The 144,179-nt window shown below is 40.0% G+C and overlaps 2 protein-coding genes, 1 long non-coding RNA gene and 2 pseudogenes across 3 annotated transcripts in view; 3 read left to right on the forward strand and 2 right to left on the reverse strand.

Moving 5' to 3' along the window:
• Positions 1–14,874: 14,874 nt before the first annotated feature.
• Positions 14,875–80,943, reverse strand: LOC138986359 (uncharacterized). Its single transcript, XR_011463191.1, has 3 exons — positions 80,821–80,943; positions 16,134–16,195; positions 14,875–15,152 (listed from the first exon to the last, which is right to left on the reverse strand). It is a non-coding gene; the product is annotated as an uncharacterized lncRNA (long non-coding RNA).
• On the forward strand, positions 21,377–22,883 carry LOC102266579 (BAG family molecular chaperone regulator 4 pseudogene; annotated as a pseudogene).
• A 5,582-nt stretch (positions 80,944–86,525) lies between the features above and the next one.
• Positions 86,526–93,331, forward strand: NR0B1 (nuclear receptor subfamily 0 group B member 1). The gene is made up of 2 exons (XM_005899750.3): positions 86,526–87,872; positions 91,933–93,331. The coding sequence occupies exons 1-2, from the start codon at positions 86,702–86,704 to the stop codon at positions 92,175–92,177; spliced, it is 1,416 nt and encodes a 471-aa protein (XP_005899812.1). The 5' UTR covers positions 86,526–86,701; the 3' UTR covers positions 92,178–93,331.
• Positions 93,332–118,825: 25,494 nt separating this feature from the next.
• On the forward strand, positions 118,826–119,972 carry LOC138986503 (histone-lysine N-methyltransferase SETMAR-like; annotated as a pseudogene).
• Positions 119,973–143,541: 23,569 nt separating this feature from the next.
• LOC102276044 (melanoma-associated antigen B1-like) overlaps positions 143,542–144,179 on the reverse strand; it is a 1,958-nt gene continuing 1,320 nt past the window's right edge. Inside the window, exon 2 of the mRNA XM_070366607.1 lies at positions 143,542–143,649. Within this exon, the coding sequence (XP_070222708.1) occupies positions 143,542–143,649 (108 nt within the window). The remainder of the gene's footprint in view (positions 143,650–144,179) is intronic.

Here is a 144,179-nt window from a genome sequence, read left to right on the forward strand (position 1 = left end):
CTACTGTGTAGCATAGGGAAGTCTACTAAATACTCTGTAATAATCTATATGGGAAAAGAATCTGAAAAAAAAAGAGATTATGTATAACAGAATCACTTTGCTATACATCTGGAAAAACAAGACTGTAAATCTTTATACCCCTGTATAAAATACAAAAATTTAAATGTAGATGTTTTTGCATTGCTTTCAGTTTTTATCTTTTATTATAATGACGCTATAAACATTCCAGTACAATAAATATATGCATTTCTGTTCAACTTATACCTAGGAGTGGGACTGCTGGGTGACAGGGTAAGCTTGCATTCAGAATACTCAGAATTGGTGGTAGGAATTTAAGCTTCAACCAAGGTTTACAGTTCAAAGTACCAGAAGCCAATTCTGGCAGATTTAAGAAGAAAGGAATTTATTGAAAGACCATTTAGTAGGCCATAAAATCACTGGGAGGATTTGAGTAATAGGCTCAGGAAAAGGCAAGTAGAATGGAGGGCCACATGGGTTGAAATGCAGCCTACATCACACTACGGAACTAGTACCAGAACACTGTTTCGGTCATGCTGTATACCAGACCCCACAGTTCGCACAGTCAACACTGAACTCTTGCCAACAGACTCATAACGCTGCATCCCCCTATTACTGCCAGAGAGAAATGCCTTAGTCTCAGCTTCTTCACATCTCTAGCTACTGATTTGAAGTCTGGTGTGTTCACAGCTCATAGGCCAGGCCCAGGTCACATGTCCAGGTCACAGCTGCAAGGGAGCCTGGAAAAGTGAGGCAGGCACTTTCCAAACAGAAGAATAGAATAGGGTGCAGCCATTGGGCATAAAAACCTGTTTATAATACTGATTATTTCTTCCTAAGTTAAATATCTTGGGAAAAAAACAGGTATTGATTTCAGTCCATTAGGAAATAAAACCACCACCTAAATTCAGCTCTTCAAAAATCATGAGTATTTTCCTTGATTACATATTTAATAAATATGACCTCAGTATCAATCCTGAACATACGTTTGAGGTTTCTAAACTAACTTAATGATTCTGTAGCTCCTAGTAAGCAGAAATCTAGTATTAGACTATACAAGAATTCTTTTTGGGTTTCCCAGGTGGCTCAGTGGAAAAGAACCCACCTGCCATGCAGAAGACATGGGTGTGATTCCTGGGTTGGGAAGATCCCCTGGAGGAAGAAATGGCAACCCACTCTTGTTTTCTTGCCTGGAAAATTCCATGGACAGAGGAGCCTGGTGGACTACAGTCCATGGGGTTGCAAAGAGTTGGATGAAACTGAGCATGAACACACACACAGAGCCTTTTTTATAATGAAGAGAAACACTTTCTTCCTCCCATGTTTATCATAGTTTTTTAATATATGCATATGTGGCTTTATTAACCATCTTACTGAGGCAGATATTGCCTGGGAGTCACCTAGTTCTGGCCCCCAAACCACTTGGTACAAATTCAGAGCATCTAAGGCCAGTTCTTTGCCCCTATATACTCCTTGGTCAACTTCCGAACAATAGGCCTCTTTTGTTCTCTCCTATATCTTTACCTTCTTGCCATTACCTGTTTTACTTTCCTGATTCCTGTAACTACCTACCCCATTCAACTGTGGGTCCTTTTGAAAACTTGATTCTATTGTTATCAAACTCCTATCCATCTTAAATTTGAAGGAAACAAGCTCTCTCTCTTTTTGCCTTAATTATATCTAGCCCCTTCCCAAGCACCTTACTTTCTCCTGTTTAGTTCATTTTAGTAGAGGCTGCCAGGTCTCTTGGCAGAAGGCAACGGTACCCCACTCCAGTACTCTTGCCTGGAAAATCCCATGGGCAGAGGAGCCTGGTGGGCTGCAGTCCTGGGGTTGCTAGGAGTCGGACACAACTGAGCGACTTCACTTTGACTTTTCACTCTCACGCATTGGAGAAGGAAATGGCAACCCACTCCAGTGTTCTTGCCTGGAGAATCCCAGGGACAGGGGAGCCTGGTGGGCTGCCATCTCTGGGGTCGCACAGAGTCGGACACGACTGAGGTGACTTAGCAGCAGCAGCAGCAGCAGCCAGGTCTCTCACCCTGTGAGCAGTGAATCCAAAGGTGAGCTGGCATTACAACAGATCGTCAATGTTGCTTCTGAACACGATTTTCCCATCCTCTTATAAAATCACATTCTATGTTTGTTTGTTTTAACTTTACTGGAGTATATGCTTTACAATGTTGTGTTAGTTCCTGCTCTGCAGCTTTACATATATATACGTCCCTCCTTTTTGGACCTCCGTCCACACTCCCCCCCATCCACTGCAATCCTACCCATCTAGGTCATCAGAGAGCACTCAGCTGAGCACCCTGAAAATTGCATTCTCTTTAGAGATTCACTACAATTCATATTCCATCCTCGAGCCATTCTAATTTGTGGCCAATCCACTTGCCAACTGGTTATCCATTTACTCACCAAAGGCCCAACTCACAGTCTTCCTCTCCTCACATAATTCTAGGAGATTTTAACATTCATGGACATAGATCATCCAACTTAAAGGCCTTGCAATGCCTTTAGCTCCTTATTCAAAAACCCACACCCTCAATCTTTTCAGGGCTTAGTAACTGCTCCACTTGAACACAACTTCCCGATTTCTATCTTCCTCATCAACTTATTCCCATCTGGTAGCTTCACTCTGTTCAATTTTTAAATTTTCACACATGATGGCTCCACACACATTTACTGTCTGCAAAAGGGGTGGCTTCCCAGGGAACCTTCCAGTCACTTTACTCAGTCTCGGCCAGCTCCCTTTTCGATTCCCATCAGCAAACATCCCCAAACTTACCCTAAGTCCTTCCTCCAAACAACTGCTGATTTCATTCCCAGCAGGTGACCTTGCCTTTACATCAGTGGAAAAATTGAGGTCATCAGGGAGGTCTCACTCAATTTCTCTGTAAACATATCTATATTCATTGCTTTTTACTTTCTTTCCTTCACTCTGGAAGTTGGCAACGTCCCTTACCGGTTCAAGGCCAACCCATGCCACTGGCCCACCTCAATCTCCCTCTGTATCTGCCTCGTCCTTGCCCTGTCAGTCATCTCTTCCTCGGCCTCTTTACTGGATCCTCCCCTCAGCTCATAAACACCTGAAGACCTTTTCATTTTAAAAGGCCCTCACACCTGTGTCCTAGTCAACACTCATCAAGCTTCTGTTCCTCCATTTTCTGCTCTTTTGAAATCACAGAAAAACTGGCTTTTTTAAAAAAAAATCTTTTCACCTCACTTTTACCCCTTGAGCTCTGAAATCCTCCTTCCTTCCACATTCCTCTACTGAAACTTTTCCCTAAGATGCATAATGACCTAATTGCCAAATCTAACACACATCTTCCAGCTTTATGTAACCAGACTTCGCTCTTTGACTCTAATTGCTTTCTCCTTTCAAAGCGTTATCTTGTGTGTGTGTGTGTGTGTGTGTTTTTTCCTGATAATAAAAGCAGTGCTTGTTCATTACTGTTTTATTCTATTCAGGGCTATAACAAAATACCACAGTCTAGGTCAACTCTGAACAACAGAAATTCATTACTCACTGTGCTGGAGGCTGAAAGTCTGAGATCAAGGTGCCCAGTGGTCAGGTGAAGACCCTCTTCCAGGCTGTAGACTTGTCACTGGATCCTCCCCTGGTGGAAGCGGCAGGGAGAGCTCTGAAACTTCTTTTATTATATAAAGCTTTTATCCCATTCTCAAGGGCTCCACCCTTGGGACTTGACCACCTCCCAAATCGCCCCAACTTCTAACACCATCACTTTGGGGGTTAGAATTTCAACATATGAATTTTGGAGGGACACATCATTCATACCATAGCAATTACAGTATATGTGGAAAATCTAGGAGAGTACAAAGAAGAAAAATAACATCATCTGTAATGGCACTAATTGGTGATAACCACTGTTAATATTTTGAAGTATATAAATATACAAAGATACAGATATAAATACATAAATATAGATATATACAGGCACAATTCTGCATAGGAGCTTTTACCTGCTTTTTATATAACCCATATCCTTAAATATTTTTGAAAATGATTATAAACTGCTGCATAATATTCTATAAAGTGGATGAATTGCCATATATTAGCCATTTCTCTGCTACTAGATATTTCACTCATATTTTAAATCTTTTCTATTGTAACTAAAATTACTATATACCTCCTAGTACCTAAGTCTTTGACCATTTCTTTTGGATTATCTCATTAGAATTATTGAAAAAGAATTACTGTGTGCAAGCGTATAAATATTCTCTAGGCTTGGCTGCACAATGCTGAGCTGCTTCCCAAAAAAGTTGGAGTGACTCATGTCTCGCAGTGAGTATAAGGGCTTGTTTTCAAACTTTCTGCTCTATGTACATTATAATGTTCTTTGTTTATAATCTTTGGAGCTGTGCTTGCCCAGCTTCCAGACCAAAGAAAGGGCCTGAAGTCAGCAACAGAGACATCACTGGCTTAATGGATGGGGGAGCTTACCTGTCTGAAGCAAGGTCCTAGAGTGACACCCCAGCGAGCGCAAGAGACAGGATCACCAAGCAGACTTTGTTCCCAGGGGTGGGGGAGAGGAGATTACCAGTTATAAGGGAATTGACCTCAGATGGACTCATTAGCTACCAGGGAAACCAGTAGATGGCACGCCCCTCACCACCTCATCTCAAACGGGAAGAGAACAATCTCCAGCTGGGGCCTGGGGCAAATATGTAAGATGGTCAGAACTTTGCAGTTAGATACAGGTGAAGAAGGCACTAGTCGGGCAGGGGATGGTTGGTGGTGGACAGAGAACAAGACAACACCCATCTTGAGGGGCCTGACCACACAAATATCCTCTGTTCTATTTCCTGATAATATCCTCTTCTAGTTTTCCTTGTATTTATCTGCTTTGTGTGTGTGTGTTTTTTAATCTCACATTTAGGACTTTATTTTCCTATAACTACCCCTTAAAGTTGACGTTCCCTACACTTATATCCTAAATTCATTACCTTTCCCTCTTATTCCCTAGGAATTTTCTTATTCTACTCCTAGCTTGAACTACTTCCACTAGGCAAGAGATTCCCAAATAGAAGACACCAGACCTGACCTCTCTCCTGAATTTTAGACTCATGTGTTGTACCATAGGGCTTCTCTGGTGACTCAGACAGTAAAGAATCTACCTGTAATGCAGGAAACTCAGGTTCGATCCCTGGTTGGGAAGATTCCCTGGAGGAGGGCATGGTAACCCACTCCAGTATTCTTGCCTGGAGAATCCCATGGATAGGGAAGCCTGGCAGGCTGCAGTCCATAGGGTCACAAACAGTCAGACACAACTGAAGCAACTTAGCATGCAAAAAATCATCTGTTCTCCATCTCTTTTTTGTTATTTGAAAAAAACCCAAAATTCAACCTGTCAAAATGATAAGTTGGGGGCTTCCCTGGTGGCTCAGTGGTAAAGAATCCGCCTACCAATGCAGGAGACACGGGTTCAGTCCCTGGGTCGGGAAGATCCCACATGCCGCAGGGCAACTAAACCCATGCACTACAACTGCTGCTCTAGAGTCCATGGGCTGCAACTACTGAAGCCCGCAGGCCTAGAAGCTCTGAAATGAGAAGCCTGTGCACTGCAACTAAAGTAGCCCCCACTCACCACAACTGGAGAAAAACTCTTGCAACAGCAAAGACCCAGCACAGCCAAAAATAAATAAAATTGAAAAAAAAAAAAGATAAGTTGGTAGTACAACCAGCCAAGGAGTCACACAAACTTGAAACAAGACGAATTTGCCTTTTCTCTCTTGGTCAACCTCCCTACCACAGGCCCCATCACAAGAAGAGAAGATTCTCAATTTAATTGCCATGTACCTGAGGAGAAAACATACTAAAGATAGAAACATTCTCAAATTTCTTATTCTTTTTCTTGTTTAAGAGACAAACCTTTGAAGGATTTTGTTATTGGTAGAAGTGATATAAGGCCAAAAGTAGGGCTAAAGCTTTTATTTCTAACTTTCAATCCAGAATAGTACTCTTTTCTTTGAAAGCTGTGGGTTCTAACCTATGTGTGTAAGCTTTTAAAAAATCAGCAAACCATACGATACAAATAATATAGAATCATATTCCTTCTGAGCTGGAAGGCATAGTTGACACATCCAGTTGAATACCATCACTTTGTCTCTTAACAGTCTAGGATGAATGTCCCTGGTGGGCAGTGGCTAAAATTCCATGAAACCAAAGAAAGGGACCCAGGTTCAATCCCTGGTCAAGGAACTAGATCCCACATGCTGCAACTAAGACACAGTGCAGATGGACAGACAGATAGATAAGTAGGTAGATATTAAAAAAGTCTAGGACCCAGAGATGTTTCATGGCTTACTCAAAGTAGCATGGTTACTTAGTAGCAGATATCGCTAAAATTAATTCTTGTAACTTTTGTTCCAGTGTTTCAGTACATACATATTTCTACGTGTTAACCCTTGTCCTCTGAGAAACTCTACAAATAGATACTCATGCACGAGTAACTGTTGGAAAATCCTGCACATCACATCTTTTAGAGAATCTTAACCAGGGCTACAGTATGATATTTGTGGATTCTAGACACTTTTGCCTTTGTGGGCTACTTTCTCCATAGAAAATTACTAAAATATTGCTTATGACTGTGGGCTTCCCTTGTGGCTCAGCTGGTAAAGAATTGGCCTGCAATGTGGGAGACCTGAGTTTGATCCCTGGGTTGGGAAGATCCCCTGGGGAAGGGAAAGGCTACCCACTCCACTATTCTGGCCTGGAGAATTATAGTCCCCCTGTATAATCCATGGGGTCGCAAAGAGTTGGACACAACTGAGCGACTTTCACTTCACTTTACTTCACTTCATTGTAAAGTAATCCAGGCTGGATTCATTATTATCTTTTCATTTTTCTTCTTATTTGAAAAGACATAAAAAGATTTTTGTGTACTCCTAAAAGTATTGTGGATCTTAGGCACTGTGCCTATAGTGCCTAGTGGATAAATCTTCAGTCATGTCCAGTTCTTTGTGACCTCGTGGCTCCTCTGTCCAGGGATTCTCCGGACAAAAATACTGGAGTGGGTTGCCACTGCCTTCTCCAGGGGATCTTCCCGACCCGTGAATTAACCCTGGTTTTCTGCATTGCAGGCAGATTCTTTACCGTCTCAGCCACCAGGGAAGCAGTGCATAAATCAGCCCTGTACACAATACATGGTAAAGACTCGCAGAAGTCTTGCAAAGAGAAAACCTAATTACCTAGAATTTCCAAAATTTTTGTTCACAGGGTCCCATTAACATCTCAAAGATCAGTAGTGTCCTATAAAACACAGTTTAGAAAAAAAAAATGTTCTCTGCTCTCAAACTGCAATAATACTCACTTTGCAGAAAGGAAGATGGTGATGCAAAAATCAAGTTATCCTTCTTGGCTGTGGTTGAGATCTCTGAATTGGCTGTAAAATATCCATAAAGGCCTGTTTAAAATGTTTTATAGACCAGACAAGCACATCAAATTTTCACATATGGTTCATATTAATGTATGGAATACATGACAATTATATTTCATTAACACATCTTTCTAGTACATGGGAATGGTAATACACCATTAACTCGTGCTTTTGCTTCTTATACTAATCAAATAAAATTAGGATGTCTATAAAACTTGATTTCCAATTCATTTTCAGAAGATGGATAATAGAAATTTCCCGAATTAGCAATCAGACTGTATTTATTGCATATGGTGACTGCTTTAAAATGTGACTGCATTCTCTATACTTTTATGAATATTTTGACACATTGCTCTGGAGCAATCAACCAGGATCACTTGTCTTTAACAACTGCTAATATTCCTTTTAAGAACAAGAGTATCTTATGAATATCACCAGGGAAACTTGGGGCTTTATCTGACGTCTGGAATGAGAGCTGCCCCTGAGAATCCAGAGAAGTTATCTCTTTTCTCAAGGGTATGAGTTGGAGATTGGGATTGACATATATACCTTACCATGGGTAAGACAGATCGCTGGTGGGAAGCTTCTGTATAGAACAAGGAGCTGAGGTTAGTGCTGTGTGATAACCTAGAGGGGTGGGATAGGAAGAGGGAAAGGATATATGTATACTTATGGCTTATCACTTCAATGTACAGCAGAAATTAACACAATATTGTAAAACAACTATATCTCAATTTTAAAAATTTAATCATGCAATCTAGGGTATGAGTTAGAAACAGATGCCATTTGGGGAGCTGCATACATCCTTTATACACGTGATTCAAGCAGTTAGGTTCAGTTCAACAATATTCATTGAGTGCCTTTAGTGTGCGAGGTAACAGGCATAAATGAGACATGAGTTATGCATACCTCTCACCATGGGGTATTAAAACTTGCTGTCTACATATTAGATTTGAGCCTTAAGTCACAGAGGCTGTGTAAAGGAGAAAAGGAAAGATATACCCATCTGAATGCAGAGTTCCAAAGAACAGCAAGGAGAGATAAGAAAGCCTTCCTCAATGATCAATGCAAAGAAATAGAGGAAAACAATAGAATGGGAAAGACTAGAGATCTCTTCAAGAAAATTAGAGATACCAAGGGAACATTTCATGCAAAGATGGGCTCAATAAAGGACAGAAATGGTATGGACCTAACAGAAGCAGAAGATATTAAGAAGATGTGGCAGGAATACAAAGAACTCTACAAAAAGATCTTAATGACCCAGATAACCTCAATGGTGTGATCACTCACCTTGAGCCAGACATCCTGGAATGTGAAGTCAAGTGGGTCTTAGGAAGTATCACTATGAACAAAACTAGTGGAGCTGATGGAATTCCAGCTGAGCTATTTCAAATCCTAAAAGATGATGCTGTTAAAGCACTGCACTCAATATGCCAGCAGATTTGGAAAACTCAGCAGTGGCCATAGGACTGGAAAAGGTCAGTTTTCATTCCAATCCCCCCAAAAGGGCAATGCCAAAGAATGTTCAAACTACTGCACAATTGCACTCATCTCATACGCTAGCAAAGCAATGCTCAAAATTCTCCAAGGCAGGCTTCATTATGTGAACATTATGTGAACCAAGAACTTCCAGATGTATAAGGTGGATTTAGAAAAGGCAGAGGAACCAGAGATCAAATTGCCAACATCCGTTGGATCTGAGAAAAAGCAAGAGTTCCAGAAAAGCATCTACTTCTGCTTTACTGACTACACCAAAGCCTTTAACTGTGTGGATCACAACAAATTGTGGAAAATTCTTCAAGAGATGGGACTATCAGACCACCTCACCTGCCTCTTGAGAAATCTGTATGCAGGTCAGGAAGCAACAGTTAGAACTGGACATGGAACAACAGACTGGTTCCAAATCAGGAAAGGAGTATGTCAAGGCTGTATATTGTCACCCTGCTTATTTAACTTACATGCAGAGTACATCAGGCAAAATGCCAGGCTGGATGAAGCACAAGCTGGAATCAAGATTGCCAGGAGAAGTATCAATAACCTCAGATATTTAGATGACACCATCCTTATGGCAGAAAGAGAAGAAGAACTAAAGAGCCTCTTGATGAAAGTGAAAGAGGAGAGTGAAAGAGGAGAGTGAAAAAGCTGGCTTAAAACTTAACATTCAGAAAACAAAGATCCTGGCACCCAGTCCCATCACTTCATGGCAAATAGATGGGGAAACAATGGAAACAGTGATAGACTTTATTTTCTTGGGCTTCAAAATCACTGCAGATGGTGACTTCAACCATGATATTAAAAAAATGCTTGCTTCTTGGAAGAAAAGCTATGACCAGCCTAGACAGCATATTAAAAAGCAGAGACATTACTTTGCTGACAAAGATCTGTCTAGGCAAAGCTATGGTTTTTCCAGTAGTCTTGTACGGATGTGAGAGTTGGACCATAAAGAAAGCTCAGAGCTGAAAAATTGATGCTTTTGAACTGTGGTGTTATAGAAGACTCTTGAAAACCCCCTGGACTGCAAGGATATCAAACCAGTCCATCCTAAAGGAAATCAGTCCTGAATATTCATTGGAAGGACCAATGCTAAAGCTGAAACTCAAATACATTGGCCACCTGATGTGAAGAACTGACTCACTGGAAAAGTCCCTGATGCTGGGAAAGATTGAAGGCAGGAGGAGAAGGGGACGACAGAGGATGAGATAGTTGGATGGCCTCACTGACTCTATGGACATGAGTTTGAGCAAGCTCCAGGAGTTGGTGAAGGACAGGAAAGCCTGGCATGCTGCAGTCCATGGGGTCACAAAGAGTCGGACATGACTGAGTGACTGAACTGAACTGAACTGATATGGGGGCAGCAAAGGAAGATGTTTTACAGTCCAGTCTGTGCAAAACGGAAAGTAGGAAAGAAGGTGAGGAGGTGGATGGGCTTACTGACGGGTGGAGGAGGAGAATATGTCAGGAAAGAACTCCTAAAGAAAGTAGTGTCTGAAAAATGTGATGCACTCTGTTTCTATTTTGTAATATACATAAAGTAGAATTTTTGGAACATGCATGCAGCCAAGTTTCCCTTTATATTTAGAGAATAATTTGAAATTGCAGACTTGAGCGAGATGATGAGTTGTTGCGTGAGAGTTGAGTTACTTGTTTCTATAGCAAGAAGGCACTTCAATATGGGGTAAGAAGTCTGAAAATCAGAGTTAGAAACTTGCAGTAATCAAATCTCTTCCAGTTCTATACTTTTATAGAGACCCTATGATATACTCGCAGGTGATGAGTCAGGATAGGATAAGCTTAGGCCATGGTAACAAACAAATAAAGATAAATCTCAGTGGCTTAACACAAAATTTATTTTCAGTCACAAAATCTGATGAGGATCCGGAGACTCTCCATGGTAAACAATGCCATGAGATGAGCAGAGATGCAGGCTGTTTTGATCTTCCATCTCCATCAATTCAACATGAGACCTTCTCTACAACTGCTGTGGTGAGGAAGAAAATCCTAGAAAGTCAAACACTGGCTGTGAAATACTTTGGTCTGAAAATGACAACTAATATGCCTGCTCACAATTCATTGGCCAAAACTAATTGGTCAAAACCCAAGGTGGAATATTCCCCTATATTTGAAGGAGAGGAAATTTAGATATGGAAGAACAGAGATGTCTCTACCACAACAGTCTTTAGACAGGAACTGCACGCTCCAAGACTCTCTGAAAATAATAGTGGATATTTTTTCAAAAGATTAAAAAAATAATAGAGTCAGAGTATTTAAGTTTTCTATGTGGATTTTCAAGCAGCTTCTTAACTGGTTCTGTACAGTTTGAAGCTTAAAGATCTATGACAGCTTTTAGGAAGTAACCATGGAATCACCAGAAAGCTAAGGTCAATAGCCTCTATGAATATTTAAGCTTTCTAGAGTAAAAGAATGTTTAGTATTTTTTATGCTGATTTAGCTTTCTCAACATGGAGCACGCTCATTAATTTCAGCACTTGCTAAGAATGAAGATTTCTAGCTTCACCTACAGAATGAAACTCTCTGGAGGTAAGCAAGTCCAAGCTTTCCTGGGGATTATTATGTACACTAAGGCCTGAGAACCTATACAGAGGAAGCAGATGGCCCATGCTGGGGAAAGGAAAGAGTAGGCTTTCTTGAAATCCAATTGTGAAGCAGAGCTTACCTTGAGGCTTCCCTAGTTGAAGGCAAGGAGTTCTAATTTAAGTCATCTTGATGCTGGTGAAAAGAAATCTCAACAAGCAGGACCCTCCTCCTAGGAGCAGCCCAGCTATCCATTCGGCAGGAAAGGGCTCCCATGCTCCTAGTCACTGGACCTAGTTTGAGCACAGAGCTGATTGAAGACTTGTGCTTTTCACTCTGATGCTTTTATTTTCACCTCTTGTATTTTCTGTGTACCTTCATCTAGTCTTATTGCTTTATCTTCTGTATGCTAACTCCTTGCAAATATATATTCCTAGAGTGAACTTCTTTTCCAGAAGTTCAGACTTCTGGAGTCCAAAAAGTCCAGAATTTCAGACTATTGCTGTTCAGCATTTCCATTCAGATGGCTAGTAGGCTTTTCAGAGTTAACATGTCTAAAATGGAGCCCCTAAATGATCTTCCCCTAAACATGCTCCTTCCATGGACTGACTGGCTCCATCTCAGTTTATGGCAACTTTGTTGGTTCAGGCCAGGTTCTTGGGAGTCATACTTGACTTCCCTTTCTCCAACGTATACCATTTAATTCCAATCTTCTAACAAATATTAACTTTGCTTTCAAAATAAACCCAAGATCTCATCACTTCTTCACTTCCACTGTTACTGCTCCAGTCTGAGTCCCCAGCATCTCTTATCTGGCTTAAATGGTCTGTCTTCTTCTTTCAAGTCCCCGTTAGTCTATTCTCTACATGGCAGTCAACACAACCCTGTTAAAATATGATAGATCATATCCACTTTTGTGTTCAATATTCTCCAAAGGGCTCCCCACATCACTCAGAGGGAAAAACAGATAGAAGTTCTGACAACGTTCTGCAAGGCCTTGAAGGATCTGGCCCTTCTTTCCAATCTTATCTCTTTATCCATTTTCCCCTTTTCACTCATTTCAGATACACTAAACTTTTTTATGTCCTTTAACACACCAGTCCTGGTCTCTCCTTTGTTCCTGCTCTTTCACCTTCCTGGATAATCTTCCTGGGATATGTGCAGGTCATCCTTCAGGTCTTTTTCAAAGGGCATCTTCTCAATGAGAATAGAGTGATATGTGCTCAGGAGAAAAATGGAAGGGATATAATTTGTTGTATTGGAAGAAGGGTGGTCTAGGGTAGCTAACATGTCACCCTCCTCTCAACCTAGCACATTAGATCCCCTTTCTTTCACCCTAACACTTACCATGTCTTGTTACTATCTTCATTCTATTTGGGTTGGCCAAAAAGTTCATTCAGCTTTAACCAGAAGCTGGTACAGAAAACCCCAAATGAACTTGTTGGCCAACCCAATACATCAATTTATAAAGGTTCTTGAAAGCAAGCTTTTCTGTTCGTTTGTTTCCTACACTGACGTGTCTTAACATCTAGGACAGTGCCTAGCACACAGTCACTCAAAAAATACTTTTTTTTTAAATTTTATTTTATTTTTAAACTTTACATAATTGTATTAGTTTTGCCAAAAAATACTTCTTGAAAGAATGAAATAATATTTGCCTTTTAATGACAACCAGCTCTTGGTACACACTGTTCTGATATCAATATTTTATTGAAGTTTTGTGACTGGGGTATTTTCCCCAACTTCCTATATATCTTAAACACTTTTCCCTCAAAATTTCTAAGTTGGAAAGAATAAACTCAGACAAGTGACACAAAGTGAGCATGATGACCAGTGCTTTGGCTCCCAAGAGAAAATTCCAGGAAAATAAGACAGAGTAAAAGGAATGGGACAAAAATGTACACAAACATGGAGGCACGGAGCTGTGGTAGGCAGCTGCTAAAATGGCTTCCAGTGATCCTTGCCTCCTCGGATTCAAGAGAAATATCCTTCCCCTCAATTTGGGCTGGACCTAGTGACTCACTCGTAACAAACAGAATAGAGCAAAAGTGATGGCATGTCATTTCCAAGATTTGGCTACCAGATGATATACTGTCTATGTTGCTCAACCTGTCTTCTCTCTCATCTTCTCACTCTGCTGAAGCAAATTGCCACGTGATGAGCTGTTGCATGGAAAGGCCCAGATGACAAGGAACTAAGCCTCCACCAATAGGCAGTCCGTCTGGAATCTAGAAAAATGGTACTGAGGAACCTATTTGCAGGGCTGGAAGTAGAGACACAAATGTAAAAAATGGATTTATGGACACAGTTGAGGGGGAAGGAGAGAGTGGGATGAATTGAGAGATGAGCATTGATATATACACACTACAATGAATAAACTAGACAGCTAGTAGGAAGCTTCTGTAGAGCACAGGGAGCTCAGCTCAGTGCTCTGCGATGACCTAGAGGGGTGGGTTGGGGGGAGGGAAGGAGGCTCAAGAGGGAAGGGACATACGTATATTCATAACGTAAACATATGGGATATATATATATACACACACATACACACACACACACACCCCTATGATTCACTTTGTTGCACAGCAGAAACTAACACAACATTATAAAACAATTTTACTCCAATAAATAAATAAATACTAATAAATAGGCAGTCTGATATGGCTTTCATTCTGACTGCCTATGAGAAGGTGAATCCTTCCAATAGCCAGAGAAGTCTGGAAGCACACACTTACACTTTGGAGGAGCCTTGAGAAGATGGCTGCCCTGGCCAATACCTTGGCTGGTTGCAGCCTGAGAGACCCTGAGCCTAAGGACCTAGCTAAGCCATTCCTAGTTTTCTGATCCACAGAAACTGAGATAACTATTAAAATGCTATTTTAAACCATAAGTTTTGAGGGCATTCTGTTACTGATCCATAAATAATAAATACAATGGACATATAGTAAAAGGTATGATTGTGTATATGACTACCTTTTTAAGGAAACGCGAAGCATTGATAATAAACTAGTGATACTTTTGAGTGAGGAACTATATCCAGAGTGAAGAAGAGATGTGAAGTGAAAGTCGCTCAGTCGTGTCCAACTCTTTGTGACCCCATGGACTATACAGTCCATGGAATTCTCCAGGCCAGAATACTGGAGTGGGTAGCCATTCCCTTCTCCAGGGGATCTTCCGAATCCAGGGATTGAACCCAGGTCTCCCACATTGCAGGCGGAAGAGCATTTATCAAACTAGTTGTATTTATTCATTCATACCAGAACTATTTTATTTAAAATAAACAGGCAGAATTCAAGATGAAAAAAATACCTACTTTAATAGAATTTATAATCTAGCATTGGGTGAGAATGATGACGGCAAACATCAAGTCCAGAAACACGTGATTAATAATTTCAGGAAAAATAAAACTGAGTTACAATCTGTGGACACCCTGGCCATGGGAGTGAAGCATCTCCTTTGAAAGCCTCTTGCAATCTGTAACCACTGAGTTGAACTGACACTGATATGGCCATGGTAAAATCTGTGGGCCAAGCACTGTAGGCAGAAAGAATGGCCAGTGCTAAGCTAGGAATAAGAAGATTATGAGCTAGAGGGTGGATCATGTAGAGTGTTTGAATTTTATTCTAAAGGCAGTAGAAAGCCTTTTATAGAGTTTAAACAGAGTAGAACATTGCATTTTACATGTTTAGATGGTCACTCCGGCTTCTGTAAAAAAAAAAAAAAAAAAAATGAGTTGTGGTGGATAGGAGGTTAGGGAAAGGGAGAAAGTTAGGAGACAATACAGGGTTAGGTACTTTATTGGCAATGGAGCACCGAGCCAACAAGTTGTTGTACGAGAGGAGGCTGTGAGGCTGTAGCAGATTCATAAGCCAGTCTTAACGTCCTGTCAATATAATCTTCTGCTGCTGCTGCTGCTAAGTCACTTCAGTCATGTCCGACTCTGTGCAACCCCATAGACAGCAGCCCACCAGGCTCCTCCGTCCCTGGGATTCTCCAGGCAAGAACACTGGAGTGGGTTGCCATTTCCTTCTCCAATGCAGGAAAGTGAAAAGTAAAAGTGAAGTCACTTAGTCATGTCTGACTCGTAATTACCCCATGGACTGCAGCCTACCAGGCTCCTCCGTCCATGGGATTTTTCAGGCAAGAGTACTGGAATGGGGTGCCATTGCCTTCTCCCAATATAATCTGAATAACTGGCAAATTGGTTCCTGCATGGGGTGATGTTAGGGGAATAAAAAGAAGTCACATTTGCAGGCAACTCATTTGTTCTTGGGGACAGGGTCAAGTTTACTTCTGCTAATCAAAAGAACACTTAAAAATATATTACACTTGGTATTTTGTGCAAGTAACAACTCCTCATCGCTCAAGAAGAAAATGCAACTTTGATGTTTTTAAAACAGCTGTTAGCATTTTTATGGATATGTTCATAAGTAAGATTTTTATGACCTTGAAGACTAGCCTCACAGCACTGTAAACCAATTAAATGTTAAACATAGTGTCTCTCAACCTTGGTAGTAAGTATTCCACATAGAAACGACTTTTTAACTGCCTTTATGCTAATTAGGATTCTAAGTAAAAAACAAATTACAAGAAGAGATATACTCTGTTGACTGGCCTTATCAACTGCCATGAAAAAGAAAGAAAATGATCAAATGTGTCATGGGATGGGAAAGTTGAAATACTTACAGCTGTTACTTTGACAAACTGCTAGCTTGATGCTGACTCATAGTCCAATGGGTTATGGAAAACTAAAGTGACACAAAAGACAGGCAAATTAGGAAGTGGGTACAAACTTTACAAAGAAAGTTACAAAGAAGAGAATAAAAGATGTAATTTAATTAAAAACTATTTGGGAGAACTTCCCTGGTGCTCCAGTGGCTATGGCTCTGTGCTCCCAATGCAGGGGGCCCTGGTTCAATTCCTGGTCAGGGAGCTAGATTCCACATGCCACAACTAAGACTTGGTGTAGACAAACAAAAAGATATCTTTAAAATTATTTTTGAACCCGACAGAGAATAAGCCACTTATATTTGACCACTAAAAGAACCATTTTAAGGAGTACGAAATTGCAACTCACTCCAGTATTCTTGCCTGGGAAATCCCATAGACAGAGGAGCCTGGTGGGCTACAGTCCACAGGATTGCAGAGTCGGACACAACTGAGTGACTAAACAACAACAATCCTAGTTACTACCTGAATCCCTGAGGGCAAGCACAATGCTGACTTCTAACACTCTGATTTCTTCCTGTCTTATAAACGAGTCATAGAGTATATTACTGTTTTATATCTGTCTTCTTTTATTCAGTATTATTTATGTGTTGCAAACAGCAACAATTCTCATTGTTGTATAGTATTTTATTTTATGAATGTATCACAATGTATTAATTCATTCCACTGTTGATAGATATTTGGATTACCTCCAGATTTGGGTATTATAAATGACAACACCTGCCCTACCCCAGCCTGCATGCTTAGTCACTCAGTCATGTCTGGCTCTTTGCAACCCCATGGACTGTAGCCTGCCAGGTTCCTCTGTCAATGGGATTCTCCAGGCAAGAATACTGGAGTGGGTTGCCACTTCCTCCTCCAGGGGGTCTTCCTGACCCAGGGATCGAACTCCAGTCTCCTACATTACAGGCAGATTCTTTACTGTCTGAGCTATCAGGGAAGCTCAGACACTTCCAGATTTGGTTATTATAAATAGTGCTGTGATGGATATTCTTATACTTAGTCTCCTCTGGAGCATATATGTGAAAGTGGAGGAGTTGGATCACTGAGTGCACATATGTTCAGTTTTAATAGACAATGCTAAACTATTTTCTCAAGTACCTATACCAACGAACACTCTGGCCAGCAGTATCTGAAAATTCTAGTTGCTCCACATTCTTGACATTATTAGGTTATTTTTTAAATGAACTTAAATTAAATGGAATATAACTGCTTTACAATACTGTGCTAGTTTCTGCCACACATCAACATGAATCACCCATAGGTATACATATGTCCCCTCCTTCTTGAAGCTCCCTCCATACCTCCTCACCCCTCTAGGTTGTCACAGAGCAGGAGGTTGAGCTCCCTGTGTTATACAGCAACTCCCCACTGGCTATCTATTTCACATACAGTAATGCATATGTTTCCATACTACTCTCTCAATTCATCCCTCCCCCTCCTTCCAAATAGTTGTGAATAGAAGAGAAGCAAAAGGCAAAGGGAAAAGGAAAGACAGACCCATTTGAATGCAGAGTTCCAAAGAGTAGCAAGGAGAGATAAGAAAGCCTTCCTCAGCGATCAATGCAAAGAAATAGAGGAAAACAATAGAATGGGAAAGACTAGAGATCTCTTCAAGAAAATTAGAGATACCAGGGAACATTTCATGCAAAGATGGGCTCAATAAAGGACAGAAATGGTATGGACCTAACAGAAGCAGAAGATATTAAGAAAAGGTGGCAAGAATACACAGAACAACTATACAAAAAAGATCTTCCTGACCCAGATAATCACGATGGTGTGATCACACACCTAGAGCCAGACATCCTGGAATGCAAAGTCAAGTGGGCTTTAGGAAGTATCACTACAAACAAAGCAAGTGGAGGTTATGGAATTCCAGCTGAGCTATTTCAAATCCTAAAAGATGATGCTGTGAAAGTGCTGCATTCAATATGCCAGCAAACTTGGAAAACTCAGCAGTGGCCACAGGACTGGAAAAGGTCGGTTTTCATTCCAATCCCCCCAAAAGGGCAATGCCAAAGAATGTTCAAACTACTGCCCAATTGCACTCATCTCATACGCTAGCAAAGCAATGCTCAAAATTCTCCAAGGCAGGCTTCAACATTATGTGAACCAAGAACTTCCAGATGTATAAGGTGGATTTAGAAAAGGCAGAGGAACCAGAGATCAAATTGCCAACATCCTTTGGATCCTAGAAAAAGCAAGAGCGTTCCAGAAAAGCATCTACTTCTGCTTTATTGACTATGCCAAAGCCTTTGACTGTGTGGATCACAACAAACTGGAAAATTCTTCAAGAGATGGGACTACCAGACCACCTCACCTGCCTCTTGAGAAATCTGTATGCAGGTCAAGAAGCAACAGTTAGAACTGGACAGGGAACAACAGACTGGTTCCAAATCAGGAAAGGAGTATGTCAAGGCTGTATATTGTCACCCTGCTTATTTAACTTATATGCAGAGTACATCATGCAAAATGCTGGGCTGGATGAAGCATAAGCTGGAATCAAGATTGCTGGGAGAAATATCAATAACCTCAGATATGCAGATGACACCACCCTTAAGGCACAAAGTGTAGAAGAACTAAAGAGCCTCTTAATGAAAGTGAAAGAGGAGAGTGAAAAAGTTGTCTTAAAACTCAACATTCAGAAAACTAAGATCATGGCACCTGGTCCCATCACTTCATGGCAAACAGATGGGGAAACAGTGATAGACTTTATTTTGGGGGGCTCTAAAATCACTGCAGATGATGACTGCAGCCATGAAATTAAAAGACATTTGCTCCTTGGAAGAAAAGTGATGACCAACCAAGACAGCATATTAAAAAGCAGAGACATTACTTTGCCAACAAAGGTCCATCTAGTCAAAGCTATGGTTTTTCCTGTAGTCACGTATGGATGTGAGAGTTGAACTATAAAGACAGCTGAGTGCCAAAGAATTGATGCTTCTCCAACTGTGGTGTTGGAGAAGACTCTTGAGAGTCCCTTGTACTGCAAGGAGATCAAACCAGTCCATCCTAAAGGAGATCAGTCCTGAATATTCATTGGAAGGACTAATGCTAAAGCTGAAACTCCAATACTTTTGCCACCTGATGCGAAGAACTGACTCATGCCACCTGATGCGAACGCCCTGATGCTGGGAAAGATTGAAGGAGGGAGGAGAAGGGGACAACAGAGGACGAGATGGTTGGATGGCATCACCGACTCAATGGACATGAGTTAGCGTAAACTCCGGGAGTTGGCGATGGACAGGGAGGCCTGGCGTGCTGCAGTCCATGGGGTCACAAAGAGTCGGACACGACTGAGGGACTGAACTGAACTGAATGCTCCTTCCCCCACTGTTCGCACAAGTCTGTTATGCCTGTCTCTTTCCTGCCCTGCAAATAGCTTCATCAGTACTGTCTTTCTAGATTCCACATATATGCATTAATATATGATACTTGTTTCTCTCTTTCTGACTTACTTCACTCTGTGTAATAGGCTCTAGGATCCTCCACTAGGTTTTTAAATTTTAGTCAAGCTAATAGGAAACTTAAAAATGTTTTTATATGTTTTGAAGCAACTGATGAACTGTAAGAAATGAGACTAGAGTTTACCTTGCTCCTAGAACACTTCTCTTTAAGGGATCCAAGACTGATGGCATTCAGTCCATGGAAAAGTAAATATTAGTTGATGGAAGAGTTAATAACATTTTCATCACCATGAAAAAGTTTTTGCTATTTACCTTTTACAATCTTTACATGAAGCATGAAATACTTAAATAGGACTACAAATTGGAATGAAAGCTTTAGCAGCCTTGACAATGTAAAATAAAGGAAAAGCTGATGATAGGTGAGAAGTGGAAGGAAGAAACAGAAAAAAGGGGGGGATATATTATAATCTCACAATGTAGAAAGTAGAAGGATGACAGTTAAAACTTAATAGGGCATGACAGAGTTTAAGGTGCATTATTTAAAGTTGCAAAAGCAAACAATAAAAACAATAATAATAACATGGGGAATATATGGAGTATGTGGAGTTTTATGTATATTATTGAAAGTTATAATAACAATCAATTGTAAATCGTACAGTTTGCATAATTAATAAAAAACAGAAGTAAGAGATGGGGAGTTAGGGTTAATAGTATTGAATAAAATCTATACTTTTTCATAGAAAGTTGTAAATAGACATAATTTAAAGTTGATAAGACAAGAATAGATGCATAAGCATATTATTTAGACTTACTAAGATAAACACCCAAAGAACTAAAAAAGGTTAAAGAGGTTGCATCTGGAAAATGCCCCTGAAGGTATGACAAGCAAGGCCTAGAGATGGTTGCTTTTTATTATAAACTTTTCTGTACTACTTAACTGTTCACTACCATCTATATGTATTGGGTTGGCCAAAAAGTTCATTCAGGTTTCCATAAGCTGTTCCCCAGTGAACTTTTTGGCCAACCCAATGTTACTTAGCTATAAAAGAATGAAGTTTCAAAAGTAAGATTTATTTGGGGAAATGATCAAGTATAATCCTCTTGCTGTGAGTGATTTCAGCTTTTACTTTGGAGAGAGAAGAAATAAAAGAGAGAATCTTAAATGAGAATGAATATGCATATGGGATCCAGAAATTGGGAAGCCAGAAAAGAAAATTGAGGAAGATAAGTTAAGGGGACAAAAAGGATCATTACCAGGTTGAAAATAAATGGTAAACAAAGACTCTTATTTTACTTAGAATGTTTCCTTCAAAATTCCTTCTGATTTGAAATAATTCATGGTTTGAAAACTTGGGTAACATATTCAGAAATGCTGGTATTAATAGAATGGGCTGACTTTCCAATCTCTCAACTTCCTAGGTCAATTTATGGTTTACACTATTTCCAAATAAATTCTAATGTCAATCTGATCTCATCACATCCTCCTCAAACTCTCCAGTGGCTCCTCAATACCTATCCAGTTAACTATTACATCCTCACCTTGATATTCTGGGCCCTGAATAATACGGATTCAACATCTAAGTTGCCTATGGTTACACTACTGGTAACTGTTAATGTGGAAATTTAAACAGAAGCAGCATAGCCTTTGAAGCCTGCGCTCTTTCATCGAATACATACAGCCTCTCATGTGAAACTCACATGTGCACATATAAAGCCATGTAAGAATGGTCATGGCAGGCCGACCATGGGGGACGTGGGGGGCAGGGCAGGAAACGCCTGGGGGCAGTAGAGCCCATGTCGGCCTTGAGGCGCTCTGGCTACAACCCTAGTGACAGCCTGTCTTATGGCCACTACTACGGGCCTGGGGGTGGAGATGTGCCAGTGCACCCGCCTCCGCCCATCTACCACCGGCCCTGAGCCTCCCCAGCCTCCCATTTCCTGGCAGGGCCGTGGGGGTGGCCCGGCGGAGACCACCTGGCCGGGGGAATGAGGAGGAGGCAATGGCTACTAGGTGTCTGGAGGTGCCTGGTCAGAGCCGGGTCGTGCTGGCAGAGGCCACCAGGAGCAGCCACCATATCCTAGTTACAATTCTAACTATTGGAATTCTACTGTCCGACCTCGGGCTCCTTACCCAAGTACATACCCTAGAAGACCGGAAATGCAAAGCCAGAGTTTGAATTCTTATACAAATGAGGAATATGACCTACCATACCCCACTGGCCCGGAGACAAATACTGCCTCATACCCTGGGGCCTATTACACACCTGGGTATGCTCAGACCAATTACTCCACAGAGGTTCCAAGCACTTAGCATTCATCTAGCAACAGCCCAACCCCAGTCTCCAGTTGGATGTACCCCCAGCAGGACTGCCAGACTGAAGCACCCCCTCTTAGGGGGAAGGTTCCAGGATATCCTGCTTCACAGAATTCTGGAATGAGAGTACCCTATTACCCTTACGGGGATGGTGATCATAGTGTTCCACAACCAGGACCAACCATACGACCCCAGGAGGATTCATGGGCACCTCCAGGTGCTTATGGAATGGGAACCTGGTACCCCTGGCCTTCAGCTGTGCCCTCGGCACCACCGGGGAGTCTCTACATGAACGAAAGCACTTCATCATGGCCTAGCAGTGGCTCTCCTCAGCCACCTCCTTCACCGCCAACCCCACAGCCTAAGGACTCCTCCTATGCCTATAGCCAAGCAGATCAAGGAATGAGCCGGCACAACTTTCCTTGCGGTGTCCATCAGTACGAGTCCTGGGGATCAGTGGACGATGACAGTTCGGAGCTTTTGGATTCCCAGGTCCAGTATAGTGTTGAGCCTCATCTGTATGGTAATGCCACTCACAAACATCCCAGCACTCAAGACCAGGGTATTCATCTTGCTGAAGAGTGTTTATCTTCAGATGAAGGGACTCCCCCAAGCATTAAAAAAACCATACATGTGCTAGAGAAGGTCCAGTATCTTGAGCAAGAAGTAGAAGAGTTCATAGGAAAAAAGACAGACAAAGCATACTGGCTTCTGGAAGAGATGCTAACCAAGGAACTTCTGGAACTGGATTCAGTTGAAACTGGGGGCCAGGACTCCATCCGGCAGGCCAGGAAAGAGGGTAAAGAGGCGGTTTGTAAAATCCAGGCCACACTGGAAAAACTGGGGGAAAAAAGTATTATGAAGGGATTTAGAACAAAGGGGAAGCCTATTACTAACTTGACCAAAGAACTCTTGATTTTGGTTAATTACCCTCTTTTTGAAATGCCTGTTGATGACAAGAAGCAATACATTCCAACTATCCTTTGATAGAAAGCTTGAAAAACTGGTACAGGACTTGGAAAAACAGTTGGGTTATGAGTTGTTTTCAGACCAGTGAATATAATAGGGAGCTCTCGGGTTATGGATATTGCCAAGTAGACTTGCCCAGTAAGAAATATGTGGGTGTTGGCAAGCTGCTGCTTATCAGCAGGAGGCGAATTCATCTTATTGAACAGGCTCCTCAGAAACCTACAGGATAAGACTGGATGTTCTTTGGACAGGGTCTGTTTTTTGTAAACATCTGGATTACTTGTCACATTTTTATACATTGTAACTGCTTTCACCATACACTTTGTGTGCAAATTACAGCTTGGACTTTAGCATCCTTGGACCTCAGTTTTGTTTTGTTATTTGCAGTTCACAAATATAGTATGATTCTCTAAAAAATAAATGGTCATGGCAGCATTGCCCCAAAACTGGAAGCAATCTAGATGTGCATTAATAGAGAAAGGGATCAGCAAGTTAGGTAAGGTCACATAGTTCAAAGATCAGAAATAGTTAAATGAACCAGATGTATACGTTTCCATATGAATAAATCGTTAAAGAAAAACGTAGACTGAGAATAGCAACTTGTTGAAGATTAAGTACTATATAATTCTGCTCAGGTGATGTTTAATAATATACCTATCTTATAAAGAAGTAACAAAAAGAGTATCAGCAAAAATACAAATAAAAATCAGGATGGTGATTATCTTTATGGAGTGAGGGTAAAGAACTGAGAAGGGTCAAAAGAGCCATCAACCAGTTTGGCCCCAAGCGACAAGAGCTCTTATTGGCCCTGGCTTTTTCATTTCATCTCTTAGCTTCTCTTGGCGTAGGTGGGGTATGGGGTGAATTCACTCTGCCTGAGACAGAGTGGCTTTGGGTTGTATGAATTAGCATGAAAGCTCTGATCTATGTCTAGATCTACTTATTGATGCCCTCAATAAGTTCATGTCTGCACTGCTATATTTAAAATGGATAACCAGCAAGTACCTACTGTACAACACAGGGAACTCAGCTCACTCTGCTCATTATTATGTAACAACCTAAATGAGGAAAGAGTTTGAAAAAGAATAGACACATGTGTATATGTATAACTGAATCATTTTGCTGTACACCTGAAACTAACACAACACTGTTAATCAGCTATACTCCAAAATAAAAGAAAAAGTTAAAAAAAAAAAAAGAGCCATCAACCAGAAAACAACGGGACAAATAATTAACATGGGTATACAGGTAATTATAGTATTCTGTGTTTTATCTGAATGTTTATAAAACAATTATATAGGTATAAAAATAATTGGAAAGATATTTAACATTATTCTAACTTTTTAATCTCACAGTGATGAGAGTATGGGTGATTTTGTTCTTCTCATTGTTTCTTTAATTTTCAAAAATAAACACTTCTGACTTCTGGTTTCTAGTCCAACGTATAAAGAGCTTGGAAGTCATCACTTCCATCTTTATAACAGGAAAAATGCTCATAAACAAACTAAAACACTACAACTCTTCTTAGATCCATCAGGGAATGGTAAACTGCTGCCCCCAGAAACTAGAAACACACGTGATACACAGAATAACAGTTTACCAGGAACAGAAGCTGTTACAAGAGTATCGTAAGTTTAAAGAGTTCCCTGATAATGAGTGATGTTGAGCATATTTTCATGTGTTTGTTAGCCATCTGTATGTCTTCTTTGGAGAAATGTCTATTTAGTTCTTTGGCCCATTTTTTGATTGGGTCATTTATTTTTCTGGAACTGAGCTGCAGGAGTTGCTTTTATATTTTTGAGATTAGTTGTTTGTCAGTTGCTTCATTTGCTATTATTTTCTCCCATTTTGAAGGCTGTCTTTTCACCTTGCTTTTATAGTTTCCTTTGTTGTGCAAAAGCTTTTAATTTTAATTAGGTCCCATTTGTTTATTTTTGCTTTTATTTCCAGTATTTTGGGAGGTGGGTCATAGAGGATCCTGCTGTGATGTATGTCAGAGAGTGTTTTGCCTATGTTCTCCTCTAGGAGTTTTATAGTTTCTGGTCTTAGAGAAATGCAAATCAAAACCACAATGAGGTACCATGTCACGCCAGTCAGAATGGCTGTGATCCAAAAGTCTATAAGCAATAAATGCTGGAGAGGGTGTGGAGAAAGGGAACCCTCTTACACTGTTGGTGGGAATGCAAACTAGTACAGCCACTATGGAGAACAGTGTGGAGATTCCTTAAAAAACTGGAAATAGAACTGCCTTATGACCCAGCAATCCCACTGCTGGGCTTACACACCAAGGAAACCAGAATTGAAAGAGACACGTGTACCCCAATGTTCATCGCAGCACTGTTTATAATAGCCAGGACATGGAAGCCACCTAGATGTCCATCAGCAGATGAATGGATAAGAAAGCTGTGGTACATAAACACAATGGAGTATTACTCAGCCATTAAAAAGAATACATTTGAATCAGTTCTAATGAAGTGGATGAAACTGGAGCCTATTATATTGAGTGAAGTAAGCCAGAAAGAAAAACACCAATATGGTATACTAACGCATATATATGGAATTTAGAAAGATGTTAATGATAACCCTGTATGTGAGACAGCAAAAGAGACACAGATGTATAGAACAGTCTTTTGGACTCTGTGGGAGAGGGAGAGGGGGGATGATTTGGGAGAATGGCATTGAAACATGTATAATATCATATAAGAAACGAACTGCCAGTCCAGGTTCGATGCAGGATACAGGATGCTTGGGGCTGGTGCACTGGGATGACCCAGAGGGATGGTATGGGGAGGGAGGTGGGAGGGGGGGTTCAGGATGGGGAGCACGTGTATAACCGTGGCAGATTCATGTTGATGTATGGCAAAACCAATACAATATCATAAAGTAATTAGCCTCCAATTAAAATAAATAAATTTTAAAAAATAAAGTGTTCCTATTGAAAGAATAACTATATAATTGCTAGAAACTCTGTGTATGTGTACTCCCTCACTCAGTTGTATTCAACTCTTTGCGACCCAATGGATTGTAGCCTGTCAGGCTCCTCTGTCCATGATTCTCCAGGAAGTAATAATGCCTGAAAATTTTCCAAAATTAATGACAGGCACTAAGCCATAGATCCATGAAGCTCCATGACCATGAAGGAGGAAAAATATAAAAAAATCTACATCTACACATACGTGTTAAGTTTCCAAGGGCTGCCATAGCAAAGGGCTCCTGGTGGCTCAGATGGTAAAGAATGTGCCTGCAATACAGGAGACCTGGGTTCAATCCCTGGGTTGGGAAGATCCCCTGGAGGAGGGCATGGCAACCCACTCTAGTATTCTTGCCTGGAGAAACCCCATGGACAGAGGAGCCTGGCGGGCTACAATCCATGGGGTCACAGAGAGTTGGACACGACTGAGCAACTAAGCACAGCACAGTACAGCCATAACAAAACCACCATAAACTGAGTGGCTTAAAACAACAAATTTATTGTCTCACAGTTCTAGGGGCTAAAAGACTGAAGGTGTCAGCAGGGCTATGCTCTCTCTGAAACCTACAGAAAAAAACTTTCCTTACCTCTTCCTCATTTCTGGTGGTTTCTTGGCAATCTTTGGCATTCTGTGGCCTACAACTGGATAACTCTAACATTCACCTTTATTACCACATGGCATGGTACCTGTGCATCTCTGTGTCTTCACATAATTAACTTTTTATAAGAACACCAGTTATATTGGATTAGGGCCTCACCCTGCTCCAATATGATCTCATCAAAACTTAACTGATGTAATAACTAATTATATCTGCAATGATCTTATTTCCAAATAAGATCACATTCTGAGGTGTTGGGAATCAGGACTTCAATATATCTTTACTGAGGGGTGGGAGGAATGACATAATTCCATTTATAATAGCATATTATATCCAAATTACAAAAAAGCAAAGACAAAGAAAAGTTTGAAGGAAGCCAGATGGGAGGAGGTCCAACTTATACAAAGAGAATCAAGAATAAGAATTTTATCAAACTTTCCTTTAAAGCCATGCAAGTGAGAGAGTGAGATGAAATATTTAGTTTTGAAAGAAAAAACCAATCAGCCAAACTAAAAATCTGTACTTTGCAAAATTATGATTTTCTCAATCAAGTAAAAATTGAGGGAATTTGTCACCAGTAGACCTACTTTGCAAGAAATGTTACAAGAAATTATTCACAGAAAAGAAAATTATAGAGGGCAGGAACAAAGAAAGGAATTTGTTGTTATTTAGTCGCTAAATTGTGTCTGACTCTCTGTGACCACGTGGACTGGCGCCTGCCAGACTCCTCTGTCCATGGGATTATCCCAGGAAGAATACTGGAGCGAGTTGTCATTTCCTCCTCCAGAGGATCTTCCCAACCCAGGGACTGAATTCATGTTTCCTGCACTGGCAGGTGGATTCTTTATTACTGAGCCACCAGGGAACCCCCAAAAGAAAGGAATATATGAAGGCAAAATAAAATCTTTTAGTTCTCTTAATATTAATTAATCTAACATACAATAGTTTGTTCAAAATACTAATAATAACAATGTATTTGGTGACTATAGCTTATGGATAAGTGAAATGAACAACAGCAGTATAGAAAGGGACAGGGTGGAGAAACTGAGCATACTGTGTTATAAGATATCTGCACTACCCATGAAGTAATACAGTGTTATTTGAAAGTGTACTCTATTAGTTATAAATGTATACAGCAAACTCTACAGCAACCACTAAAAATAAATTTTTTTAAGGAAGTACAATTGACACACCATGGGAAGAGATTAATGGAATGATATAAATGCTCAATTAAAACCCAAGAGTGCAGGAAATAAAAGTGGAACACATACCCATGCAAAGAAACAGACAATTAAAATAGTTAAAATATGATCATTATTAATCTATATCAATAATCACTTTAAATGCTACTGAACTAAATACATCAACTGAAAGAGAATGTTAGAATGGAGCAAGAAAAAATAAGGCCCAACTAGATTTTGTCTATATGAAACCCACTTTAAATATAAAGACATAGATTAACAGTGAAGGGAAGAGAAGATACACAATTGGAACACTAATCAAAAGAAAGCTGGACTAGCTACATTCAGTTCAGTTCAGTCACTCAGCAGTGTCCAACTCTTTGCGACCCCATGGACTGCAGCACGCCAGGCCTCCCTGTCCATCACCAACTCCCAATCTTGCTCAAACTCATGCCCATAGAGTCAGTGATACCATCCAACCATCTCATCCTCTGTCATCCCCTTCTCCTGCCTTCAATCTTTCCCAGCATCAGGGTCTTTTCAAATGAGTCAGTTCTTCACATCAGGTGGCCAAAGTATTGGAGTTTCAGTTTCAGCATCAGTCCTTCCAACGAATATTCAGGACTGATTTCCTTTAGGATTGACTAGTTGGATCTCCTTGCAGTCCAAGGCACTCTCAAGAGTTTTTTCCAACACCACAGTTTAAAAGCATCAGTTCTTTGGCATTTAGCTTTCTTTATGGTCCAACTCTCACATCTATACATGACTACTGGAAAAAACATAGCTTTGACTGGATGGACCTTTGAAGGCAAAGTAGTATCTCTGCTTTTTAATATGCTGTCTCAGTTGGTCATAGCTTTTCTTCCAAGGAGCAAGTATCTTAATTTCATGGCTGCAGTCATCATCTGCAGTGATTCTGGAGCCCAAGAAAATAAAATCTGTCACTGTTTCCACTGTAACTACATTAGTGTCAAACAAAGCAGACCTTAGAGCAAGGAAATTTATCAAAGATAATGAGGGGCATTGCGTGTGTGTGTGTGTGTGTGTGCACGGGCGCTTAGTCACGTCCAACTCTTTGCAAACTCCTGGACTGTAGCCTGTCAGGCGGCTCTGTCCATGGAATTTCCCAGGCAAAAATACTGGAGTGGATTTACATTTCCTTTTCCAAGGCTAACCCAGGGATTTAACCTGCATCTCTTGTATCTCCTGTATTGGCAAGTAGATTCTTTACCACTGCAGCACCTGGGAAGCCCCAAAAGAGGGGCATTACTTAACTGTAAAGGGGTCAATTCTCCAAAAAGACATAACAATCATTAATATGTATGTACCTAACAACAGAGCATCAAAATGCATGAGGCAAAAAATGACTGAGTGATTAAGAGAAATCCACAAACCAATAATTATAGTTGGAGATTTCAATACTCCTCCATCAGTAACTGACAGATGAATCAGCTAGAAAATCTGTAAGAATATAATTGAACTGAATAGCACTGTCAATCAACTGGATTTAATTGACATTTACAGAATACCTGACCCAAAGACAGCAGAATACACATCCTTCTCAAGCTCACATGGAACATTCATCAAGGCAGACCACATTCTGGGTCATAAAACACAACTTGACAAATTTTAAAAATAGAAATCATACAAAGTATACTTTCAGATCACAGTGGAATTAAACTAACAATCAATAATAGAAACATAGAAAACCCCCAATATTTAGAGACTCAACAACACACTCCTAAGAATAAACATTCTCATTTTATAACAAGAAAATAAATAGTAAGCCCATTTAAGTATATAAACTCATGCATCAATTTTTTTAGGAATAAAACACACTTTATTCTAACAATTAAGAAATATTCCCCCCCTTTCCAGAAGAAGTTAAAAGCCATAATTTAAGTTTCTCCAGGGTGCTAGTATAAAACACTATTTTCAGTTTCCCATAATTTTATTGAAATTTCTTCTTTGAGGCTTAGCTACATCCATTTGACCTTGAACCAAAGGTAATACACAGTTTAGAAGAGCTCACATTATCAGGGCAACACTAATTTTTAAACTTATATGTAAATTGGTAATCTGCCCTAGTGAATCTATATTTTAAATACTTTCCTATGTGCCTCTGGATGAAAGGTAAGACATTATCTTTAAAAATACGTAGTGGTTCTTTAATCTTTTCTTTCTCTGCTCACCTATAAATGTATTAGCAGTATAGGGACATGAATCCCGGAGCTAAGTTTCAGTCCATGTTAACACATGTCCCAAATCTAACCATTTCAAAATCTGACTATATGGTCAAATCAGTTGTTAACATGAATTATGGTTTAGGTCCTTAATTTAGAAGGAAACCAAACCATGCAGAATAATTACTGGCTGGTTAATTACAGAATGAAGGGGAGTATATTATTTAGAATAAGTCCAAGTGCTATGGTGGTTTAGTCACTAAGTCGTGCCTGACTCTTGCGACCCCATGGACTGTAGCCCACCAGGCTCCTCTGCCCGTGAGATTCTCCAGGCAAGAATACTGGAGTGGGTTGCCATTTCCTTCTCCAGGGGATCTTCCCAACTCAGGAATCAAACCCGGGTCTCCTGCATTGCAGGCAGATTCTTTCCCAACTGAGCTATAAGGGAAGCCCTCCAAGTACTATAAGAATCAACATTAAACCTTAAAGACAGTATGTTCAGTTCTTATCAATACAAGCTTCAGAATAGCTATTTCTAACTATGCAGTTACTCTGGGACCAAGGCATCTTCTTTCATAGACCATCTTTGGAATCCTCCACTGAATGCTCTCTATCCATGTAGGAGACAAGAGAAGAGAGTTTAGAAGATCTCATTGAAGATTTAAGGGGCCTTGTCTCCAATGAGGATATATAACCTTGCTTACAACCCATTGTACAGAACTGGTCATATGTCTTCATCTACATATAAACATGATAAGAAAATATAGTCTTTCTGTGTGCCCAGGAAATAATGAAGTAGCTTGATGAACACATAGGATTGTTTCTGCCACAGTAGGCAAATACTACAGAACTGAAATGACGACTTATAGCCTATGTCTCTTCCATGGTCAATTGGTTGCAGAATCCCAAACTATAGTCAGCCATGTTTTACTTCTTTTGAGTTAAAAGTAGCCTGTCAGAGGCCTATAAGGTCTCTAGAGAGAAAGTCAAGAAAGAACAAGCAATGGCCTCTTTCACTGACAGCAAGGTGATAACAATCTAATGAAAGTCATTATTCATTCTATATTACAGTTAAAGAATCAGAAGTCAGAGGCACCATAGGACAAAACTCCACTGAACCAGAGTACCAGCCTTCTAGTCTCCTAGCCCAATAACTGACTTTTCACTGACTTAGTGGACAAAGGTCAATAAACATCTGTGGAAGTTGGGAAAAGAGATGCTGCTTTCCAGTGTATTTCTGAGAAAACCTAAATTTAAGTCACTACTGACCAAGATAATCATGATGGTGTGATCACACACCTAGAGCCAGACATCCTGGAATGTGAAGTCAAGTGGGCCTTAGAAAGCATCACTACGAACAAAGCTAGTGGAGGCGATGGAATTCCAGTGGAGCTATTTCAAATCCTGAAAGATGATGCTGTGAAAGTGCTGCACTCAATATGCCAGCAAATTTGGAAAACTCAGCAGGGGCCACAGGACTGGAAAAGCTCAGTTTTCATTCCAATCCCAAAGAAAGGCAATGCCAAAGAATGCTCAAACTACCGCACAATTGCACTCACCTCACACACTAGTAAAGTAATGCTCAAAATTCTCCAAGCCAGGCTTCAGCAATATGTGAACCGTGAACTTCCAGATGTTCAAGCTGGTTTTATAAAAGGCAGAGGAAACCTATATGCAGGTCAGGAAGCAACAGTTAGAACTGGACATGGAACAACAGACTGGGTCCAAATAGGAAAAGGAGTATGTCAAGGCTATATATTGTCACCCTGCTTATTTAACTTATATGCAGAGTACATCATGAGAAATGCTTGGCTGGAAGAAGCACAAGCTGGAATCAAGATTGGCAGGAGAAATATCAATAACCTCAGATATGCAGATGACACCAGCCTTATGGCAGAAAGTGAAGAGGAACTAAAAAGCCTCTTGATGAAAGTGAAAGAGGAGAGTGAAAAAGTTGGTTTAAAGCTCAACATTCAGAAAACTAAGATCATGGCATCTGGTCCCATCACTTCATGGGAAATAGATGAGGAAACAGTGGAAACAGTGGTGGACTTTATTTTTTGGGCTCCAAAATCACTGCAGATTGTGACTGCAGCCATGAAATTAAAAGATGCTTACTCCTTGGAAGGAAAGTTATGACCAAACTAGATAGCATATTGAAAAGCAGAGACATTACTTTGCCAACAAAGGTCCGTCTAGTCAAGGCTATGGTTTTTCCAGTGGTCATGTATGGATGTGAGAGTTGGACTGTGAAGAAAGCCGAGTGCTGAAGAATTGATGCTTTTGAACTGTGGTGTTGGAGAAGACTCTTGAGAGTCCCTTGGTCTGCAGGGAGATCCAACTGGTCCATCCTAAAGGAGATCAGTACTGGGTGTTCATTGGACGGACTGATGCTGAAGCTGAAACTCCAATATTTTGGCCACCTGATGCGAAGTGCTGACTCATTTGAAAAGATCCTGATGTTGGGAAAGATTGAAGGCGGAAGGAGAAGGGAAGACAGAGGATGAGATAGTTAGATGGCATCACTGACTCAATGGACATGAGATGACATGGGAGTTGGTGATGGACACGGAGGCCTGGCGTGCTGTGATTCAAGGGGTCACAAAGAGTCGGACATGACTGAGCGACTAAATTGAACTGAACTGTATGACTATACCACCAATGCTAAAATTGACTGTAATTCCTGAAGCAAGGACTCCACAGAAACAAACTAAACTTTAGGATCAAATAATTAAAATGAGAGTGTTTAAATTTTGTCCTAAAAAACCCATAAGTACACCTGGCATTTTACTGTCATAATTTAAGCTTCTATCCATTATGTAGTAAATGAAATTTAAATAAAAGATGGTGTCACCAACTTAATGGGCATGAGTTTGAGCAAACTCCAGGAGATAGTGAAGGACAGGGAAGCCTGGAGTGCTACAGTTCATGGAGTAACAAAGTGTCAGACAGGGCTCAGCCATTGAACAATGACAACAAAATAAAAGAAGCCAAAGTAAATAATTTCTTAAAAAAACACTGAATTGTTATCTTTATCACATTTCTGAGGAGTACATAAAAATTTCCCATCTTCCTCTCATAATTTAATAATCACATTGGGTTATTTAGGTTGTTTTTCTTTTCCCCTCAGAGTCTTCAGAGTTTTCCCAATTTTCAAAGAATAAACTCGAAATGGCAACCCATTCCAGTGTTCTTGCCTGGAGAATCCCAGGGACAGAGGAGCCTAGTGGGCTACTGTCTATGGGGTCGCACAGAGTCAGACACGACTGATGCGACTTAGCAGCAGCAGCTAATTAAACATGACACTATTAAAGGACATATTTGTATTTACTGGTCTAATTTTTAAAATCATGTAGAATGTCATTATTGGTGAAGTTAGCTCTTCTAGTAACACAGACCTAAAATCTTTTTAAACATAGGTTAACATTGGAACAAAATAGAAATTGGAAGCATTTGCTATGGAATGGTAGAACTGATAAGGACAATTAAAATTCTCTTACTCCAGCCTCTCAAGTTACACACTAACATATACATTCATTCACTCGACAAAACTTTTAATGCCTCCCATGTACGGGGCACTGCTCTAGATCCTCAATAGAGAAGGGAACACAATAAACAAAACCCCGGCTCTTACGGTGTTTATTAAAGAGGGGAGAAAATATATACTAAACAAAAAAGTAAGATAAACAGCATGGCAGGTGGTGATAAGTAATCTAGAGAACCAGAGAAGAAAAGAGTTGCAGATTTAAGCACGTGTTCTAAAAAGTCCTCACTGAAAAGTCTTCAATAAAGATTTGAAGGATAAGTGAGCCATGCAGCTTGAGGAAAAAAGCGTCCCAGGGAGGAAGAACTCAATATTAAAGAGAATAAGGAACTCTTTTAAGGTCAAAGAGTAGCGAAGCTGGAACCCAGATATCCTAAAGCCTGGATTCATCTTTAAAATAATAGACTATGATATTGATGCCAAATCACTTATCATCTAACAATCATTTCTTTAATTACTGAGCTCATATTTATGTATCACCATCTGTGTGCAGAGCATGGTTCTAGATGTTTCGGCAGCGGGAGAACATTCCTCTTTTTGTGAGTTTTGATGTATAGATTCTCATTTAATTTCTACAGTGGCCCTTTGAGGTAGCAATTATTGGGTTGGCCAAAAGATCATTTGGAGTTTTCTGTAACACCTTGCTGAAAAACCCAAATAAACTTTTTGAATTATCACTTATTGAACTTATTTGCATTATCACTTACAGACAAGAAAATGGGCTCAATTAGGATAACTAACCTGCCCCTCAAGCCAACAGCTATTAGGTGATACAACTAGGATCTTAACTCAGTTGACTCATTCCAAAACCCATGCACTTTCCACCATATCATGCTGCTTAAACTGAACTTTAACTTCCCCATGTACATATGTGTTTTAAATTTATTTTTGTTGTTGCTGTTTTACATGGAAACATAGAAGATAACTTCAAGTAATTTCATATTTACATCACTGACAAAATAAAATTAAACATCAATTATTCACTGATTGCTATATACAGATGGAATTAAATGAGACTCAGAATTAGTCAATTTGGCCTGGAAAATTAGATGCAGAATTCAAAAATGCAGTTCAGCCTGTTTCATCTGGGTTCTTTCCTCCTTCCTAGCTTCTTTTTTTTTTTCTCTTGCTTATTAAATTTAAATGATATTATTAATTTTTGCATTGATGATACATTCACATTGTTCAAAATTCAAAAGTTCCAAAGGCCATATGATTAACTATCTCCCCAGCACTTTGTTCTCTAGCCAAGCAGTTCTCCCCAAAGGAATTTTTTTGGGGGGCCCAATTCCTCATATTTCCTTCTAGTGGTATATTATGTAAGTACATCCAGCTTCTAGAGTATAGGTGAATTTTCAAAGATCAAATCAGAGTGAGGCCAAGAAAAACAGGGTGTGACTGATACTGCTGCCAGCCCACTAGATGAAAGTTCCCCAAAGAGAAAATAATTTACACTGATTTACTTTGGGACTTCTCTGTTCTAGATTTTACACACCTCCCTCCGGATCAATCTTCCTCAAGTGCGTCTCCAATCACATCAACCACCACTCAGTCTTCCAATGATCTCTTACTTATCTAGTCCAACAATCCAAATGCCCAGTTTGGAATTCGTTGCCTTGTGTTTCTTATTTATCTGTAGTTTTTCATTTTTACTCTACCCTCCAGCAGCTATAGTAAAGTTTTATTGGCATTCGACATGTATTAGTACTATAATGCCTAAAAGGATTCCAGATTTGAATGCAATCCATTGGCTCTTTTACTTTGGAGACCATCTGGGGCATGAAAATCCTCACCCCTGGGAAACCATTTAGTGGTTCCTAGAGTTTCCCAGTGGTACTGGTTTGCATAGGACTGGGGTCTTCCAGGATGTGGGGCCTTTTGTTGTTGTTGTTGCTAAAACCAGGAGACTCCCAAGCAAACTAGAGCAAGTTGGCCACCCAACCTGGGACACTGGCAAAAATGCTGCTTCCAGGATTTTCCAAGACACTGAAAGAACATAATAAACTCTTTTTGCTCTCACTCTTACACAGTGAGGACAGAGACACACCAAGGGTGGAGTGGAGAGTTATGGTGCTTGTGGAGATGATATCACCATTCTTTCTCCACAAAAGAATATGGTGGGTTTGCTGCCCTAAGAGCAAACCCTCCCCCCCCCGCCCCGTTCTTACTCCTGATCTGGCCACCAAGAACTACCTGCTCTTCCGAAGCATGCCTTCTCTTTGGTACTAAGTGATACAAATCTTGTGTTATCCTCTACCACTCTCCCTGGAGTCACTGTTATGCACAGAGTGTGGGTGTGAACACCTGGGCTCCTCTTATATTTCTTTCACTGGGTAGCTGCACCCAGCTTCTCTGAGGTAAGCCCACACCACTGCCCCCTTTTCAGGAGAACTGCCTGCATTGCTGTTTGCCTAAAGAGCGCTGTCACATCCAGGAAGTTCTGCATCCTCCATGCCCCAGTGGTCAATGACTGATTGATACAAGGTTACAGAAACCGAGGCCCTTACCTCAAGATGGGATGAACCAATCCATGCCTCAGAGTTCCCCATGGACTGGGCTAAAACAATTCTCCAGCTGAGCTTACTTCCTTGCTTAGCTTACTTCCCTTACCCCATCCTGTTTCCCTTACTTTCTTTGTCCTGAAAAATCCTGCAATATGTCACTTGAGAGTGTGGTCAAATCACTGTGATTTGCTCAAGACTCTCCCAGTCTGGGGACTGAAAGCTCCACCTTCTGGGCAATCCCTCAGTCCTGGACAACCAACAATGCTCAGTCATTCTACACTTAAACAAGAAGCTCTGTTTCAGGCTCTGCCTCTAAAGAATCTGATCTAAGGCGTCCCCTTGCATCCTGTATAACCCAGGGTTGTAAGGGTACTGTAACCCGATTAGACAGCAGAATTGGTGGTCTGATGTAAAGAACATGTGCATGATGTGGCAAGAGAAGTACAGGCTTGATTTCTGGGCTTGGTGCCCTTGGGCAGCGCTGAATGTATGAATGGTGTGTGTATGGCCACACATACCAGCCCTGGAGTAAAGCAGCTACTGCCTGACCCATGTTCCATCTCCTCTATATCTTCCCTCTCCCTGTCACGTAACTGGTATCAGATTCACATGTGCAAGAATAGTGAACTTGGCTCTGGTCTACAGAAAAGGTAGCATGGAGACGTAGGCAAATCATTAAGTCTGGAGAAAACCAGTCTAGGAACATCAAGGTAACCACCTGCATTCTATAAATCAGAGCATGAATTCTGTTCCAGAGTTTTCCAGGGAAGCTCAAAACTTACAAACTCTCTTTGCTCCAACTTCTGTAAAAGAACTGAGTTAGAACCACTTCTTTGACACAGTTACTTGGAGTCGAATTACCATCGTTAGTTGGAAGGGACTTTTTGAAAACTACAATCTACTTTATAACATCATTGCCATTAAATAGACACACAAACCTACTAGAATTCTCAGACAATGTCTGGCTAGCAAGGAGAAATAAGAGATGCTTTTAAACTCCAGTTTTCAAGTATCAAATAACCCTAACGTGATGAGGTCTGTAGGTCACTCCTGGAGTGGAATCAGTTTGAGAACCATCTCACTGCAACATACCAACTTGTTTCATGAAATCTTCCCCTTTGCCATATATTCCAGCATCAGACTCTTGTTATAGAGAAAAGTGCTTTTTTTCTTTTCTACTTTTTTTGGGATGCTGCCTATAGGAATAGAACCATATCAGCCACAACAAAAGACATCCTTTAAAGTATCAAAATGTTTAATGATCCAGGAGTGAACAAGGCCGTGGGAGAAGTGACTGCTGCTTTATTTCCAGTTGAGCTCTATCTACACAAACAGTTGGTCTTTGCCAAATGTCTTTCAAATACTTAGTGTTAAAACCATATCCAGTAATACTGTAACTGGGTCATTACCCACACATTGCCAGGCTAGTGTTTCAAAGAGGGCTGATACAATCTCATGGTCAGTTAAAGTCAGAACTCCTCCCCTGACATCTCCAAAATCCATACTGGCTGACAGGCGTTATTTAACTTGTGGAGGTAGATGGAAGAGAATTGACTGAAAGAATCACCGTCCAGTATATCAGGAAAGAATGGCAGGATTAGACCTGTTGGAGAAATCTACGGGAAGTACAAAGGGAGTGAGTTCTTGGCTCCTGAACTTGGTAAACAGGGCACAGGAAATCAGAGAGAGTGCAGCTACTGCTTATGCGATATCCAGGTGAATACTGGACACACCATGTCCCCCTGTCTCCAGGTAGTGTAATATTCCAAAAAATTTGCCAAGAAAATAAACTACAGGGAAAACTAAATGCGAAGCAGAGCTGCAATCACTGTAGCTCCTTATATTGCTTTCTTACCCCCAAGGATGCTTACTCTGCCTCACACTGTCTCCTTTTCTAGTACAGAACACTGTCCCTTTCAGACAGACTTCCCAATTGGTAAATGTTTTCCAGTGTGATTTTGCTTGAGATCATTTCCTTGACAAGAACTTACAAGCTGTCATCTATAATTGCACTCAATCCAGGAGTAGAGAGCAGTCGCTCACTCACCCAGCTGCTTGCCTCATGAGTAGAGTCCCTCTTCCCAGTTGGCCAGTCACACAGCGGTTCATTTCAGACAACTGGATCTATCCGGTCCCAGCCCCGTCAATCAGCCCAGATCACCATCAAATGCAAAGACAAATACCGACAACCCTCTCAGTCTCTCTGTAGTTCCACTGATTATAAATCTGCTCCTGGGATCTTGTATAACAGGGTCCAAAACCAGAGACGTGGTTCTGCTGATATTTTTAAAACATTAAAAAAATTTTTTTGGCCATGCCACACAGCATGTGGGATCTTAGTTCCCTGGCCAGGGATCAAATCCCTGTCCCCTGCAGCGGAAGCATGGAGTCTTAACCACTGGATGACCAGGGAAGTCCCTGCAGATTTTTAATAGGCTACTACTGTTTTGTTTTTTGTTTTTTTAATTCTGAGGTTCTTTCAGAGAAAGGTCTACAGTTATAATGTCTCGGGGCCTCTCCAGTCAAAACATCTGGATACAAATCCTGACTGTCACATTGGCGAATTCTTCAGTTTCCCTGTGTTTCCGCTTCTTCAAATGTCATATGGGGTAGGGAACAGGAAGTGCTTACCACTAACGCCTGACTTACAGCAAGTGCTTCAGGTATATTTTCCAAGATTTTTTTAAAAAAAACTTTGGCTGCACTATGCGGCATGTGGGGGTCTTGGTTCCCTGATCAGGGATCAAACTCATGCCCCTTGAATTAGAAGCACAGAGTCTTAACCACTAGACCAACAAGGAAGTCCCTTCCAGGGAGATCTCAATCACCACCTTATATTGGCCAATTTTTACCAATCCTTGCTAACGAAGCTCAGGTATGTTCTCAGAGAAGGCATCCCCATGCCCCTAATGTGGTTAGTGATCTCTCTGATACGTCTGTACTGCATCATGTGTTGAATTATTGAGTATCTTATGTCAGACCCTGTATCAGGCATGAGGAATATAGCAGTGAACTCAATAGACTTTCTCCCTGTTCTTACAGAATGTAAGGTCAAACCGGGGAGGTCACAGCTAAATAGCTAATTGTAATTATGTATTTAATTGTAATTATAAGTGACTGTGTGAGAAGAGGGAAAGGAACCTGATAATATAGAGGAGAGCAGGGGAGGCTTCCTTTGGGTATGATGTTTCTGCTGAGACAAAACTGGGAGAGTCATTTCCAGGGAGTGAACAGCCCTGATATAGCATGGAACACATTCAAGAAACAGGCCAGGGAGATGAAGCCATGGAGAGAGACTAGTGTGACATGGGAGTGGTGAGGTAGACAGGGGCCAGAAAATTCAAGGATTCTGGAATTGTTAAGGATTTTATTTTCATCAATTTAAAATGAGATGTCATTGAAAGGTATTCAATTAAGAAGATACATAGTCATATTTCTGCTTTTTAAATGTCATTCTGAATGTAATTTAGGTAACAGAAAAAAGATATATTGCAATATACATGGGGCAGCTAGTTTGGTGGCATCTGCTACCACCCAGGCTTAGATAAGAATGAAGGCCAAGATGGAGAAGAGTAGAGGATTAGGGAAATAGAAGGTAAAATTGACAGGACTCTGTGGTTGAGAGGAGATAAAAAATAAGGAAAAGGAAGGAGTCAAGAATGATTTGCAAACTTGCTCCCTTTCCTGCACAAGTGTGTAGGGGGAATGGTGGTGCCATTTTTTGTGTGTGTTGAGAACCAGGTTTGGGGAGGGTCCATTATGAGTTCCAATTTTTATGTACTGACTTCAAGATGTTTGTGAGACATCCAACTGAGATGTCGGATAAGCAGCTGAATCTCAAAGGAAGTGGTTGTGGGGGAGGGCTGTACATCGAAAGCTGTCAGTATACAGATGATAAAGCCACAGGAAGATGGTCGGGAGGGAGTACAGAGAAGAGAAAAGAGAAAGGATTGCATGAGCACGAGTCATGATACAGAGGTATAAGTTTCTACCTTTTCTCCTCTTCTCCCCACCAGAATGCAAGTTCCCTGAGGGCATGAATTTTGTTTTTTCTCTTTTTATCCTTTGGGAGCTGGCCTAACTTATATATGTAGAGGCAAATGATTTTCAGATTACCATGATGTCTCTCCCAAGTGGTTCCTCTGAGCACACTTTACACAACTGTCATAAAAATCTTTTGTATTTTCCAACTACCCAATGATTTCCTAAAAGGCTTTTCAAATGGGAAAGACAAAGATACAAACCGAGAACCCCTTAATGACGAGAGTGCTCCTTCATTCTTTTATTTGTTTCTCTATACTAGTTAAGGTAAATAAACCTAGCTTCTGCAACCTATGAACCAGAAAATTCTGGCTTAACACAATGAAATATGATTTGTCTCCCATTTTGCACGCCAATGAGGGTTGACCAGGACAGGTGGCTATGTTCCATTCAGGGACTAAAGCTCTTCCCATCTTATAGGCCTTCTTTCCTTGAGGTCATTGGAGTCCTCTGGATTCAACTTATGGATTGGGGAGGAGAGAGGGGAAGGTCTCCATGGGCCAGTCCTGGAAGAGTTACTTATCTTGTCTGCTTACACTCCATTGGCCATTACTCAGACACGTGTTCAAGGGAGGCTGGAAAAATGAGTCTAGCTATGTGTTCAGGAAGAATGCAGACACGGTGAGCTTTACCTCTCTGTCAGCCAGTGTGTACCAAATATTCTATTCAGTTCAGTTGCTCACTCGTGTCTGACTCTTTGCGACCCCATGGACTGCAGCACGCCAGTCTTCCCTGTCCATCACCAACTCATTAGGCACTTGTGATTATATACTGCACAGAGTAGATGTTCTTCCTGCAATCACTGTGTCTGGTAGGAAATAAGACAAACTATCAGAAAATTAAAATACCTTCCCTGGTGGCTCAGATGGTAGAAGAATCTGACTGCAATGCAGGAGACCTGGGTTGGATCCCTGGGTCAGGCAGATCCCCTGGAGAAGGGAATGGCAACCCACTCCAGTATTCTTGCTTGGGAAATCCCATGGACAGAGGAGCCTGGAGGGTTATAGTCCATGGGGTCTCAAAGAGTCAGTGTGAATTTCTAAAGCATCAGGGAAGAAAAGGAAAGGAAAATAATTTTCAATTATCACTTTTTATACTGTTTTCAGCCATTTTATCTTTTATTTCCTCAAATGAATGGGAAGCTCCCCAAAGGTCCTCTCTAGTATAATCCTGTATCTACACAGGAGGCGTGACCAGCTAATAAATGACTGGGATGATAATGATTTTTGTAGCTTACCAGTAACTATGGACACAGGAGGGGCTTCCCAGGTGTCACAATGGTAAAGAATCCTCCTGCCAATGTAGGAGCCATAGGTTTGATCCCTGGGTTGGGAAGATCCGCTGAGGAGGAAATAGCAACCTATTCCAGTATTCTTGCCTAGAAAATCCCATGGACAGAGGAGCATGGCAGGCTACAGTCCATGGGGTTGCAGAGTCAGATGTGACTTACTGACTCAACAACAACAGGCACTGGAAGCTGTGAAACCAGTGCCCAAACACCTAGATTTTGGGATCAAGTGGCCTGACTCTGACCCTGACCCACTGCTAGCTAGATCTCTGATCCTAAAAGGCTGAAATGAAAGAACACAAGTACAGCATTAGTGTACATGTACTACCGGCATGCAGTGAGTGTATGCTAATGTTAGATACCATTATCATTATTAGCTTCATGAATCGTGAAGAAAGACAAATGGGACTCCTTTGACCACTAGGTGTTTCCATCTATAACACGAGGGTCAAATCTTTCATCTAACTGTGATTTCTGGGTGTGTTAGGATCCTTCAAGAAGCCACAGACTGTACAGTAATAAAATAACGGGCACTATATACAGCCAAGCTCAGATAATTCATAATCTCAACAATCACTACTTTCCACTTGTCTTTTTATTTTTACTTCCAGCTAAGTGCTGTTTTCTTTCCTGGCTCATATCCGAATAAACACTTAAATTAAAATAAATGAGAGAGAAATCCCCTGGGCATGATTAATGCGGTCTTGGGTTCACCCTTTAACATAGGTGAAGACATCTCAGAAAGCCAGGATTGATGGCAGCAAGGAGCAGAAGATGCACTTCAACTGTACACACTTCCCGAATGATCAGCGCAGCATGACCTTCATATAAAACCCAAAGGTGTTTACTGGCCTTGTGCACAAGCATATTGCGAGCAAAAACAGCCGCCTTTCCTCACGGTACAAGTGAAAGGTTTTAGATTAGGAAGCAGATGAGGTTAAATTACTTCATTATTTACTCATTGGGGGAAAAATCAATTTCTGGAATATAATCCTATTGACCTGACTGGCACTGACCAGGCACAACCCTAAAATAAACATCCGTTCATACCCTGAAAAGGCACCTACACTAACCATTCTCCTTTAGGTGTTAAGGGCATCAAATAACCATGCAAACAAGACTCAAGGTTAATGGGCCTCTTTTTTGAATATGTCACTAAAATGGGATGGTGAAAATTCTGCTTATTTTGTTCTGACCTTGTGAAATTTACACATTACATGATCATGGCTATGTATTTCCTATCTCCAGTTAATACCAAGAGTATTCTGTTGCCAGACACTGGTGAAACAAGCAAACGTCACTGAAACAAAAAAGTAATCAAATTACATCAAAGAATAGTGTGTTCACATCCAATCAGCAACAAATTATGGTACCGTATAATACGTGTAAGAAATTTTAACCCTAAATCCCAAAGAGGGACTGACACGGACCCGATCCTATTTTCTTTCTCATAGAAATTTGAAGATACTTTTCCTTCCAGGTTTGTCCTTTAGCAAGGATGTCCTAAGCTTCCATCATGGTGAATTTAGCCTTGCAAGGATTTTTAATTAACAGCGATGATCCACAAGCCATGATTTATATGCAAGAAAGATGCCCTATTTTATCTTCTTTCCCCAGGCTATGATATATGGATGCTTCTAATAAGCCAAAGATAAAAGTGTTTTGGACCAAAAAGCACCTATTTTCTCAAAGATGCACATTAAGACTGCAGCTGTCAGCAAGGGAATAAAGTAGTGCCCAGGCAACAGAAAATATAAAGGAAGTGGAAAATGATCAAGGTTTAATTTATGTATTTATGATGAGATCCTAATTCTTTTTCTAGAAATACTTAATTGTTACTCCAAGTAAAGCACTATATTTAAAAACTGTAGTTTGGTGAGAGGGGTTATCTGAAGTCCTTCTAATGTACTCACTCAAGTTCATGCTGTTCATTAGGATATACACTTATTTCAATGATGAGGCTGTAGCTGAAAATACGTGAGCATCTCTTATCTGGTATAACTCTGAGAGACAGTGGTGTAGGGCTTCCCTGGTGGTTCAGATGGTAAAGCATCCATCTGCAGTGCAAGAGATCCAGGTTCGATCCCTGGATCAGGAAGATTCCCTGAAAAAGGGAATGGCTACTCACTCCAGTATTCTTGCCTGGAGAACCCCATGGACAGAGAAGCCTGGTGGGCTATACTCCATAGGGTTGCAAAGAGTCGAACATGACTGAGCCATTAAGAGTGTTAAAAATCATGTTTTGTACTTGGACTGAGACTCCCTAGTCCTCTAGCTCTGCTGTAAATTAGTTGGTTGACCTTGTACTGTCACTTAATCTCTCTGGGTCATGGTTTACTTATATACATACAGGCATGATTATGCTACATTACTGTCAATGGCCTTTCCAACTATAAAATTACCCAATTTAGTGACTTGATATTTGGAAACAGCCAGAAATCAGTGTTGAAACTGGAGAGCTATCGTTTTATGTATTTAGAAAGAGATATGCTCATGAAGTCACTTATTCATTCAACAAATATTTTTTGAGTAATTCCTGTGTTCCAGGCATTCTCCTTAGCGTTAGAGATACAATTAACAAAATAAGGAGTTCTGTCTTTGTGGCACTTGAATTCTAGACAGATGAGACAGATAACGGACAATGAAGGTAAGAAATCAATCAATTATACAGCACTACAATATACTATAGGGTAAGTGCAATGGGCTTCCCTGATAGCTCAGCTGATAAAGAATCAGCCTGCAATGCAGAAGACGTGGGTTTGATCCCTGGGTTGGGAAGATCCCCTGTAGAAGGGAAAGGCTACCCACTCTAGTATTCTGGCCTGGAGAATTCCATGGACTGTATAGTCTACGGGGTCACAAAGAGTCAGACACAACTGAGCGACTTTCACTCACTCAAGTGCAATGAGAAAAATAGCAGTAGAGTGAGGTATGGAATATGGGGCATGCAGTGTTTAGGGGGCTGGGAAAGGGTGGGCAGGTGGCAGTATTAAATACAGTAATTAGAGACCATCTCATTTAAAAGGTGAGGATTATACAAAAACCTAAAGGAGAATTTGAAGGAGTCAACTAAACAATGTCTTGTATGAGAATGGGTTAGACACACAGCCCAGCTAAAGCAGAGGCCCCGAGGAAGGATCATATACGTTTTGTTTGACAAAGAGCAGAGATGCCAGTGCGGCTGGTGCTGCTGAGCCTAGAAAGCGGTAGGAGAGGAGGCGAGAGAGGTAACAGGGTACTACTTCAGTACTTATTCCAAGTGAGATGGCAGCCATTGTGAAACTGTGAATGGAGGAGTGCTGTGTTCTTACATTTACAGAGGATCACCTATGTTAAGAATATTTATAGGGGAACAAAGGTAGAAGCAGTGAGACCATGCCTTCTTTCCTTATGTAGTTTGTAAAATGCCTATGAAGCTAATACCAAAAGGGCTGAAACAGTGTTTTTCCAGCAATGTGTGGGAAGAAGTGAATAATTTCAATTATCTAGGTTTATGAATTCTGAGCTTATAACAAAATCAGTTGCCAAAGATCATCATTTTCTATATTCCCAAAATATTTTGCTGAGGCTGATAATAAAACTTTCATAAGTGAAGATAATGATCACCGTTCAAAACTATTATTAGGTATATAGTCAATCTTCAAGCTCATAGCATTTCAAGGGGCAGGAGGCTATTTGTTCATAACTGAAAAATAATTGTTCATTGCATTCTCATAACTCTGAACAACTATAGAGCATCCTCCCCAACTCTTTAAAGTGTTTCCTATTGTCCTACCTTCATCTTTTTATTACTATACACTGCCTTTCTCCAGCCTGGTTCAATTAAGCATTAAGCCCACTACCACTCCTTCTGTTTTGGGAGGAAATTAGTAAGACCTCTGCATTGCCTATTAAAGCTATTGTTCTGGCCTTAACAATGTGATATTGGTGCCGTACTAGTGGCTGTGATACTATAACCGTAAACTCACAATTGCTCAATGACTATCACAAGTAGCTTGTCTGTAAAAACAAATATCATATATTAACAAATATATGTGGAATCTAGAAAAATGTTACAGATGATCTTATTTGCAAAGCAGAACTAGAGACATGGACATAGAGAACAAACGTATGGAGGCCAAGAGGGGAAGATGAATTAGGAGATTGGGACTGACATACATGCACTATTGATATGATGTGTAAAATAGATAACTGATGAGAACCTACTGTATAGCTCAGGGACCTCTCTACTCAGTGCTCTGTGGTGACCCAAATGGGAAGGAAATTCAAAAAAGAGGGGATATATGTATACATATAACTAATTCACTTTGCTGTACAGTAGAAACTAACACTGTAAAAAAAAGGTTATACTTCAGTGAAAAATTATCTTTAAAAAAAATGAGTAGCTTGTCTGAAAAATATTTGGTACATTATTTTTTATAAGCCTAAACCAGCACTGTCCAATAGAACTTTCTACAAAGATGGACATATTTTTTATCTGCATTGTCCAACACTGTGGGACCAGCCACAAATGGCCACTTGAGGATGTGAAATGGGGTTAGTGTGACTGAGGAATGAAGTTATTAACTGTATTTAATGTTAATTCATTGAAATTTAAAGACCAGGAGCTGACTGTGGCTCAGATCATGAACTCCTTATTGCCAAATTCAGACTTAAATTGAAGAAAGTAGGGAAAACCACTCCAGTACTCTTGCCTGGAAAATCCCATGGACGGAGGAGCCTGGTAGGCTGCAGTCCACTGTGTCGCGAAGAGTTGGACACGACTGAGTGACTTCACTTTCACTGTTCACTTTCATGCATTGGAGAAGGAAATGGCAACCCACTCCAGTGTTCTTGCCTGGAGAATCCCAGGGATGGGGGAGCCTGGCAGGCTGCCGTCTATGGGGTCACACAGAGTTGGACACAACTGAAGAGACTTAGCAGCAGCAGCAGCAGGGAAAACCACTATGCCATTGAGGTATGACCTAAATCAAATCCCTTATGATTATACAGTGGAAGTGAGAAATAGATTTAAGGGACTAGATTTGATAGAGTGCCTGATGAACTATGGACGGAGGTTTGTGACACTGTACAGGAGACAGGGATCAAGACCATCCCCATGGAAAAGAAATGCAAAAAAGCAAAATGGCTGTCTGGGGAGGCCTTACAAATAGCTGTGAAAATAAGAAAAGTGAAAAGCAAAGGAGAAAAGGAAAGATATAACTCTGTATCTGAACACAGAGTTCCAAAGAATAGCAAGGAGAGATAAGAAAGCCTTCCTCAGCGATCAGTGCAAAGAAACAGAGGAAAACAACAGAATGAGAAAGACTAGAGATCTCCTCAAGAAAATTAGAGATACCAAGGGAACATTTCATGCAAAGATGGGCTCGATAAAGGACAGAAATGGTATGGACCTAACAGAAGTAGAATATATTAAGAAGAGGTGGCAAGAATACACAAAAGAACTGTACAAAAAAAGATCTTCACGACCAAGATAATCACACTGGTGTGATCACTCACCTAGAGCCAGACATCCTGGGATGTGAAGTCAAGTGGGCCTTAGAAAGAATCACTACAAACAAAGCTAGTGGAGGTGATGGAATTCCAGTTGAGCTATTTCAAATCCTGAAAGATGATGCTGTGAAAGTGCTGCACTCAGTATGCCAGCAAATGTGGAAAACTCAGCAGTGGCCACAGGACTGGAAAAGGTCAGTTTTCATTCCAATCCCAAAGAAAGGCAATGCCAAAGAATGCTCAAATTACCGCACAATTGCACTCATCTCACACGCTAGTAAAGTAATGCTCAAAATTCTCCAAGCCAGGCTTCAGCAACACGTGAACTGTGAACCTCCAGATGTTCAAGCTGGTTTTAGAAAAGGCAGAGGAACCAGAGATCAAATTGCCAACATCTGCTGGATAATCTAAAAAGCAAAAGAGTTCCAGAAAAACATCTTATTTCTGCTTTATTCACTATGCCAAAGCCTTTGTGGGGATCACCACAAACTGTGGAAAATTCTGAAAGAGATGGGAATACCAGACCACCTGACCTGCCTCTTGAGAAACCTGTATGCAGGTCAGGAAGCAACAGTTAGAACTGGACATGGGACAACAGACTGGTTCCAAATAGGAAAAGGAGTACGTCAAGGCTGTATATTGTCACCCTGCTTATTTAACTTATATGCAGAGAACATCATGAGAAACGCTGGGCTGGAAGAAGCACAAGCTGGAATCAAGATTACCAGGAGAAATATCAATAACCTCAGATATGCAGATGATACCACCCTTATGGCAGAAAGTGAAGAGGAACTAAAGAGCCTCTTGATGAAAGTGAAAGAGGAGAGTGGAAAAGTTGGTTTAAAGCTCAACATTCAGAAAACTAAGATCATGGCATCTGGTCCCATCACTTCATGGGAAATAGATGGGGAAACAGTAGAAACAGTGTCAGACTTTATTTTTTGGGGCTCCAAAAATCACTGCAGATGGTGACTGCAGCCATGAAATTAAAAGACGCTTACTCCTTGGAAGGGAAGTTATGAATACCTAGATAGCATATTCAAAAGCAGAGACATTACTTTGCCAACAAAGGTCTGTCTAGTCAAGGCTATGGTTTTTCCAGTGGTCATGTATGGATGTGAGAGTTGGACTGTGAAGAAAGCTGAGCGCTGAAGAATTGATGCTTTTGAACTGTGGTGTTGGAGAAAACTCTTGAGAGTCCCTTGGACTGCAAGGAGATCCAACCGGTCCATCCTAAAGGAGATCAGTCCTGGGTGTTCATTGGAAGGACTGATGCTAAAGCTGCAAGTCCAATACTTTGGCCACCTCATGTGAACAGTTGACTCATTGGAAAAGACTCTGATGCTGGGAGGGATTGCGGGCAGGAGGAGAAGGGGACCACCGACTCTATAGACATGAGTTTGAGTGAACTCCAGGAGTTGGGGATGGACAGGGAGGTCTGGCGTGCTGTGATTCATGGGGTTGCAAAGAGTTGGACATGACTGAGCAACTGAACTGAACTGACTGAATTTAAATTTAAATCTAAGTAGCCTCATATAGCTAGTGGCTACTGTATTCAACAGCTCAGCACTAAAGTCTTACTCTATATGATGTCAGACTGACCATGTGACACCCCTGGGCATACTGTCTTACTATCTCCTAGAAATGCTTCTCTTGAATATTCTTTGATATTACACTAGTCATTCATTAAGGAAATCTTCAACAAGAAGTCCTATGAAATACATTGCTGTATCATTGAAAGGCAGTTTTTGAGGGTGCTGATAATTGTGTAAGGTAATAGCTTTTTTGTCTGGTCTTAGTACTAGGAAAAGGTGTGGTTGTTCTAAAAATTTTCTCTGGATGATGATGTAATTTACTCTGTTAACATTTTTACATTTGCTTTAGGGGAAGCACGGAATCAAATAGGTGGTCCACCTCTTGCAAGCACATAAGATATAGACTCTTGGGCTGTGTCCTGTGTGCTTATTTTACGTTAATCTCTTTGTCTTATTTTTTCTGTTTTTATACCCTCTTTGCTGATTTTCTTGCTTATTTTAAACACTAACTGTTGGTACTATAATCTTGTTTCTTTTCTATAAACAAGCAGAACAAAAATTAATTAAAACCCTGTCTTTTTTTTTTTGAAAAACACATTCACTCTCTGTTCAGACTGTTGACTTCCCAAGACCACATTCTTATCATTATTTTTGCTTTTCTCTAAATTATTTCCAAATTCTATATATTTCATATCAATTTTTCATCTCTTATGGATCCTATAACACTCAGGACAGCACAGGGAACTCTACTCGATGCTCTGTGGTGTCCAAAATGGGAAGGAAATTTAAAGAAGAGTGGATATATGTATACATTTAGCTGATTCACTTTTCTGTACAGCAGAAACACAACACTGTAATCATACCCCAATAAAAATTTTAAAAAAATCTAAATATGAACACAAGAATAAAAAGATGATAATATTAAACATAATTTGTTAGATTTTTATTCATTTCAATATTATACTTGCTATGTTACTAAGAAATTTTGATATTATAAAACTTTCGTATAAATGTATGCTTATAAAGACCTTGAGTTTTACCAAGAAATTATGTCCCACAGGGATGAGATTGTGGGTGTTTGTTTTAGAAAAGGAACCACTTAGGAAAATGTACAAGAGTGGTTTAAAATGTGAATATTCACAACATCTGTGAGTCTGTGACATGGTGATCATAAATTAACTATTGTTCACCTGTCCTGGGTTGAGTTTTAAAGATTCTTTTCTTTTTTTTTTTTTTTTTGATATGGACCATTTTAAAAGTCTTAACCACTGGATCTCCAGAGAAGTATGGGTTTGTTTGCTTTTTAATGATTTTTTTTTAAAAAAACAACATATATCTACTTAGCTTTGTCTTCAGAGCCAAACTGGAAACAACTTTCTAAAGTTTGTTATGTGGTTTCTATCATCAGTGTTCCTGGTGGTCTGCAAAAGTTTGAATCTGTTCCTTTATTCCTGGCTTCTAGCAAAACTCTGTTTCTCACTGCGAATAATATCCATCACTCATTATGCTAATTTGTGAGTCAGAGTCAGTGTTGGGCAGAGGGAAAGAGGAGGCTTGTGGTTCTAGTGGGACTCTTGCTCTAGACCCAGTGTGGCAGTTTGGGCAATGCTTTTGTCATAACCTACCAGTGAATTAAGAGGTGTATAATTTTGAGTAGAAGAGGAAAGTAATCAGGCTTTTAAATATGGAAATCATAACACCTAATATCATACAGGAGATTTACCATATTTGGACAGGTAACACAGTCTTGCTGTTCACCCCCATAAACCCACTTTTTATTTACTGAGGAAAAGTAAAAAAAGAAACATCTCAGTCTTTAAAACTGCCTATGGATCTACGAGATGTAAATTACTACTCAAGTAAATAACTTGGAAGTCAATTTGTCTAACGTCAAAAAGAAATGGGAACAAATGGTAATCAAATGCTAATATAAATTCCTCATACTGAAAAACCATTGTTTTTAAAAACAAGTTCAGTATCCTATAATTTATTTTGCATTTACTTGTAATGGATCCTTTTGTTATATGAACTCCGTAATTTTGACTAAAAAATGTACAACAAATTACAGTCCTTTTCTTCACATTGCAAGGACAAGATTCGACTGAACAGCTAACTCTTAAATAATTAAAGAGGAAAGTAGGTCAAGGCCATGTATTAAATGACCAGCTCCGAAGATAGCTTTATCAGCTATGGTGATTTTAGAGATGCCTCTCAAAGATGTAAAGTTATTAAGCTATCTTCAGAGTTAGTCTTTTGCTTCATTTAAATGTATGGAATTGACCTCAAAGATTATCCTCATATTGAATTAAATATTAACTTGGTTCTGCTCCATCATTTAATATACAACATTTATATTTTAAGATAGAAAACTTTTATTGATTTTAAAAAAAAAACTCTAATTACAATAGAGCTCCCTAACAATGTGTCCTTGAAACATGGTAATTATTCAGACACTCTTATCAACCGTGAACTAGATTACATTTGGACCCATTTAAAAATCATCCACTTGAAGTCATGCCCCTCTTACTCCACTCCTTAAAAAAGAGAACTAGCATGCAAGAGTTAGTCTCCACATTCTTACCTCCCACTCTCAGACTTTTATTCCCTCTACTCTGAAAAGGTTCTTATCAAGGTCACCAGTAACCAACCTACTTAACACCAAGCCCCATGATCGGTTTTCTGTCCCCACTTTCCTTGACCTCTCAGCAACACTTTACAGTTGATGATACTCTCCTCCTTGAAATCTTTCCTTCACTTGGGTTTCCAGATTTTCCTCCTACCTCATCAGCTTGCTCCTTCTCAATTTCATCCGCTAATGCACCCTTCCTTTCCCAATGTCTAAATAATACAATGACCTAGGGCACAGTGTTTGTCCCTCTTTTTTGTGTACACTCTATCCCTACGTGATCTCATCTAGTCCTGTGACTTTTACATAATACCCAGGCGGTGATAATTCCAAAATTTACATCTCCTGCCCTGATTTCGTTCCCAAACACCAGATTCATACATGGAACCATTTGCCATTGCTTGCCATTTTCACTTGGATTAAGAAGCATGATTTTCAGTTCCCTCCCTAAGCTATTGCTTCCTTGGTATTTCCTATCTTATTATATAAGTAACTCATTTTAGCCATTTTCTCAGTCTTCAAACTTAGGAGTCAACTTTCATTCTTCCCTTTTCCTTTGACCCTTCCTCCAGTCAATTATCATGTGCTATGTGTCTTTCTTCAAAAATACATCCTCCATCTGACCACTTCTCATTGATTCCACTGCACTGAGATAAAACTTCTACAGTGCTTACCCCAGAACCTACATAACATCTCTCTCTCTCTTAGACACCTATCTGGCAGTGTGTCCTGAATCTCACTGCTTGCTCACTCTCTGTTACCACTCCAGCTGGAATAACCCTCATTTCTACCCTGGAATACAGCTATAATCTCCTGACTGATCCTCCTCCATTCCACTCTCATGCTTGCTCCCCCAGAGTGAAGAGTAATATTTCAAAAAAATAAATCAGATGAATCACTTCCTTATTTATAACTCTTCATTGGTTTTCCAGTATACTGGGTTGGCCAAAAAGTTTGTTCAGGTTTTACTGACCTCTGTTACAGAGAAACTCGAATGACCTTTTTGGCCAACCCAATACCTACATTAAAATCCAGTCTCCACGATGACTTGTAAAACTCTACATGATTTGGGCAATGTCTACTTCTCTGAGTGTTTATCCTACTATTCCCCTTTTCACTCTCTCTACCTGAGTCACAATGACCTTCTACCTGAGTCATAACGACCTTCTTACTACTAGTTGAACACATGGATCTGATCTTGTTTCAAATGCTGCACTTGATGTTTCCTATACTTGTAAAGGATATTACCATTGAAATTTACATGGTTTACTTCCTCCTTTCATTCAGGCCTGAAATATTAACTCCCCAGAAAGGTCCTCTCTGCCCACCCTATCTTGGAACTTGTTGATAACTTTCAGCAAAAAGGATGACCTGATGTAATCAGACCGACTGCATAGAGGCAGCTCACCTGGTGAACAGCCATCTGATGAAGGCTGTATAATCTTATACACAAAGCTCAACCTTTGCATTTGGAACTCATAGGTTCAGTGCTTAGCACAACCACCAATAACTAAATAACTACGGGCCTCAGTTTTCTCATCTGTAAATGAGGAATACAATTAGGGGTCAATATTACTGTTGTGAAAGAGTCGACAAGTAGGTTGACCAAATAATTTATCATCCAAGATGGGGACTTCCTTGGTGGTCCAGTGGTTAAGACTCTGTCCTTCCAATGCAGGGGGCATGGGTTTAATCCCTGGTTGGGGAACTAGGATCCCATTAAGAGAGGAAGGGTACACTTTTAATTTTCTCTGCAATTTAAAAAGTTACCATAAAGTAAAACTGACTTTTTTTCTAAAAAGTTTAACATGTTAAAAGTTCTCTGAACTTAAATATACACATAAATTTGTGTTAATAACATTGCAAGCAGTATAGAGAACACCTTAATAAACTCCCTGTGCCTTTATAATTACATTGGCCCCCAAAACCCCTTGTCAATAACTGACCTGTTCTCCACCACTATAGTTTTGTGTTTTGGAATGTCATATAAATGGAATCATGAAGTATGTAACGTTGATACTGACTTTTTATAGTCAGTGTAATTCCCTTGAGATCCATCCAACTTGTGTTTATCGATGGTTATTTTATTACTCAGTAGTAAGCCACTGAACGACTGCACTACAGTTTGCTTACCCATTCACATACTGAAAGACATTTAGGTTCTTTGAATGTTTGGCAATTATGAATAAAGCTGCATTAAACAGTAGTGTACAGGTTCTGTGTGAACTTAAGTTTTAATTTCTTTAGGGTAGGGGTCAGCAAACTACACAGAACATTCATATCACATCTGTTCTACCACCTGTTTTCATTAGATTTCATTGGAACACATTTGTACCCATTAAAAAAAAAAAAAAACATAGTGGACAGCAAGGAGATCAAACCAGTCAACACTAAAGGAAATCAAACCTGAATTTCATTAGAAGGACTGATGCTGAAGCTGAAGCTCCAATACTTTGGCTACCTGATGCAAAGAGCTGACTCATTAGAAAAGACCCTGATGCTGGGAAAGACTGAAGGCAGGCAGAGAAGGGGATGACAGAGGATGAGATGGTTGGGTGGCATCACCAACTCAATGGACACGAGTTTGAGGAAGCTCTGGGAAATGATGAAGGACAGGGAAGTCTGGCGTGCTGCAGTCCATGGGGTCGCAAAGAGTCAGACACGATGAGGAACTGAACAACAAACTTTTTTAAAAAGTATCAAGTCACTTTTTCAGAGCAGCTATACCTTTTTGTATTCCCATCAGAATTATGTGAGAATTCTCATTACTTTGCATCCTCATCAGCACTTGATAATGTCACTATTGTTTATTTTGGCCATTCTAAGGGTTGTGGTGAGATACCATGAGTGGTATCTCATGGTGGTTGTAGCTTGCACTTCCCTAATGACTAATGACATTGAACATCTTACTATATACTTATATCCTATGATATACTTATTAGCCATCCTTACATCCTCTTTGGTGAATTGTCTGCTCGAGTTCTCTCCCATTTTTAATAAAATTTTCCATTTTCTTATTGCTGAGTTTTGAAAGTTCTTTATGTGCTCTAGATACATATCCTTGTATACATATATCCTAGATAAATGATTTGAAAATGTGCTCTCATAGTCGGTAACTTTCTTTCCCTCTTAAAAGTATTTTTCACAGAGCATAACATTTTAATTTTGATAAACTTTGATTTATCAATTTGTTGTAATAGATTCTATCTTTGGTATCATATCTAAGAACTTTTCACCTAAATTCATGTCATGAAGATGTTCTATGTTTCCTTTTAAAAGTTTTATAATTTTAGGTATATATTTAAATCTATGATCCATTTTGAAGTAAGCCTTGTATAAAGTGTGAAGCAGGTTAAAAGTTCTTTGTGTTGGTCTGTTTTTGCATTTGAATGATCAATTATTCTAAAAACATTTGCTGAGAAGACTATCCTTTCTCCACTGGATTCTTTTACACCTTTATAAAAACTAAATAGCTACATTTGTCTTTTTCTGGACTCTATATTCTATTGTTCTATGTGTGTATCTCTCCTTTTCTGATTATCCTGGTTATACAGTAAGTTTTAATATCTATTAAAATAATTCCTCCCATTTTATTATTCTTTTTCAAAATATTTCATCTATTTTAGTTTATTTTCACTCCCATAGAAACTTTAGAATCAGTTTGCCTATATTTACCAAAAATACTGCTGGAATTTTTATTTATTTATTTATTTTTAATGTATTTTATTTTTTAACTTTACAATATTGTATTGGTTTTGCCATGTATCAACATGAATCCGCCACAGGTATACACGTGTTCCCCATCCTGAACCCTCCTCCCTCCTCCCTCCCCGTACCATCCCTCTGGGTCGTCCCAGTGCACACAGTATGTCTTCCATACTGTCTTACTCTCTGCTACTGCCCTAGTACCCCTAGTACCTTCTGATTCCCTGAAGCTCCATAAAGAAGGCAGTTTTAATAATTTTGCCAGGAGAACAGGCATAACTGGGACTAATTCATCAAACTGAGTCATATGGTCACCACATTAAAAAGAACATGGGGGTGGGAAGCAACAGATCTACTTTATGGCTAACAGGGAGAAAAGACTTCCAGGTGTAAACCAGCTAAAATTTGCTTTGCCTAAATAATGTGGGATCAAGAGCTACAGCAAGACATTTCTGGGACATAAGTGAAGCATACAGACCAGCATGACATTAAGAAAGTGAAGGGTACTCCTACACTGAGTGGAAGTGTAAACTGGTGCAGCCACTATGGTAAATAGTATGGAGGTTCCTTCAAAAATAAAAATAGAACTACCATTGTTGTTTAGTCACTAAGTCACCTCTAATTCTTTTGTGACCCTGTGGGCTATAGCCCACCAGGTTCCTCTGTCCATGGGATTTCCCAGGCAAGAATACTAGAGAGGGTTGCCATTTCCTTCTCCAGGGAATCTTCGTAATCCAGGGATCAAAACTGTGTCTTCTGTATTGTAGGTAGATTCTTTACAGCTAAGCCACCAGAGAAGCCCATAGAACTACCATATGATCCAGCAATCCCACTCCTGGGCATATATACATGGAGAAAACTCTAATTCAAAAAGAAACAAGCACCCCAATATTCACCACAGCACTATCTATAATAGCCAAGACATGGAAACAACCTAAAAGGCCATCAACAGATGAACAGATAAAGAAAATGTACACATACACAATGGACTATTACACAGTCTTAAAAAAGAACAAAACAATGTCATTTGCAACAACATGGATGAACATAGAGATTATCATATTAATACTAAGTGGAGGAAGTCAGACCGAGAAAGACAAATATCATATGATATAACTCATGTGGAATCTAAAAAAGTGATACAAATGAGCTTATTTACAAAATAGAAACAGATTCACAGACATAGAGATCAGGCATCTTTGACATTCTTGCATGATGTGTTTGGTCATGTGTCAGCATTTGTTGGTGACTGAATTTTCCACTTATTTCTGAGAGTTTTAAAACTCTGATGGGAAAAAAGTAGCCATTACAGGTGTTTACAGCAGGAAAATGATACAATTAGAAGGGTTTTTTAAGAGTGTTCAAGTAATGAGTGTAGGATGGTTTGGTAGAGGAAAGAGTTGGAAGACACGGATAAAAGTTGATAATTTAGTCTAACTATATGGCAAGAGACAGTGAGGGTCTGTGGCAGACAGAATAAATTCCTGAACCTGAATAATATGTATTCTTTGCAGGCTTAAGGCACTTAGAATTTTTTTTCATTTTCAAGAAATCTCATTATCACAATACTATAGGATAGATGAACATGTTTGTTAAACAGTAAGAATTATTCTCATAAAAAGAGTTGAAGTGATATTAGTGTTTTGAAATCATATGACTTAGATTCTGTTGCTAAGATTAAATTCTATAGATTGTTTCCTCAAGAAATGACTTGCTACTGAATGATCAGTCACAAAGTAGTGCAGTTACTTTTCAACAATTTGACTGCTTTGTCAGCCCCCTGGAAGAGTACAGAAAAAGAAACCATGAGAAATGTGGCTAAACTGTTTTGAGTGAAGTCCTAGGGAATTTGGAATTCACCTCCAAGCTCAACTGCCTCAGTGGTAGAGGTAATGAGCAGTTGTCAGGGCTGCATCCCTATTTCAACCAGAGTGGCATGCCTTCTACTAGTCTTATATATTGGGTTCCCTTATAAGATTTTATTTGAACAAGGGGATTAATGGATAAATTAACTTGAAAATTATGAACATAAAGAAATTCTTAATAATTTATCCATTTGTAGTTAAATATGAATAGTTTTCACATATCTAAAATCTATTTTTACACAAATGGAAACAATCTACAGTTATTTAATTTGGATATAGTACCTGCTTTGAACAAAAAAAAAAAACAGAAGGATGGATATTTTCTAGGATGTTCTTGATAAAATATATTCTATCATGCTGTTTTGGTCTCTGTTCTAGTACAGAAATGAAAATATTCATTGTGGAAATTTATATTTATTTTATATCAAGATCTTTACATAATTGATAAATGTTATTAAAATAAGTGCATACAATGAAGAAATGAACAAAAAATATGGTAACATAAAATGTGAAAACTGTAAAAGAAAAAAATATATGGCTATTATGTTGGTACCACTTTATTTTCTGTTTCCTAAGAAGAATTTCTTTGACATAAAAAGGACTATAGATATTAATGGTTATAGTTTAAAATTTTCTCTAAATTACCTCCACTGAGTCATTGAGCCTTTGAGGGGGAATTCACATGATCACAACGCAACTCATTATACCTATACATTTGGCTCTATTTCTATACTATTAATCCAACAGAATTATAATCACTTTTACTCATTAATTTACTGATTCATTTAAGCAGTCTATCATTTCCCACATACCATGTATTGTTCTGGGTGCCAGGGATAACAGTGCGGAACATGAGGGACAGAGACTCTACTGTTAGGAATTTATAGAAATTCTGGGCAAAGGTCATTTAGAAATATATCAGATGTTAGAAAATCACAACCATGTCTCACTTCCTCACATGCACAATGAACTGAACGACCTCTCAGCCTGCACCCCTCACATCTCCCTCCACACTCCTTTCTCAATCAACCTGTGCTGTGCTGACTTAGTCGCTCAGTTGTGTCCAACTCTTTGCGACCCCATGGAGTGCAGACCACCGGGCTCAATCAATCTAGAGAGGTGGAATCTGAAAGAATTCATTTGAGGCTGACACCACCCATTCAGGGTAAGTGTGATGGAGCCATTCACAGCTAATGTGAGACAGCAGGAGACAGGAGATGTGGATCCTATTATATAAATTAAGTTCTAGAAGGATCAAATGCTGTTAAGTACTATTTTATCACTATTATTATTCTGCTAGGAACAGAGTCATAGTAACAGGAAGAAAATACTTTCCTTCTAAGACATTTGCCTTGTCTTCAGAGGGCAAAAACATTAGCACTTCTTTAGTGAGATAAGTTTTCTTCTAAGATAAGTAGCCAGGTGGCACAGTGGTAAAGGATCTGCCTGCAATGCAGGAGACATGGGTTGGATTCCTGGGTCGGGAAGATCCCTTGAAGAAGGAAATGGCAACCCACTCCAGTATTCTTGCTGGGAAATTTCATGGATAGAGGATCCTTTCAGGCCACACTTCATGGGGTTGCAAAAAGAGTTGGACATGACAGAATGACTGAGCACACATGCGCAGTGAGGTTCTCACTGGTGGGGATGTTGAACTGAGGAGACACCTGCTCCTGTCACTCACCTCATGTAAACAGAAACACATCTCTTCTCTAAAGTATGAGCTACTGGAGAAGATAAGAGACAAGAAAGGTCTGAAGCATATAATGTTTTCCTTATACAAAAAAGTTTCCTTTAAGTTTCCTTGAGGTCTTAGAAGGATAATGGGGGCATTTGTAGAAACATAGAGGTGAAGTTAAAAAAAATATTCACCAGGCCACTTCCTAATGAGGGAATGCAAGAATTCACAATAAGTGAACTGTTTTGTTTTTTCTCTTACCTAAGTGCTTCTGCCACTCAAATCTTCCCTGCAATCTGAAGCAGAGCACAACTCCACTTCCAACAATGGCAGTGGGTTGACTTGTAATTGGCATCAGATAACATAAGGCAAGAGATATCAAGAGATATTTCCCTGGAGTCTCCATGGTGTAAGTCACAAAAGCAGATGTTTACAACGTGGACTGTGGCAGTCCCAGAACTCCTGAGTGCTCTGTCTCTAGTGAAACAGGCATACATGTGTTCTTTAATTGTGTGTGTGTATGTGTATGTGTGTGTGTATGTGTGCCTGTCTGTTGTACATCATGCTTGCTCAGTCGTGTCTGACTCTTTTGCGACCCCATGGACTGTAGCCTGCCAGGCTCCTCTGTCCATGGGATTTCCCAGACAAGAATATTGGAGTGGGTTACCATTTCTTTCTCCAGGGGATCTTCCTAGATCAGGGATCAAACCCATGTCTCCTGTGTTGGCAAGGCAGATTCTTTACCACTGAGCCACCTGGGAAGCCCATGTGTTAAACATGGCTCAAGGCAAGTACCCTCTGCTGCCTGGGATAAGGGCAGTACTGCCCTCAAGCCACCTGTTAAGATGAAGCTAGTTAGCTTATTATGAAGCTATGCCCAATCATGTAGCATGTTCTTTATACTGAGTTGGCCAAAAAGTTTGTTCTAGAACAGCTTACAGAAAAGCCTGAACGAACTTTTGGGCCAACCCAATATTTGCTGTCACTTTCTGCCTTGGCACTCCTTTCTCTTGCTCTTGATTCTTGCGAGTGCATGCCTCTATAAAGTATTCGCAATAAATATTTGATTTGCTTGTGCTCGCTTCGGCAAGATTGATTTTCTGTGGAACCCAGGCTAAATTAAGTTTCTCTCCAAAGATTACTAGAAAGTGTTCCATGATCACATTGAGAGATCTTGTTTTTCAACTCCCTGTAAAGAATTTATTATTTGGACTTGGTGACTAGAAAGAATTTCAGTATCTACTCTCACTTTTCAATGTTTGAAAATCAAGCCAACTCTCATATCATTATGGCCCTGTTCTCAAAGCCAATGTCTATGTTTTGGAGTTTTTTTGTTTGTTTGTTTCTGTATGTATTTGGCTGTGCCAGGTCTCAGTTGTGGCATGTGGGATCTAGTTCCCTGATCAGGGATCTAACTCGAGCCTCCTGCATTGGGGGCATGAAGTCTTAACCACTGGACCACGAGGCAAGTCCCTGTCTATGTGTTTTAGATAACAATTACTGAAAGCTTAATCTATGTTAGCCACCATATGTTAAGCACCTTGCTTGCATTATCTCATTTAATCCAGATAACAACCTTATTAGACAGATACTATTATCTCTGTTTTACAGATGATGATACTTAGACTTGGCTAGGTCAAAAACTTTGCCCAAGGTCACTTACTGAGGGTCATATAGCTGGTAAATGATAGAAGTTTGCGTTAAACTTCAGTTCTGAATCCACAGTCTGCACTTCTAATCACTGGGCCATACTACCTCTCAGGGATAGAAACTTCTCTCACTTTCTTTGGCATTTGGATCACAGTGTTCTTCCCTATCCCTATGGCCCCTGTTTTCTACCACTTCGTATCACAGACCTTTGCCCTACCTCGTCTCCTCACAGCTTTAACTGACTCTGGAATAGTCACTCTCCTCACTCAAGATTAGAAACTCTGAAGTTTCCCTTCTGATCACAGCCTGCTATCTTACGACCTATCCCATACGTGTTTCTACAAGATGTATATTTTTATCTATCATTGGAATCCAATCCATCTTCTTTAAAAAGATCCCTTTTGGTTTTACTTCATCACCTTCCATTGGGCCTACCTTGCAAATGATCAACCAGCGCATGTACCCACCACCCTATTTTTCTCCTCTTGCTACTGAACTTCTGAAGGCTATACAGATTGAAAAGTACAAACATCTCATTAGCTGGGCACTAAGGGCTTTTGAGTCATTCCTTTGTTTTCAAAATTTTGTTTGTTTGTATTTAAATGATCAGGTAGTGCATTAGATGTTAGCTATTCAGAGATGAAAGAACGAGTTCTGTCTTCAAGTAACTCACAAATAAACAGTAAATTATAATATATTTCATTCTTGTCTTTAGTCTTCTTTAAATAGCTGTGAGTTAGCGTGATTCAGAAAAACTTCAAGATTGGAAATAGTGACTTAAAAGTCATTACATTCGATTCAAAAAAATGTTCTCACTTGTACTGAACCTAAACAGAGAACTTTGCATCTCTTCATCATGGGTCATGCTAGCATCATTCTCTTACCACTTCCTTAATTAATATTTTGGAAGTTAACTTTCTTTCCATTCAGCTCAGTCACACAGTCATGTCTGACTCTTTGTGACCTCATGGACTGCAGCACGTCAGGTTTAACTGCCCTTCATCATTGTCCAGAGTCTGCCCAAACTCATGTTCATTGAGTCAGTGATGCCATCCAACCATCTCGTTCTTTCCATTACACATGGCCTTTCTCCATCATACCAGGCATGAGGATGCTACTTAACTGTTAACTATACCACATCAGAATCTGGAGTAATACCAAGATCTTTACAAAGCAAGTTGGAAAGAGAGAAGTGTGTAAAAAAGAGAGAAGAGGGACTTACCTGGGGTCCAGTGGCTAAGACTCCATGCTCCCAATGTCGGGGGGGGGCTGGGTTCGATCCTGCTTAGGGAACTAGATCCCACATGATGCAATTAAGAGTTTTCATGCTGCAACTAAAGATCCCACGTGCTGCAATGAAGATGGGAGATCCTACATGGCACAGCTAAGACGCAGAGTAGCAAATAAATAAAATAAATACTTTTTTAAAAAAGAGAGAGAAGAAATGTTGAGAGAGAAGTATATGCCACAGGAGACTACAGAACCCTGGAAGTCAAAATGATGTTTTAAGGAGAGAATGTCAATTAGACTTTTCAACTAGGAGAGCATTAGAGATTTTTTCCCAAGCATGTTCAACAGAGTGGTAGATGTAGTAGCCAGGGGCAAAAGCTTGAGAACTAACAGGATGAATTTGAAGTGTTTGTGGTACATGCAAAAGGAGGTTGAAAACACAGACCTGGAATTGGACGAGATATTTGTGTGGGATATAAAGATCCTGGAACTGACAATATGCAAGAATTGTTCAGTTGTCCAGTCATATCCAACTCTTTGCAATCCCAGGGACTGCAGCACACCAGGCCTCCCTGTCCCCCATCATCTCCCAGAGTTTGCCCAAGTTCATGTTCATTGCATTGGTGATGCCATCCAGCCATCTCATCCTCTAATACCCTCTTCTCCTTCTGCCTTCAATCTTTCCCAGCATCAGGGACTTTTCCAATGAGCCAGCTGTTTGCATCAGGTGACCAAAATACTGGAGTTTCAGCTTCAGCATCAGTCCTTCCAATGAGTATTCAAGGTTGATTTCCCTTAAGACTGACTGGTTTGATCTCCTTGCAGTCCAAGGGACTTTCAGGAGTCTTCTCCAGCACCACAGTTCAAAGTCATCAATTCTTTGGCACTCTGCCTCGTTTACAAGAACATTAACATGAGTTAATGCAAGAATTAACTCATGGAAAATATATAAAGTCTAGAAGAGTATGAAGATTGGGATTGTAGTAAAAAAAAGAATGTTTAAGGCCAGAGTAGAGCTAAGCCTGTAAAAGAGGCTGATATAGAGTGGCTAGAGAGGCAAGAAAATGATGTCACTCCATGTGGTGGAATAGGTTTCAAAGGGAGAGAAAGTGAAACTATTAACTTCTGTCAGAAGGACATCAGATAGAGAAACATTTAGTTTTAGCAACTGGGAGGTCACTGGGAACCTCTGCAAAGCAGTTTCAGTAAAGAAGAGCTGTCATAGGTCAGACCATTAAGTAAATGTACATAGTGTAGACTACTTTTTAAACTATTTTTGGCAGTGAAGGGAAGGAGAAAGGCTAAGATTGATAAGAGGAAAACTTAGGACCCAAAAGAGATGACTTGTTTGATTGCTTTCCATTTGTTTGTTGTTTTAGAAGACAAAAATAGTCTTTTAGAGATCTAAGTAACTGGAGGAAGAAGGGAATTAAATAAAGTAAGATCACTAAGGAAGAAGGAAAATATAAAATCCATAGCACAAGGGTTTGGATTAGATTGGAGAAAGACAGAAACATCTCATAAATAGACACTAGAGGGAACAGGTAGGGTTGATACAGATACAAGATAAGTAGATACATGTGTTGAATAATGACATTGTGGAAGGCCAAGACATTGGGGTTCAATACCTTCTGATATTGAACACGGCAGGAGCAGGCTAGAAGAGGTGGTTGGCCTGATCAACTGGCTTCAATTTCTTGGTAGCGAGTATACTATACTCACTAAATTTAGGTGTAAAATTTAAATTTTACATTCCCCAAAATCTAAAGTTTCACTCAGCCCATACAGAAAAGGAAAACATAATGGATTCTTATAACATGACAGAAAAAAAATACATGATTTTAAAAATCAGGAGAAACAAAGTTTAGCTGTGAATTCTGGAGGAATTTTACCTATATTAGAGATTGGGACAGTACATGGGACTGTGATGAACACATTCAAGCTGGCAGGCTATCTATCGGCATTAGGAAAGCCTGCCAACAAAGCTTTACCCTTAGGACTAAAGTTCAGATATTATTCAAGGCTGGAGAAGTTTGGCAAAAAAAAAAAAAAAATAGAGGATTTGGATGCTAGTAATGTCATCAAGGTAGCAGGGTACAGTTACCACAGTGGTTGAATAAGAAATTTAAGGCTTTCCAAAAAAAAAAAAAAAAGGAACCCATTTATAAGAGAAAATCAGAATTAGAACTGATGACTTGATGTTGAGGATTAAAGTAGAATTTATTAAATACTTGATGACAATAACCCAGTGGTTCTCCCTTGTGGAGTAATCTGGGGAGCTGTAAAAACCACTAAAGCCTGAGTGTCACTCCTGGAGTCTAACTGGCCTGGGAAGAGGCCTGGACACGATTTTTACAAGCTTTGTTAGATAATTCTAGTGGATAGTGAAACTGAGAGCTATGGCTCAAACGAGAACCTGTCCCACAGGTGGAAATGAGACTGGATGGAATCAGAGATTTCTTAATGTTCCTAAGATTCTGAATTGACTGGACAAAAATTAATTTTGTCATTTCTCTGCATTCCCTCCCCACTTCTAGTGCACATTCTTTGGCTTTCTATGAATCTCGAAATGATTTAGGCTCAAAAAAGTTCTCTACTCCTCACAGAAAGTTTCTAAGTTTGTATTCCTTCTCAGCTCTCTCTCTTATAACCCCAGGAATGATCATTTGACATCTTTTCTCCAAACTTTACCCAGAATATTTTTTTAACTTTCACTTCACTTTATTTTTATTTATTTTTTAAGTTAATTTTTTTATTGAAGGATAATTGTTTTACAGAATTTTGTTGTTTTCTTTCAAACCTCAACATGAATCAGCTACCCAGAATATTTCTTCTCTTCATTCCCACTGACTCATTCTCATTCTACCTACACCATGTGTAATTCAAAGTCTGATTAACTATTACTGCATAAATCATATCCCCATATCTGGTTGCTTTGCCCTGCAGTGTTTATTCTCCAAGCAATTCACTGTGTCTTCCTGATACACTTGTCTTCTTATTTCTCAGCTAATCTCAAGAGTTCCATCATCTGTTGAAAAAGCCTCACCCAAAGACGTTGCACTTTCAATGCAAAGGGCACAGCTTCAATCCCTGGTTGGGGAACTTAGATTCCACATGTCACACAGTGTGGTCAAAAAAAGAAAAGAAAGCCTTACCTTAGCATTCAAGGTCTTTGAAGTAGACTCTGTTGATGCCCTTTCCCATACCCTCTCAGCTATCATGAGTATAACTGAAGCTATAGATAGACACAATTCCCAACCTGCTGTCAAATTTTCATCTCAAGCTCCTGTGTTTCTCCTCTCTCTGAGGCATTTCCCCAACAACTAGGGAGTTCGACTTGCTGCCTACAGTAGCAACCCAGACAAGGGTCGACGTAGTTACCTTACTCCTTAATCCTCAACCAATGCAGAATGAGACTTCAAAGATAAATGACCCAAGTTCCCCCTCTTCCAGTGGAATAATGTGTCCCACATGGTTTACTAGGGGGCTCCCTAAAGGGACTGGGCCCCAGGTGCCCACAGAGGTAACTCGCTCATCAATGAACCCTGTGTTGGTGCTTTTCTCCCTTTACTGTCTCACTTCCTCATTTATACTTCTTGAAAGTAATTTCCAAATAAACAACCTGCAGGCACCCAAATCTTTGTCTCAGAGTCAAGTTTGAAGGGAATCCAAATCAAAATCACCTGACCCAAATTAACCTTAAAAAACAGTCCACACCAAACTGGAAAACCTGAAATTCTCGGAGGGTTTTCTCAACCACATCCAGTACTCATATCATCCCCTTCCTTAGAAAAGCCTTGCTGTCCATTAAAAGAACATTCCCTTCCTCAATATCCAGCTCACATTCAGCCTCTCTGAAATTATGCCCAGTGTTCCCAAGATCAAAGAGATGTCTGGATCATCTTAACTCTCATAGCTCTTTGTATAGTCTCCCCTTACTGGACACACACATATATACATACATACATTATAAGTGAAATCATAATATAAATGCACTGTTCAAACTGTAAATATAGGCTCAATTTGAAACAAAGCAAGCCTTTTCCCACTTTTTCAAACAAGCAGGTTTGAAGAAAAATGGATTTTTCAAAAAAATGAAATAAAACAAACTATTATCCAATGTTCTGCAGAGCACAGATATGGACTGTTACGAGAAAAAATTACAAAGGTTGCCATTATTACCAATAGACTTCATTGTGTTCAGGGAGAATTTTGTTTCTAAAAGAATCACTAAGTTACAGGTTGCATGTAGTTACTGTAATTATAATGGTTAATATGCTAACTAGTAAGAATGAACATCATTACTATAATTCTATGTTTCGGTAGATACTTCTATATTAAATGCATTTTAGATAGATTGGTAGAAAAATAAAACATGACAAAGATGATTTGAAGGCATTCAGTAAAGGATAGGACACTGCTTCACTATATCAATGTGGAAACTCACTTTCCTTTTGGAAAAAAGAACATGGTTTTGTCTCTTGAGATTGATTATTCTTAGCCTTCGGGAAAGCATTAAAATGACATACACACTTCCAGGTACAGTTAAGATCAACATTTCTTTCTCATCTTATAATATACTCAATATTTTATGTAGTGCTCTCAAAGTTCTTTTTCAAATAGGATTCAACCCAGCAAATATTTATTGAGAGTCACATATACAAGGCCCTGTGTTAAGCTGTGAGGGGGTACAAATGTGAACATAACAAGATCTTGGCCCTCAAGGAGTTTTCAGATACCCTGAGCCAATTTATTTATGACTGAGCTTTGTATGAAACTAGCTCTTTTAGCAGTATGAAAAATTTAAAAAAACTATGGCATTGCTGCTGGAGGCAGTACTTGATTAACCCTCCTGTTTTATATCCCCTAAGAGTCATAATCAAGACAGAGAGGAGGAGGTCCTAAAGACATACTTCCTAATCAATTTTTAAAAGATAATTGACATTTAACCAAAGGAAATTACTTTATCATGATGCTTTTGTAGCAAAGAGTACCTCTAAAGACTTAATGTCATTTACAACTAAACAAGCTCTTGATTATACATGACATTCACCAGATGACTAGAACATAGACATTAAAATAATGAAAATCTGTCTGAGATTGAAAAAAAAAACTTTAGCCTCAGGCTAAAACAGAAAAAAAGCAACTCTGTTGTTAATCATGCTGGGAGGACAGAAACAGACAACAGTTGCAAAATTAACAGGAAATGCTGGTTCACTCAAGGCTATGCAATCACTCTCCCTACTCCTTGTCCTGATTTGAATTTTTACTACTTTTCTTAACCAATAATGCTTCCCTGATAGTTCAGCTGGTAAAGAATCCGCCTGCAGTGCAGGAGACCCCAGTTCGATTCCTGGGACGGGAAGATCGCTAGAGAAGGGATAGGCATTCTTGAGCTTCCCTTGTGGCTCAGATGGTAAAGAATCCACCTGCAATGTGGGAGACCTGGGTTCAATCCCTGGGTTGGGAAGATCCCCTGGAGAAGGGAAAGGCTACTCACTCCAGTATTGTGGCCTGGAGAATTCCATGGACTGTACAGTCTATGGGGTTGCAAAGAGTTGGAGACGACTGAGTGACCTTCACTTTCACTTTACCAATAATGCTCCCAGGTACACTGTACTATTTCTATCTATCACTGAGGATACCCAACTGTTAAACTGCCCCTGAGTCATGACAACACTAACCTTTAGTTAATCCCTGCTTTCCCTGATCCCACCTCAGAAACACCAACCAGTTCAGAACTGATCCCCACTTAACTGACTTCACTGAATCTTTTAACAGGAAGCTAAACCTTACAAAAGATGCCTCCATCTTTCTTCTCATTGACAGCAGCAATTCAGTCTCTCCGGGGTGTACTTCTATCACTTCACTGAGACAGCACATAAGATTATGTCAGACTAGGCTTGTCTCTGGTGATCTTTGACTCATTAGGCTTTAATAGCGTGCACACACAGGCACAGAGAGAGTAACAAATATTTAAGTAACACCACCAATAACAAACCTCAACATATTTTTCATAGTTGAGCTGGGAGGTCAAACATTTATTTAAATTATTTAAAAACTTGGTGTGATTTATCCCTTGGAATTGACTTTAAGGATGAGAGTTCATTTATTCCCTTCCTCCTTTCCTCTTTTTCCTTTCCTCCTCTTTCCTTCCTCCCAGCAGTCTTTAATGGTAAACACACTGATTATGAGACTTCCCCAATGGCTCAATGGTAAAGAACCCACCTGCCAATACAGGAGACTTGGGTTCAATCCCTGGGTTGGGAAGATCCCTGGAGAAGGGAATGGCAACCCACTCCACGATTCTTGCCTGGAGAATTTCCTGAACAGAGGAGCCTGGCAGGCTACAGTTCATAGGGTCACAAAGAGTCGGACATGACTGAGTGACAAATGCTTTCAATACTTTTTCACAGTGATTATATATCTGTGTTCTGGAACTAATCAGATATCACCTGGATACATGGTTGCTTTGCACCCCCCTTCCATCCTTGTAAGATACCTGTTTAAAACTCAAATCAGTGACCTAAGTCTATACCTTAAGGAATCAGAAAAAGAGCAAACTAAACACAAAACTAGTAGAAAAAGGAAATAATAGAGATTAGAGTGGAAATAAATAAAATAGAGACTAGAAAAAATAATGAAAAGAATCACTGAAACCAAAACTCGGTTCCTTCAAAAGATGAACAAAATTGACAAGCATTAGCTAGACTGACCAAGGACAAAAGAGACTAGACTCAAATTACTAAAATCAGGAAGAACAGTAGGGACTTCACTGGAACCTTGCAGAAATAAAAAGGATTGTAAGACAACACTATGAACAGCTACGTACCAACAAATTAGATAACCTAAAGTAGATGGACAAATTCTTAAACACACAAACTACCAAATCTGACTCAGTAAGAAATATAAAATCTGAATAGATCTATAACAAGCAAAGGGATTGAATCAGTAAGCAAACAACTTCCAAGAAAGAAAAATCTTGGACCAAATGACCTCACTAATAAATTCAACCAAATGTTTAAAGACCAATTAACATTGATCCTTCCCAAACTCTTCCAAAAAACAGAAGAAGAGAAATTACTTCTAATCTCATTTTATGAGTATTATCCTGATATCAAAACTATACAAAGACATCACAAGAAAAGAAAACTAAAGACCAATATCCCTTAGGAATATAGATGCAAAAATCTTCAACAAAGCATTAGCAAAGGTTAATGTTTGTTAACATTAGCAGCATGTTAAAAGGATTATATACCATGCCCAGTGGAACATATACCAGAAACATAAGGGTGGTTCAACATATAAAATTCAACTGATGTAATACATATTTATAGAAATGAAGGAAAAAGACACATGATCACCTCAATTGATGAGAGAAAACATTTACAAGAGATTAATATCTAGAATATAAAAAGAACTCTTACTGCTATTATAAACAACTAAGTTAAAAAGTGGGCAGATTCAGACAGACAGTTCTCTACAGAAGATATGCAAATGACTGGTCAATAAACACACAAAAGATTACCAGCATCATTAGGAAAATTTAAATAAAAAACGCAGTGAAATACCACTTCACACTCACTAAGATTCTATAATTAAAACAGAAACAAACAGAAAATAAGCAGTGTTGGTAAGGACATGGAGAAGTTTTAATCTTCATAAATTGCTGGTTCTATGAAAAACAGTTTGACTGTTCCTCAGAAAGTTAAATATAGCATTATCATATAAGCAAGCAATTTCACTCCTAGGTATATACCCAAAAGAAATCAAAACATATATCCAAACAAACATTTGTACATGAATGTTGATAGCAGCATTATTCATAATAGCCCAAAGCAGAAAAAACCCAGTTTCTGTATAACACAGAAAACTCTACTCAATATTCTGTAATAAACTATATGGGAAAATAATCTGAAAAAGAATGAACATATGTGTGTGTATATATATAACTGAATCACTTTGCTGTACACCTGAAACTAACACATTGTAAATCAACTATACTTTAATATATCAGTAAAATAAAAATTAAACATCCAGTATCCATCAACTAGTGAGTAGATAGATAATATGTGGTACATTCACACAATGAGACAAATTTGGCCATAAAAAGGAAAGAAGTATTGATATATACTACAACATGGATGAATCTTGCAAACACAACACTAAGTGAAACAAGCTATACACAAAAGGTCATATATTGTGAGCTCATTTTATCACCTTTTTAGATTCCACATATGGGTGATATCACATGCTATTTGTCTTTTTCTGTCTGGCTTACTTCACTTAGTAAGATAATCTCTAGGTCCATCCATGTTGCTACAAATGGCAGCACTTTATTGTTTTTTAGGGCCAAGTAATATTCCATTGTGTATATGAATCACATTTTCGTTATCCATTCCTCTGTCAATGGACACAGGTTGCTTCCATGTCTTGGCTATTGTAGATAGTGCTGCTATGAACATTGGGGTGCATGTATCTTTTCAAATTAGAGTTTTCATCTTTTCCAGATATATGACCAGGAGTGGGATTGCTGGATCATATGGTCATTGCTATATTTACTTTTTTAAGGAACCTCCAGAGTGTTTTCCATAGTGGCTGCACCTATTTACAATCCCACCAACAGTGTAGGAGGATTCTCTTTTCTCCAAAGCCAAGTGAGGTTTCTTTTTAAATAAATACAAATTGACACTCATACGTTAGATACAGAAAATATACATTAGCTCAACATCTCCACACATGGTGACACTACTGTCAACTTACCCACTTGTTACCACTTATCCTCTGTCCCAGCCACACTTGTCTCTTTTCAGTTCCTTGAATATGCAAAGATGTATTGCATTTTAGGGTTTTGTCCAGCTGTACCTTCCACCTGAAAGGTTCTTTCTTCCCCTGGCAAACCCCATGTACTCTTCAGGGCTTGACTTCAGTATGATTTTCAAAGAAAGTATTTCCTGACACTCTTATATTGAATGAAATAATTGACAGAAAATGCTTAGCACAGTATGTGTAATATACTAACTGTTCAATAAAAATCTGCTGAATGAAAAGACTCTCACTGATCAATAATGCAAAATGGGTCAAATATGCAGGACACATTGAAAAATATCCTGGTATGACATAGAGTTTGAATATTTTGGACATCTGTATATGCATACTGTCACAATGATTTCAGTTAAGATTTAAATCAAGTACTTAGGCATAAAACATATTTTAGTTACCTCACATGAGTTAAATGCTCATATTTGGGCAAAAAGCCTTTGTCTAATTTATCTTCAAAATTATTGCTACAGAAAATTCCCTGTCATCACTCTATGTTTCAAAGGCATATCATGCTATTTGCAGGAGCAACATGGCATGTGAATAACTGCGTGGAGCAGGAATAAGGTCGGCTTTCATGGTAATAAAAACACATCTACATTTTTACAGATTAACTGAAGTAACAGACCTTGGGATAATGTCTCCATGATACTGATAAATTGAATACAAAAGGCTTGATAGGGAAAAAATCCTCTTCTTACTTTTTTATTTATCTCATTTACATTTTTATAGCAGTTGTTAAGTAAAGTTTAACTTTAATTTTCTTCAACCAAGTTTTGGCTTGGTGAATATTGACAAAGAAGGAAAAAAGTTTCTGAGCCCCTGTATTATAATTGGTTTGTTAATTGGCTAGATAATGGAAAACAGAATTGAGACTTCACTGTTCCTTTGTATTAATTTGGAGAATCTAAAATAGGATGTTGCTGCTACGGCTGTGGCTGCTAAGTCGCTTCAGTCATGTCTAACTCTGTGCGACCCCAAAGATGGCAGCCCACCAGGCTCCCCCGTCCCTGGGATTCTCCAGGCAAGAACACTGGAGTGGGTTGCCATTTCCTTCTCCAATGCATGAAAGTGAAAAGTGAAAGTGAAGTCGCTCAGTCATGTCTGACTCCTAGTGACCCCATGGACTGCAGCCTACCAGGCTCCTCTGTCCATGGGATTTTCCAGGCAAGAGTACTGGAGTGGGTTGCCATTGCCTTCTCCTAAATAGGATGTTGTGACCCATCTAATCTGCAACACTGAATCTTAGTGTTATATTCTTAGTCATCACAAAAATGCAGAGGAAAAGCAATCTGACTTGCTTTGAAATCTGTGGAAGTGGTTGAGTGGTTGTATCAGGGATAAAATTGGGAATTACATTTGTCATAGTGGAAGAGTGGTGAATGGGTTGAAATATGTATTGTTTGCCTATAATAGGTGAAGCTTCATATAAAAAATGTGTTCCCTCGTACCTGGTATCGGAGAAGGCAATGACAACCCACTCCAGTACTCTTGCCTGGAAAATCCCATGGACGGAGGAGCCTGGTAGGCGGCAGTCCATGGGGTCGCTAAGAGTCAGACATGACTGAACAACTTCACTTTCACTTTTCACTTTCATGCATTGGAGAAGGAAAATGGCAACCCACTCCAGTGTTCTTGCCTGGAGAATCCCAGGGGCGGCAGAGCCTGGTGGGCTGCCATCTATGGGGTCACACAGAGTCGGACACGACTGAAGCGACTTAGCAGCACCAGCAGCTTTAATATTTAAAAGGAACACAATGCAAGTTCATATAAAGTGGAACTTACTGACAAATGCGGAACGTTCCTGGCATGTAGATGGCCCTGTGGTAGACGGGACTATTCACCACCTCCTCTCATTGGAGAGAGGCTTACAAACCCCTGTCTCATTGACATCGGATTTGGCCATGTAACTTGAAATGTTCACTCCTGCTGTAAAATTATATATCATGACACTACTGAAATTAGAAGTAGCCATATGACTTGCTTTAGCCAAAGAAATATGGCTACGTGAGGTGTGTTTCATTTCTAAGCAGAAAATTTATAATCTCATGGATCAAATTCTCTCCTTTCTGTCACAAAACCAGCCACATTCCAGATGGAATCTGCCCTGTCAACCTGGATTTTGGAGAGAAGACAGCATGAAACAGCACAACCTACTCATATCATAAGCAAGAAACACACCTTTGCTCTTTTAGGAGACTCAGTTTTAAGGGGTTGTTATATGGCATAACTTAGCCCAAGTGGACTGATACAGATCCCAAGATGAAGATGTTGCTTACAAAAATGAGTAAGACATGATTTGCATCCTCAAGAACCTCACTGTATAAGAGAGAAATAAAGAGACCAAAATAATTACAAAACAAGATGTTGAAAGCTTACAGGATATGAGGAAATTACTATAGTTACACTGAAGAAAGAGAGACACATCTATTGGGGGGGGTTTGGGGAATACTTTATGTGGGAAATAACACTGAATTTGAATTTGGAAGGCCACAGAAGGGTTCAAAGATTCTTTTTTTTAAAGGGGTACATTATAGAAACAAATATTGTGTTCAAAAGTTTAAAGGAAATTAATTTTAAAGAAATAATAAGAAGCATGATGTGTTTTGAGGATGTGTAATGCCTGTGTGGGCATCTATAACACGGGGAAAAGTTGAAAGATGGATCCACAAAAGGTGTGAGATTATGAAAGATCTTCTATACCATGCTAGACAGGGAAGCTCCAGGCACATGAGAATTCTAATTTCACCTCTGACATTAAATATTCTACCCATGAAAAAGGACATTAGTTTCTTAATCTGTACAATGCGATCAATAACACCTACCTCGCAGATCTTGTTTCGAGAACAAAAGCAGTACCTAATGCTCAATAAATCTTAATTTCCTCCTAGACCCACTATGGGATGGAGGTGATGTTTAATGTAAGGGGGATGTGTTTGGAGGGTTTTTAAGCAATGGATTGATGGGATCAAAATCTTATTTTAGAAAGATCACTCTGGAAGCACTTGGAAGATGAAGTTAGGAGGATGATGAGAGGCAGGGAAGCCATTTAGGAGTTCAGTGACATGAAATAAAAGATGAGGACTCTAGCAAAGGCAGTAATAATACCTGGCTTTCCCCGTTCCTTCTTATGAACTTCTTATATGTCATGGGCATATATCAATGCTCGTGACAGGACAGGGAAGCAGTTTCCTTGGGTCCCAATTTTCCAAAGGTGAATGATGGTGACCCTTTGCTAGCCACCCGAGTATAGGTACTGAACCCTCGCTATTGAAGGCCATGTATTTAGGGACTGACACTTTTCAAGGTCTAGGTTACTATGCCTTACCCTGTGTTTCAAGTCCTACCCTTCACTATCATTTCTCTCCCATCCCCTTATCACTCTGCTAACCTGATGAACTGATCAGTATTAATGTGATAATGGGACAAAACCTTTTCATTAATTACAGTTTCCATGTTTGCTTTCATCTGGGTTTTCTGAAGACTTTATTGTCCTCCAATACTACTACTATTATTTATTATGACATAATGAATATGATGTTGAGTTTCATTTTTAAGATCGATTCTCAATCTCAGCTGCTCATTAGAATTACCTGGGGAGTTTTTCCAAACTCTTTATGCCTAGGTTACTAGCCATGCCTCATACTAATTAAACCAGAATCTCTGGGAGTGGGATCCAGTCCTAAGTAAGTAATTTTTCAAACTTGCCAGGTGATATCAAAGAGCAGCCACATTTGAGAAGCAGAGATTTATGGAGTGACTTAGATGGAACTAAGGGGTCGCCTTTCCCCTGGAGAAGGAAATGGCAACCACTACAGTATTCTTGCCTGCAGAATTCCACAGACAGAGGAGCCTGGCAGGCTACAGTCTCCAAGGTCGCAAAGAGTCAGACACGACTGAGCACACACACATTTGCAAGCTTTAAGGTGCATACAAATCACCATGGGGATCTTGCTCAACTGCAGATTCTGATTCAATAGATCCGGGGCCAGGCCTGAGCTTTTGCATTCCTAACAAGCTCCCCAGTGATGCTGGTGCTCTGCTCTGAAGACACACTTCACATAGTCAGGACTTAGCGAACATTAATACCTTTATGATGAAACCATTTTAGGATATTTCAAGGGAAACATTATTATTTGTGATTATCAAGGAACAATTTTTTTCCTTCCCCTTTCCTCCTAGAGCTATATTTGGAATTTTAACTAAGTATGTGCCCCTGTTTAGTCATCCCTTTTATAAGTAATCGATGGACTGGTGATCAAAAGCCAACGTGCTTTGCTTAACTAAAACTCAGCAGAGATTTGCACATAGTGAAACACTGCACTATACAGTGAAGCCTTTTAATAGGACTTGCTGGTACTGACCCTTACTCAAAGAACACTGAAACGATATCAAGCAAAAACAAAAAAAGATACCAAGTAAACTAATACATTTAGAATTATCTTTTCTGTCTGAAAAGGAAGTACTTATTATGAGGTTAAAATTTACCTGCTGAATTAAAAGATGTCAATAACACAAAAGTTACTTCACTCACCTTATGCACAGCAAAGGAAACCATCAAGAAACGAAAAGACCACCTATTGAATGGGAGAAGACATCTGCAAATTGTATAACCCATAATGGATGAATATCCAAAATATATAAACAGCTCATATACCTCTAACAACAACAACAAAACCCTGATTTTTAAATGGGGAGAAACCTGAATAAACTTTTTTCCAAAGAGGACATACAGATAGCTAAGAGGCACATGAAAAACTCCTCAACATCACTAATTAGTAGAGAAATGTAAATCAAAACTACGGTGACGTATCACCTCACACCTATCAGAATGTTGTCATTGTTCAGTCACTAAGTCATGTCTGACTCTTTGTGACCCTGTGAACTGTAGCCCACCAGGCTCCTCGTCCATACGATTTCCCAGGCAAGAATAGTAGAATGGGTTGCCATTTCCGTCTCCAGGGGATCTTCCTGGATCAGGGATTGAACCTGTGTTTCCTGCATTGGTAGGCAAATTCTTAACCACTAAGCTACTAGGGGAGCCCACCTGTTAGAATGGTTAACATCAAAAAGTCTACAAACGATAAATGTTAGCCAGGATGTGGAGAAATGGGAATGCTTCAGCACTGTTGGTGGGAATGTAAATTGGTATAGTCATTGCAGAAAATAGTATAGCGGTGGCACTAAAAACAGAACTACCATATTCTCCAGCAATTCCATTCCTGGGTATATATTTGAAAAAAGTGAAAACACTAACTTGAAAAGATACATGTACCCCAATGCTCACAGAAGCATCATTTACAATACCCAAGATATGGAAGCAACCCAAGTGTCCACCAACAGATGGTGAGGGTGTTAGGCTCAGTGAAATAAGTCAGGCAGAGAAAAACAAATACTGTACGTTATCACTTATATGTGGAATCTAAAAAATAAAACAAATGAATGTATATAACAAAAGAGAAATGGACTCATAAAGAACAAACTAGTGGTCACCAGTGGGGAAAGAAAGGGAGAAGGGGCAAGAGAAGGGTGGGGGATTAAGAGATACAAACTATTAGGTATAAAAACATAACAACATGAATGTATTATACAACACAGGGAAATATGGCCATTATTTTGTAATAACTTGAAATAGAGTATAATCTATAAAAATATTGAATCACTGTACTGTATATCTGAAACTACTATTAAAAATCAGCTATACTCCAAAAAATACATACAAAATTTTTCAAAAGTTACTTCACTCACACACAGAGTTATAGATTTGAGAGAAATGTCAAATCATATTTTATTTATACATTTCTGTACTCCCTGGTGGCTCAGACGGGTAAGAATATACCTGCAATGTGGGAGACTTGAATTTGATCCCTGGGTTGGGGAGGTCTCCTAGAGGAGGGCATGACAACCCACTCCAGTAGTCTTGCCTGGAGAATCCTCATAGACAGAGGAGCCTGGCGGGCTATAGTCCATGAGGTTGCGAAGAGTCGGACACAACTGAGTGACTAAGCACAGCACAACACTTCTAGTACTGGTGTATGTTGGCAGAATTTTTGTGAAAAGTTTAACTTCTTATTTGTGTGTCCTTTCTTATATGTGGAAAGTAAGTAAGTAAAGTCACTCAGTCGTGCCTGACTCTTAGCGACCCCATGGACTGGAGCCTACCAGGCTCCTCCATCCATGGGATTTTCCAGGCAAGAGTACTGGAGTGGGGTGCCATTGCCTTCTCTGACTGTATAGCATAGGGAACTCTTATCTACTCAATGCTCTGTGGTGACCTAAATGGGAAGGAAATCTAAAAAAGAGGGGATATATGTATATGTATAACTAGTTCAGTTTGCAGCAGAAACTAACACAAACATTGTAAAGCAACTATACTCCAATAGACATTTTTAAAAAAAGAATGTGTAAGTCTCATGGGAGAAGCAAGCAATAAACAGACAAAGAGATTAGGTAGATAGAGCCCAAAAAGAAAAGTAAAGAAAGCAACAAGTATAAAGAATGACAGATGTTCTATTTTAGACACGGCAGTCAGGCAGGGCGGGTCTCTCTGAGGACATGACATTTGAACAAAGTCTAATGGAAGTTAAAAGAATGAACCGTGTGATTATCTGCAGGAAGAGGTGTAAAGGATGAGGGAAGCTACAGGCTTGAGGAACATCAAGGGAGCCATGTAGCTAGAGCATACAAGTGACAGGTAGGAGCTGGAAAGAGCCAGGGCCAGCTCCTGCAAGATTTTAAAAACAAGGTCCTAGACCGCTAGGCTTTTCTAAGTGTGACAGAAAGGCATGCAATCTCACTTATATTTTTATGGGTTTTAGGGGCTTTTTTATGCTTGTTTGTTTTGGATGTGCTATGCAGCATGTGGGATCTTAGTTCCGCAACCAGGGATCAAACCCATGCCCCCTGTATTGGAAGTACAGAGTCTTTACCTCTGCCATGCCAGCCAAGTCCCAATTTCACTTATATTTAAGCATAACTCTTGGAGAACTAGCTGTAGGCAGAGAATGAGCAGAAACAGGAGATCAGTTAGGAGGTTACTACAGGAATTGAGATCAGAAAAGATGGGAGGCATGAGCCAGGTATAGTGATGACAGTCATGGGAAAGTGCTGGATCTGAGATACCTTTTGAAGGGAGAGTTGAGAAAATTGACTATTGGGTTGGATACAGGCTCTGAATCAAGGATAACTCACACTGGAATGAGAGGCCAGAAGCTTCAGAAACACGTCCAAGCAATGTAGTTTGAGGACCTGGATCAAGCCACACCTCAAAAAGAAGTCTGTGCAAATGTTCAGGTTTTGTTTAAACTTCTTGGAATAGACTGAAAAAATCTTAAGAACCTGTGAATAATGTCAAAGTATTTAAAAATTCCCCCAATACACATGCAAGGCTATGACCCCTACTTTTGCAGAAAGTTGTGGCTATCTGGTGAAACTGTGCTGTTTTATTGGTAAATAGTACAGGTTGTTTTTTTTTTTCCTCCTAATATATCTATGAAGATAGCTGATAATACTGTTGAATAAAGGCCCAGTCAGGACCAACACGTATTCAATTGCTAGCTGAATGTTCTTGCCTACTTCTCCCACTCAAGCCTTACTTATCTAAAGAAATGGACATCTTGGGACATAACGGTAACATGGTCTTCAGAGATGAACAAACTCAGCAGAAGAGTGAGGATGTAGTCATTCTTTCACCTCAACTCATTCCCGTTATCAAGTGAGACTGACATAAGGCCAGTAAATTTAGGATGCTGAGCTATGAACTTCTCTCTCAGAGGTCTCTTATCCCCTGCCCTGTATCCTCTTGCCTGCACCTCTGATTTAAGCACAAGTGGGTGGATGGTTGGTTCCATATGGCCTGTGGCCTTTTTTCATATTAACTGTGTTTTGCAACACTATGGATACTGGTGGAATCTTGGGGCAATATTCAACCTTGGAAAATGGAAACTAACAAATAATGACTGCTGGCTCATTCCTGGGTGGACAATTCTGGGAGGCAGTCTGTATCTCTCTCTGGAGGCCCTGGTAAACTTACTCCTGGTGCCCAGAGCAGTGACCTCAGTTATGCACCTTGATGTTGGATTCCCCTCATTCCCAGCTTCATTTTTCCTGCATTCTCATCACTGTTTTCTGGGGCCATCTCCCCAGGACACGTGGGTGGTACTCATAGAGGGTTCTGCTCCAGAGAATTCAAGCTAACACAGCTTCTTTTTAATAACACAGACACACCCATCATGGCAAAAGCATCAGTTTGGAAATGAAAATCTTGGTTTTCTTTGTCACCAGCATTTGGCTTGGCTCCAAAGAAATTCACCTACATCCATTCACATATTTTTGGTTCTTCATATGTTTGTCATTCCAGCCTCAGAGAAAGCAATTAGGTTTTACAGCACTACTAATGTTAGGTGCATTTAACTCCAAACTTGAATAACTTATTATCAAATGTAGAATCTCTTATTTCAAATGCATTTTAGACATATATGTACAGAGAATTCCAAATGCACATATTTGATTTAGTTAAGCAATATATCACTTCACAAAGACTGATGCTTCAGATTTAAAGAAATCACAATCTAACCATAATAACTCACATTTATGATGCATTTGTTAATCATTTCATACATTTGACAATGTTGTAAAGCAAACACAGATAATATATTTATTATAATTTTTGAGACTATCAAGTTAGAAATCAGAGTGGTTACAACAGGTAGCTATTTACCAATGGCATTTTTCACAGAACTAGAACAAAACATTTTTTAATTTGTATGAAAACACAAAAGACCCCTAAAAGCCAAAGCAATCCCGAAAAAGAAAAACAGAGCTGGAGGAATCAGGCTCCCTGACTTCAGACTATTCTAAAAAGCTACAACGGCCAAAACAGTTTGGTGCTGGCACAATGACAGAAATATAGATCAACAGAACAGGACAGAAAGCCCAGAAATAAACTCATGCATTTATGGTCAATTAATCTTTGACAAAGGAGGCAAGAATACACAATGGAGAAAACACTTTTCAATAAGACGTGCTTGGAAAACTGGACAACTACATGTAAAAATATAACATCAGAACATTCTCTAATACCATACACACCAAAAAAACTCTAAACATATCAAAGAACTAAATGTAAGGCTAGATACTATAAAACTCTTAGAGGAAAACATAGGCAGAACACTCTCTAACATAAACCTTTTTTGACCCACCTCCTAGAGTAATGAAAATAAAAACAAAAATAAACATATGGGACCAAACTAAATTTAAAAGCATTTGCATAAGAAAGGAAACCAGAAACAAAATGAAAAGACAACCCACAGAATGGGAGAAAATATTTGCAACTGAAGCAACTGACCAGGGATTCACCTTCAAAATATATAAACAGCTCATGCAGCTCTATGTTAAGAAAAACAACCCAATCAAAAAATGGGCAGAAGATCTAAATAGTCATTTCTCCAAAGAAGACACAAAGATGGCCAAGAGGCACATGAAAAGATGCTCAACACTGCTAATTATTAGAGAAATGCAAATCAAAACTACATTGAGGTATCACTTCACACAGTCAGAATAATCATCATCAAAAAGTCTACGAACTATAAATGTTGGAGAGGTTATGGAAAAAGGGAACCCTCCTACACTGCTTGTAGGAATATAAGTTGGTACAACCATTATGGAGAACAGTACAGAGGTTCCTTAAGAAACTAAAACTAGTACTACTATATGACCCAACAATCCTACTCCTGGGCATATATCTGGATAAACTATAACTCAAAAAGATAATGCACCCCAATGTTCACTGTAGCACTATTTACAACGGCCAAGACATGAATATATCCTAGATGTCCATCAACAGAGGAATGATTAAAGAACATGTGGAACATAAACACAATGGAATACTACTCAGTCACAAAAAAGAATGAAATAATGCCATTTGCGGCAACATAGATGGACCTAGAGATTGTCATACTAAATGAAGTAAGTCAAAGACAAAATATCATATGATATCACTCGTGTGGAATCTATTTTTTTTTTTTAATGAGACAAATGAATTTATTTTCAAAACAGAAACATACTCACAGATTTGGAAATAAACTGATGGTTACCAAAGGGGAAATGTGATTTGGGAGAAGGGATAAGGAGAAGGATAAGAGATAAGGATTAACACACATACACTGCTATATATAAAATAATCAACAAGGACCTACTTTATAGCACAGGGAACTCTACTCAATATTCTGTAATAACTTAGATCGGAAAACAATCTGAAAAAAATGAATATATATGTAACTGAATTACTATGCTATGCCCCTGAAATTAACACAACATTGTAAATCAACTATACTCTCACAAAATTTAAAAAATAAAACAGGTAGCTAGTATTTGGCAAAATAGAACAGGGCCTTTCTACCAGGGCTGGCAAGGTTGTTGAAACCTATACAGAGATGGGAAGGAAGAAAAGGTTGGGCAATCTAATGAGGTTAAAAGATGTGCAGTTGTGAAGAAACTTCACTCTGTTTCATTAAGTGGGTGTTTGTTGAGTGCCTTTAATATGCCAGGGAATATACAAGGCACTCTATATGTAAGGGTTGTGGGAAGAAGTTGTTAGGAAAAATTGCAGGAGAAAACAAAGCTATTTCCAGGGAGAAAGGTATAACTCCACTTCCAGACCCCAGTATAGGGGGAGGCTGTAACTAAAACTACCATCACCATTGGGGACATAGCTGTGTGGACCAACAGAGTAATGATTTTCCAACCTGCCAGTGAAATCAATTTTAATAGCTTGATAACCAATGGGGCAATCATCCTGAAAGCTGCCAGTCAACTGAATTTATTAATTGGATCACTTGATCAACATCCCCTATTGGGATGTCTTCAAAATTGGTAGATACAGTAAAATAAATTGATTTGAGGAACGTTTTTTTTTTTTTTTTCCTTGCACAGAATGGCTGTTTGATTTAGAAAGCTGATTTTAGAACATTCCAGAATTACAGTGAGCAGATGAGTCATTATTCTAGCTCAGCAACCATGTGACCCCTCAGGCAACAGATTACCTTCTTCGTAGCTCATCTGAAGGAAATAAATAATGATGACTTGATCTTCTTTAGGGGTTTCATGAGTCAGCAGCTAGAGCCTATTAATTCTTCCATCAAGAGAGCTTTCAACATTCTGGTCCTGGAAAAGAAGAGGAGGGAGGTTATCTCTTGGATTTTATCAGCCACTATCTTCCTACATGGTGTTTACCCCATATTTACATTGAAAAGTAAGGAAAACACTACTGTTACTCCCTGGCACCTGTTTACTGAAGGAACTGAGCTCCAAGGCATTTCAGCTCTTTTCAGTCTGTATTGAAAATTCCTATCATGTTTCAGATCACCATGCCTTCCCAGGTCAAGAGCTGCTCACTGTGCAAAGGTCAGTTTACAATTTTACCCAGCTTTATCCCCACCTGTACTTCCCTCCTCCATCCTTTAGTGAACACTGCATTACTTTGAAGTTGAAGGTTGCACTGGGGCAGGCAGAGTAGCTTTACTCCCACCCTGAGTTGAAACAGATAAAGGATTCTACAGAGCAGGTGTTCAATGGACCAAGGTCATCGAACAATGACTCAGTGTAAATACTCAAACTGCAGTTGCAGACAAACTCAGTACATGACAGTTGCAGCTGATGAGTGTCCTTTTGTCTAGCTGTCACCGTGGCCTGAGGACATAGAACAAATCAAATGAAGACGCCTGTGCCTGCCTTGGAAGGTTATGTCTTCACTAACTCTGTAGCAAGCGGCCGGCTGGCATAACTTGATGGGGGTCTCTGCAATTGTTTGGATGATTTTGTTTCTTAGAAACTATTTGTTCAGGGGGAAAAAATGGAAAGTGGAGAGATGAAGTCAGTTTTCTTCTGACATTTCCAAGGATGAATACGTATGAAGGACAAGCAGGCAATCTCTCCTTTTTGCCGTCAATCCCAAGAACCGAGAAAGTCCTTCAGAGTTGGTGAACAAGTGAGAAAGTCAGAAGACTGATCCCGGGAAAGAAGAGGAATTATCACCAATAGATTACAAGTTCATGGTTCTCAGAACTGCACTGGAGTTTCAATTTGAGACAAAGCCTCAAAGTCAAAGTCAAAGGCATCAAATACCGGCAGGGTGCAGATGATTAAAGTCACAAATAATGGGTTTAAGTTACTAGGATTTAAAAAATAAATAGGTGATCAGATGAAAAAGTTTTAGAAAACTCTTGAATTATATGTGGCTAGGATATATATATAAAAGAGTTTATAGCATTTTTTCTGGTTTCATAGCTGAAAAGGCTAACAAAATGTTAAATGCTTTCCTCAATGTGAAATCATTAGGAAATGAATAAGTGTAAAGTTCTCATAACTCTGAACTTAATGAGGGTTAAGTTACTTTATATTTTCAATGTAGTGAAAAGGTCAGCAAACATTTCTGTAAAGGGCTATACTGAGACAGAAATAAGAAGAACCCTTGAAGGACTTACACCAGCTAGGCACATTAATAGTGGTTTACAGAACTGATCACCATTTCACAATGGTGAAGGCTGAAATTAAATGATTTGTTCAATGTTATATCTTTAGGGTGGAAGGGCCCAAATAAAGTCATGTCTTTCGGCTGTTAATTCAGTTCTGTTTTAACTTTACCACAGCATGTGTAGCACTCTGTGTACCAAAATTGGGAGAGGGGTCCAAATAGGAACATGAAAAGATGCTCAACATCATCAATTATTAGAGAAATGCAAACCACAGCTACTCTGATAAATCTCACATCAGTCAGAATGGACATCATCAAAAAGTCTGCAAATAACAAATACTGGAGAGGATATTGAGAAAAGGGAACCCTCCTTCACTGTGGTGGGATTTTAAAGTTGGTGCAGCCACTGTGGAAAACAGTATGGAGGTTTGTCAAAAAATGTAAAAACAGAATTACTGTATGATCCAGCAATCCCACTCTTGGGCACATATCCAGACAAAACTATAATTCAAACAGATACAGCAACCCTGTTTATAATCAGCACTATTTATAACAGCCAAGACATGGAAGCAACCTAAATGTCTACCAACAGAGGAATGGATAAAGAAGATGTGGTACATATATACATTGGAATACTACTCAACCAATAAAAAGAACAAAATAATGGCATTTGCAGCAATGTGGAGGGACCTAGAGATTGTTGCACGGAGGGAATTCAGACAGAGAAAGACAAATACCATGTGATACCAGTTGTATGTAGAACCTCAAATATGACACAAATGGACATATCTCTGAAACAGAAACAGAATCACGAACATAGAGACTAGACTGATGGCTGCCAAGTGGGAGGGGAAAAGGGAGGGAAGGATTGGGAGTTTGTGATTAGCAGATGCAAACCGTTACACATGGAATGGATCAACAACAAGGTCCCACTGTATAGCACAGGGAACTGTATTCAGTATCTACTGACAAACTATAATGGAAAAGAATATGAAAAAGAAATGTGTGTGTATATATATATATACACACACACACACAAACATATGAGTCACTTAGCTGTACAGCAGTAATTAACACAATATTGGAAATCAACAATATTTGAATAAAGATTTTTTTTTTTTTACAATTTTAGGAAGGCCTCCAGAAAGCTCTGAGTCCAGTGGGGCTCCTCCTAACCTTTCCTCCCTCCAGGCTGAGTGCAGCCACAGTTGTGTGGGAATGCTTGCCCTCTGTGTTGAGAGCAGGAGCTGCAGCCTTCTCCTTGTTCTCTCAAGATACAGTTCGCCAACACATATAATTTCAAGCACCTACTGTCTGCCAGACGTTCTAGTTGCTGGGATACAGTGTGGCTGACTCCTTTCCCTTAAGAGAGGTTCATACTAGTTGAGGGAGGCAATCAACAAGCATCAAATAACTAAATCAATCAATCACATCCAATTTTGATCACTGTTAGGAAGAAAATAAAATAGAACACCATAAAAAGTAACTAGCATTGGTAATGTAAGGAGGAGATGGAAGCAGGCTGGGTTATTCAGAGAGGCTGGTTGGTGCATTCGTCAGGCAGGAAGATCACTGAAGCAGCAGTAACAATATCCCAAACAGTAACTTGAATATTGGAAACATGTGATGAGGTAATATTTCCAACATATGTTATTGTGGTGGACCAGGTGATCCACCCAGTGTTTTGAATCTGGGCCAAGAAATGTGGACAGGCAGAAAAGAAGGAGACAATCTCAGGGTTTGGGGTCAGGGTGGGCTTCCCTGGGACACAGAGAATAAGGACGGCACTGGGATGGTATTACCTCTTAACCCTGAAGAAGTGAAGTGAAAGTCACTCAGTCATGTTTGACTCTTTGCTACTCCATGGACTATACAGTCCATGGAATTCTCCAGGCCAGAATACTGGAGTGGGTAGCCTCTCCCTTCTCCAGGGGATCTTCCCAACCCAGGGATCGAACCCAGGTCTCCTGCATTGCAGGCTATTCTTTACCAGCTGAGCCACAAGGGAAGCCCAAGAATACTGGAGTGGGTAGCCTATCCCTTCTCCAGGGGATCTTCCCAACCCAGGGATCGAACCCAGGTCTCCTGCATTGCAGGCTATTCTTTACCAGCTGAGCCACAAGGGAAGCCCAAGAATACTGGAGTGGGTAGCCTATCCCTTCTCCAGCGGATCTTCCCCACCCAGGAATCAAACTGGGGTCTCCTGCATTGCAGGTGGATTCTTTACCAACTGAGCTATCAGGGAAGCCATAAACTTCTCTCATATTATCTTAAAAAGGGAGAGGCAATACATCCAAGACTTAGGTACCAAGCAAATATTTTATATGAATTAACTCACATAGGAGGATTACTTGACAGAGACTACTGCCCACATTTTACAAATAAGGAAATTGAGGCAGAGGTGGCTTGAGTAACTGTCCTGTGAATGACTAAATAATGCCTCCAATGATGTTCATGTCCTAATCCTCAGCACCTGTGAAGATGTTAGCTAACATGATAAAAGGATGTTCTTCAAATGTGATTTAATCACGAACTTTGCTATGGAGAGATTATTCGGGATTTTCTGGATTTGCCCAATGTAATTATAAGGTTCCTTATAAGAGTCAGAAAGGAAATGGAAGCCAGAGGTAGGAGTGATGTGGCCAGGAGCCAAAGAATATAAGGAGCTTCTAGAAGCTGGAAAAGGCAAGAAAACAGATTCTCTCCTCTGGCCTTTACAAGGAATTTCACCTTGATTTTAGTCCAGTGAAACTGATTTCAGACTTCCGGCCTCCAGAACTGTGTGTATGTGTGTGTGAAAGTCTCAGTCGTGTCCGACTCTTTGCAACTCCACGGACTGTAGCCTGCCATGCTCCTCTGTCCATGGAATTCTCCAGGCCAGAATACTGGAGTGAGTAGCCATTCCTTTCTCTAGGGGATCTTCCCAACCCAAGGATCAAACCCAGGTCTCCTGCATTGCAGGCAGATTCTTTACCATCTGAGCCACCAGGGAAATTGCCTTAAGTCAACTAAATTGGTGATAATTTGTTTCAGCAACAGTAGGAAACTAATACATCGCCCAAGGCCACCAGAGCTTCAGAGTGTCAGGGCCAGAGTTAAAATCAAGGCTATCTGGTGCCAGTGTGAAGATTTAAGCACTGTGTTATATGGCTGCTCACAGGCAGAGTAAAATTTCAGGTTGAATGTAAAATAAGCGGCCCCGAGATTTTCCTCTTATGCTCAGAATTTCACGTCTCAGAGAAACTAAAACCAACCAACCAACCAAACACACACAGAGAGAGCGAGAGCGAGAGCGAGAGAGAGAGAGAGAGAAACATGGGATCCAATGTTCACCTGTCCCCTTACTTCATGTTTTCAGTCATGGACCCAAGAGATCACTAAACAAACTTCCCATTTCAGCAATAAGGAATTTGAGGACTAAGGGATTGTGATTTCAAGTTAACCAGATGGCTGGTGAAGCAATCAGGGGGCAGGTGGTGATGTGGGGCTGCCCATCCCATTGCCTCTAAGGAGCTCAAGCAGAGTCCAGTGGCAAGTGAGGACCAAAGGATCCAGGCTTCCTGTGTTTCTCATTATTTGCTCAGAAAAGGTGGGAGGAGAAATGTGCATTGCACATCTACCCAATGTAATATCGCTAGAAGAACTCAAAGTTCTCTCTGTAGCAACTTTTTAGCCCCTTTTGATTATTATATTCCAAAATATTAGCCACTTTTATGCCCTGGTCGCGTGGTCCCCAGCTAACACAACAGCTACGACTGAGTGGGAACTCATGAATATTACTTGAACAAGAAGCTTATGATAGCATCCTTAGACCAGTGCTTTTTCAGAATTTAACAGCCACACAAATCCTTTGAGAATCTTGTTAAAATGCAAATTCAGAGTCAGAAGGTCTGGTTGGGGCCTGAGATTGGGCATTTCTACCAAGTTCCCCTTCGACGCTGATACTGCTGGTCCATGGTCTGTATTTTTCCAAGTCCCTGAAAATGAGACCTCCCTATCCATAAACAAAATGTAAGTCTTGCAAAGTTTGGTCATTTAATGTAAGTTTGCAAAGAATGCATGGAAATAGATTTTTCCCCTTTTTGGTAACCCTGTCCTCCCAGTAAAGGGAGTCAATGAGACGCCAGAGTTGAATGGAAAGAGTTGGAAGCGTGCCCCCAATACCTGCTCCCTGCGCTCAGCTGTCTTCCAGAGGCGGGGAAGGGTGTAATGAGAGGAAGGGGGCAAGTGTCCAGGAGCGCCCACGCCTCTTCTCCTCTTCCATTTTCAGCCTGTGAGGTGCATCTGCCCCCTCTGAACCGCCGAGGTCACAGGCGAACACACCCAGCGCCGCGCCCCGCTCTGCGCCTTTGCCCGGGCGGAGACGGCCGACGCGCGTGCGTGCGCGCTCGGTATAAATAGATCGCAGGCGGCGGCCACTGGACAGAGCCAGGCTGCGGGCACCGCGGGCCATGGCGGGCGAGGACCACCAGTGGCAGGGCAGCATCCTGTACAACATGCTCATGAGCGCCAAGCAAGTGCAAGCGACCCCGGAGCCGCCCAAGGCACGGGTGGGGGCCGCGTGCTGGGGCTGCTCCTGTGGCTCTGAGCCCCCGGTGGGCAGAGAGGGACTGACCGGTGCGCCGGCCACGGTGCTCCTGTACCGCTGCTGCTTTTGCGGGGAAGACCACCCGCGGCAGGGCAGCATCCTCTACAACCTGCTCATGAACGCCAAACAAGCGCAGGAGACTCCGGAGGCGCCCGAGGAAGGCTTAGGGGGCGCGTGCTGGGGCTGTTCCTGTGGCTCTGAGCCCCCGGCGGGCAGAGAGGGGCTGACCGGTGTGCGGACCACGGTGCTCCTGTACCGCTGCTGCTTCTGCGGGGAAGACCACCCGCGGCAGGGCAGCATTCTGTACAGCTTGCTCACCAGCGCCAAGCAGACGCACGTGGAGCCGGAAGCTCCCGAGGCGCGGCCGGGGGGCGCGTGGTGGGACAGCTCTTACAGCGCGCGGAGGCTAGGGGGCCGAGAGGAACTGCAGGGCGGGCAGGCTGGTGCGCTCCCGTGCCGCTGCTGCTTTTGCGGCGAAGACCACCCGCGGCTGGGCAGCCTCCCCTGCCACGTGCCCCCGGGCGTCAAGCCGACGGACTTGGGTCGAGAGGCACCGCCGGGGACCCCCTGGTGGGACCCCGCGCGCGGCGTGCGGCGGCGGGTGACCCTCAAGAGCCCACAGGTGGTCTGCGAGGCCGCCTCGGCGGGCCTGTTGAAGACGCTGCGTTTCGTCAAGTACTTGCCCTGCTTCCAGGTGCTCCCCCTGGACCAGCAGCTAGTGCTGCTGCGCAGCTGCTGGGCGCCGCTGCTCCTGCTGGAGCTGGCCCAGGACCGCTTGAACTTTGAGACGGTGGAGACCTCTGAGCCCAGCTTGCTGCAGAGCATCCTCGCCACCAGGCGGCGGGAGACCGCGGGCAACGAGCCACCGCCCCAACCCCCACTGCTGCCGCACTCGGTCCTGCCGCTGGAGGCCGAGTATTTGCCGTCGGCCGCCGAGGTCCAAACCATCAAGGGCTTCCTTGCCAAGTGCCGGAGCCTGGATATAACTACCAAGGAGTACGCCTACCTCAAGGGGACCGTACTCTTCAACCCGGGTAAGGGCGTCGTCCTCGGCTCTGGCTTTTCTCCGCAGTACCTACCCTGGGGCGCAGACGAAGAGCTTTCAGTTAGGGGAGTTTGAGGGTGCACAAGTGAGGAATCATGACTAACTCAGCAGAGATAGGGGAGTTCCGGAAACCCATTCCTTGTGAGGGGCAGCCGAGAGGAGGAGGGGGGCTGTTTGCTAAGGTTTGTACTTGATCTCTCGACACCTTTTTGTTACCACAGAAAAGTTTGTGGCTTGGGGGACTTGGCTATATTCCTTGTCAAATCTTCTAAATCCAGTAGCGTACTTTTAAAAAAGAAAATAAAGTTTGTGTTCGCTGCAAATTCTGCAACGTCTGTTTGTGAAACTCAGCTCTGAAATTTACCAGAGGCTTTTTTTGTCGGCGGAAGTCTGTTAAGGCTGACAAGAAAAGAAACATTTGTTAAGGATCCATAGAGAGACCATCCCCTGGGGGGAACTGGCAGGAAGGACACTGGACTCAGTGTTTCGTGGGTCTGCCTCTGAGCGGTCATTTTAATGGTCCTAAGTAGTTGAACTATCTCATCGTGTGCATGTGACAGGTTAGCAAAGGGATAGGAAAAAGACATGTTCAGGACTGCAAGCAGGAGTGCTGTTTTAGAGCCTTTAGATACCTTGTGGCTGTTTAGTCACTAAGTCATTCGGACTCCTGCGACCTGCCAGGCTCCTCTGTCCATGGGATTTCCCAGGCCAGAATACTGGAAGGGGTTGCCATCTCTTTCTCTTAGATACCCTAGAGACCTCCTTGTCAACCCCCTGGGCCTCTCCCTCTTCCTTTGGCAGATTAGGTAGTCCAGTTGCAAGCGACCTTACTCCAAAGTAAATGGCCACTGAGTTGTGGCACATGAGTCTCCTGGGCCCAAGGGGATGTCCACTGCCCCACACTCTCAGGGTGCCTGTAGGGTGCTGAACACTGCCCCGCTAAGCACAACCAAATCATCCAAGAGCATCTCCCTGGACAGCCCAGCACTCTGTCTCGAGTGTGTCCTACTACTAGAGTCATCTTTGACCAGCATCCTTCCAAGAGGTTGGTGGGTGGGCAGGAAATTTTCAGATAGCTTGAGACGGTATAGTTTTCACCATGCTCCCACTACATCCTTTTTCCTGACACCAGGCGTCTTGCTGTCATGTCCTTGGGGTTATGTCCTTGCTTCCTACCTAGCATGTTTGAAGTGGTCAGGAACAGTATTTAATGGGATGATAATTCAGACCTCACATTTCAGGACTTAGAGACCTCAGCTTTATCCCAGTGATCATTATAGGTTACCTTTTGCTTATACCACTGTTTTCCAAACTTGCCTGTGCTCTTGGGGGTGGGAGTCATTCAAAATCTTTCCAGGTTCTTCCTCTGGAAGTTCTGATTCAGTAGCTCTGGTAGAAGGTTTGCAAATGTGCATCCATAGTAATGGATTCTCACGTGGTTCTTAAGATCGTTGGGAAGACTGTTTTCTTGCTCCTTCAGACATGTTATTAGACATGTGCTTTGTTCTGCTGGAATAAAAAGGTAAGACAAGCCCTAAGCTTTCAGAAGTTTACATCCCACTGCCTTACCTTTTCCTCCACCCTGTTTTGCATCCCTTATTCTTCCCCTGCTTTTCAGAATTCTCTCTCAAATCCACCCAAGTTGGGTATGCTTTAAATACAAATATACTTTATCTGGGAAAAAGTACTGCCTGCTAAGTGTGTGGCCTTTCTTTGGTGTTTATCATTTTGTATCCCCTGATCTTTATGTTTAAAAATGTCCCTCCCCCCTCCCATGGAGTCCATCAATCTGCTTTTCTTTCCTCAAATTACTTTCAAGGCAGGTCTTGGTGGGGCAGCGGGGGCAGGGGGGAGTACTTTTAGAGGAGGATGGAGGAAGAGCAGTGTGGTATGAAAGCAGAGAAGAGTAGAGTTCACAAGATGAAGTTTTAATAAACCATGAATTTAGACCTGGTGGAGCTTCCAATTTTTGGTGGTTTCATGCAAGCTTCTTCTGAAGCTAGAGGAACCCAGTGGGCTACAGTCCATGGGGTCGCAAGAGAGTCAGACATGACTTAGCAACTAAACAACAGAACAACATGAATGGAATCCCAGTGCAGTAAAATTGGGTCTCAAGCCTGGATAATGAACTGTAGGTAGTAGGGGATGGTAATGCATGGGCTGGGGTAATCAGAATTGGAATATGGATTATAGATGTTGCACTATTTTTGTTCTCATCGATCAGATTTGATACTTGCCTATAATAGAAATAACTTGCCTATTGCCAGTATGTTTGTTTTTTTTTTTTAAAGAACACTGGCTGGTTCTGTTACGCTGACAATGAGCATGATGCTTTTAAAATACTTTGCCATTGGATTCATAGAAAATGGGAAGGAAAATGATTACAATAATCAACACCATTTACACTGAATGGTAAATTGGTACTTACTTAAATACAAGTTAAAGAGTTTACAGTAATAGTCCAGTAATAGTACCATTGTGTAGGATTAAAGGACTTTGAAAAGCAGCCTCCTCTTACCACCCTCTTTGTAAAACCTAACAGGCATTTAATCTTCCCTGTATTGTATTTCATTCTATTTTACTTGGGTCGCAATGGCAACCCACTCCAGTACTCTTGCCTGGAAAATCCCATGGATGGAGGAGCCTGGCGGGCTGCAGTCCATGGGGTTGCGAAGAGTCCGACAGGACTGAAGTGACTTAGCAGCAGCAGGCTGTATTTGAAAAGTTACTCTTGTACCATGTTGCAATCAATGATGTTTTCATGCTTACTCTTTAACCCTTTAAAGACTGCTTAAAAGCCTTTTGGAATGCTCATTAGAATCCATTTTTAAAAGATTTTTTTGATGTGGACCATTTTTGAAGTCTTTATTGAACTTGTTGCAATACTGTTTCTGTTTTATGTTTTTGTTTTTTGGCCAGGAAGCATGTGAGATCTTAGCTCCCCAGCCAGGGGAGCACACCCACAAACCCCTGCACTGAAAGGCAAAGTCTTAATCACTGGACCACCAGGGAAGTCCCTGGAATCACTTTTTTAAAAACCTTCCCCAATACAGAAATCATGGTACAATGAACTAAGTGGCCAGTATTAACTCTTAAATTATTATGGGACTCCAGACTAAAATCAGCTTGCAGGCAAATAATTAAAATGAGACTGTCAGTCACAGTTGACAGCTGTGAAGTCCACCACCATGTGCTGTAATCATTACAGTGGTGGGAAATTCAAGGGAGGATGGTGAAATATTAGGGGCAAAACTTCTCACTTTATACTAAGGCCCATTTCCTACAGGTAAAATGTAAGGTGCACAGTTCTTGAAATAATTTTCATGTCTTTGTATGTGCATAGAGAGTGAACTGGAGCAGTGCTATTCATTAAACTATATTCAGCTGTCCTCCTGAGTTAAATATGCATTTGGCTTAGGACCAGCAGTTTTTGAATATGAGCATACAAACATAGTGACTATTAAATAAGTCACATGATATTTTCTTCTTGGAGGCTTTGCTCCTAAAACCTTAGAACTGGTTTGGCACTTTCTTTGTTGAAAAGAACTTTTAACCAGGAAGCTTGAGCATTGTTTTAGTTGGTGTGTGTATGTGCTCAGTTACTTCAGTTGTGTACAACTGTTTGTAACCCCACGACTGTAGCCCGCCAGGCTCCTCTGTCCATGGGATTTCCCAGGCAAGAACATTGGAGTGGGTTGTCATGTCCTTCTCCAGGGGATCTTCCCAACCTGGGAATCTTCCCAACCCAGGGATCAAACTCGAGTCTCCTGCACTGTTAGGCGGATTCTTTACCACTGAGCCACCTGAGAAGTCCCCCCACCCCCATCCCTAAATATCATTTGTTGTTCAGTCACTTAGTCATGTCCAACTCTTTGTGACCCCATGGACTGCAGCATGCCAGGCTCCTCTGTCCATGGGATTTCCCAGGTGAGAATATTAGAGTGGTTGTCATTTCCTCAAGGAGGCAAAAGGATCTATTGAAAAATCTAGTCAAGGGTTCTGAGTGAGTGTTTCTAAACAAGATATTTTCTGCCGTTTTTCTCCTGCAGACCTGCCAGGCCTGCAGTGCGTGAAGTACATCCAGGGACTTCAGTGGGGAACTCAACAGATACTGAGTGAACACGTCAGGATGACACATGGGGTGTACCGGGCCAGGTTTGCCGAACTGAACAGTGCCCTCTTCCTTCTGAGATTCATCAGTGCCAACACCCTGGCTGAACTGTTCTTCAGGCCCATCATTGGCACCGTCAGTATGGATGATATGATGCTGGAGATGCTCTGTGCAAAGTTGTGAAGGCACGCAGGCCACACATGTGCTGTTCACCATGAAGCACGATGGAGCAGCTATGGGCAGAAGTATAAAATAGTGTAAAATAAAGTTTCTTATTATTTTTACACACAATATTTTTGTAGTCCGTTAAGGAAAAACTCCAGTTACAGACGATTAGAAAATCCTCTGTTCCATGCTGCATCACTGCAAAGGAGTGTTTCCCAACAGGAAATGCATCTCTGTACATCTTTTAAAGACAGAGCAGGGGGTTTGCACTCATACACTATTTTTATCATAGTCTCTCCATTGAACCTGCTGAAATAAAATTTGGAACATTAAGTTATAATGTTAAGTTGTTAACCACTCATTTGGTTGCGAAAAGATTCATCAGGGTTTAAGGACAGCTTCAAAAAATACTAAAGACCTAGGCATTGTAAACAAAAATTACTTTTGTAGGTTTGCTCTCTCTGCCACTCCCATTAGCTGTGGGGAAGACTGTCTTTGTACAAAGTCGAGTGGAAATCTCTGATCAGAGAGGTACCTGAAAGTGAAATAGGTTTTTCAGAGTTTTAGTGTGGGATTTTTCTGTACACAGTAAATAAAGTTCAGGAAACTTATATTCTATAAGGAGGCTCTATGGTTCCAGAAAATCAACATCATTCTAAATCCCCAATTGTACCTCGCCTTTTAGATGCATTACATAAATAACCGTCACATTGAATGAGCATGGTATGAAATATAAAGTGACTTTATCGTTGGCTCCTGCTGCCCCTTTAAATGCAATCAATGAAGCTAGTTCTTCCTTGTCCCTGGATAAAATTTAGGGCACTGAATGTTTATTCACATAGGTAATAAATGGCTCATCAGTGATTAATACATCTAGTCCAGGTTAATAACCCATTGCAAAGACTCTTGAAATTTCTTTTGTGCAAACTTCTTTGGCAGTGTGATAAATCTATGGACATCTTCTCAGAATGAGGCTCTTGATAATGCAGCAAATAAAATAGTTAGGATTCCAAAGAAAATGAGTTATGTCAAAAGATAGTATTAAGAATGTTAAACTTTCTGCTGTACAGCAGAGTGACTCAGGTATACACAGATACATTCCTTTTTATACTCTTCTCCATTATGGTTTATCCCATTATTAAATACAGCTCCCTGTGGTATTTAATAGAAACTTGTCCATCCATCCTATAAATCAACTACACTTCAATAGAAACATTATATTTTAAAAAATATTTTGAAATGTATGAAATGTATGTTCTTTACACATTAAAAAACTATCTGGTGGCAGGTCTCATATCTAAATTTTAGGGCAGTGATCAATACAATTGAAATTTGAAAATAATCTACATCTATAATGTGATAAGAAAATATTTGAGACATCCTTTGGTGGCTGTGTTGGGAGGCCCCAAGATCACCATCCCACTCAGGGATCTGCCAGGTCTCTTGGGCCTCTGCCTAGAGTTGTCTTTAGGGCTAAGACTTACACAGAGATGTGGTAAGGATATACAGGCAGATCATAAGGGGAAAAGACACAGGAAGAGCCTGGGGGAATCCACATGTAGGGTTCCTTTTGCTCTCCCCCTCCCTTGGGGGATCACAAGCATGCTTTTCCTAGCAATAAAAATTCAGCAATGTGTGTGTGGTATCTCTGCCCACAGAAGCCCTTTGAGACTCAGAATTTAGGGTTTCTCTTGAGGGCTAGTCACATGGTCACCCTTGACCTAAGAGGGACCAAAATCCCAAATACACAGAAAAGAAGCAGGGGCTCAGCATAAACCCCATTGTTGGCATCAACTGTCTAGGCCCAGAGAGCCACTCCTACGAGTTAGGGAAAGGAGGGAAGAGAATGCTCCCTAAACCAAAGTTCCCAGATGTCAGCCAAGGGCCAACCCTGCAAGCAGGTCCTTCTAGATGGCAGTCTCACTCTTGCTCTGTGAACTTGTCTTCACAATCCACTCCCTTGGCTGAGGAGTCTTTACAGAATTATGATCAGTAGAACCCAACACATCAGGGAGAGGCCAACCTGTAGAAGTGATCTCTACAAAGCCAGTTAAAGCACACCCCATTACCCAAAAAAGTCTATCTTAGAAAGCCAAGGCCCTTCCTCTATAACTTTCTGTCTGAACCTTTTTTTTTTTTTTTAAAGCTGGCCAGAGACATCAATTCAGGGCCTCGCATAGCTCTGACCAGGAAGAAGAGACTAACCCCAAAGCCCTGCAGTGTCACAATCATCAGGGCACACATCCAAGACATTGAATCCCTGACTGCACATGTGTCCCCTGGAAACAGAATTTCTGATGTTCTGGCACACCACAGAAGACATGCAGGGGACAGGCAGGACAAGCTCATAGTGTCCCCAGAGTGGCTTCCCACCATGGTTCCTCTTGTCCTCTGGTTCTCAAACTGTATGATTCAGAAGTCATTCAGTTCAGTCCTTGCTCTCAGAGGGACTGCCTGAGGCGGTCTATTCCAAAGTTTTTCCGGTGATGCCAGTTCATCACCTGCCAAAGGGTGAACTGCATTTGGAAGTAGAGAGTGGGGATGGCAAAAGAGGTGGGCCCTCTCAAGTCAGTCATAAGCCATCTGGGCATGGCCGCCCATGGGAATCTGACTCACTCCCACAGCAGCTTGCTAGGTAGCCCGAAGGAATGTTTTTTCTTCAGAAAGAGCATAAAGCTCCCAGAAGCAGTTCTGAAAAGCAAAGATCCTGAATGCCTCACCCCAACCCTGTGCCTACTTAGGTGTTGAAGGTTTCTTGTTGTTCTACATCTCTACTGTTAGATCTGTGAGCCCAATCACCAATCCTAACTTTACACTTTTTCCTAACTAGTTCTTTTTGCTCCAGACCTTTCGCTTGCAAGAGGGACACAAGCATTTTCACAGAACATTTTTACAACTGAAACAAAAAGACACATCATATTCAGGAACTAATCAGGGTGAAATGGAAACCAAGTCTGACTAAAACCAAGTGCCCTTACCAAGTTTATGATTACTCTCTCCATCCAAAACTTTATTTCCTTTCTTGTCCCCAATCCTGTGAACACTAATCAACCAGTTAGATGACTAAAATTGCTGTTAATAACATCATTAATGTAATAAAACTACTATTATAACTATTATCATTAATGTACAAATTCAGCTTATTTCTCCAGGGCAAAATGAACTCACAGACCCCTGAGCCATGGTCCACCTGGCCAGTGATTCATAAACCAGAGACATCCTGACTCCCAAAACCATGGTTCATAAATGGTCATAGGACAATGATTAATCCCAGCCTTTGTTTCTCCCCTTTAAAACATCCCTAAAGATGTAGTACATATATGCAATGGAACACTACTCATTCATAAAAAAATGAAATAATGCCATTTGCAGCAATATGGATGGAACTAGAGATTATCATACTAAGTGAAGTAAGTCAGACAAAGACAAATACCATATGATATCACTTACATGTGGAATCCAAAATATGACACAAAAAATATCTTATCAAAGGAATAGACTCACAACATAGAGAACAGACTTGTTGCCAAAGTGGGTGGGGATGGATTGGGAGTTTGGGATTAATAGATACAAATTGTTATATATAGAATGGATAAACAAGGTCCTACTGTGTAGCACAGAAAACAATATTCCATATCCTGTGATAAACCATAGTAGAAAAGAATATGAAAATACGTGTGTGTATATGTATATATACACCCTGGTGGCTCAGACAATAAAGAAGCAATGCAGGAGACCTGGGTTCGATTCCTGGGTTGAGAAGATCCCCTGGAGGAGGGCATGCCAACCCACTTCAGTATTCTTGCCTGGAGAATCCCCATGGACAGAGGAGTCTTGTGGGCTACAGTCCATGGGGTCAACAAAGAGTTGGATGTGACTGAGCACAGCACAGTGGATAGCTGAATCACTTTGCTATACAGCAGAAATTAACACAACATTGTAAATCAACTATACTACAATAAAATAAATTTAAAAATAAAAAAATAAAAATATCCCTAGCTCAAAGACAAAGTTGGACAGGATCTGATGCTTGTCTCCTACTCCCTTGTTTGTGTGTGTGTGTGTGTGAGTCACTCACTCGTGTCCAAGTCTTTGCAACCCCATGGACTATAGTCCACTAGGCTCCTCTGTCTAGACAAGAATACTGGAGTGGGTTGCCATTCCCTTCTCCAGGGGATCCTCCTAACCCAGGGATCGAATCTCAGTCTCCTGCATTGCAGGTAGATTCTTTACCATCTGAGCCACCAGGAAAGGCCACTCCCTTGATTGGCATCCTACAAATAAACTCTTACTTTCCTGCAAACACCCACTATCAGAGTTTGGGTTTCTGTGCCATCATGGGCACATGAGCCTTTGCTTGATAACAAAAGTCTGGTTTTTTAACATTTGAAAAAATGGATTTATATACCTCCCCCTTCCCCCATTCCTCTTGCCCTGATCATTTATCTGGTGAGCAGCCTAGAAAAGATCAAACCCTTTGTGAAGACTGCTGCACTGAATGGTCCAAGGGCCTTCTTAAAGCCTGGGCAGCAGGAGAAAAGTGAGGGAAGTGCAGTCAGCTTGTCAGTCCACTGCTGCAAATTGCACCAAATCTGGGAAAGCAGAACACAAGTCGATAGCGGTGAGACCTCTCTCCTTACCACCCTGCCCTGCACAGGGCTTCCAGAGTTGGATCTGCCAGCTGGGCAGAGGGGTCCCCCTGAGTGCCCTCGCACAATCTGCAGCTTTCAGCAGGAAGCACAATTGAGGAATGCCATCAAGCTGTGCATCTGAACGACAGAGCACCTACAGCTCTATTTCAAATGGGCCCCTTGAAGAATCACCCTCACTCTGGGGCATCTGGAAGTTACCCAGCTGGTCCAGCCAGCATCCATATGTTTACAGAACTAAGACTGCACAGAGTGGTGTCCTACTGTTAGGACCCCACAGAGTAGAGTCCTTCTGTTTTGATGTCTATAGCTTTGTAGAGTAGTCTGAAGTCAGGGCACCTGATTCTTCCAGCCTTGTTTTTCTTTCTCAAAATTGCTGTGGCAATTTGTGGTCTTTTGTGTCTCCATACAAAGTTTCAGATATTTTGTTCTAGTTCTGTGAAAAATCCCATTGGTAATTTGATAGGGATTGCAATGAATCTGTAGATGGCTTTGGGTAGTATAGACATTTTGACAATATTGGTCTTCCAATCCCAAAGAAAGGCAATGCCAAAGAATGCTCAAACTACTGCACAATTGCACTCATCTCACATGCTAGTAAAGTAATGCTTAAAATTCTCCAGCTAGGCTTCAGCAATACGTGAACTGTGAACTTCCAGATGTTCAAGCTGGTTTTAGAAAAGGCAGAGGAACCAGAGATCAAATTGCCAACATCTGTTGGATCATTGAAAAAGCAAGAGAGTTCCAGAAAAACATCTATTTCTGCTTTATTGACTATGCCAAAGCCTTTGACTGTGTGGATCACAACAAACTGTGGAAAATTCTTCAAGAGATGGGAATACCAGACCACCTGACCTGCCTCTTGAAAAATCTATATGCAGGTCAGGAAGCAACAGTTAGAACTGGACATGGAACAACAGACTGGTTCCAAATCGGGAAAGGAATATGTCAAGGCTGTATATTGTCACCTGGCTTATTTAACTTCTATGCAGAGTACATCATGAGAAACACTGGGCTGGAGGAAGCACAGCTGGAATCAAGATTGCCAGGAGAAATATCAATAACCTCAGATATGCAGATGACACCACCCTTATGGCAGAAAGTGAAGAACTAAAGAGCCTCTTGATGAAAGTGAAAGAGGAGAGTGAAAAAGTTGGCTTAAAGCTCAACATTCAGAAAACGAAGATCATGGCATCTGGTCCCATCACTTCATGGCAAATAGATGGGGAAACAGTTGAAACAGTGGCTGACTTTATTTTTCTGGGCTCCAAAATCACTGCAGATGGTGATTGCAGCCATGAAATTAAAAGACACTTACTCCTTGGAAGGAAAGTTATGACCAACCTAGACAGCATATTGAAAAGCAGAGACATTACTTTGCCAACAAAGGTCCATCTAGTCAAGGCTATGGTTTTTCCAGTGGTCATGTATGGATGTGAGAGTTGGACTGTGAAGAAAGCTGAGCACCAAAGAATTGATGCTTTTGAACTGTGGTGTTGGAGAAGACTCTTGAGAGTCCCTTGGACTGCACGGAGATCCAATTAGTCCATCCTAAAGATCAGTCCTGGGTGTTCATCGGTAGGACTGATATTGAAGCTGAAACTCCAATCCTTTGGCCACCTGATGAGAAGAGCTGACTAATTTGAAAAGACCCTGATGCTGGGAAAGTTTGAGGGCAGGAGGAGAAGGGGATGACAGAGGATGAGATGGTTGGATGGCATCACCGACTCAATGGACATGGGTTTGGATGGACTCTGGGAGTTGGTGATGGACAGGGAGGCCTGGCATGCTGTGGTTCATGGGGTCGCAAAGAGTCGGACACAACTGAGCGACTGAACTGAACTGAACCCAGGAACATTGGTTCTTTCCATTTGTTTGTGTTATCTTTGATTTATTTCATTAGTATCTTATAGTTTTTGGAGTACAAGATCAAATTGCCAACATCTGCTGGATCATCAAAAAAGCAAGAGAGTTCCAGAAAAACATCTATTTCTGCTTTATTGACTATGCCAAAGCCTTTGACTGTGTGGATCACAACAAACTATGGAAAATTCTGAAAGAGATGGGAATACCAGACCACCTGACCTGCCTCTTGAGAAACCTGTATGCAGGTCAAGAAGCAACAGTTAGAACTGGACATGGGACAACAGACTGGTTCCAAATCGGGAAAGGAGTATGTCAAGGCTGTATATTGTCACCCTGCTTATTTAACTTATATGCAGAATACATCATGCAAAATTCTGGGCTGAATGAAGCACAAACTGGAAGCAAGATTGCCGGGAGAAATATCAATAACCTCAGATATACAGATGACACCACACTTATGGAAGAAAACGAAGAACTAAAGAGCCTCTTGATGAAAGTGAAAGAGGAGAGTGAAAATATTGGCTTAAAACTCAACATTCAGAAAACTAAGATCACGGCATTTAGTCCCATCATTTCATGGCAAACAGATGGGGAAACAATGGAAACAGTGACAGACTTTATTTTCTTGGGCTCCGAAATCACTGCAGATGGTGACTGCAGCCATGAAATTAAAAGATGCTTGCTCCTTGGAAGAGAAGCTATGGCCAACTGAGACAGCATATTAAAAAGCAGAGACATTATTTTGCCAACAATGGTCCATCTAGTCAAAGCTATCATTTTTCCAGTGGTCACGTATGGATGCGAGAGTTGGACTATTAAGAAAACCGAGTGTCGAAGAATTGATGCTTTTGAACTGTGGTGCTGAAGAAGACTCTTGAGAGTCCCTTGGTCTGCAAGGAGATCCAACCAGTCCATCCTAAAGGAGATCAATCCTGAGTATTCATTGCTGAAGCTGAAGCTCCAATATTTTGGCCACCTGATAAGAAGAACTGACTCATTCAAAAAGACCCTGATGCTGGGAAAGACTGAAGGGGAAAGGAGAAGGGGATGACAGAAGATGAGATGGTTGGATCGCATCACTGACTCAATGGACATGAGTTTGAGTAAACTTTGGGAGTTGGTGATGGACAGGGAAGCCTGGCATGCTGTAGTCCATGGGGTCGCAAAGAGTTGGACATGACTGAGTGACTGAGCTGAGTGACTTTCTTTGTTCCTCAGCAGAAACTTGCCACAGATTCATATCTTAACATCCAGTTAGTAATGTGCATCCATTAAAGTTCTTTTCCTAAACAGCTGAATTTATGATCTGCATGTAAGTCAGTCCAATGAGAGCCTTTTCTTGGTACACATGATTTCAATCTTTGTCTCAATTGTAGTAAATTTGACCCTCATCTTCTTCCTTTTCATTTTCCTATTTTAAAATTCATTTTTATAAAAGAATAAGGCCAAAGTGGAAGAAACTCTTTAGATACTTCACAAACACTGTGATGGGGGCACTAAGATGGCAAAACGTTAGAAATGCAAGTGTTGGTTGGCAAGCAGCACTGTCATGGGAAAGTTGCAAATGTTCTCTCATCAGAGGATGGATGAAGGTCCATATTCGGAACAAGAAAGGTAGTTCTGAGGTTCAAGTGTATATTTCACTAAGGTGCTGATACCATCTGTAAAGATTAGTTTGGTTTATAATATTCTTCTTCTAAATTACTAATACCAGAAGTTCACACCTTAGAATTAAATTAGATTTTCTTCCTTCTTTCGTTTCTCCTTCCTTCCTCCCTTCATTCCTCTGTTCCAGATATTACTAATCACTAAGAAGAGGTGCATTTAATAAATGACAGTTTGTCTCTACTGAAAAACAACAGACCTTTAAGATTAATTTTTTTTAGATAATTTAGATCTGGATATGAGGTTAGTAGAATAATTGGGGTGGGGGGCAAGTGAGAAGGCCTGACAATAGGTAGAAGAAGGTCCTTGGATAGAAGCTGTCAGAACCTGAATGCCTACTTAGAAATTCTGTCTGAGTGGCTGCAGTGACCTCATTCTTTTGTTGCCCTTTTTTTCTTACATTGGTTGATGGTGTCCCCTGTAGTGCTATAATTTCTTTTCATTTTGACTTATCTTCATCTTGCAGTTAGATAAGGTATGATGAAATATGGCCACTAAAGTGAAGGTGAATGAGATACTGCTCCAAAGAGAAATATATCAATAAACAGAGTCATCTCCAAATTCCTTAGAATTATAAACTCAGGCATTGTAACATCAGTTACTAAGTTATGTGTATGGGTTTAAGAAGCTACCATTTAATGTTTTAAAGTAACAATATCTGAGAGTTGGGTAGGGTTGTTCATTTCTTTTTCTGGAAGTCTTACTGATGAATAGTGCTGAATTCAGCTTTTTTTCTATTCTTTTCTGGTCTTTATAAGTAATCGATGAAGTCTAACCCTGAACCTAATGTTTTAGGTCAGAATTTCTGATCAAACCATATGTCCAAATTTTTTTCATATGCCCAATTTTGGGGGAGAAGACCAAATGTTCTGGGAGATATTTTAAGAGTGCTTTAAGTCATTAGACAAAGATACAAAAGGGGCTATAGGAAATAAAATGTATAAATAAAGAGAACAGAAATAGGAAGGTAACCAATAGCAGAGGGTGGGAGACAAAATAAGCAGGAAAGAGGTGGGGAATAAATTCATAATATAAAATGTCAGATTTACCTAAACTATTCTTTATTACTAAGTTTGTACAAAAGTAATTGCTGTTTTGCATTGTTGAACTTTGCCATTTGATATTGGAATACATTCTAAATAATTGTGGTTATGTCATATATCATTTTAATACACATTTCACGCTTTATGTTTTTTTCCTAATGACTTATTACTTGCTGTCTAAGTGTATTTTAAACTACAGAAATGATATTAGACAAAAAGGAAATTTGAGCAATTTTCTTATTCGAGTTCAAAATGGGTTGTAAAGAAGCAGAGACAACTTGCATCATCAACAATGCATTTGGTGTGGGAACTGTTAATGAACCTATAGTGCAGTGGTGATTCAAGAAGTTTTGCAAAGCAGAGGAGAGCCTTGAAGATGAGAAATGCAGTGACCGGCCATTGGAAATTGACAATGACAATTTAGAGGCTTAATCGAGGCTGATCCTCTTACAACTACGTGAGAAGTTGCCAAAGAACTCAATGTCGACCATTCTATGGTCATTCAGCATCTGAAGCAAACTGGAAAGGTGAAAAAGCTCAATAAGTGGGTGCCTCATGAGCTGACCACAAATCAAAAAAAATCGTCATTTTGAAGTGTCGTCTTTTCTTATTCTATACAACAACAATGAACCATTTCTCGATCAGAATCTGACATGTGAAGAAGAGTGGATTTTATAGACAACCAGCAACCACCAGCTCAGCGGTTGGAGTGAGAAGAAGCTCCAAAGTGCTTCCCAAAGCCAAAGTTGCACCAAAAAAATGTCACAGTCACTGGCGGTCTGCTGCCAGTCTGATCCAATACAGCTTTTTGAATCCTGGCAAAACCATTACATCTGAGAAGTATGTTCAGCAGAAGAGATGCACCAAAAACTGCAATGCCTGCAGCCAGCATTGGTCAACAGAAAGGGCCCAATTCTTCTCTACAACAATGCCCCACCACATGTCACATAATGAATGCTTCAAAAGTTGAACAAATTGGGCTACAAAGTTTTACCTCATCCTCCATATTCACCTGACCTCTTGCCAACCAACTACCACTTCTTCAACCATCTCGACAAAGTTTTTGCATAGAACCAGCAGGAGGCAGAAAATGCTTTCAAGAGTTTTTTGAATCCTGAAGCACGGATATTTATGCTGCAGGAATAAACTTATTTCATTGGCAAAAATGTGTTGATTGTAATGGTTCCTATTTTGATGAATAAAGATGTATTTGAGCCTAGTTATAATGATTTAAAATTCATGGTCCAAAACCGCAATTGCTTTTGTACCAACCTAATATTAAATTGTTTTACTCCTCATGCATGGATACAAAAAACTATGGCATAGTTCTTTTTTTAAATATAAATTTATTTATTTTAACTGGAGGCTAATTACTTTACAATATTGTATTGGTTTTGCCATACATCAACATGAATCTGCCACGGGTGTACACATGTTCCCCATCCTGAACCCCCCTCCCACCTCCCTCCCCGTACCATCCCTCTGGGTCATCCCAGTGCACCAGCTCCAAGCATCCTGTATCCTGCATCGAACCTGGACTGTAGCATATTTCAAGTAAAACAGCTAATACTTATCACATCAAGCTCTGTTTTGAGTGCTTTTTGAGGAGTAGATCTTTCAGTCCTTACAATAAATAGCTCTACAAGCTCAATCCATACTATCTTCCCAAATGAGTTAAGCTGAGCCTCAGTGATCAGGTATCTTTCTCAGGCCCCCATCACCAGCATAAGGCATGGCTGGAACTTGAAAGAAGTAAGTCCTGTATGATGACCATATCTGAATTTCTACCATCATACCACACTGTCTCCAATTTAGCTGAAGAAGCTCAATGGTAGTAAATATATCTGCGACACTTTATAGAATACAGCTAATACACCTTATTTTAAAATTCAGATATCTAAGACTACTTTTGTTTTTTGGCTGTGGCTAAATCTGCTGGTTCCTATGATGTCATTGTACAGTTCCTAATGGACCCATTTTTCCAAACCAGAAATTGGGACCAGAGGTATGATAGAGAGTTGTCAGTTGGTATACACGTTTATATGAAAAATCTTATATAAAATGTAAAGTACATTTAAGTCTGTGTTTGACAAGTCACCTTAATTGAAAAGAAAAATAAAATCACATTAAATATGGTCCATTTGGAAAATACCAAACATATGGTTCTGTAACACATACTTTTTTCCTTTATAGCCAAATCTTTTTTCTGCTGTCAGGACCAGACTTTACCTTTCCTAATTTAGTCACAATCTTTGTTTAGCTAAGGACTTTGAAGCTATTTCATGCTTCAGTGCAGAAAGGTAATTAATGTTAGGATTTTGATATTTAAAAACACACATAGAGGTTTTAATAACATTGATGTAATTACAGTGCTTTAAGTGGTTATTGCTTTCTTACCTCCATGATGCAATTGTAATAGAATCTGATGCTACTATTATCATTGCTTTTTAAATTATAAACAAGGGAATTGCCACTGTGGAAAATGAATCCTAATTCAAATTAGGCATAACCTATAGAATATGAAATACAAGGAAACTTGCTTCCTTGGCTTCCTTTCTTCCTGATACAAAATAAAAATGATTATTTTTAATTAGTCCCTAAGCCACTCATGCATATATCTGGTTAAATACTAGAAATTATTTATTTGGGCATCATAGAGGAGACATTTAAACAGTAGATGAATGATAGATAAATCCTTCTAATCAATTGGAGGACTGATTGAATCTGTGGTTTCATAATCAGAGAATGGCATTTTTCACTGTTCATACCCAAAACACCAAAAGTGAAAAGTGAAAGTGTTAGTTGCTCAGTCGTGTCTGATTCTTTGTGACCCTACGGGCTGTAGCCCACCAGGTTTCTCTGTTCATGGAATTCTCCAGGCAAGAATACTGGAGTGGGTTGTCATTCCCTTCTCCAGAGGATCTTCCTAACCCAGGGATTGAACCTGGGTCTCCCACATTGCAGGTCAATTCTTTATCGTCTCAGCCACCAAGGAAGCCCACCAAAAAATAACAAAGTGAAAATAAATCCACTGATTTGTAGACAGTTTAACTACTTTTATAAATATTAACACAGTACTTTGCCAACAAAGGTCTGTATAGTCAAGGCTATGGTTTTTCCAGTGGTCATGTATGGATGTGAGAGTTGAACTGTGAAGAAAGCTGAGCACAGAAGAATTGATGCTTTTGAACTGTAGTGTTGGAGAAGACTCTTGTGAGTCCCTTGGACTGCAAGGAGATCCAACCAGTCCATTCTAAAGGAGATCAGTCCTGGGTGTTCTTTGGAAGGAATGATGCTAAAGCTGAAACTCCAGTACTTTGGCTACCTCATGCGAAGAGTTGACTCATTGGAAAAGACCCTGATGCTGGGAGGGATTGGGGGCAGGAGGAGAAGGGGATGACAGAGGATGAGATGGCTGGATGGCATCACTGACTTGATGGACATGAGTTTGAGTGAACTCTGGAAGTTGGTGATGGACAGGGAGGCCTGGCGTGCTGCAATTCATGGGGTCGCAAAGAGTCAGACACGACTGAGCGACTGAACTGAACTGAACTGATGGGGTCTGTATGCAGACTAAAAATACTTACATTTATATGAATTGGATCTCTTTTAGGAGATAAGGCATATTCTCTTTGCTTTACCATAATTCATGCAACTACTTATTATCTTATTAGTTTGTGTTAGTGCTAATTGCTCAATCGTGTCCGACTCTTTGTGATCCCAAGGACTGTAGCCCACCAGGATCCTCTGTTCATGGGATTCTCCAGGCAAGGACACTGGAGTGAGTTGCCATTTCCTTCTCCAGGGGATCTTCCCTACCCAGGGATTGAACCTGGGTCTCCTGCATTGCAGGCAGATTATTTACCATCTGAGCTACCAGGGAAGCCTATTGTCTTAAAGTGTTCCTATTTTCTTCATGTGGGTTATTTCTGGGCATCTAAGATTTTGGGAAGTATTACTCGAGTGAGAGGATGACAGAAAGCATATACATGTTATATTGGCCATTATATTAAAAATAAACAGTTGGACACCTAAATTAGATTCATCATATATGTGAGTGTGCCAGTTAATCACTTCTTGACACAACCCCAACTTCCTTGCCTTTGTTTGTAATATAAGAGGCACACTCTCTAAATTTTTCTTTTTGGCCAGTGACACAATGTTTATTTCAACAGTAGAAAAAGCTTAAGGGACACTGCGAAGCAACAGCAGGTGGAAGGCATTTTCCTTCCAGCTCTGACACTTTATTATTGATCACTGGAGCCTAGGGACTCTCACAGATCAGCTCCAGTCAGCTTCACTCTCAAGCCACACTCTCCCCACTCAGTGGCCCACTAGCTGTGCTATGTGCCCTCTGGCAAGTTTCTTTGACCATGGAGGATACCTGTTCCTGCCTTCTTCCAGGAGATCTGAACCTCAGTCTTGGGAGGGCCCTCTGCTAAATTACTGTTCTTATATTCTCAACTCTTCTCACTCTAGATATTGTAATCATTGGTTTCAAAACTTGCTATCCCAAGATCCCTTTGAGAGTCTTCTTTTACCCCATTTAGGGTTTGACTCCTTTGTATTCATGATTAATTTGTTATGCTAATATTCCCTATTCAAATTACTGGTGCTGTTTCTGCTTCCTCCCTAGAATCACACATATATAATGAGCAACTAAGGTCTAGAAAATTTGATTCCCTAAGATGCACCAAAAATTGTTATAGGCAAGTTAGAGTGTTCTAGAAAATATAAATTGAAGCATGATCTATTGTGTGCCAAGTTTCAATTCTGTGTGCATGAATTGAGGCCTGCTTCTTTATATTATTTAATATCAATAGACTTTAATGAATCGTAAAATGCAACTTTCTCATAAGGAGAAAGCTGAAAACCAGAACCATGGATTTTCAGCCTAAGATATCTGAAGTTATGCTGAGCAATGACTTGAAGAAAAGTCAGTCTCCAAGGATGCACACAAAATACATAGAAAACCATGTAGGCAGGACCTTTCCCTCAGTCATCATTTAGCCAACACAATGCCAGGAAGTTACAACTGGGTGGATTGGGTGTCCTTTGTTCTTAAAAAAAAAAAAAACAAAAAAACCAACATTTGTTTTCTCTTTGTATATATGTAAGGATTTGCAGATCAATAAGCATTTTGATTTCAGCATGCAATTACATTCTCTGCTTGAATTCCTCTGAGTTATGCACAAGGCTTCCTGCTCTGACGCCACCGTGTATTTGTTTTTCTGCTCTGATTTCAATGCATGCTGATGGCAAGTTAAACTATGAAAAACCTTAGTCTTTAATTCCATCAAGATGTGGATGTCAAAGAAAGGTAAAGATACAAATTAAGATGGTGCTAGGAAACTTGAACCTCCCTCTACAGGAAAGTCCTCTTATAATTTTGGGGGAGGATTGGGGCCTGGATATAAGTTGAGTGTACAATACAAGGATGCATGTAAGACAGCACTGTAAACTCATCTGCTGACAGTTCATATGAAGACTTGACTAGAAAAATTCCATTAATCGGATCACCGATATAAACAAATTTTAACAAATGGTAAAACTGCTCTCCATATTAAGGTGGCCATGTATACCAGGTATTTCCAACTTCAAAATGGTAGGGGTTTTGTGAGCTCAGGCAAGGGCTTTAAGGTCAGCAAGTAATGAAAGCAAGTAACATCAGAGTTCAACTCAATCCAAATAATATATACTGATTCTCTATAATGTGCAACCTACTGTGCCCTCAAGAAGATTAATATTTGGGAAATCTACGGTGGTCCAATGGTTAAACATCTGCTTGCCAATACAGGAAACGTAGCTTCAATCCCTAATTTTGGAAGATCCCACATGCCGCAGGGCAACTAAGCCCATGTGCCACACTATTGAACCTGTGCTCTACAGCCCGGGAGCCACAACTACTGAGCCCACACACCTAGAGCCTTTTTTCCACAACAAGAGAAGCCATCACAATGGGAAGCCCATGCACTGCAATTAGAGAAAAGCCCGAGCAGCAATGAAGACCCAGCACAGCCAAAAATATATCAATAAAATCGTTTTTTAAAAAGAAGATTAGTATTTGATGGGCAGACAAATGGTTCATCTTGAAGTATTTCACTATTGACGCTTTACACCTACACAATAATCCACAACTACTGCATTTTGAGTGATTGAGCTATAAATAAATTATTTTCCTTTCAGTTCAGTTCAGTTCAGTTGCTTAGTCATGTCCGACTCTTTGCAGCCCCATGAACCACAGCATGCCAGGCCTCCCTGTCCATCACCAACTCCTGGAGTCTACCCAAACCCACGTCCATTGAGTTGGTGATGCTATCCAACCATCTCATCCTCTGTCGTCCCCTTCTAATCCTGCCCTCAGTCTTTCCCAGCATCAGGGTCTTTTCCAATGAGTCAGCCCTTCACATCAGGTGGCCAAAGTATTGGAGTTTCAGCTTCAGCATCAGTCCTTCCAAAGAAATCCCAGGGCTGATCTCCTTCAGAATGGACTGGCTGGATCTCCTTGCAGACCAAGGGACTCTCAAGAGTCTTCTCCAACACCACAGTTCAAAAGCATTAATTCTTCGGCGCTCAGCCTTCTTCACAGTCCAACTCTCACATCCATACATGACCACTGGAAAAACCATAGCCTTGACTAGACGGACCTTTGTTGGCAAAATAATGTCTCTGCTTTTTAATATGCTGTCTAGGTTGGTCATAACTTTCCTTCCAAGGAGTAAGCGTCTTTTAATTTCATGGCTGCATTTTGGAGCCGAGAAAAATAAAGTCAGCCACTGTTTCCACTGTTCCCCCATCTATTTTCCCTTAGACTTGCCTTATTTTTCCCTTTGCTGTGCACCTCCAATTTTTATCAATGATTTTACTCTAGCCAAGGGCAAAGTAGAACAGGAAGGTCAATAATTCTGAAAAACATATATTTCAAAGTTTGTTCATTTGCAAATATTCAGATACTTTTCGTACTCCCATTTTTGTTTCACCAGTTAATGCTCTTTGTCAACAGCAAACTGGTAATTGGTGAAAGATGTAAACCCAAGTGCTAGGCCATTTAGATTGAATAATTTTGACCATGCTGTGTTGATGGCATTTTTACCACCATCAGCTCCTTATGAAAATTCTTTTACTCTGAAAAAACATTTTGGCCATGCTGTGCAGCATGTGGAATCTTAGTTCTCCAACCAGGGATCAAACCCCCGACACTGGGAGCAAAGAGTCTTAACCACTGGAGCACCAGGGAAGTTCCATCAGCTCCATCTTAGTAAAGGACATTTATTTACTTAACAAACACTTACTTAGCATGTATATGCCACACAGCAGTATTCTCAAGGCTAGATTATTTGCCCAAATTTTAGGATGAAAAATCCTACGAGAGGCCTTTCACTGATTAATACCTCTTTCCTTCAAGATACAGATGTGTGAAAGGTTAAGTGAAATTCTTTCCTGGAGGCACCCCAGACTGCCTCCACATTATTCCAGAGGTATTCATTTCATTTAACAAATTAAACTATAAATTAGAGGATTTAAAGTAGTTTTTAAAGACTTTGGGAATGGCAAGGCTTTAAGGTCTCTTCTGTTACCCTGGAAAAGTACAAGTCACCAATTCAGATCATCAGATATAATTTGGCCTCATTTTTGGGCTTCCCTTGTGGCTCAGCTGGTAAAGAATCTGCCTGCAATGCAGGAGACCTGGGTTCGATCCCTGGGTTGGGAAGATCCCCTGGAAAAGGAAAAGTCTACTCACTCCAGTATTCTGGCCTAGAGAACTCTATGGACTATATAGTCCATGGGGTCACAAAGAGTCAGACACGACTGACTGACTTTCACTTCACTTCACCTTGGGGATATCTAAACCCACTTATTAAAAAAACAAGAGTCTCATGCTTTATCTACAGAGCTAGCCAGGCAACTGTCCATTAACAGATGAATGGATGAAGAAATGCATACAATTGAATATTATTCAGCTTCAAAAAAGAGGGTAATCCTGCCATTTGGGACAATGTGAATGAACCTGAAGGACAGAATGGTAAGTGAAATAAGCCAGTCACAAAAGGGCAAATATTGCAGGAGGTTCCACTTGTATGAGGTATCGAATATAATTAAACTCATAAGAATGGAGTAGAACAGTAGTTACCAGGAGACGGTAGGGAGGAGGTAATAGGGACTTGTCATTTAATTGGTGTAAAGTTTCAGTTAGGCAAATTAGTTCTGGAGGTCTTCTCTACAGAACAGTGCCTATAGTCAATACTAGACTTTTCATGTAGACATATGCTGAGGATAGTTGTTCAGTTGCTAAGTCATATCCAACTCTTTGAGACCCCATGGACTGTAGCATGCCAGGCTCCTCTGTCCTCTATTATCTCACGGAGTTTGCTCAAGTTCATATCCGTTGAGTCGGTGATGCCATCCAACCATCTCATCCTCTGCTGTCCCCTTCTCCTTTTGCCTTCAATCTTTCCCAGCATCAGGGTCTTTTCCAATGAGTTGGCTCTTCCCATCAGGTGGTCAAATTATTGGAGCTTCAGCTTTAGCAACAGTCCTTCCAATGAATATTCAGGGTTGATTTCCTTTATGATTGACTGGTTGGATCTCCTTTCTGTCCAAGGGACTCTCAAGAGTCTTCTCCAGCACGACAGTTTGAAAAGCATCAATTCTTCAATGCTCAGCCTTCTTTCTGGTCCAATTCTCATATCTGTACATAACTACCAGAAAAACCACAGCTTTGATTATATGGACCTTTGTCGGCAAAGTGATGTCTCTGCTTTTTAACACATTGTCTAGGTTTGTCATAGCTTTCCTTTCAAGCAGCAATTATCTTTTAATTTCATGGCTGCAGTCACCATCTGCAGTGATTTTGGAGCCTAAGAAAATAAAATCCGTTACTGTTTCCACTTTTCCCCCTTCTATTTGCCATGAAGTGATGGGATCAAATGTCATGGTATTAGTTTTTTGAATGTTGAGCTTCAAGCCAACTTGAAGCCACTCTCCTCTTTCACCTTCATCAAGAGGCTTTTTAGTTTCTCTTCACTTTCTGCCATTAGAGTGATATCATCTGCATATCTGGAGAAGGACATGGCACCCCACTCCAGTACTCTTGCCTGGAAAATCCCATGGATGGAGGGGCCTAGTAGGCTACAGTCCATGGGGTCTCGAAGAGTCAGATACAACTGAGCAACTTCACTTTCACTTTTTACTTTCATGCATTGGAGCAGGAAATGGCAACCCACTCCAGTATTCTTGCCTGGAGAATCCCAGGGACAGAGAAACCTGGTGGGCTGCCGTCTATGGGGTTGCACAGAGTTGGACATGACTGAAGCAACTTAGCAGCAGCAGCAGCAGCATCTGCATATCTGAGGTTGTTGATATTTCTCCCAGAAATCTCAATTCCAGCTTGTGATTCACTCAGCCTGGCATTTCGCATGATGTACTCTGCATATAGGGCTTTCCAGGTGGCTCAGTGGTAAAGAATCCTCCTGCCAATGCAGGAGACGTGGGTTCAATCCCTAGTTCGAGAAGATCCCCTGGAGTAGGGCATGGAAACCCACTCTGGTATTCTCGCCTGGAAAATTCCAGGGACAGAGGAGCTTGGCAGGCTACAGTCCCTAGCATTGCAAAGAGTATTGGATTTGGTAGGCCAGAATCAATTCTCTCTCCCTAAAAGCATCCAATAGTTATTTTGAGGAATTACTTCTTCTTTATTGAATATAGTCTGGTGGGCTATGAACAATGGCTCTGTCCTCCCCCAGCTAAGGGGTGGGCACGTGACTCACTCCAAACCAGTGTAAATCTTGAGCAAAGAAATAAAGATCGACAGTGGTTGTGGTGACTTCCTTGGCCGTCCAGTGGTTAAGGCTCCATACTTTCAATGAAGGGCTGTGGGTTCGATCCCTGGGCGGGGAACTAAGATCCAACATGCTATGAGGCGTGGACAAAAACAAAGAAACAAAAAACAACGCTTTTAATTTCATTCCTCCCTGGTGTGGGAGATGGGGGCAGGGGTATTCTGGCTGTCCCAACTGCCGATTCCTGCTTGGCAGCCTTAAAGACAACCCTGGTTCTGGCCCATTTGAAAACCAACCCCTGATAAGTTTTCCACATTAAACTGTTTAACTTCAGCAACATGGAATTATTTTGGTTGCTTAAAACCAAAGAAACTTCATTATATAATGGGCTAACTCAGAAAAATAAGCCAAAGAATGAGCACTGGTATCTCAAACATATTAAGCTCTTATTACCTGATCCGTAGTTTGTCTGACAATGTAATAAGATTAAGCACCAAATATATCAACATTGAGTGCATAAGGGAATCTGCTTGCTTTGTAGACTTCAGAGAAAAAAATCTGCAGCATTTGAAAATATTTTGTTCATTTCAAAGAGATCTGACAAACAGTGCTTTGGAGTGGTTCTAAACCTCAGGCATAAACAAACTAAATGATGAAAACATTAATTCTTCCTTTCCCCTTTTAGATGAGATTGCTTGCAGTAATAAACACTAGTGTAACCAGGGAGAGAGTCAAACATACACTGAATGGAAGGCCAAAACAATTTGTTCCATATAAAATTTATGCCATTAGTTGGAAAATTTGTAGTAGTGTAAAAAGATAATTTCCTTTCAAACTTTTATAGGTGAGAAAAACACATAAGTTAACAATTTGGGAACAGATTCACTTATTAATGTACTTTATCACGTAGAAGTTGGAATGACAGTGTGCTTTTCTATACATGGCTCAAGTGTTTTATGACTGAAGTTTCTTGGCTCTTTCAAGAAAATGAAAGGCCTAAATGAGCAGGATACATAAGTAAATAAATGAACCATATTAAGAGTATGGTAACATCACACCATGAGCCCATAGAATGAAAATCAACTCTAGCAAATGTTCCTCTTGAAGATTTCTGAGGGGAGACACCTCTTTGGAGATCATCACGATCTTGCTGTCCCTACAAGGAGTCAGTCCAACACTAGTTTGTCCTGTAGTATTGGACTACATTGCTCTTTCTTAGGTGAGATCCAGATTAAACAGTTTTCCCTTGCTTCAGGTTCATGTTTCCAAAAAAGGAAGCTTTTATCAAATACTAGATCCACACCCAATGTGGCAAGAAGCTCCCAACTGTTAAAGCTACAGGGAATAGAGACCAAGAAAGAAGATTCAACTCTCCCATCTCAGCCCACACTGAAGATAGCTAGAATTTTCTACATGCTGACATTTTGGTGAGCTGACTGCTCAGAAGTCACACATGTGATTGATGGGCCTCCACTAGTGAATGATCCTTATGGCACATCTGAAGTTGCAGCCTGCTTCAGTTGTACTTGACTTTGGTTTATAATCCCATCTTGTGGTTTACCTTATTAGCTGGTAATGAGCTGGTAATTTGCCATCCAAAATTAGTTGATTAAATAATAGCTACCCATATAGCACATGTGCGGGGTTCTCAACAAACTATCAAATTTAACCCTTAAAGGTAAGTATTATTATCTCCATTGTATAGAATTTTTTTAAAGGAAGGTTTAAACAATAACAGCAAAAATAAACGACAAACCAAACCCAACAAAAACAAACACGTAGATTCAGAGATCAGAGTAGTAATGGTTACCAGAGGGGAAGGGGTGGGAGCGGGAGGTGCCAAATGGGTAGAGGGGCTCAACTGTATGGTGATGGATGGAAACTAAATTCTTGGTGGTAAGCACTCAGTGTATACATTAGTAGAATGTAATGTTTTAGAAAAGGCAGAGGAACCAGAGATCAAATTGCCAACATCTGCTGGATCATGGAAAAAGCAAGAGAGTTCCAGAAAAACATCTATTTCTGCTTTATTGACTATGCCAAAGCCTTTGACTGTGTGGATCACAGCAAACTGTGGAAAATTCTGAAAGAGATGGGAATACCAGACCACCTGATCTGCCTCTTGAGAAACCTGTATGCAGGTCAGGAAGCAATAGTTAGAACTGGACATGGAACAACAGACTGGTTCCAAATAGGAAAAGGAATACGTCAAGGCTGTATATTGTCACCCTGCTTATTTAACTTCTATGCAGAGTACATCATGAGAAACGCTGGACTGGAAGAAACACAAACTGGAATCAAGATTGCTGGGAGAAATATCAATAACCTCAGATATGCAGATAACACCACCCTTATGGCAGAAAGTGAAGAGGAACTAAAAAGCCTCTTGATGAAAGTGAAAGAGGAGAGTGAAAAAGTTGGCTTAAAGCTCAACATTCAGAAAACGAAGATCATGGCATCTGGTCCCATCACTTCATGGGAAATAGATGGGGAAACAGTGGAAACAGTGTCAGACTTTATTTTTTTGGGCTCCAAAATTACTGTAGATGGTGACTGCAGCAATGAAATTAAAAGACGCTTACTCCTTGGAAGGAAAGTTATGACCAACCTAGATAGCATATTCAAAAGCAGAGACATTACTTTGCCAACAAAGGTCTGTCTAGTCAAGGCTATGGTTTTTCCAGTGGTCATGTATGGTTGTGAGAGTTGGACTGTGAAGAAGGCTGAGTGCTGAAGAATTGATGCTTTTGAACTGTGGTGTTGAAGAAGACTCTTAAAGTCCCTTGGACTGCAAGGAGATCCAACCAGTCCATTCTGAAGGAGATCAGCCCTGGGATTTCTTTAGAAGGAATGATACTAAAGCTGAAACTCCAGTACTTTGGCCACCTCATATGAAGAGTTTACTCATTGGAAAAGACTCTGATGCTGGGAGGGATTGGAGGCAGGAGGAGAAGGGGACGACAGAGGATGAGATGGCTGGATGGCATCACTGACTCAATGGACGTGAGTCTGAGTGAACTCCAGGACTTGGTGATGGACAGGGAGGCCTGGTGTGCTGCGATTCATGGGGTCGCAAAGAGTAGGACACAACTGAGCGACTGAACTGAACTGAATGTTGTACCCATGGAACTTATGTTATAAACCAACGTTACCTCAATCAAAACAACAACAAAAAAGGAGGGCCCAGAAGAACTACTGTGAGGTAATACAGACAGTAAGAAACTGAGAAATCTTTTTATTTATAATAAATAAATACATTTATTTATAAATTATAAATATATTTAAATAAATTTTTGCTTATAAATAAATTTAAATAAATTATTTTATTTATAAATACAATCTTATTTGTTTGTAAATTCTTTTTATTTATAAATAAAATCTTTTAAAATTTATTTATAAATTCTTTTATTTATAAATAAATACATTTAAATAAATTCTTTTATTTATCTATAAATAAATTCTTTTTATTTATTTAATGACTTTATTTATAAATGAATTCTTTTTATTTATTTAATGAATTTATTGGCTATGCCAGGCTATGCTAGGTTGCAGCAAATGGGATCTTAGTTCCCTGATCAGGGGTCGAACCCAGGCCCCCTACATTGGGAACATGGAGTCTTAGCCACTGGATCACCAGAGAAGTCCTTGAATATTTCTTCTCACCTTGTAGTTAGGTGTGGATATAGCTGGAGTTCTAGCCAATGAGATGTGAATAGAAGTGATATATGCCACTTCCAGGCTGATACATACAAAAATGGTATCTTGAGGTCCTTCAAGCCTTTCCTCCTCTGCCAGCTTGATGCAGATGAGCACAGTTGTCTTGGAAGCCACTTTTGAAAGTTGGAGATTATAGTCAGCCCAGGATGAAGTTATATTCAACATGAGTGTTCTTAGCAGTTTCAGATGAAAACTGTGTAGTAGGTAGAACTCATTCAACTCAGATGTGTAAGAAATATTCATTTGCTATCTTATTTAAATAAAATTAAACCTGAATCCAAGCTCCATCCCACCAGGCTGTTGGAAAATGCAATTTTAACTTTTATTAAGGCTTCTACACAGTCTTATCAGGTCTGGCAGTTCTGCTGCTTCCAATCCCATTTGTGACTCACTTGGTGAGTCTGAGAGCCCCTCTGCAGGAGGCCCAGACTCCCTGAACCCATTACAAGCCATCCCTCAAAGGGCTGTCATGTCCCTGCTCTCACCAGGACCCTCAATGTCTTCTTTGTCCAACGTCATTCCCAATCTCAACCTTTCTCTTTCTTCTTCTCCCCCCTTCAAAAGTCAACTCTCTCTCTCTCATGTGTATTGTGGGAGGACAGACAAAATTATCATTTAACAAAGGAAAGGCAGGCAAGGGGGTGGGGAGGGGACTTCCCTGGTGGTCCAGTGGCTAAGATTCCATGCTCCCAATGCAGGGGGCCCAGATTCGATCCCTGGTCAGGGAACTAGACCCCACATGCCACAACTAAAGATCCCGCATGCCACAATGAAGACCTGGTGCAGCCAAATAAATAAATATTTTTTAAACCCCCAAACACAAAGGGAAGGCAGAACCAATGATTTTAACCAAACAATCTCTATGTGTTCTGTAAACATCTATCAGGAAATTATAAAACCAATACAATATTGTAAAGTAAAATAAATAAATAAATAAATAAAATATACAATTGAGAAAACCTGACCAATTGTTTGAAATGAAGGAAGAAAAAAATGTGCAGAAAAGATTATTGTCTCAAAAGAACCCATGGCTGATTCATGTCAGTCAGTCAGTTCAGTCGCTCAGTCATGTCTGACTCTTTGCGACCCCATGAACTGCAGCACGCCAGGCCTCCCTGTCCATCACCAACTCCCGGAGTTCACTGAGACTCACGTCCATTGAGTCAGTGATGCCATCCAGCCATCTAATCCTCTGTCGTCCCCTTCTCCTCCTGCCCCCAATCCCTCCCAGCATCAGAGTCTTTTCCAATGAGTCAACTCTTTGTACAGCAAAAATCACAATATTGTAAAGTAATTATCCTCCAATTAAAATAAATAAATTAATTTAAAAAAAGAACCATCTTGGTACCCTTATATAAAACACTAGAGTCTTCCCCCAGGTGCAGCTAGGGTTAGTTTTCATGGGCACACTCCAGCTAATCATATAATGATCACATAAAAACAATGACCTTTATAAATGAGATGTGGCTATTATTCATATGGATTGAATATAATTTAGTATATTAACTTAATCAAACAATTTATATAAGTTCTTGGATATTTATTTACTCAAAGGTTGACAAGTTTCAAGAAACATGACAATGATTGAATTTGGTGTAAGGATTCTGTGAAGCCTAAGAACAAATTTTTAAAGACATATGAAAAGAGAAATCCAATAAACCATGAGCTGAAAATAAACTCTGTGAAAACAGAGATGGGCAAAAAGCACTACGGAAAAAAAAAAGATCACAAAGAATTAGATAAAAGTAACAGTCCAACAAATATCAATAATTAATAGACCATCATCAATAGAGATCAAGCTTCCCAAGTGGCTCAGTGGTAAAGAATATGCCTGTCAATGCAGGAAATGCCAGAGATGCCTTGATCCCTGGATTGGGAACTTCCTCTGGAGGAGGAAATGGTAACCCATTTCAGTATTCTTACCTGGAAAATCTCATGGACAGAGGAGCCTGGTGGGTGACAGTCCATAGGGTTGCAAAGAGTTGGACACGACTGGAGCGACTTATGCAAACATGGTGGATATATGACAACTGTGACCACTGAGATGCAGAATCCTGGGGACCTGAGTTACCCACGAAGAGTAAATACACAGAATTCGGTACTGAAGGAAAATGTTTCACTTCATTCACTCTGAGATACCTGCTCTGTAATGAGAGTCGCTGCTTAGGAGACATCAGAAGCAAAACTCCACCAAGATGAATGACTGCATAATTCAGTGCTGGAACTTGTCTCATTGAATCTCTAGATCAAATCTCTGCCTGGAAATGGCTCCCAGTTCTTTGAATGCTCAATCAGAGAGAAAATGTGTTCCTATTAAATTAACAATTCTTAAAAAATGCTGAAATGATGTATGCTGACGTAGAACATCTAGGTTTTTCTTATACTTTAATTCTCAGGATGATCCATGAATCTTACCCACCCCACCTTCATGCACTGATGATATATATTAAACAATGAGAGAATAACACAATACATTATATAGTTTAGTGAGAGTACAGGATGCTATAGATTTATTTTAATTTTATTTATTTATTTACTTTTGGTTGCACTGGGTCTACATTGTTGTGTGTGGGCTTTTTCTAGTTATGGTGAGCAGGGGGTACTCTCTAATTGCAGTGTGTAGGCTTCTCACTGCAGTGGCTTCTCTTGTTTTGGAACACAGGCTCTAGGGCACGTGGGCTTCAGTGGTTTCTGCTCTCAGGCTCTAGACCCAAAAGCTCAATAGTTATGCTCAATAGTTATAGCACACAGGTTTAGTTGCTCTGTGGCATGTAGGATCTTCCCAGATCAGGGATCATACCCAGGTCTCCTGCATTGGCAGGCGTTTTTTTTTTTTTTTTTTACCACTGAGCTACCAGGGAAGCACCAAGGTGTTATTTATTAATGACTTGTATTTATTTATGATTAAATAATTATACAATAATTGCTAACTGTTTGAAAACTATCAGAATAGTTGATTTTAGAGTACGATCTTCATGTATGAGATCTCGGCCCATCAGGGATGCATTAGAGAAAATGTAGACCTTGGTGAGGGACTTGAAGGTGCTACAGAAAATATAAATATGGGAAGGAAAGGAGAACATACTAGAATTCCACTAATCATTCTGAGTTAGATTTGCATTTAGAATTCTATACACATCATTCATAAACTTATAAATTTTGATTAGTACTGAAAAGAAGGAGAGTTTTCTGGAGCATGTTGAAGGCATCTTTTAATCCTCACATAATTTAATCATAATATCTCAGGCACTACAACTAATTATTACATTTCCCTAGAACTTCTTATTTGACACACCTGCTTTTGGATTAAAACAAAGATTAGCTAAAGTTGGATATTATATTTATCTAGATTTTGATACAAAACTTGGCTAAGCACAAAAAATAAAATATACTTTATCTTATGGTCTTTGAGGTAATGCACTAAGTATGTAAATACTCAAAAGTGAAAGTGTCAGGAAAAAAAAATAAAAGCAGTATAAGGGCAAAATAAATAGTTATACTAGTTTGACAGAAATTTATAAAATGACAATAGCCCAGGGACTTCCCTGGTGGCCCAGTGGTTAAGGCTTCATGCTCCCAATGCAGGGGACCCAGGTCAATTCCTGGTCAGAGATCTAGATTCCACGTGCTACAACTAAGAGCCGATGCAGCAAAATAAATAAATACATAAAAATAATAAATAAATATTTTAAAAAATGCTATAGCCCATAGAGATTACATTTACCATTTTGGTGTACTAGTATAAACTGAGTATGAGGCAATTCAAAGTATTAGGTTAGTACAAAAGTAACTGTGGTTTTTGCATTATTGAAATTTGCTGTTTGACATTGGAATATATTCTAAATAAATGCAGTTATGCTAGACATCATTTTAATGTGCATTTCTTGCTTTATATTTTTTTGCTAATGACTTATTACTTGCTACTTATCTTATATTTATTTTAGACTATGGAAATGATGTTAGACAAAAAACAAATTTGAGCAATTTTCTTATTTGAGTTCAAAATGGGTTGTAAAACAGCAGAGACAACTCACAATATCAACAACGCATTTGGCCCAGGAACTGCTAATGAACATACAGTGCAGTGGTGGTTCAAGAAGTTTTGCAAAGGAGATGAGAGCCGTGAAGATGAGGAGCACAGTGGCCGGCCAATGGACATTGACAATTAACGATTGAGATCAATCACCGAAGCTGATCCTCTTAGAACTACACGAGAAGTTACTGAAGAACTCAACATCAACCATTCTATGATCATTTGGCATTTGAAGCAAATTGGAAAGGTGAAAAAGCTCAGTAAGTGGGTGCCTTATGCTGCTGCTGCTGCTAAATCACTCCAGTCATGTCTGAGTCTGTGCAACCCCATAGACAGCAGCCCACCAGGCTCCACCGTCCCTGGCCTTCTCCAGGTAAGAGCTGATCACAAATAAAAAAAAAAAAATGTTGTTTTGAAGTGTTGTCTTCTCTAATTCTATGCATCAATGAGCCATTTCTTGATTGGTTTGTGACGTGTGCTGAAAAGTGGATTTTATACAACAGCTGGTGATGACCAGCTCAGTGGTTGGACCAAGAAGAAACTCCAAAGCACTTCCCAAAGCCAAACTTGCAACAAAAAAAGGTCATGGTCACTGTTTCGTAGTTCGCTGCTGGTCTGATCCACTACAGCTTTCTGAATCCTGGTGAGAGCATTACCTCTGAGAAGTACACTCAGCAAATCAATGAGATGCACCAAAAACTGCAACGCCTGCAGCCGACATTGGTCAACAGAAAGGGCCCAGTTCTTCTCTATGACAATACCCAACCACGTGTTGCACAACCAACACTTCAAAAGTTGAATGAATTGGGCTGTGAAGTTTTGCTTCATCCGCCATATTCACCTGACCTGCCACCAACCAAGTACCACTTCTTCAAGCATCTCAACAACTTTTTGCAGGGAAAATGCTTCCACAACCAGAGGTAGAAAATGCTTTCCAAGAGTTCACTGAATCCCGAACCATGGATTTTTATGGTACAGGAATAAACAAACTTATTTCTTGTTTGCAAAAATGTGTTGATTGTAATGGTTTCTACTTTGATGAAATGAATAAAGATGTTTGAGCCTGCTGCTGCTGCTGCTGCCAAGTCACTTCGTGTCCAACTCTGTGCAACCCCATAGATGGCAGCCCACCAGGTTCCCCCATCCCTGGGATTCTCCAGTGTTTGAGCCTAGTTGTAATGATTTAAAATTCATGGTCTGAAACCATAATTACATTTGCACCAACCTAATACTTAAAGACACATATATTACCACTGTTTTGAAGACGTACTTCCCTAATAATCATGAGAAAATGAGGAAAATGAGTAGGTTTCTATGACTGTCTATGATTTAAAATTTTAGAAATTATATAATGGAAAATTACAAATACAATGATATACTTATATAATATATGTGACCTACAATAATGACAACCAAAGAGACAAACTTATTGATATTTAAAAGTATTAAAACTCACAGCAGGGTCCTCTATGGCTCACCTCCCAGAATATTGGAAATAAAAGCAAAAATAAACAAATGGGACCTAATTAAAATTAAAAGCTTTTGCACAACAAAGGAAACTATAAACAAGGTGAAAAGACAGCCTTCAGAATGGGAGAAAATAATAGCAAATGAAGCAACTGACAAAGAATTAATCTCAAAAATATACAAGCAACTCCTGCAGTTCAATTCCAGAAAACTAAATGACCCAATCAAAAAATGGGCCAAAGAACTAAACAGACATTTCTCCAAAGAAGACACAGATGGCTAACAAACACATGAAAAGATGCTCAACATCACTCATTATCAGAGAAATGCAAATCAAAACCACAATGAGCTACCATCTCATGCTGATCAGAATGGCTGCTATCCAAAAATCTACAAACAATAAATGCTGGAGAGGGTGTGGAGAAAAGGGAACCCTCTGACACTGTTGGTGGTAATGCAAACTAGTACAGCCACTATGGAGAACAGTGTGGAGATTCCTTAAAAAACTGGAAATAGAACTGCCATACGACCCAGCAATCCCACTGCTGGGCATACACACTGAGGAAACCAGAATTAAAAGAGCCACGTGTACCCTAATGTTCATGGCAGCACTGTTTATAATAGCCAGGACATGGAAGCAACCTAGATGTCCATCAGCAGATGAATGGATAAAAAAGCTGTGGTACATATACACAATGGAATATTACTCAGCCATTAAGAAATACATTTGAATCAATTCTAATGAGGTGGATGAAACTGGAACCTATTATACAGAATGAAGTAAGCCAGAAAGAAAAACACCAATACAGTATACTAACACATATATATGGAATTTAGAAAGATGGTAATGATAACGCTATATATGAGATAGCAAAAGAGACTCAGATGTATAGAACAGTCTTTTGGACTCTGTGAGAGAGGGCAAGGGTGGGATGGTTTGGGAGAATGGCATTGAAACATGTATATTATCATATGTGAAATTAATTGCCAGTCCAGGTTCGATGCATGATACAGGGTGCTCAGGACTGGTGCACTGGGATGACCCAGAGGGATGGGATGGGGAGGGAGGTGGGAGGGGTTTCAGGATGGGGAACTCATGTACACCCATGGCGGATTCATGTCCATGCATGGCAAAACCAATACAATATTGTAAAGTAATTAACCTCCAATTAAAATAAATAAATTAAAAAATAAATAAATAAAAGTATTACTAGAATCCATATAAAATAGCTTTGGCATCTTAGAAATAGCAGAGATGAAACATTAATGGATTAGTCCTTAATCCTAACCAATGTAAAAATTGTCTTTACAGTATCATTCACAAATGCCCAGACACTTTCTGCCTGGACAGGTGTAGTATCTCACTGTTTCCCTTAGAAGTCTATTTTGTACAGCTGTAATTCATGGTAAGCTTTGCCTTCTGTTTAACTAAAATTTACCTCCCTGTGACTTTCATTTTTAATCCAAGTTTTATTCTCTGAAGCTTCAAAGGCACAGTTTAATGCAAATCAGTTCAATTAATAAATATCATAGGATAGCTCTGCCAGGAACTGAGGTAGGTGTTGGCATACAACAATGAATAAAACACATTTTTTTTTACCTCTCTTCTGACTTGACAGCAATTCAAATTCCAGAAGATAAATTTTACTCTTCTTTGATTCTGCTCTATAAATCAAAGATCTCCAGGTCCCTGAACCATATTAAGATCCTTTACAACACCGATCACTTAGTTTCTAAATTTGCACAATTAAATTGCTAGTCTAATTAAAATTCTAATGTAAAACTTTTAAGTGGAGAGTTTCCTGCTGTAATATTTTGCATGTGAGAGAAGACTATCTATTTTAGACTTGCAACAGAAGTGGGAGCAAAAAATGGTTGAATGGTCCTATAGCTGACAGTATGTCAAGGACGTCTGAGAAGTGGGAGGGACAAGAGAGAAAAATGATTAGTGGTGACTTCATTGGAGAGGTTTGATAGGGTACTAGGCATTTCTCTACTGCCACTGGCATTTCTGTTATTTTCATCTCCACAACTGAAGCCAGGGAAGGGGGAGAGTTGTTAGGGACCACACAGAGAAGCTTGAAATGTTTTTCTTGGGGTCAGAACAAAAACTTTTACCTGAGAAAGTACAGAAATAAGAGACTGAACGTATCTGTTTCTGGTTGGGGAGAGAGGACTCCAGGGATTAAAACTATATTTCCACTGATGGTGATGCAAAAAGGCAAAGTGTCCCATGGACTAGAAGAGACGCACAACACTGAGCTGAACTTGAGATATTCTGAAAGGTGTGTGCCTCAGGGGTCTGGCTACTATGGCTAAGTACTAGATACTACTAGAGGCCAGAGTTGAGGAAACAGTGGTAAACTGCCAGCTGGAAGGGACGTCTCCCATAAGAAATATGGCAGTGGATTTGGGAGAGTTGTCTACAAAGAAGGAGCAAAAGCCACTGTAGTAGATTGATTGCAATCATGTCCCCAATTCCTTATCCTCCATGTATCCAAGCCATTTGCAAATAGTATTGCTGCAATAGAGAAGCATTGACTTCCTCAACCCTTGAATACAGCTGGCCTAATTATTCACCAAGAGAATGCAGTGTAAGTGACAGTGTGTCAGTTTCAAGCCTAGGCATCAAGACCCCTGACATGCTGCTACTGGTGGTTCTGATACTGTTGCTTTGCCTCCCTCCCCCTCCCCACTCCCCCTTCCTTCCCCCTATCTCCCCCTGCTTCTCTTTTTAGCCCAACCTGGAGAACAAAAGAACCTATAAACTGAGAGGCTCAGGTTTTTATTTTAGATTGGAGCAGACTTATAATGCCTGAACTTGAGATTGTTCATAACTAAGAGTAACTAAAAAAAACCTTTCAGATGTGCTCAAGTGGGAAAACCCCTGAAATTCAAGCAAAAATGATATAATACAGGGTATGTGAATGACTCATACATGGGAAAAATGAAGTTATTTAATAATTTCACCCCATTAAATCCAACTCATTCAAGAAACTACCTGATTATTTTTAGTTATAAACATCTGTCTTAATACAGTATTTTCTCAACATGTTCTAGCTAATCCATTTCTTATTAGCAATATAATATAATTTCAAAAAATATCAGGTTTTGTAGGGCTAAAATTTGACTATATTTATCACATTATTTTTATTAATAACTTTTTAATGATAATCAGTCTATTCAACCACATTCCACATGAAATAACTAATTAGGTATCTTCAATCAAAAACCACAGTACCATACTTCCACATCTTCTATTTTTTTTCCTTGAAATCACACAAGACAATAACAGAAACATTTGTGGTAAAACCAGGAAACAAATGGAATTCGTCAACTCCAAAATTAAAGGCTCACAAAAGTGGTTGAGATTAGGCATAAGCTATGGGGGAAGAGCCATGAGGGAGGATGAAGGGGCCATGTGACAGGAGACCTCAGAAAGTGGGAGAAGAACATTCTGAAGGTGCGAGGCTCATGTTAAAAGGCAAAAGTTAAATTTCTGTGTATAGCAATCCAAGCAGAAGCCAGGTTGAAACTGGCTAGAAGCCATGAGAGGTGATGAACAGAGAGGAATGTGTTGATGGGGCATAGGGGCTATAAATCTCACAGAAATTTCAAAGAATGTATACCCTAAAGTTCAAGGATGAGACACTAGATTTTTGTAGTTTTTACCTAACCTACTTTGGTGACAGAAGCTGGATTTTTAAAGCTAACATTTCTAAGAGAAATTTAAACTTCTAAATAAAAAGCCAGAGCCTGACCTCAAAAATAAAGTACTTTTTTAATTGTAAACGTCTTCAGCATAAATGGCTAAAATTAATTCCATCACTTCAATATTTCTATGGGAACTAAATGTAACTGACAGAAAGGAATTCAGCCACTGAAGCACATTATTTCATTGCCACAGTGGATTCCATAATACTGCTTATCATAAGGGCATAGATTTATTTTTTTGCAAATTGCTCCAATGTGTAGTTATTTTTCCCCTCTTTTAGTATCAGATATACTTAAAGGTAGAATAGAATGACTTCAAACCATCAATTACTTTACATTATCATCTCTCCACAAGTGGTTAGTAAAGAGAAAAAATTTTTTAATGTATATTAACATGTCATTAATAATTAATTAATATGTCATAATCCAAAAAGATTATGACATATAAAGTATGGCCTACTTTTAAATATCTAACTTCCTTAAGCTAATATCACTATAGGGAAAAATAATTTAAGCCTCATTATGATTATCACATTTATTTGAAACTTCTTCATATATTACCCTATCATTGTGAAATTAAACAGCATCCTTTTATAAAAGTTTTTTCTCTCTTTGAAATGGAATCAAAGTTCCTTTTCCAGGAAGACAAATGTTTGAATTAATATTTGAACTGAATTACATTCCTTTTTTCCTTTGTCATGTTTTATTACTTTATCATAGCCCCTAAATATGGCCATCTTTTTGATTCTGTGGGTTATCACTGACACTCAGGAAAAGACACATTGGTCTCTTGATCACTAGGACTACAGCCTTGTCTAACTCAATGAAACTAAGCCATTCCCGTGGGGCAACCCGAGACGGGCGGGTCATGGTGGAGAGATCTGACAGAATGTGGTCCACTGGAGAAGGGAATGGCAAACCACTTCAGTATTCTTGCCTTGAGAACCCCATGAACAGTATGAAAAGGCAAAATGATAGGATACTGAAAGAGAAACTCCCCAGGTCAGTAGGTGCCCAATATGCTACTGGAGATCAGTGGAGAAATAACTCCAGAAAGAATGAAGGGATGGAGCCAAAGCAAAAACAATACCCAGCTGTGGATGTGACTGGTGATAGAAGCAAGGTCCGATGTTGTAAAGAACAATATTGCATAGGAACCTGGAATGTCAGGTCCATGAATCAAGGCAAATTGGAAGTGGTCAAACAAGAGATGTCAAGAGTGAATGTCGACATTCTAGGAATCAGCGAACTGAAATGGACTGGAATGGGTGAATTTAACTCAGATGACCATTATCAAAGATAGAGAATCATAAAATTATACCCTAAATATTCTATAATTTTTTAAACCAGGAAAATCATCTCTTCTTTGGTTTTAGATAGAGAAGTTCGGAGAACCGGGGAGAGCACAGTAGCATACTGTCCATTGCAAATGGTAGGCAGTGGCTGGTGGTGACCCTGCCAGAGGTTCATGTGGGGGGCAGTTTTAAGATATTGATCCCAAACTCCAATTCATGTTGCCACCAATTGCCACAGGACTGTGCTTGGCTCAAGAAATTTAAAAAAAATGCTAAATTGTTAGTATTTTAGAAATAAATATGCTGAGGAATGCCTATGATTTAAGCAAGCATAACAGGAAAATGCAGATATTGGATGAGAGAATAAATGTGGGCATATATAGAAATAAGGGCATTTCCTGAAATGAACAGAGTTCATATCCTATCCCTGTCTCATACTATCTGTATAAGCTTTAGCAGTTCCCTTAAACTCTATAATCCTTATCTTTTTCATTTTTTTAAAAATTGAGGTAATAATTGTACTGCTGTGTAGACTTGTAAGGAGCATGAAAAGTGAGGATGTATGCTAAGGGTTTAGCTTAGTACTTGGTATACAGCAAGCACTCAACAAATATTTGCTATTATCATCGCTATTCTTACAAAGAATCCATAGATGTATGCAAACCCTATATCAAGATACACATGGAGTCAAAATTTTGATGTTTAATTCCCCATAAAATGGTCCTCTGCCAACTGGGTTTCCTGTTATCTTACATCTTTTTGTCCAGTGTGACTGGTTAATAATTTCCTCTATACAGTGTCAGTCTTACATCTATTCTGATGGGAATAATTCATTTTCTGCCTATAAATACTACCCAATCTGCAGGGAAGTGAAAACTTTCCTTATATACAGAGTACATCATGCAAAATGCCAGGATGGGGGAATCACAAGCTGGAATCAAGGTTTCTGGGAGAAATATCAATAACCTCAGATATGTAGATGATACCACTCTTATGGCAGAAAATGAAGAGGAACTGAAGAACCTCTTGATGAGGGTTAAAGAGGAGAGTAAAAAAGCTGACTTATAATGCAATATTAAAAAAAAAAAACAAAGATTGCGGCATCTTGTCCCATCACTTCATGGCAAATAGATGGGGAAATGTGGAAACAGTGACAGATTTTATTTTCTTGGGCTCCAAAATCACTGTGCATGGTGATTGCAGCCATGAAATTAAAGACATTTGCTCCTTGGAAGGAAAGCTATGACAAACCTAGACAGTATATTAAAAAGCAGAGACATCACTTTGCTGACAAAGATCCATATAGTCAAAGCTATGGCTTTTCCAGTAGTCATGTATGGATGTGAGTGTTGGACCATAAAGAAGACTGAGCACCCAAAAACTAATGCTTTTGAACTGTGGTGCTTGAGAGTCCCTTGGACAGAAAGGAGATGCAACCAGTCAATCATAAAGGAAATCAACCCTGAATATTCATTGGGAGGACTGATGCTAAAGCTGAAGCTCTAATACTTTGGACACCTAATGCAAACAGCCAATTCACTGGAAAAGACCCTGATGCTGGGGAAGATTGAGGGCAGGGGGAGAAGGGAATGACAGATGAGATGGTTCAATGGCATCACTGACTCAATGGACATGAGTTTGAGCAAACTCCAGGAGATAGTGAAGGACAGGGAAGCCTGGCGTGCTGCAGTCCATGGGATCGCAGAGTCAGACAGGACTTAGCAACTGAACAACAACCACAAGAGTGGTAAAGATTTCACCTGCCAATGCAGGAGATGCAGGTTTGATCCTTGGGTTGAGAAGATCCCCTGGAGAAGGGAATGGCTACTCATTCTAGTATTTTTGCCCAGAGAATTCCATGAACAGAGGGGCCTGGCAGGCTTAAGTCCTTGGGGTCACCAAGAGTTGGACATGACTAACACTTTCACTACTTTTCTTTCACTTTAAATAGAGGCATAGGTGCATAAGAAAATACAAAGACTTGTAAGTAAAAATGTCTTAGTTCAAATCCAAGCCCTGAAATTTACAAGTACGTAAACATGAGCAACTGATTAAAAATCTTCAAACCTCAGTTTTCCCTATCTGCAAAATGGGATAATCCTAACTTCAAAAGTTCTTGTAGCAATTAATCAAAATTTTATATATTTTAATAAGTTTATACCTAATATATATGTACAATACAAATATATAATATTTTATTATGATTAGCATTTCATTTAGCACTTCTCTTCATACTTCTTCATTCTTTTTTCCCTTTTAATACCATAGATTTATGCAAAACTTCATGGACAGAGGAGCCTAGTGGGCTACAGTCCATGGAGTTGCAAAGAGTTGGACATGACTGAGTGACTAATACATTATTGTTTTTAAAGCCTATCCATATATAAGTAACTCCTTGAAGCAAGCTATTGTCTAGTTTTATGAATGAAAATAAAGGGTCCCAGGATATCAAGTAAATTTCTCAGATCAAGGTATAAACCAAAATGTTCTGATTCATAGTCTAGTGCCTTTTAATTTTATTATCTCTCTGTAGCTTTTTTTCTCCTTACATGCATGACTTTGTCTTCACTCCTATGAGGCCAAGGCCTTTGATGGCAGAACCATTCATTGAGCATCAGTGTGGTTAAATCGATGTTTGAGTTTGGCAGTATGCTTAATAGTCTCCGCCATAAATTGCCAGAGTAATTTCTGGTCCACTTATCTTGTGGAGAAATTATGAGGATGCATAGAGAATATAAACATGCATGTGTTTTTTGTAACCTCTTAAATGCTACACGAATACAGGGCATCTCCCACATGACTGGCATTCAATCACTTCTCCCTGACTGCATTATATGGTTTATAGTTAAGATTGGAGAGATGAGAGTGGAGTCACATTATCTTTATATCTTTGTTTTAGTGCTAAGAAATAGATAACAGTTTTCAATTTCTATCCATCCTCTTTTGAAATATTAAATTCTAACCTCAGAACAATGCCCATGTGACCCAAATCACAAAATAAACATTAAGGAAAAAAAGGCAAACAACAGTCTCTTGTATTGCTGGGCTCGAGCACATCTCCGCTCTGTCATCAGACATTTCACACCTGCAGTGTGTCACTTCAGACAGTTAGGTGTGGTTTTACACAAACACATGTGTTATCCTTCAAGGTAAATTCTAAACTTCTTGAGGATAAACAGTGTTATTTTTTTTTTCCCATTTCTATTGCTCACGTCACCCAGTATAACGCCTTGCTATTCCTAAGGAATACATTTTATTATTATTGCTATTGCTTTTGATTTTTTTCTACTTGGTAATTCCTCATGGGGAAGTTGAACTAAACTTTGTTTGTCTCAAAGCCTAGAAATTTGCTTTCTGTCTCTATGTTTTTTCTTTTGCCAAATGTCTCAGCCATTCATTTGGTCTAGCATCCTCATGCCGCCCTATAAGGACTATATAATCTACTGGGGCTTTCCTGGTGCTTCAGTGGCTATGACTTCACACTGCCAATGAAGGGGGCCTGGGTTCGATTCTTGGTCATGCCAGAACTGAGATCTGGTGCAGTCAAATAAATGGGTAAAAATTTTTTTAAGTCTCCTTAAAAAAAAAAAAAAGGACTATACCATCTATCTTTAGTTCTGTCAATGCAGTCCCTCTCTTGGGAAAATTACAATGGTAGGGACAGAGATCTATTTGAATCAGAGAAGAACAAGAAGCCATCTGACTGCTTCCTGAATCTCGCCACATAGGTAGACACCGACTTCCCTCATGCTTAAGGCTAACTCTTCTTGTCACAGTTCATAAGCAGTGGATGATGTTTGCACTTATTTATCTCTGAGAACTTCACCCGGACAAAAACGTGCTCATATCATTCACAAAGCTGATGATCTGCCTAATAATATGGGCATGGAATTTCCCACTCTCCCCAAGCAAAACTAGAGAGAGGATTTTGCAGCTGCAGCTTGGGTATAGATAACTGGTGACTTCCAGCGCATCACTAATGAAAGAATTCTTGTCTTTCCATCTGTGGGTAACTACATTCCAATCTCACATTTCACATTTTGGAGCTTCAAGTTCATCACCTATAAAAAAGTGAGAGTGAGAACTATTCTTCCTGCTTGAGACAGGATTTATTTTTTATGAGGGTCAGATAAGATGATGTGTGATGAAGTCCTAGAGTAACACAGAGCACCTCCTCCACCTCTGATGATGGATATCAGATTGGGCCTGGAGTTTCCTAAAATATTCCCATCTCTAATTCTGCCTTTCAATCTTTAGTCCACAGGGTGCACAAAATGGAATCAGATAGGAAAGATACAATATATTTCCAGTTGTAAAGATCTCTTGTCCATAAGATACAGCATCTGTCTAGACTATGGGTTTCTTTACAATCCCAGGAGCAGTCTACCATATTATAGTCAGATCCACTTCATTACCCAGTTATTTTGTACCTTCCCAGGCTGTTAGTCAAATCACACTGGTGCCTAGCAAGTTTCTGATTAATCTGGATTTCATTAATTGCCCTGCAGTCACGTGGAATGGACTGAAATGTTTAAAGTATCTTGTGCTGCAGTTTTCGCAGAATCTTCTGTAATGACACTGCAATTGCTTCCCTGAAAATGAGCCTTTCCATAGGAAGAACAGTCAGGAACTATATTTTAATTCTTCCTTCCACAATCTTTCTTTCAGAGAAATATTTTTCATTGAGGCTATCAGAGGTGTTAAACAAAATAAAGCTATTTGAAAAAGTTAAGGAATTAGGCTTGTGTTGCTGCTCCAGCAACATGACTGGGAAGGAATAAGGAGCCAGTAGATCGGATTCAACAGAATAATAAAATAAATGCTAAGGCTCAAGCCCTAAACCTACAGACCTACAAACCTCTGATGACTATCTTCCAAGAAGCAACACTGCCACCTGGCTGTGTAAGGCTGAGAAATGATGCTGCTGTTTTCCTTTTCTACCCAAATCCTCCAGACATTGAATCTACTCCAGGATTCTCTAAGTAGGACTGTGGAAGATTCTTACACTAATCCCAAGAATTCAAAGTGCTAGAGCAAAAATCAGAACGGGATCATTGGAAAATATCTCAAGGACTATGTAATTTTCAGTTTTTCAGTTCAGTCGCTCAGTCATGTCACGCTTTGCAACCCCATGGACTGTAGCACGCCAGGCTTCCCTGTCCATCACCAACTCCTGAAACTTGCTCAAATTCATGTCCATCAAGTTGATGATGCCATCTAACCATCTCATCCTCTGTCCCATTTAAAATTCATGAAATCAAAACTCAAAATTGAATAAAAATATTAGTGCTGTAATAGAAGCCTCAAAAGTTGAGAAAGGGGCTTCCCTGGTGTTCTAGTGGTTGAGAATCCACCTGACAATGTAGAGGACAAGGGTTCAATCCCTGGTCTGGGAGGATCCCATATGCCGCAGGACAACTAAGCCTGTGTGCCACTACTGACCTGCACTCTAGAAACCACGCACCACAACTACTGAAGCTGTACACCTAGAACCTGTGCTCTGCAACAAGAGAAGCCACTGCAATGAGAAGCTTGCACACTGCAACAAAGAGTAGCCCTCGTTCACCACAACTAGAGAAAAGCCCATGCTCAGCAGTGAAGACCCAGTGTAGTCATAAATAAATCAATACATAAATATTTTAAAACACTGAGGAAGAAAAGATTGGAAAGGGTGCATAAAAGCAAATACAGGGAAATCATTAACCACAAGACTAATGAAGAAATCAAAGAGAGATAATGGTGAGGACAGTTTAGTGAAATTTAAGAGAACTGGGAAGATTTTAAATAATATTTAACAAAAGAATCAACAGATCTTCATTCTTGGTTATAGTTTGGGGAATAATGAGGAAGAGGGATGATGCCTATGTTAGTGACATTAGCTACAGGGTAGACAGTAGGGCTACTTACTGAAATGAACCTGAAGGACACTCTGGTTTGGGGGTGAGCCCATAAGTTGTTTTGACATATTGGGTTTCAAGAACCTGTGGTGATTCGAGGAGACTATTCTTTGAAAGTTTGTCTAAAAGATCTTAAAAATGATCAGTTTAAAATTAGTTAAGGTCAGTTTTCAGCAATGGGTAGAAGTGAATTATTTTCCTGTAGCTCATTGAAAAGATAATGCATCATCTTCTGGCCCAAGGCTAAGGGTGGCCACTGAAAGAGATTGAGAAGGATGGACAGACATCTAGGAACTTTCTGGGAAATGCCAAAGAAATAGTTTGTCAGAAACCAATTAGGAGATTATGAGAAAAAAAACTAGTATTTATTAAGTTGTTGCTATCACCAACTCTATGGACATGAGTTTGAGTAAGCTCCGGGATTTGGTGATGGATAGGGAAGCCTGGTGTGCTGCAGTCCATGGGGTCACAAAGAGCTGGACAGGACTGAGTGACTGAACTGACTGACTTTCTGTATCTGTCAGGTTAGTATTTGTTACAGTGTTGTAACAAACATTCCCCAAATAGTAGAGGCTTTAAATTGATTTTTTTTTTCCCTTACACTATATGTATTCAAAGCAGAGTAGCAAGAAGGTACTGCTCATGGGAATTACTGATGGATTCCTGCTGACAGCAGTTCCAATACTGTTGCTTTCTCAATCAATATGTATTTCTAGGATTGCTACACTGAGGGAAGTTATGGCTTGAGACTTGAGCACTGACAACTAAATGCCTCTCCATGTAGGTGACACATACCCATATTTCATCTGAACAAAGCAAGTCACAGGGCAAAATCTAACTTCGAAAGGAGAAGGAAACTGAACTTTTTCTATTTGCATAAGGTAGAGAAAATGAACAGGAAACATAAGAGATGCCAATTTGATCCCGGTTGGGAAGGATCTTTCTGCCCTGCCCTGGAGGAGGGCATCACAACCCACTCCAGTATTCTTGCCTTGAGAATCCCCATAGACAGAGGAGCCTGGTGGGCTACAGTCCATAGGATCGCAAAGAGTCAGACATGACTGAAGAAACTGAGCACACAGCACAGAGAAAATGAATACTGGCAAATCTATCATATTCAATTTTCCCATTGGATTATAAGAGTATGTATGTTTTGTTCACCTTGGTATCCACTAGTATACTGACTGGCATTTAGGAGGTACTTCCACACTATTTATTAGATGAATGAAAGTGCCAAAGCTGGTACACAGATTCCAGACTGTCTCCAGAGATGATGTGCTTTCCATTCTACCATGTAGAGCCACAGATAAACACGGTAGTGTTTTATTTCCATAAATTCCCTAATGGATAGTTGGCTCCCAATGCTACTTTGGGGTTTTTAAACCCTTACTCCCCCAAAGTATGTATGTTCATTACTATGTGATGATAGAAACATCCATTTTCATTCCCTTTGAATTTGTTCTAATTTACCAGGTCATCTGAGATGAGATTTTCAGGATAATAAGCTGAATATAAATGATGCAAGATATTAGAATTAAGATAACTAAATGAGAAGAGATGTGACACACAGACAGCAAAGGCCACAAAAAGAAAAAATGCTATTTTGTCAGGGTTTCAGAAAGAGCTCAGAGGCCAAGTTGGTCAGTTTGTTACTTAATTAATTAGGCTAACAAAGTCTAGTAAGTGAGAAAATGATGTTGTCAGGATGTTGTCTTTTACAATTATTATTTTATCAAACATTTATTTTTAGCATCAATTTTATGTCAGACATTTTGGGCCACTGGCAGTATGATCTTCCAAGTGCAGAATTCTCTCTCGAATTTGTTTAGTGAATGGTAAGTAGTTCATTATAACCAGATGGTGTGTGGGTTCAGAGTTGTGGAAAGGAGACTAGCCTAGGGTCAGGAGAACAGCGGTCTTACATGACATGCAAAGGAACATATACATTGTCCTGATTCACAGTGATTTTAAGTGTTAGCGTCACAATCTAACTTGTGCTGTATAAAGATGATTCTGACATGTGTCTGAAATATTCATTGAATGGAGGCAAAGATGGAATCATAGATAATAGTTGAAAGTATTCACTAATGTGGGGGAGAAATTAAGAGATACAAATTAAGGCATTAGCAGTGGAATGTGGAGGATGGGATGAATTTGGCCAATATTATCAGGTTGTGGTAGGTTGAATAATTGATCTCAATTCTTTTGTTGTTGTTTAGTCACTAAGTCATGTCCAACTCTTTGGTGACCCCATGGACTGTAGCCCGCCAGGTTCCTCTGTCCATGGGATTCTCCAGGCAAGAATACTGGAGTAGATTGCTATTTCCATCTCCAGGGGATCTTCCCAACCCAGGGATCAAACTTGCGTCTTCTGCTTGGCAGGCATATTGTTTACCACTGAGCCATCTGGGAAGCCCTTAATTCTCTACTTCCCCCAAATAACTACATATATACATCCATCCTATGGCTTTGTGTTGGGCACTGTGTACTTAGGTGCCACTTTGACATTACGGTTGGTGGCTTTGGCCAATATAATATTAGTGGATATTATGTGAGCAGAGCCTTGATATAGATTGGACTGGCCAAAAAGTTTGTTCAGGTTTTTCTGTACGACGTTATGAAAAACCCAAATGAACTTTTTTGCCAATGCAATACTTGCTTCTTTTGGCTTGACCCTCCTGGGCTCCAGTGATCTGCCATGAGAAAAACTACCTGTGGGGTGTTGCTGTCCCTTCATCTTGGACCTCAGAATGAACACACTGGGGAAGACCTCAATCAAATCTGCAGACCTCAGCCTGAAGCAGAGTTGTCCCCAAACCCCACAGACCTGTGCTTCCGAGAATATGTGTATTGTTGCATGCCAATACATTTTGGGGTGGTATACTGTGCAGCATTAGTTTGGTGGTAGATTACTAAGACATCTATATTTATAGATATGTTAGATCTCAGTGAAAGACTAAAAGTCTGAAGGAGATGGACTTACTGGTGATTGCCAGCTTTCTGGAATGGGTAACATAGTGTGGTGGTGGGATTCTCATAGGTAAAAGAAAAGAGAATAGGAAGAACTGGTTGGTGAAGATAAGACTGTGAGTCTAGACTTGGGGACAGATTCCATTTTAAGTATCTGACAGACATCTAAGTCAATATGTCTTATAGGATTCTACCTAGAACATCTCAGTTGAGGAGGTAATTATGCAAGGCATTTAAGCAGCCAAGGTCCCAGTATTACAGGACTAGTTGACAGGACATGAAGTCTAGAAACTCTGGAAATTTTGAGTTAAGAGATTAGCATCCAGATAGTGGCTGAAGCCATAGGAAAGAATTAGATCTTCCAGGAGTGTTTATATGATGAAAACAGAGGAGAGATAAAAGACATTAATGCTTAAGGATGAGACTCCAAAATGGAAGACCACAAGAAGAATGAGAAGAAAGATCCAAAAAGATGAGAATAAAACTGATGATGAATAAAATTCCAAAAGCAACCTGGAAGAATATTTCAGGCACAGACAAGTAGCCAACCATGTCAAATGCTCTAAAGTAGGATAAATCTCAAAATGTTCTTGGAGTTAAAAACACTTTTAAATAGCATAAAGAAGCTATTTTTAAGTATGTATGATTAACTTAAACCCACTCTAAATCCAACTGAATTTTCACTTGGAATTTGACAAAGCAATTTTAAAAGCCACCTGAAAGAATAAATTTAGCAAATAGCTGAAAAACATTGAAAAGAAGGGCATTTAGAAGGAACTTTACCTACTGCATTTTGAAATATATTTTAAATATTTAATCATTAAAACAGTACTATATTAGTGTAACAGACATATAAATAAAGAGGTTCTCATAGATGTAAAATTTTTGATTAAGGTAGAGAAATAGCTTTACTCATAAAGTTATCTATAAAATGCATAATTCAATGTACAGAGTATTCATTGATATTAGAAAAATAATACATGGTAATATATGTATTATGATTTTAAAAGTATTACTTTTAAAAAAGAAAGATACCTATCTGCTTTATGGCACTTTATTGCAATTCTGTAATATATATTATTGTCATAAATGTATGTATTTCTGAAAGAAAATGCATCATATTATTAACAATGATTCAATTGGACTGTTCATTGTTATCTTTATGGGATGGAATTAAAGGTGATAGTTCAGTATCTGTATCAAACTTTTAAAAAATGTCAACTGTACTGTAGTGGACACATAACACTTGTGTTAAAAATAGAAAATGGTAACTATGTGAGGTGGTAGACATGCTAATTAGATTTATTGTGATTATTATTTCACAGTCTATACTATATCAAAACATCATTGTACATCTTAAATATATACAATTCCTATGTGTCAATTATACCTTAATAAAGCTGAAAAAATAAACACTATATTTTAAAGTGCTTGATGAATATATTACCCAGGAGATACCTAGTGATGATAGTGAAAGGTGTTTCAGTACAGAAGTAAGAAAGATCAACAGATGTGTTGAGAAGTAAAAATGAAGGAGTTGTAGACTACTGATTTAAGGTAACTCAGCTTGCCGGTCAAAGACAAACTTTAAAAATTTGGTGGCACGATCAAGAGTAAATGTAACAGCATCCCAAACATTCCAGCTGGAATGTCTCAGTAGAGCAGGTAATTAGGCATGGCTTTTGAGCAGCCAGTGACCCTGTATTGAAACAAATGCACTCAATTCACAGGACAACCATTCAGGTCATTCACAAGAAAACTCTTGATTTTAACTCAATATGCTAGAAAACCCTAAAGACTCCACCAGAAAATTACTAGAACTAATCAATGATTATAGTAAAGTTGCAGGATATAAAATCAACACACAGAAATCCCTTGCATTCCTATACACTAATAATGAGAAAACAGAAAGAGAAATTAAGGAAACAATTCCATTCACCATTGCAACGGAAAGAATAAAATACTTAGGAATATATCTACCTAAAGAAACTAAAGACCTATATATAGAAAAACTATAAAACACTGGTGAAAGAAATCAAAGAGGACACTAATAGATGGAGAAATATACCATGTTCATGGATTGGAAGAATCAATATAGTGAAAATGAGTATACTACCCAAAGCAATTTATAGATTCAACGCAATCCCTATCAAGCTACCAACAGTATTCTTCACAGAGCTAGAACAAATAATTTCACAATTTGTATGGAAATACAAAAAACCTCGAATAGCCAAAGCGATCTTGAGAAAGAAGAATGGAACTGGAGGAATCAACCTACCTGACTTCAGGCTCTACTACAAAGCCACAGTTATCAAGACAGTATGGTACTGGCACAAAGACAGAAATATAGATCAATGGAACAAAATAGAAAGCCCAGAGATAAATCCACGCACATATGGACACCTTATCTTTGACAAAGGAGGCAAGAATATACAATGGATTAAAGACAATCTCTTTAACAAGTGGTGCTGGGAAAACTGGTCAACCACTTGTAAAGAATGAAACTAGACCACTTTCTAACACCATACACAAAAATAAACTCAAAATGGATTAAAGGTCTAAACATAAGACCAGAAACTATAAAACTCCTAGAGGAGAACATAGGCAAAACACTCTCTGACATACATCACAGCAGGATCCTCTATGACCCACCTCCCAGAATATTGGAAATAAAAGCAAAAATAAACAAATGGGACCTAATTAACCTTAAAAGCTTCTGCACATCAAAGGAAACTATTAGCAAGGTGAAAAGACAGCCTTCAGAATGGGAGAAAATAATAGCAAATGAAGCAACTGACAAACAACTAATCTCAAAAATATACAAGCAACTCCTACAGCTCAACTCCAGAAAAATAAATGACCCAATCAAAAAATGGGCCAAAGAACTAAATAGACATTTCTCCAAAGAAGACATACAGATGGCTAACAAACACATGAAAAGATGCTCAACATCACTCATTATCAGAGAAATGCAAATCAAGACCACTATGAGGTACCATTTCACACCAGTCAGAATGGCTGCGATCCAAATAAATGTTGGAGAGGGTGTGGAGAAAAGGGAACCCTCTGACACTGTTGGTGGGAATGCAAACTAGTACAGCCACTATGGAGAACAGTGTGGAGATTCCTTAAAAAAACTGGAAATAGAACTGCCTTATGATCCAGCAATCCCACTGCTGGGCATACACACTGAGGAAACCAGAAGGGAAAGAGACATGTGTACCCCAATGTTCATCGCAGCACTGTTTATAATAGCCAGGACATGGAAGCAACCTAGATGCCCATCAGCAGATGAATGGATAAGCAAGCTGTGGTACATATACACAATGGAGTATTACTCAGCCATTAAAAAGAATTCATTTGAATCAGTTCTAATGAGGTGGATGAAACTGGAGCCTATTATACAGAGTGAAGTAAGCCAGAAGGAAAAACACCAATACAGTATACTAATGCATATATATGGAATTTAGAAAGATGATAACAATAACCCTGTGTATGAGACAGCAAAAGAGACACTGATGTATAGAACAGTCTTATGGACTCTGTGGGAGAGGGAGAGGATGAGGAGATCTGGGAGAATGGCATTGAAACATGTAAAATATCATGTATGAAACGAGATGCCAGTCCAGCTTCAATGCACGATACTGGATGCTTGGGGCTAGTGCACTGGGACGACCCAGAGGGATGGTATGGGGAGGGAGGAGGGAGGAGGTTTCAGGATGGGGAGCACATGTATACCTGTGATGGATTCATTTTGATATTTGGCAAAACTAATACAATTATATAAAGTTTAAAAACAAAATAAAATTTAAAATTTGAAATTAAAAAAAAAAAAAAAAAAAAAATATTGGCTGATCACTTAGAAAAGAAGGGCATTAGAAGCAGCAAACAGAAAGGAATGGATATAACTGTGAGAAACATAAAGCTAAACAACAAATGAGGGGACAAAGAAACTATGACTACCATGAAAATAATGAATAATTTCAAGATACTGTTGCTGGTTAATATCAGAGTTGTTAGCTCAGTTAATTAGGATGGAAATGGCAAGAGCTCCAAATAAGAGTATTGGCAATAGGTATGGACAGGATGAAGAAATATTTAGGAAGCATATTTGGTGGGACTTTTCCATTTGTGTATGGTGGTACATTTGAAAAGACCCTGATTCTGGGAAAGACTGAAGGTGGGAGGGGAAGGGGATGACAGAGGATGAGATGGTTGGGTGGCATCACCAATGTGATGGACATGAGTTTGAGTAGGCTTCAGAAGTTGGTGATGGACAGGGAAGCCTGGCATGCCGCAGTCCATGGGGTTGCAAAAAGTCAGACATGATTGAGTGACTGAACTGAACTGATGGTAGTATATTAGTTAGGGTTCTCCAAAGAAATAGACCAATAGACTATACACACACATGCACAGACACACACACATGTGTGTGTATAGTCAATTATACATACATATTTATATATATACACACAATTATATATAAACACAATTATACGTGTGTGTGTGTGTGTGTGTGTGTATATATATATATATATATATATGCATGTATAATTTTTATAAATTCCTTCAGGAAACTCAGTTCTTGTTCTTGGAGCCCTCAACTGATTGCATGGGGCCCAGTCACTATGGATGGTAATCTGCCTACAGATTTAACTATTAATCAGTCACATCTATGAAAGATCTTCACAGTGGATATCTAGACTGATACTTGACTAAACAACTGAGCACCGTAGCCTAGCTAAATGGCATACAAAATTAAAAGGTGGGAATGATAGGGAGGAATCTAGACTTGGAAATATGATGCTGCCACTAACTGGGACAAAGGAAACAGGAAGAGGAATGAGGTTTGGAAAACAATCATGTGTTTATACTTTTTCACATTGAGTTGGAAATACCCTTGAGTCAATCAGAGCTGGATTTCTGTTTCAGGCTTTGTGGGTAGGTCAGAACTTGGGATAATAGATCTGGAAGTTAGCAGCAGATAGTTCATATAACTGGAGGAACAGAGGAAGTTACCTGGGGATAGTTGTAGGGAGAAAAAAAATAGTGGGCTAGATATGGTAACTTGGGGAACACTAGTTTCCCAAGAGGTGACATGGAAAAGGATAAGTCCATTGAGGAGTTGGAGAAAACAATAGATTGAGAGGTAGAAGAGCCAGGATAGGTCAGTGTCTTAAAAACTGTAGCAGAGACAGTGCTACGCTCACCAAACCCAATCCTATACTCTTTCTTCTTAGGCACATGGAAAGCCACAATTTTCAGACCCCTTGTTAACCAAGGATATATGACTAGCTTTAGCCAATGAAATGGGAGAAAAGTGATGGGTTTTGCTGAGTCAGAGAAAAGCCCTTTAAAGACTCCCTGGCCACTCTCCTCTGCTTCAATGAATAGGGAAGTCTCAGAGAAAATCTCCAAATGCCCCTCCCTACCCCATGCCCACTGAACATGTAGTGTTGTTGGGAAAGAAAGCTTTGTTGAGGTAAAACACTGAGATTTCAGGACTAATTTGACACTCCAACATAACCTTTTAATACTGTCCATGAGGTTCTTGAGGCAAGAATACTGAAGTGATTTGCCTTTCGCTTCTCCAATAAAAGCTGAAGCTCTAATACTTTGGACACCTAATGCAAAGAGCCAACTCATTGGAAAAGATCCTGATTCTGGGAAAGACTGAGAGGAGGAGGAGAAGCGGGTAACAGATGACAAAATGATTAGACAGAATCACTGACTCAATGGACACGAGTTTGAGCAAACTCCAGGAGATAGTGAAGGACAGGGAAGCCTGGCATCCTGCAGTCCATGGGGTTACAAAGAGTCAGACATGACTTAATGACTGAACAACAGCATAATCTAGCTTATCTTGACTAATGCAGAAGCCAAGGCTGTAGAATATTTTACAAAGGAGAGAATAGTCACAACAGTTTCGTATGCATCAGTGTTCTAAAAAGAGACCTTCCCACAGTTTCCCAAATGTGGAATTATTAAACCAGTAAATCCAAACAATTTAGGGGGTATATCAATCATAACTGTCAAACAGAAAATCTGCATTTTCTTTGGCTTTAGCTAACAAATGCGCTCATCAGATCAATAAAATGTACAATTAATTTAAATTGGAATTGGCATCACAACACATATATACATTACAGTGTACTATTCTTGTAGTCTGGCTTGATAGCTTGAGGTGATGTTATAAATTCTAATTATCCTTGCCTTAGTTCTCTATATTTTTCAAAAAGGGTTATCTTAATATCTCCCCTTAGTACAAGAGACCCCAACTTACAGACAACTTATTTTGTTTATATGTATATGGTTATGAAGTTGATTTTAGAGTTCTGGGTGCCCTTTCTCAAGTGGAAAGAAATGATAGAGGATATTTACCTTTCTAGGCTAGTTCTCATTGCCTATTTAACTTACAATATGGGCAGACTAGAAATACATATGATTCCAGGACATAATTATGACTTACGTCATTGATTCTAATCAATGGGAAGCAAACTAAATGTCATTTTACATAATATACAACAATAGAGTCAAACAGGAAGCTGTGCCAGATATACATCATACTGGGTTGGCCAAAAATATTCATTTGGGTTTTTCCACACAGTTACAATATAATTATACAATTATGGAAAAACCTGAATGAAATTTTTGGCCAACCCAGTACTTGAAAAAAGATAATGCATATCCAAAAGTACCAAATTCCAAAACTATTTATTGATGTAAAATAGAGTAAGTCCATCTGGTTCAAGTGCACACATCTAATCATAAATTCTAAATATTTGTATAAATAAAAATTTAATTTGTTATGAAGCTAGTTATCATCACATAAAATGTTTCAGCTAGAAAAAATTGAGTTTAAAAACCACTTAAAGGAATTTCTCTGGTGGTCCAGTGGCTAAGACTCAGTGCTCCCAATGTAGAGGGCCCGGGTTTGATTCCTGATCAGGGAACTAGATCCCACATACTACAACTAAGAAGTGCAGTCAAATAAATAAATAAAGTAAATAAATAATTATTTCTAAAAATCACTTAAAAACTATCAAGTATACATGAAAACAATGCTATGATTATGCAGCATTTCCAATGTATTCCAGTCCTTCTTCCACATGTTACTCTCAAAAGAGGTCATCACAACCTCTTTTCTTCTCAAATTTATAAAAATTATATTAAGAGGTATCTTTTGATACCAAGGGCTTCCCTGATAGCTTAGTTGGTAAAGAATCTGCCCACAATGCAGGAGACCCCAGTTCGATTCCTGGGTTGGGAAGATCTGCTGGAGAAGGGATAGGCTACCCACTCCAGTGTTCTTGGGCTTCCCTTGTAGCTCAGCTGGTAAAGAATTCACCTGCAGTGTGGGAGACCTGGGCTCAATCCCTGGGTTGGGAAGATCCACTGGAGAAGGGAAAGGCTACCCATTCCAGTATTCTGGCCTGGAGAATTCCATGGACTGTATAGTCCATGGGGTCACAAAGAGTGGGGCACAACTGAGTGACTTTCACTTTTCGATACCAAACAATCCTTAAATTTCACTTAGTCCAAGATGTAGTCAAAGCTGAGTTCCTCAGTCCATCACAGCTTAGTTATTTACTAATGACACAAAATAAAATCTGTTTAATTACCTCATTTATCCTATACAAGGTGCTTCTCAGGTGGCACCAGTGGTAAAGAATCCACCTGTCAGTGCAGGAGACATTAGAGACATGGGTTTGTTTGATCCCTGGGTCAGGAAGATCTCCTGGAGGAGGAAATGGCACTCCACTCCAATATTCTTGCCTGGGGAATCCCATAGACAGAGGAGCCTGGAGGGCTACAACTCATGGGGTTGCAAAGAGTTAGACACGACTGAGCATTTGAGCACATCCTATACAAATGGGGAATGAAGTGTTAAGGCTAATAAAGTTTTCTGATAACCATGGCTAATATTTAAACATTAACACTTTTTATTGACTTAATTAATATTAATCATCCTATAGTGCTTTAGGCACTACCAATGTGACAAATTCCCTCTCAGAAGGTTATTATTTCTACATAGCCTCAGACTGGGAGGAGTGAAACATTATGGACTCTAGAGCAATTCAGACCAGGCTCTACACTCAGTTCTGTCACTTTATCAGCCTGGAGAATAGAAGTTCTTTGTCTGCTAAGTGAATTTGATAAGCCTTGTCTTACAGAAGTATCAGAACATATGTAGCTTGTGCAAAGCACCTGGCACTGCAGCTGGCAATGTTTAGGTCTTATGATGCTTATTTTCATACCAGAAGAAAATCTATGGGAATTTCTACCTTCATCTATGGGAATTTTTCTTTACCCAGGAGAAACTAGAGACTATGTGGTCTTCTAAACAAAGAAAGCTAAGTCAATCAAACTGCTGCTTAGCAAGAAACTGTAGGGCTTCCCTGGTGGCTCAGTGGTAAAGAATCTACCTGACAACCAGATGTCAGTTCAATCCCTGGGTTGTGAAGATCCCCTGGAGAAGGAATTGGCAATCCACTCCAGTATTCTTGCCTGGAAAGTTCCATGGACAGAGGAGCCTGCCAGGCTACTGTCCATGGGCCCACAATGAGTCAGACACGACTTAGCAACTAAACAAGTAATCCTAAGTGAATTTTCTCTATCAGAGAATATGTTATTGAATTTAGAGGCAAGTGTTTTACCAGGATGCAATGCAAAACCCTATAGAATTTGTGTCAAGGACCAGTAATTCCCCTGCCTCCCAAAGCCCTCCCGACAAAACACCCCGATTTTCATGTATTTCACCACCACTAAAATCTAGCCCCGCTCAGGAGGTCTACTAGATTACACTCGAGATACCCTCATGTTTGGAGTGTGCTGGGGCTCCTTCCCTTCAGGGCCCAGAGTGCCAGCACAGTGACATCTCAACATCCCATCACAAAGGAGAGAGTAATATGCATCAAACACCTGGTTTGTGGACTGTGTTCACCTGCACTGGGGCAGGAGCACTGGACACCTTCTGTTCTTTCCCCCAGGTGGAGATTCCCTCTGGCTGACTCACAATCTCAGGGTAACTGTTCAGGGAAGCTTCTCATTTCAGTCTCAGCCTCCCAAATCTGAGGCCCACCATCTGGGGATCTGGGCCCGGCTCACCATTATCACAGGTTCATCCAGCCCACCACGCAGCCAACTTAAAATGACCTCCCAGGAAGGAACAGGAAGACAAAGAAGATGTATATTATGATTAGCTTTCCAGCCCCACCTTAGCCTCTCACAACTTAAAAGGCTGGGAGTGTTGGTCGAACGCAGTGAAATAGTTGCCTCAGACCTGACTAGGGGCTGGAGGGACTGCTAGACGTGACTTTGGAGCACACACTGGCCTTGGCAGGACTATAAACCCTGACTGCAGCTCGGGCTCTCTCGTCATCCTCTCTCAGAGCCTTTTCATAATCGGGTGGGAAGGCACTGGGGATGTTACCATTGACCTTGGCCAAAATACCAAACCTCAAAGTTTTGGTTTAAGAGAATAAAGGCTGAGAGAATTTATACCTCACTGCTCTCATCCCAACTCCCTCCCCAGCATCCTCCCTGATTTTTGTCACTTGTCTTAGATCATCACACCACCTTCCTTATGGAATCACTGCTCATATACACAAGACATCTACAGGCAGGTACAGGGTCTCCTTTATCTTTGCATCACCCCCACCAGCACAGAACCTTCTGAAGAGCAGATGCTCAAGTAAAGATGGGAATAAAGGAGCCACCAAGCAAGGAATGTAGTTTCTTATTGTTTTTATCAGCATTCTTGAATAAGCTAACAACATCTAAATATATCGCTAAGGGTACTACTGAATGTTATAGAGAGAGAGACAAAGGTGAATAACATAAATCAAAACTTGACTACAGCTTACTTGATTTTCATCTGTTTTAAAACTACAACATTCTTTCCACATTTCCAAGAAAATTACTA

This window comes from Bos mutus, chromosome X (assembly GCF_027580195.1).
Source record: "Bos mutus isolate GX-2022 chromosome X, NWIPB_WYAK_1.1, whole genome shotgun sequence".
Lineage (NCBI taxonomy): Eukaryota > Metazoa > Chordata > Mammalia > Artiodactyla > Bovidae > Bos > Bos mutus.

Coding starts and splice junctions, on each gene's coding strand:
- NR0B1 (XM_005899750.3), top strand. CDS start 86,702: ATGGCGGGCGAGGACCACCAGTGGCAGGGCAGCATCCTGTACAACATG. Junction 87,873..91,932: donor GACCGTACTCTTCAACCCGG/GTAAGGGCGTCG, acceptor TTTCTCCTGCAG/ACCTGCCAGGCCTGCAGTGC.